A 142903-nucleotide genomic window follows, 5' to 3' on the forward strand; every position below is an offset into this window, starting at 1 on the left:
CAAGAAATTGGGGAGAAAACGGGGGTAAACATTACAACAACAACTTTGTGTTTACGTGGCGACATACTGTTAAAATTTTATCCACAACTCTCTGTCCATTGCCATCGTACAGAACTAGTTCCCGGCTGCGCCTCTCAAAAGGACAGTTTAAAATGCGGCAATTAAGGTTTGAATGTTGATTACAATGTGCGCATAGGCCTGAATTATTATTTTTTCAGCTCAGATTACTCGAGGCATAGGCCTACAACACAGTGTAGGCATAGCCTATAGGCATAGTGTTTTATTTTGTAAATATATGTATTTTTATGTATTCATTTGGGTTCACAGTGTGGACTGAACCGAGGTCCCCGTACTGAACGGTTCGGTACGAATATGTGTACCGTTACACCCCTACTGAGAATGCATTACATAGTATGAATAAACAATACTCCAAGTCACAACTTGTCAAACAGAGAACTGATACTGTACACTGGCCATTGGTGTGGGGTTTGGGTGGTCCGTGGGTGACTTTTGACCATTTATTTGTATTCCTCACATCTTAACCATGGTTAAGAAGCGGTTTTTGTGCAAATCGGATGTTGGGTACTATATTTATTGACTATCTGAATCCAATCAATTTAAATGGCCAATTTGGGTGCAATCAATTACATTAATTTCTCAGAGTTCAAAACGTCTTTCAACAAAATAATGTTGCAGGAAATCTGTTTCTAACTACAGAAACTATTTCAGAACAATCTGAGATGGTGGGTGTCATTACTTGCTGAAATGACATGGAACGATACTGGTTATCAAAGTAGTTGTAGAGTTGCCAAATGTTTTGCCACATCTACAGCTATAATCATCATTATTAAAATCATTGTTATTCATTATGCCTCTATTATGTTTTGTTTTTGGTAGAAAATTGGTATATTTTCCAAACTGATGGTGTGCGGGTTGACCTCAAAAGGCCACTCCATCGCCAACCCTGCCGCGGACAGGGGCATGCTCGACCTCTGCGGCTTTGACTTGGGAGCTGTGGACGTCATCCGTAACCTCGCCCTGGACCTGATCTGAGAACAGATTCTGGACCGCGCAAAGAAAAGACAAGGAGAAAGAAAAACATTGACAGAAATGGTGAAAAGACTGTGAAATGGACTTGGTTGTCCTTAAGCTATTTTGCCACAACTTTGGAAGTATGCTTGGGGTCATTGTCCATTTGGAAGACCCATTTGCGACCAACCTTTAACTTCCTGACTGATGTCTTGAGATGTTGCTTCAATATATCCACATAATCTTCCTTCCTCATGATGCCATCTATTTTGTGAAGTGCACCAGTCCCTCCTGCAGCAAAGCACCCCCACAGCATGATGCTGCCACCCCGTGCTTCACGGTTGGGATGGTGTTCTTCAGCTTGCAAGCAACCCCCTTTTTCCTCCAAACATAACGATGGTCATTATGGCCAAACAGTTCTTTTTTTGTTTCATCAGACCAGAGGACATTTCTCCAAAAAGTACGATCTTTGTCCCCATGTGCAGTTGCAAACTGTAGTGTGGCTTTTTTATGGCGGTTTTGGAGCAGTGGCTTCTTCCTTGCTGAGCGGCCTTTATGGTTATGTCGATATAGGACTTTTTAATTATTTTTGGGGGTAGATCAGCTTCATATTGCAGATAGATTGTAACTTCCATCAATGTAATTGTCTGCATCACTTCCAATCCCCCATGTTTTTATATATATATATACTGTACATACCCACATACATACCCACATCTACATATCCTTAAAAAATATATATATATTCCCCTTTATTACTTTCCAACCCCACCACCCTTTCCCCACTTGGAGTAAACTAGTGAACAACAACACCTAGGCCTCTACTTCCAGCCCATACCCACTATCTACATTTTATGGACACAGTCAATTTAACAAAAATTACATTTTGTTTGTTCTTTCTCCTGAACTTCTTCTACTCTCAACCTCTCCGATCATTTTCATGATGTCCATCCAGTTTGCTTCTATATGCCATATCTTTCTAACTGTGCTCCTTCACAAAAGCTCCCAACCTACAACCCATACACTTATTATCGACACAGCGTGCCTACATTATTAGTTATCTTGTTATTGTTTGTTGTTAATTGTTATTAGTCCCATCCTTCAATTCCATTCAACACCTCCCATCTATCTTTTAACACCATCCATATAGGATTTCTATTTGCCATATATATTTCAACTGTACTGTGATGTTTTACAAAAGTTCTGAACCTTTCTATTCTCATTTTTTCTACAGATTGTGAATTTTTGCATTTTTGCTAATAGTATTATTATGTTATTGATCGATTGACTATGCCTTTTCAGATCACCCAGTAGTGCTTTCTGCAGGGTTAGCTCCAGGTAAATATTGCAATCCTTTAGCCATTCCTGGACCTGTGTCCAAAAACAAGCTACAAATGGACAGTACCAAAACAAATGATCTAATGATTCTGTCTCTTCGCAGCATTGTATGCCCCATATAAATAACATTCTATTGGTAGCAAGAATTTTATATAATAATTTAAATTGAAAGATTCTAAGTTTTGAATCCGGTGTCGTTTTGCGTATCAGTTCATAAACACTATGCCATGGGATCGGTAAGTCAAAAATCTCTTCCCAACTATTTTGCAATCTATATGGGACGGCTGTCAATCCTTTGGTCCTTAAATGAAACTGATATACTTTTTTATTTATCACAGTTTTCCTTAACCAATTATGTTCTTTAATGGAAGGCCGACAGACAAGTTCCTTACTTTCTCCTCCTTCCACTTTCCTCTTCCATTTTTGCGGTAAGGCTGCAATTATTTGGTTGTAATTTTGGGTAGAGCAGACATTTCCATATGTTTTTGTTAGCTGCATGTGCGACATAACTCCACCAGTCCTACCAATGATATCATTTACAAAGATTATACCTTTTTTAAACATTTTGTCAAAAAAAAGTTTTTTGGGTCAATTAGTATATTTGAGTATAACCACAATATTTGTTGCATTATTTGTTCTGTCGTTTCTGGAGGATTAAATTGAAATTGCAACCAACTTTCTATGGCTTGTTTTAGAAATAGTGATATCTGGGAGATGATTTCCTTTTCAAATAACTGAAAGTGAGTGGTTGTAATCTGAATAAAGGGGAAAAGGCCATTCTTGAACATTGGGTGAGACAATCTTACTAATTTGCTAGAGAACCAGTTCGGATTTAAGTATAACTTTTGTATGACTGAAGCTTTTAGTGATAGGTCTAATACTTTAATATTTAATCATTTCTGTCCTCCGAATTCATATTCATTATATAAATAGGCCCGTTTAATTTTGTCTGGCTTGCCGTTCCAAATAAAATTGAATATTTATTTCTCATATAATTTAAAAAACTGTTCGCTAGGCGTAGGCAAGACCATAAGCAAATAGGTAAACTGGGATAATACTAAAGAGTTAATCAGGGTGATTTTTCCACAAATTGACAGGCACCCACCTTTCCATGGTAGCAAGATCTTATCTATTTTTGCTAACTTTCTATTATAATTTATTGAAGTGAGATCATTTATTTCCTTTGGGATATGTATTCTGAGTATATCCACATCACCATCAGACCATTTAGATATAGGACTTGTTTTACTGTGGATATAGATACTTTTGTACCTGTTTCCTCCAGCATCTTCACAAGGTCCTTTGCTGTTGTTCTGGGATTGATTTGCACTTTTCGCACAAAGTACGCGTCTCCTTCCTGAGCAGTATGACGGCTGCGTGTTCCCATGGTGTTTATACTTGCGTACTATTGTTTGTACAGATGAACGTGGTACCTTCAGGCGTTTGGAAATTGCTCCCAAGGATGAACCAGACTTGTGGAGGTCTACAATTTGTTTTCTGAGGTCTTGGCTGATTTCTTTTGATTTTCCCATGATGTCAAGCAAAGAGGCACTGAGTTTGAAGGTAGGCCTTGAAATACATCCACAGGTACACCTCCAATTGACTCAAATGATGTCAATTAGCCTATCAGAAGCTTCTAAAGCCATGACATCGTTCACTGTACAGAACACTACTACTATGATATGTTATAGCAAGTTTGATGTGAATGTAGAAGCCTTTTTTATTTTTATTTTTTAGGTCTGTCCCTCTGTATGTAGCATTGTAAATTAGTACAGATAAACTGGAGGACTCGATAAGAAGTGAGGCACCAAGGGTCTGAGAAAACCAATGAAAGTCAGTTATTGGATGTTCTGTGAAAATCTAGAACTGAGCATATTGAGAAGTGTAATGACAGGGCCCTTGGACTGTTTCTGTCTTACTCAAATGGTCTGACCACTATACTCAGACTAACCAACTTTAGTTTGATAGCGATTTATTTTTGTACACATATTTTTTTACAAATTGATATTTCTGAGGTCAAACTCATGATAGAATAACCTTGGTGTACAACTTGTGACGGCCGGCCGCCCAACAACCTGCCCGCTTGACCCTATCCCCTCCTCTCTTCTCCAGACCATTTCCAGAGACCTTCTCCCTTACCTCACCTTGCTCATCAACTCATCCTTGACCGCTGGCTATGTCCCTTCCATCTTCAAGGGAGCGAGAGTTGCACCCCTCCTCAAAAAACCTACACTCGATCCCTCCGATGTCAACAACTACAGACCAGTATCCCTTCTTTCTTTTCTCTCCAAAACTCTTGAGCGTGCCGTCTCTAGCCAACTCTCCTGCTATCTCTCTCAGAATGACCTTCTTGATCCAAACCAGTCAGGTTTCAAGACTGGTCATTCAACTGAGACTGCTCTTCTCTGTGTCACAGAGGCTCTCCGCACTGCTAAAGCTAACTCTCTCTCCTCTGCTCTTATCCTTCTAGACCTATTTGCTGCCTTTGATACTGTGAACCATCAGATCCTCCTCTCCACCCTCTCCGAGTTGGGCATCTCCGGCGCTGCTCACTCTAGGATTACGTCCTACCTGACAGGTCGCTCCTACCAGGTGGCATGGCGAGAATCTGTCTCTGCACCACGTGCTCTCACCACTGGTGTCCCCCAGGGCTCAGTTCTAGGCCCTCTCCTATTCTCTCTATACACCAAGTCACTTGGCTCTGGTCTCTCCTATCACTGCTGCGCAGACGACACACAATTAATTTTCTCCTTTCCCCCTTCTGATAACCAGGTGGCGAATCGCATCTGCATGTCTGGCAGACATATCAGTGTGGATGTCGGATCACCACCTCAAGCTGAACCTCGGCAAGACAGAGCTGCTTTTCCTCCCAGGGAAGGACTGCCCGCTCCATGATCTCGCCATCACGGTTGACAACTCCATTGTGTCCTCCTCAGAGAGTGCAAAGAACCTTGGCGTGACCCTGGACAACACCCTGTCGTTCTCCGCTAACATCAAAGCGGTGACCCGATCCTGCAGGTTCATGCTCTACAACATTCGCAGAATACGACCCTACCTTACACAGAAAGCGGCACAGGTCCTAATCCAGGCACTTGTCATCTCCCGTCTGGATTACTGCAACTCGCTGTTGGCTGGGCTCCCTGCCTGTGCCATTAAATCCCTACAACTTATCCAGAACGCTGCAGCCCGTCTGGTGTTCAACCTTCCCAAGTTCTGTCATGTCACCCCACTCCTCCACACACTCCACTGGCTTCCAGTTGAAGCTCGCATCTACTACAAAACCATGGTGCTTGCCTACGGAGCTGTGAGTGGAACGGCACCTCCTTACCTTCAGGCTCTGATCAGACCCTACACCCAAACGAGGGCACTACGTTCATCCACCTCTGGCCTGCTAGCCCCCCTACCTCTACGGAAGCACAGTTCCCACTCAGCCCAGTCAAAGCTATTCGCTGCTCTGGCACCCCAATGGTGGAACAAGCTCCCCCACGACGCCAGGACAGCGGAGTCACTGACCACCTTCTGGAGACACTTGAAACCCTACCTCTTTAAGGAATACCTGGAATAGTCTAACGGTAATCATTCTACACCCCCACCTCCCCCAGTGGTGGTTGTCCCACTGGCTATCCTAAGTTGAATGCACCAATTTGTAAGTCGCTCTGGATAAGAGCGTCTGCTAAATGACTTAAATGTAAATGTAACAAGTGAAGGCAAAACCATCTTGAGTTATCTTTTGCTTTGTCACAAGTCAAAACATGGAAGTATTTGACGCCAAGAGATGGGAGAGGGACCTTTGTCATTGCAGTGGAAAACGAAAAGGAATGTTTCTTATTGGATAAGGCCATGAAGTCCTTTCCTGTTTGTCTTTTCTTCCATTTGGTGCCTAATGATCGCGACCCTGGTAAGTAGTAAATTACAGTGCATTCGGAAAGTATTCAGACTCCTTGACTTTTTCCACATGTTGTTACGTTACAGCCTTATTCTAAAATGGATTACATTTTGGGTTTTTTCCTCAATCTACATACAATAATTACAAAGCAAAAACAGGTTTTTATAATTTTTTTACATAAGTATTCAGACCCTTTAGTCAGTACTTTGTTGAAGTTTCTCCCATTTTTCTCTGCAGATTGTCAGGTTTGATGGGGAGCGTCGCTGCACAGCTATTTTCAGGTCTCTCCAGAGATGTTCGATCAGGTTCAAGTCCGGACTTGTCCCGAAGCCACTCCTGCGTTGTCTTGGCTGTGTGCTTAGGGTCGTTGTCCTGTTGGAAGGTGAACCTTCGCCCCAGTCTGAGGTGCTGAGCGCTCTGGAGCAGGTTTTCATCAAAGATCTCTCTGTACTCTGCGCCATTCATCTTTCCCTTGATCCTGACTAGTCTCTCAGTCCCTGCTGCTGAAAAACATCCCCACAGCATGATGCTGCCACCACCATGCTTCACCGTAGGGATGGTGCCAGGTTTCCTCCAGACGTGACACTTGGCATTCAGGCGAAAGAGTTCAATCTTAGTTTCATCATACCAGAGAATCTTGTTTCTCATGGTAAGAGTCTTTTAGGTGTCTTTTGGCAAACTCCAAGCGGGCTGTCATATGCCTTTTTACTGAGGAGTGGCTTCCGTCTGGCCACTCTACCATAAAGGCCTGATTGTTGGAGTGTTGCAGAGATGTTTGGCCTTCTGGAAGGTTCTCCCATCTCCACAGAGGAACTCTGGAGCTCTGTCAGAGTGACCATTGGGTTCTTGTTCACCTCCCTGACCAAGGCCCTTCTCCTCCGATTGCTCAGTTTGGCCGAGCGGCCGAGCGGCCAGGTCTAGGAAGAGTCTTGGTGGTTCCAAACTTCTTCCATTTAAGAATGATGGAGGCAACTGTGTTCTTGAGGACCTTCAATGCTGCATACATTTTTTGGTACCCTTCCCCAGATCTGTGCCTCGACACTATCCTGCCTCGGAGCTCTACGGACAATTCCTTCGACCTCATGGTTTGGATTTTGCTCTGACATCAACTGTCAACTGTGGGACCTTTTATATAGACAGGTGTGTACCTTTCCAAATCATGTCCAATGAATTGAATTTACCACAGGTGGATTCCAATCAAGTTGTAGAAACATCTCAAGGATTATCAATGGAAACAGTATGCACCTGAGCTCAATTTCGAGTCTCATAGCAAAGGGTCTGAATACTTAAGTAAATAAGGTATGTCTGTTTTTTATTTGTAATGCATTTGCAAACATTTCTAAAAACCTGTTTTCGCTTTGTCATTATGGGGTATTGTGTGTAGATCTACCTTTTGACATAATTGTGTAACCCTTTAGAAATATAAATGTAATGCTTTATTTCTTCAAATATTGGATAAATAAAATTGGATAATACTAAAATGATTTACCTTTATAGGTCATTTAAATGGGAGAATGACAGCTGAAGCTCCAATAGCACAAGTGGAAATTAGTAACTGCGATTCATTGAGTTATTTTTGGTCATCTACCATTTCAGATCAACCCCTATTTAGACAAAGGAAATGTTGACCATGTAAATTATTTATTTTTGTTTTCATCTTGTGCAATAAAGGCACAAGGTGTGTCAATCTGTTTAGACCCCACCAGGAATACTTTTTTTGAAGATGTACTACTAGACCCTGTAATTAAGCATTGTATGCTACAATGTACAGTGGGGGAAAAAGTATTTTGTCAGCCACCAATTGTGCAAGTTCTCCCACTTAAAAAGATGAGAGAGGCCTGTAATTTTCATCATAGGTACACGTCAACTATGACAGACAAATTGAGAGAAAAAAATCCAGAAGATCACATTGTAGGATTTTTTATGAATTTATTTGCAAATTATGGTGGAAAATAAGTATTTGGTCACCTACAAACAAGCAAGATTTCTGGCTCTCACAGACATGTAACTTCTTCTTTAAAAGGCTCCTCTGTCCTCCACTCGTTACCTGTATTAATGGCACCTGTTTGAACTTGTTATCAGTATAAAAGACACCTGTCCACAACCTCAAACAGTCACACTCCAAACTCCACTATGGCCAAGACCAAAGAGCTGTCAAAGGACACCAGAAACAAAATTGTAGACCTGCACCAGGCTGGGAAGACTGAATCTGCAATAGGTAAGCAGCTTGGTTTGAAGAAATCAACTGTGAGAGCAATTATTAGGAAATGGAAGACATACAAGACCACTGATAATCTCCCTCGATCTGCGGCTCCACGCAAGATCTCACCCCGTGGGGTCAAAATGATCACAAGAACGGTTAGCAAAAATCCCAGAACCACACGGGAGGACCTAGTGAATGACCTGCAGAGAGCTGGGACCAAAGTAACAAAGCCTACCATCAGTAACGCACTGATGGTGCCAGACGTGTCCCCCTGTTTAAGCCAGTACATGTCCAGGCCCGTCTGAAGTTTGCTAGAGTGCATTTGGATGATCCAGAAGAGGATTGGGAGAATGTCATATGGTCAGATGAAACCAAAATAGAACTTTTTGGTAAAAACTCAACTCGTCGTGTTTGGAGGACAAAGAATGCTGAGTTGCATCCAAAGAACACCATACCTACTGTGAAGCATGGGGGTGGAAACATCATGCTTTGGGGCTGTTTTTCTGCAAAGGGACCAGGACGACTGATCCGTGTAAAGGAAAGGATGAATGGGGCCATGTATCGTGAGATTTTGAGTGAAAACCTCCTTCCATCAGCAAGGGCATTGAAGATGAAACGTGGCTGGGTCTTTCAGCATGACAATGATCCCAAACACACCGCCCGGGCAACGAAGGAGTGGCTTCGTAAGAAGCATTTCAAGGTCCTGGAGTGGCCTAGCCAGTCTCCAGATCTCAACCCCATAGAAAATCTTTGGAGGGAGTTGAAAGTCCGTGTTGCCCAGCGACAGCCCCAAAACATCACTGCTCTAGAGGAGATCTGCATGGAGGAATGTGCCAAAATACCAGCAACAGTGTGTGAAAACCTTGTGAAGACTTACAGAAAACGTTTGACCTGTGTTATTGCCAACAAAGTGTATATAACAAAGTATTGAGAAACTTTTGTTATGGACCAAATACTTATTTTCCACCATAATTTGCAAATAAATTCATAAAAAATCCTACAATGTGATTTTCTGGAAAAAAAATTCTCATTTTGTCTGTCATAGTTGACGTGTACCTATGATGAAAATTACGATTCTCTCTCATCTTTTTAAGTGGGAGAACTTGCACAATTGGTGGCTGACTAAATACTTTTTTCCCCCCACTGTATGTCCATTCTGTGGAAAAATACATTGGAGTCAGTTGCAGTAGTTTAATACATTGGGGGCACATTGACACCTACCGATTTTAAAATGGCCACAGTCCATATTAATAGAGATGTGTCAATCTGACATGGTCTGTAAATTGAACTGAGTTCGAAATGTAGGCCTTACTGTCACATGATTGTAATATTCCATTTGACTTTCAATAGAATTTAAGGTGATTTCTGTTGCATGCCATTTACTAGCTCTCGAAAACCATTCTCAAGGATTTTCAGCGGGTACGGTTGGCTGCGTGTGAACTACAATTCCAACACTGTTTTAACATTTAGAAACGTCAATCATCGCTTGCGAAACGGTTTTCGAAATATGCAGATATGCCCCTAATCATTCATATCAGCTAGAAAGAATCTTTCAAATAAAAAATATACACTTACTATAGCAGTTTTGCACAGATCCATATGCTGTGTGTGCCTCCAGTTGACAAACTACACTTCCTCCCCAGTTATTCTTACACACAGGTGCTCGAAACATGCTAGATAGCTAATTAGCACAGGTGACCACCTCTGTTTTCCATAAACAAGTGCTTACATGGTGATATGGCTATGTGGGAACCCTAACCCTATAAAGTTGTGTTGTAATTTAACCTTTTGTATTAAAAAAAATATTTCTTGCTGATATGAAAGATAAGTTCTTATGTTTCCAAAACCATACCGCAAGCTGAGTTTTAACATTCAGAACGAGAGTCATTTGGGCTTGAAAACTATTACAGACTACAAAGGGAAGCACAGACGCGAGCTGCCCAGTGACACAAGCCTACCAGACGAGCTACATTTGACATTTTAGTCATCTAGCAGACGCTCTTATCCAGAGCGACTTACTCTGGAGTGCATACATCTTTTTTTTCATACTGCCCCCCCGTGGGAAACGAACCCACAACCCTGGCATTGCAAGCGTCATGCTCTACCAACTGAGCTACACGGGGCTCACTTCTATGCTCGCTTCGAGGCAAGCAACACTGGAGCATGCATGAGAGCATCAGCTGTTTCGGATGACTATGTGATCACGCTCTCCATAGCCGATGTGAGTAAGACTTTTAAGCAGGTCAACATTCACAAGGCCGCAGGGCCAGACGGATTACCAGGACGTGTACTCCGAGCATGCGCTGACCAACTGGCAAGTGTCTTCACTGACATTTTCAACATGTCCCTGACTGAGTCTGTAATACAAACATGTTTCAAGCAGACCACCATAGTCCCTGTGCCCAAGAACACTAAGGTAACCTGCCTAAATGACTACCGACCCGTAGCACTCACGTTTGTAGCCATGAAGTGCTTTGAAAGGCTGGTCATGGCTCACATCAACACCATTATCCCAGAAACCCCAGACCCACTCCAATTTGCATACCGCCCCAACAGATCCACAGATGATGCAATCTCTATTGCACTCCACACTGTCCTTCCCCACCTGGACAAGAGGAACACCTATGTGAGAATGCTATTCATTGACTACAGCTCAGCATTCAACACCGTAGTGCCGTCAAAACTCATCACTAAGCTAAGGACCCTGGGACTAAACACCTCCCTCTGCAACTGGATCCTGAACTTCCTGACGGGCCGCCCCCAGGTGGTAAGGGTAGGTAACAACACATCTGCCACGCTGATCCTTAACACGGGAGCCCCTCAGGCTGAACAGCTAATCATGGCTACCCTGACTATTTGCATTGCCCCCCATCCTCACCCCACCCCACCCCACCCCATCACCCTCTTTACGCTGCAGCTACTCTGTTTATTATTTATGCATAGTCACTTTAACTCTACCCACATGTACATATTACCTCAATTACCTCGACTAACCGGTGCCCCCGCACATTGACTCTGTACTGGTACCCCCTGTATATAGCCTCCCTACTGTTATTTTATTTTACTGCTGCTCTTTAATTATTTGCTGTTTTTTTGTATATTTTTTCACATTTTTTTCTTTTTTTCTTTTTACAATGACTTTATTATATTTTGTATCTATTTTTTACTTAACACTTTTTTTCTTTTCTTAAAAAACTGCATTGTTGGTTAAGGGCTTGTAAGTAAGCATTTCACTGTAATGTCTATGTAACCGGTGTGAAATGGCTAGCTAGTTAGCGGTGCGCACTAGTAGCATTTCAATCGGTGACGTCACTCGCTCTGAGACCTTGAAGTAGTTGTTTCCCTTGCTCTGCAAGGGCCGCGGCTTTTGTGGAGTGACGGGTAACGGTGCTTCGAGGGCGACTGTTGTCGATGTGTGCAGAGGGTCCCTGGTTCAAGCCCAGGTAGGGGCGAGGAGAGGGACGTAAGCAACACTGTTACATCTACACCTGTTGTATTTGGTGCATGTGGCAAATAAAATTTGATTTGATAAGTTCTTATGTTTCCAAAACTATGAGTTTTAACATTCAGAACGAGAGTCATTGGGGCTCTTACAAAACTTCCCCCGGCTAAATTAGCATCTATGAATGGGGTAGCCATTTACAGGAGTCATAGTGTCAATGCAAACATTTACCTCTACGGGATCGGGGTCCCGTATACGGGACGGTTGAGCTAACGTGCGCTAATGTGATTAGCATGACATAGACATGTCTTATATAGGCAGAAAGCTTAAATTCCAATGTCCAATTTACAGTAGCTATTACAGTGAAAAAATACCATTGCTATTGTTTGAGGAGAGTGCACAACATCAAAAACGTATCACGGCAAGTGGTTTGATACATTCACCTCTGAAAGTAAATAATGTACTTACATTCAGTAATCTTGCTCTGATTTGTCATCTTAAGGGTCCCAGAGATAAAATGAAGCATACTTTTGTTTGATAAAATCCATGTTTATATTCAAATGTAGGAACTGGGTTCTACAGTTTGAACCCCTGCTGTCTCTGGCTCCACACACACCCCGCCTGGCCATCTAGATGTGTGAAAGTTAGTGTATAAGCTAATGATCCATCATGTATGACATTTCTGGGAGTGTGTAAACTTAAATTTTGTATTACCATATAATTTTTGTATGTTCTCTATAGTTATGTACTTGAAAATGTATCAATTGACCAATTTGGCACATTTGGGCAGACTTGATACAAAATAGTCCAGTATTCCAACGCTTCACTGGATCAATCTGAAACTTTGCACACACCGCTGCCATCTAGTGGCCAAAATCTAAATTGCGCCTAAACTGCAATATTATATTGTGGCCTTTCTCTTGCATTTCAAAGATGATTAAAAAAATTATAGAAACTATTTTTTACTAGATATAATGTGTTATTCTCCTACATTAATTTCACATTTCCACAAACTTCAAAGTGTTTCCTTTCAAATGGTATCAAGAATATGCATATCCTTGCTTCAGGTCCTGAGCTACAGGCAGTTAGATTTGGGTATGTAATTTTAGGCGACAATTGGGGGAAAAACGGGTCCGATCCTTACGAGGTTTTAATAGTAGTGTTTCATGTACATCTCTTTTGCTATGTCTATTTCCTGTCAATTGTACTTTTTACAGAGAAAGCAAAGCAAATATTTTATGGCTAGAGGGGTACTTACACTAGTACTGCAGAGATTTTAGTGCAACTCAAACTTTGAGGCATAGTGGGCATGAATGAAAGATACTTTTTGAATGTGCGTATATAGAGAGATCAGTCAATATGTGTAATGCAGTTTGTTTTCAGGCTAGGTTTATCAATTGACATTGAACAAATATAACTGGAAATTGGGATCAGGCATTCTGTGAGACCACATTGCATTCTGTTGATAGGTGACTGGAGGCCTTGCAATCATAGCTACTACATGAAGACAAGTGAAGATGGCGGACGTGTTGAGTGTTCTTCGCCAGTACAACATCCAGAAAAAAGAAATCGTCGCCAAAGGAGACGAAGTTATCTTTGGAGAATTCTCTTGGCCCAAAAATGTCAAGACTAACTATGTCATTTGGGGGTATGTTAATTTTGCTTATAAATTGATGAATAACTATTCAATCGGCCTGTTGTAGCTAGCTAATGACTAACGTTAGTTAGCTGCTAGCCACTGCTGTGTTGCCAAAACTTTTCTTGCGCTGTTTGTAAGGTGCGACTAATTGCACTGAAAGATCACACATGCAGCTAGTTTTTACTGTTAGTTAGGGGGGTTAACTAGCACGTTAACCATCTAATTTCAAGCTAACTAACTTGCTTATTCAAATGTATACCGTTGTGGTTCGTTTAGCTAGCTAAGGTTAGCTGCTTAGCTAACAGAACCATGCCAGGCAAACGTTGTCGTAAGCCAGCTGTCTCGCTTGCAATGCAAACACGCCAGGTTTAGTCAGCTAACGTTAGTTAGGTATTAAAACTGCAATTAATATGTTTGTCATTGAGAATCTGTCCACGATAGATTAGCTTGCTAGGTAGCTACAATATTGCAGTTAGCTAGCTATTATTGATTTCTGCACGTGACCATACATGTCACTATGTTTGACATTTCTAGCTTGCCAGGTAGACATTTACATTGAAGTCAGGTAGCTAAGTTAGCTAGTAAAGTTCGTTTAGCTAGCTAACTATCTACCTTTGCCTCCATAGGTGCTTGCAAGCTAGCTAGCTACAGTATTTCCTGTTTTTTTTTTTGCAGAACCAGCAGTCTTTCAGCGATAATAAATGTAATAGTTGGACAAACCCTTAATCAACCTCATGCACCTGGACCCAGCAAGTTGGACCAGTTGGAAGTGTCATTGAAGAGCTGTGACACGGTTGTCCTGGTCACAATTTGTGTGTAATGTCATTAACAAAATACAGGATTTAGACTATTTCTCTAAGCCGGAGCTATTGATGCATACATTGTGCCTAAATTCCAGATTAGTTCCAGAAGAGGGGGCCAAGATGGATTTTGCTTTAACAACTGTGGACAAAACTGCTGGTCAAAGCTGATGATTTTCACTTTCCATTTTCAGAACTGGGAAGGAGGGTCAGCCGAAGGAGTACTATACTCTGGACTCGATCCTGTTCCTGCTCAACAATGTGCATCTCCCTCATCCATCCTACGTGCGAAGGGCTGCAGTAAGTCAACTTGTGTCCTCATTCCAAAAGCTTCTTAGTTAGAATATGTGTTGCCTAATGCTGAAATGAATGTCATGTCTTCTAACCTGGTGTTGCCAGTGGCCTATTGGCTGTCATTGTTGGAAGCTTTGTAGTGACCTTTGTAAATGTTGTATTTCATCGTGATTTACATGGTTTTATGATCACCCTAGACCGAGAACATTCCAGTTGTCAGAAGACCTGATCGAAAGGGCTTGCTATCGTATCTCAATGGAGAAAGTTGTAAGTATGAATTGAGAATTATTTATGCAGATTTTAAAATATTTGCATGAAAATGTCTCCAATTAGATGGAAACCTAACTAGGAAATGAATTGTGTTGATTCCATTGAAATAATTGTACTTAAGTGATAATGCCGGTGTTTGGAGGATATATTGGCACAGGTGTTGTTCGGCGAGGGCTGCCAAACCGTGCCAATATATCCTCCAAACACTGGCTTCAAGGGCATTATAATTTTTATACAAAAGTTAGTTAAATATCTTGACTTACCAAGACATTTATTAGGAATAAAACACATCTAGCTACCATACCATAAAAAACACAGCAGCACAACGATTATTGTTGTTGGGGAGGGAAAAAAATAATGTTATGCCGGAGCAGAATTCTACTGTCACTTTTTTAAATTGTCTGAAAAGTTACCAATTGACATGTTATTGTAGCTGTGTTCTACGTCTGTAAAAGGTTGCGGTAGATATAACTTCATTGCCCGGCCCTAGCGGTCAAATGTAATAGGACCATTATTCTGTTGTAAATTGACATGGAATTTTAGGATTGTTTCATATCGTTTTAACTGAAAAAATAAATGTCAGTTTAAACGTGAAGCAACATGGTCCTTTTGTCAAATCCCTATTTTGTACCATTCCATCCATTACAATGAGCCCGTCCTCCTATAGCTCCTCCCACCAGCCTGCGTAAAACACTGCAAGTGCTCTGAATGATGGCTAAATTGTATAACATGGCTTTGAGTGCTTTTCTCTTTAGAAGTAAATAGCTGTGTTCGAATACCCATAAGAACACACTGTATACTACATACTATTACCGTATTTTCCGCACTATAAGGCACACTTAAAAGCCTTTAATTTTCTCAAAAAACGACAGTGCGCCTTATAATCCGGAGCGCTTTATATATGGATCAATTGGTTAATTGGTTGATCCATACTGGTTGTACACGGCGCTCAAGGCACTCTGTCAAAATGTTTCAGTATGAAAAACCAATAAAAACAATTTAATAATAATGAAATGTTTCAGTACGACTGGTAAACTACAAAGCCGGCAGCATTACGGCTACCGTAGTCAGTAAACACCGGTACTGTGCTTACTCACAGTCCCACACCACTTGTGTGTGTATAAAGTCCCCAAAATGGCACCTTTCAAGAGACACGCTTACGACGCAGAGTTCAAGCTCAAGGCTGTCGGTCACGCAGTAGAATATGGGAATAGAGCAGCAGCGAGAGAATTCAACATTAATGAATCAATGGTACGGAAGTGGAGGAAGCAAGAAGATGACCTGCGCCAAGTAAAGAAGACTAAACAGAGTTTCCGAGGGAACAAAGCGAGATGGCCACAGTTAGAGGACAAACTCGAACAGTGGGTTGTTGAACAGAGAGCAGCAGGTAGAAGCGTCTCTACAGTCACTATTCGAATGAAGGCAACAGCGCTAGCACGGGACATGATCATCGATGAATTTCGAGGTGGTCCTTCTTGGTGCTTTCGTTTTATGAAAAGATGTAATCTCTCCATCCGCACACAAACTACCGTCTCGCAGCAACTGCCAAAAGATTACCAAGAAAAGCTGGTCACTTTCCGCGCATACTGCAAAAAGAAGATCACTGAAAAGATCTGGCCAGAGCACATCACCAACATGGACGAGGTTCCACTCACCTTTGATATTCCCGTGAACCGCACTGTGGAGAAAACGGGGACCAGTACGGTGTCTGTACGCACCACAGGGAATGAGAAGTCATCCTTCACTGTAGTTCTCGCCTGCCAGGCTAATGGCCAGAAACTTCCACCCATGGTTATTTTCAAGAGGAAGACCTTGCCAAAAGAACTTTCCAGCCGGCGTCGTCATCAAAGCTAGCCCGAAGGGATGGATGGATGAGGAAAAGATGAGTGAGTGGCTGAGAGAAATTTACGTCAAGAGACCGGGTGGCTTTTTCCACACAGCTCCGTCCCTATTGATCTACGACTTCATGCGCGCCCATATCTCCGATGCTGTCCAAAAACAAGTGAAGCAAACTAATTCGGAGCTTGCCGTCATTCCGGGTGGATTAACTAAAGATCTCCAGCCGCTAGATATTGGTGTCAACAGGGCGTTCAAAGCTAGACTGCGAGCTGCGTGGGAGCAGTGGATGACAGAAGGCGAACACACGTTCACCAAGACAGGGAGACAGCGCCGGGCGACTTACGCCACCATCTGCCAATGGATCGTGGATGCCTGGGCTGATATATCAGTCTCAACTGTGGTCCAAGCTTTCACGAAGGCAGGAATAATCTCTGAACTGCCAGGCAACAGCAGCGACACTGACTCGGATAATGACGAGAGGGAGCCGGGCAGGTTGGATGCCGTAGTCGCCCAACTGTTCAATTCGGACACTGAAGAAGAAGAATTCGAGGGATTCGTGGACGGGGAATGAACTGAAAAAGTGAGCTTTACGTGTTATACGTAACTGAACAATGTTGAGTTATGCACTAACGTTTAATTTAGTGGTATCAGACTGTTTCTTTTACTACGTGTTTACTGAATCAGGGAAAAGTTCCCCTCCACGTTTGGGAGAAGAGTGAGCAAGGCTGGGGGATATTGTTAATATGCACATTAAAGTTTGAACAACGTTACCATTGGAGTGAACGGAGTTGTCAGAACGCTTAATAAAGTTTGACTTTATCTGACTGTTTTGTTGACATTCCCTTTAGCACAGCTCCATCTAGTGGATACATAACGCAACCCCAGTCAAACGTTTGACTGCAGTATCTTCTATTCTGTGCGCCCTATATATGAAAACCGTTCTAAAATAGGCCATTCATTGAAGGTGCGCCTTATAATCCGGTGCGCCTTATAGTGCGGAAAATACGGTAGTTAATTTTAGTATACTGTAAACAAATGGTATCCTTTCAGTTGAGTGTACTAGCGCTTCGCCTGTCTACCGGAAGTTGATGCTGTTGCTATGCAACGTATTGCTAGCTTGTTAGCATAGCAAATTACTAGCTAGACATCTTACAACTTCATTAAAAATGTACATTGAGAACGCACAATGACTATACCGCTAAGCTAAGAATGACGTGAATAATCAAGTCAATAAACGTTGGGTAGTTAGTTAGCCTATAGTTAATATACTGGCAAGTTTGATGTATTAGTAGCCAACCAACATTAGGTAGCTAGCGAACATACCGGTACATACAAGCAACTGCTGTAATGATATGCTATGCGGTTCGTAAGGCTAACATAGCAAACAAATTGGCAGCCAACATAACGTGTAACATAACTTATTTGAAAAGTCATTACTTTATTACATTGCTCAACATTTTCTTAACATTTGTCATAATTAGTTAAAGCGATGAGTTTGTATCTGCTCTCGTCGGAATTCAGCTGCATATTTTCCGCAATTTTCTTCAAATCTGAAAATGTTGTGAAGCCACGGCCAATTTCGGAAGAATTGCATTATGAGCCCAAAAAGCACAGAAATAGTGTCCACTGGTTGTATACTTCGTATTTTGGCAAATGTAGTACGGCATCCGGGAACTTTTGGCATACTAACTATATCCATACTATGACCAATAAACATAACCGCAGCCGGCCGCGACCGGGAGACTCATGGGCGGCGCACAATTGGCCCAGCGTCATCCAAGGTAGGGGAGGGAATGGCCGGCAGGGATGTAGCTCAGTTGATAGAGCATGGCGTTTGCAACGCCAGGGTTGTGGGTTCGATTCCCACGGGGGGCCAGTATAAAAATAATAATATGTATTCACTAACTAAGTCCCTCTGGATAAGAGCGTCTGCTAAATGACTAAAAATGTTTAAAAAAAGAAATGACTTTGCTTTTATAAGTGGAGATCAAGTTTATAAGTTGCCTGGCTGGGCTGATGAGACCGTGGATTGTGCAGTCAGATGGAACAGAGTAAATGGCAATTTTAACGTCATAGATTTAGCCGGTGGCAATTTGTGGAATAGACACCGGCTGGAATGCGGTTTTAACCAATCAGCATTCAGGATTATACCCACCCGTTGTATAATAAAGCGTATTCCCCTTTGATTTCCCTTCACAGCTACTTCGACAAGTATCGACAGAAGTGCCCCCATAGAGATTGGTTTGCAAAGGCCCACACAAGGTACAGTTTAAGCATTTTGGATACTCTTCCATTGAGTGATTGGATGATTTTAATCCATGCATATTAGGAAATATGTTCTCTTGCAACGGATATATCCACAGTCCATGCTGTGAGGCCTAATATGCTATTTGTACATCATTGGCTTGTTGCACGAATGTAAATCAGATAAGAACTGAAAAGGTTTAGCTTAATTTTGTATAGTTGGCTAATTATTCTTTTTTTTGCATCCTCAGTCAAACGAGCAGCAGATGAGGTGTCATCTGAAGCCAAAAAACCAAGGATAGAGGTGAATTATATTTCTTATTTTACCTGCACTGTTCTGACTCCTCGGCTCAATAGGAATTCTCAATAGAAATCCTGTTAAACAAGAGGCCAGATACAGTGCCTTTAGAAAGTATTCACACCCCTTGACTTTTTCCACATTTAGTTGTTACAAAGTGGGATTTAAATGTCATTTTTTTGTCAACAATCTACACAAAATACTGTAATGTCAAAGTGGAAGAAAAATTCTAACATAAAAATAAAAATAATTAGGAAAAATAAAAAACCAAAATATCTTGATTAGATAAGTATTCAACCCCCTGAGTCAGTACATGTTGGTCACCTTTGGCAGCGACTACATCTGTGAGTCTTTCTGGGTAAGTATCTGTAAGAGCTTTGCCCACCTGGATTGTACAATAGTTACACATTATTCTTTTAAAAAGTATTCAAGTTCTGTCAAGTTGATCAATGCTAGACAGCCATTTTCAAGTCTTGCCATAGAAAACGGAGCATTTTACCTTTCTATAACATCATTCTCTAGGACGAGGAACGAGTGCGTCTGGACAAGGAGCGTCTGGCTGCTCGACTGGAGGGCCACAAAGAGGGCATTGTGCAAACTGACCAGATCAGGTATCCGCGCCTAAACCTGTCCATCATCCAGTCTTTGTTTTAAAGTGCAAGAATAGTTTTTTTTTTTACTGTTCTTCAACAACATTGTACAACTGGCAGCAACAAGCTGAATTGCTATTAAAATGTACGTAGATTAAAAAAACTAAACAAAAACACAAACAAAAGACGTAGGTCCTTAGCAATGGAAGCTGGTAATGTTGGCTTGAGCGGAGCAGTCGTATCACTTTCTTATGACTAGCATTAGGATAGGTATGAAGGCACTGTCATTGAACTCCCTAGTTACAGAAAGTGGGCAATTATCAATAAGCCACCATTGCTGCACACAGGTTTTAAGATATTAGCTAACAAATCCCATTGAGAGCGGTAACAGACATAAACACAAACCAGGAACCTTGCTTTATTCACAAAACTGTGCGTTATTTAATTGCATTGCTGCTCAATCAAACTCGGACATGAACGTCTACTCAATCAAAACGTAGCTTTTTATTAAAATGATGAAAAGCTAAATGATAATGTGTTCCTCTCAACTTACCTAGTGAAATAAGGGTTAACTGAAATCATCTCTACCTCCAGGTCACTGTCCGAGGCTATGTCCGTGGAGAAGATCGCCGCCATCAAAGCCAAGATCATGGCAAAGAAGCGCTCCACCATTAAGACAGACCTGGATGAGGACATCACTCTGAAGCAGAGGAGCTTCGTGGACGCTGAGGTGGACGTGACCAGGGACATTGTCAGCAGGGAGCGGGTGTGGAGGACCAGGACCACCATCCTACAGAGCACTGGAAAGGTCAGAGGTCAACCCCATAGACTGGACTGGCTATGACTGGGGGGGAGGGGTCATTCTGTAATTTAGGGAATGCTTCATTTCCGGATATTATGAGGAGGAACCCGGCCACATGGGAAGACACACACACACTCCATGTAGACGTTACACTTGGGTAACCATAGCCACCATAGCACAAAATTGTCCTTGAAGGGTGGAGGTGATGATCCTTATCCATAGCTGATCAAAAAACGTTTATGCCTGCAGGTGGCAGCATTCCCACAAGGGAAATGTTTTGATTTTGGTGGTGATATCTGCTGTTCTGTTATTAAAAGTGATGTCTGTGATTACACATTTGGCGGAAAACCTCCATGTATCAGAATCTAGGTAACATTTCTGTAGACACTAATCTCTCCCCAATTATTAATACCTTTTTTGATTTATATACATTTGATTTTAGAACATTTGTGGGTAGAGTAAGCTCAAAGGATTGGTTGATGGAGATCGCTCTGCATATGTCACTGTGCAATGTTCACAGGAAAGGGTCCTTTGTAGCTTTTCAGCTACACATCAAAGCTTTTTCTTTGGAGTGATGTCTCGCCTACCTTTTACACTGTGCTGATAAATCTTTTGCTCATGCAGAACTTCTCTAAAAACATCTTTGCCATCCTGCAATCGGTGAAGGCCAGGGAGGAGGGACGCGGCCCTGAGCAGAGGCCAGCACAGAACACCACTCAGGTGGTAAGGAACATGTTTAATTTAATGCACGTTGTAGATGTACCACCACAGTTTGATTCTGGATACACACTTTTGCGTTCTAAGAATCCAGCCAATGCGTCATTGTGAATGAAATCCGTAACTAGTAAAGGCTCTTGCTGATGAGTTCTGTAACATCTATGAATACCTCACCTCCCTGTTATCATTTCTGAAAGAAATGGAGCGTGAAATGAACTTGGTGCTTCTCCAGAAAAAGGTCAATGACTATGTAATCTGTTGAAGCAGGGTTGAGCGTAGTTACAACTCTGCACTTCATTATAATAGTCTCAATATGTGGATAATTAATTGGAAATTACCTGTGTTTTAAGTGTAACCTCTTGCCTCTCCTCAAGGACTCATCCATAAGGAACAAACAGCCTGTCCCAGCTGCCTATAACCGATACGATCAGGAGAGATTCAAAGGAAAAGAGGGTGAGTGGGACCAGGGCACATTGTCATTGTGACGTTGTTTCTTTGTAAATATGGCCATTAATATTTGTATTTTGTGTGTGTGCATGTGCAAAGGAGGCTGTTGGGAGGAACTAAAGGAGGACTGGCTCATTGTAATGGTTGGAATGGAATCAATGGGACGGAGTCACGCGTTGTTGCCATGCGTTTGATATGTTTGGCACTATGGGTGTGAACGTTTTAAATGAAATTGGGATCCTTAAAGTTAAGAAACTGTTTCTTTGTTTTTTTCCCCCCACTTAATTAAAATCACAGTGCAGTTATCACAAAACATTATTTTCTGTGTTATAGTCGATAAGCTATAAAGGCCTGGGGAAAGTTGTGTAATTCAAATAAAACCAGAGAGGAAGAAGCGTACAAGACATTGCAAGATGCCCCTCTCTCTCCCTCGCGCTGGCCTGCCTGCTCTGTCTCTTTGCTAATGATGCAAGTGTGTATTCGGTCTGTTGCGTGTAGTATATCCTAGCCTATTCATGGCATGATGTCGCTGGGCTACATGGGTGTCTTCGGGCCAGTCTTGCAAGCACGGGGTAGCCTACTATTTGTTTTTGTCTCATAATTTGAAATTACAGTAGGCTACCGGTAGCCTTTATAGATTAACCTTTTCAGACATAAAGGGATGTGGCCCCTTGAAAGCACTACGGCATGTTTGTTTGAATGTCTGTTAGGGTAGGCAAAATGTTAAATGCCAACACGAAACCTTCTCTGGAGATATGAACCAGCATTCTACTTGTATGTAAAGGAATGAGGCTTCTGAAGCAGGACTAACATCATCACTAGGTGACCAGAACTGTCAATCAAATAATCTTGAGCTGCTGCTGCGCGCAGGCTAATCTCTCCTAAAAAAAGTACTTTTAAAGTTGGTTAAATATCTTGACTTACCAAGACATTTAGTAGGAATAAAACGCATCTAGCTACCATACCATAAAAAACACAGCAGCACAACGATTATTATTGTTAGGGGAAAAAAATAGAATGTTATACCGGAGCAGAATTCTACTGTCAATTTTTTAAATTGTCTGAAAAGTTACCAATTGTCGCAATCGGCATGATATTGTAGCTGTGTTCTATGTCTGTAAAGGGTTGCGGTAGATATAACTTAATTGCCCGGCCCTAGCGGTCATATGTAATAGGACCATTATTCTGTGTTGTATATTGACATGGAATTTTAGGATTGTTTCATGTCGTTTTAACTGGAAAAATAAATGTCAGTTTAAACGTGAAGCAACATGGTCCTTTTGTCAAATCCCTATTTGGTACCATTCCATCTATTACAATGAGCCCGTCCTCCTATAGCTCCTCCCACCAGCCTGCGTAAAACACTGCAAGTGCTCTGAATGATGGCTAAATTGTATAACATGGCTTTGAGTGCTTTTCTCTTTAGAAGTAAATAGCTGTGTTCGAATACCCATACGAACATACTGTATACTACATACTATTAGTTAATTTTAGTATACTGTAAACAAATGGTATCCTTTCAGTTGAGTGTACTAGCACTTCGCCAGTCTACCGGAAGTTGACGCTGTTACTATGCAACTTATTGCTAGCTTGTTAGCATAGCAAATTACTAGCTAGACATTTTTACATTTAAGTCATTTAGCAGATGCTCTTATCCAGAGCGACTTACAAATTGGTGCATTCAACTTTTTTTAAAATTAGGATTACTGTTATACTATTCCAGGTATTCATTAAAGAGGTAGGGTTTCAAGTGTCTCCGGAAGGTGTTCAGTGACTCCGCTGTCCTAGCGTCGTTGGGAACTTGTTCCACCATTGGGGTACCAGAGCAGCGAATAGTTCACAACAGACATCTTACGACTTCATTAACAATGTCCATTGAGAACGCACAATGACTATACCGCTAAGCTAAGAATGACCTGAATAATCAAGTCAATAAACGTTGGGTAGTTAGTTAGCCTATAGTTAATTTGCTGGCAAGTTTCAAGTATTAGTAGCCAACTAACATTAGGTAGCTAGCGAACATACTGGTTCATACAAGCAACTGCTGTAATGATATGCTATGCGGTTCGTAAGGCTAACGTAGCAAACAAATTGTCAGCCAACGTAACGTGTAACGTAACTTATTTGAAAAGTCATTACTTTATTACATTGCTCAACATTTTCTTAACATTTGTCATAATTAGTTAAAGCGATGAGTTTGTATCCGCTCTCGTCGGAATTCGGCTGCATATTTTCCGCAATTTTCTTCAAATCTGAAAATGTTGTGAAGCCATGCCCGTTTTCGGAAGAATTGCATTATGAGCCCAAAAAGCACAGAAATAGTGTCCACTGGTTGTATACTTCGTATTTTGGCAAATGTAGTACAACATCCGGGAACTTTTGGCATACTAACTATATCCATACTATGACCAATAAACATACTACATACTCAATTTACTTCACAAATAGAGCAGTTAGTATTACTATTTGAACACTCAGTTACAGTGGTGGTTCTATTTAGGCTTGTTTAATTATGATGCGGTTCATATTGTTTATGAGGCAGCATAGGCATACATGGTTCTCTTTCAAATACTTATTTCGATCTATCACATTGGGATTTGCTCTGGGAATCACTACTAGGAGGAACCAATCACACAGCGTCTGTCGGAGATAGACCGGTCGAGTGGCGAATGAGGTGTGCCCCTGTCTTCAAGGCGCCACTCGCCTGCCCTCTGGTCATTCTCGCCTCTCTTCCTTGCGAAGAGCACTACTCTCCTGAAGCTCTCCTCAGCATGACTTGATTCCTGTCTTCCTACTTAACTGTTCTCAGGTGAACTGCAAGGTTAACGCTTTCGAACGTAGGACCTTCGCTCTCGTCTTTTGTGTTGAATAACTGACTGAAAGGAACGTTTTTGCTTCTTGTAGAATTATCTCTTTAGCCTTTTCATTCTACTAAGTCTCCTGTGGTGGCTAGCTACTGAGACTTGGCTAGCTCATGCCGCAAGGCTTAGCTAACCCAGCTAGCTCGCCGCAAGGCCAGCTATACCACCAAACTGCTATTCTACCTGGAAAGCTAGAATTGCTATCTCTCCTCGCTCGTTTAGTTCAACCCACGTTGTTCCCTTGTGTCATGTTGACTAGACTGACCGACCTAGCTACACAGAGATGCTTTGTTCGTCGAGAGACAAAGAAAGCACACACTTTCTCTGGTTGGCATTGTGCTAAGTAGCTAGGCTATTAGCCCACGCTGCAAAGCATAGCTAACTTGGCTAGCTCGTTACAAAGCCAGCTAACCATACTAGCCTTCCTACGAGCCCATACAGTAGTATTACTAGCTCCCTTCTCTCCTTTAGTTCAACCTATGTTCAATCATTTGTGTTAACTAGACCGACCAGTTTAGCCTCACAGCATTACGGTCGGGGGAGAATATCAGCCGAAGTCAAATGCACCCACACGTTTTCCTTCGGCTATCACTGTGCAATCTATAACTTTCCATGAGGTAGTTGCTAGCTAACGCCTAAACTAGCCCCACGGCTATAGCGTTTTTATTCTTCTACGAATTAGGGACGTAGGAAGGGTAACAGTGGCGTGACCGCGGCCCAACCTGACTCCCCGGTTCAACGAAATATGGCCACGGCTACCCCACCTGAGGCAGGCACTCAAACCCCCTCGCTCTTGCGCTGGAGGCTCGAAGATGCTGGGTTTCGTTGGCTAAACTGACCGGTTACATCTCACTGTGCTATTGTCAAGAGACTCTCAAATCCGAAGAAGCAACACTATTCACATGGTTTTCCTCAGCTAACATGGTGCTAGCTATAGCTAGGCTATTAGCCCACTGGGTGAACACTAGCTAGCTAATACTAAAGCTTCACAACTAAGCATCGACTAGCACACGCATAACCCGGTTAGCAATACTTTTCTCCCGGAGTCATTATGGGCCCCCGTACCCCATGGGAAACAAACATGCTCGGAAAGCTCTCCATTGAGTCCCGCAAGTTTTGTAAGGTTTGGGGGGGATGCGCCCCATTCTAGACCTACGGTTCCTCAACGGCTAGCGGAGAAAGTTCACGTTCCTTATGCTTACGGTCAACGTGCTGTCTCGCTCTATTCGTTAAGGTTACTGGTTCACTTCAGTCAACCTGCAGGATGCTTATTTTCCTATGTATTCTGCCAACACACAGTAGGTTTCTCAGGTTTGCCTTTCGGGGCACAGCCTACGAATACCTCGCTGTTCCCTTCGGGCTAGCACTAGCTCCCCAAACATTAAGCAAGTGTGTGGAAGCTGCTCTAACACACCTAAGAACCAAGTGGCTAAGAGTCTCTGCCTACAGGCTATTACCTGCATTGCTCCCCATCAAAGGTGCCACAGCTTTCCTTGTAACCCACCTCACTGAGTTACGGTTCAAGATCAACCAGAAAAAAAGCTTTTTGGTGCCCACACAGAATAGAATACCTAGACATCAAGCTGGATTCTCTTATCGGGCTACACTATTAGACAGTCGTTCCAACAGTGCCTCTCCCTGTTCCATAGGGGGTGTTCGGTCACGCTCCGAACATGTCTGAGTGCTGGGGCTGATGGTGTCAACCATTTGGACCACTGAGAATGAGAGACTTCCAGCGTTGGGTATCTGCCCAACGTCTGTGTGCACGACGTCACCTCAATTGAAAGATAACGGTAACCTCAATGTCTCTTGGCTCTCCGTCACTGAAAGAGCCCCTCAACGAGGAAGGTGGTGACGACAGTGAACGGAGAGATTTTCCACCATCACCCAAAAACCATGGCCCTCTGGGCTTGGCCAGTGAGAGGATGAATCTGAACACGACAGGCTTGCTGCTGAGTCATTGACTAACCAACATGCTAGAGCCCCTTCTACACTGTGTGACCAAAAACAGATCATTTCTTACCAATGCTCTGTATCTGAGGTTTTATGCTTCTTGCAGGACCTTTTTGACAGAGCGAAGGCTTTCGATACTGAAGGTCTATTTAGCAGCTATCTCGGCCTGTTATATAGGCTTTGACAATAACACCGTAGGGAAACACCCTCTTATGTTGTTTCATGAAGGGAGCATGTCTCTTACGCCCAGTCTCCAACCCTTTAGCCCCGTCTTGGGACCTGTCTATTGTCCTTGAGGCTATTTCACAGCAGAATTTTGAACCGCTGGAAAGCGTGGAGTTGAAATATGTCCTGCAAAATGACTTTAAGCTTACTACAAGCATTAGCATTCTGCATACTTTTTTACTACCTGAATTTTAAAATGCTTTATCATTCTTTCCACAGCTGTGGGGGCAGTGTTGTCACTTGGTGCCTTGATCTGGTCTATACGCTATTCATCAATGTTCAAACAGTAAACCAAACAACAAGAATCCACCCAAAAATGTATTTTGTTTAGAAGAAATAACTAGTGATTACAGGCTATTGTGAAATGGTAGAACCTGCTGTAGCCAACTAGCTAGCCATGTGCTTTCTTTCCCCTGTCCAAAACAGGATGACGTTCTATTTTTAGCTGATATGCTTCTTGTGCATTCATTTACATATCAAACTGGGATAATGTTTTAGGCTACACCGGCAAGTATAAGAATATTTTTTAAAATTATAAATCTGATTGTTTCACATGGAGATGTGGGAAGATAAAAAAGGCTTGGTAGTTTGCTATGTTTTTAGACTGCCTAAAGCCAGCTAGCTACTACTAGCAAGGGAAGGTGACTCTTCCTTGCTTTCACAAAATTAAAAGACAAAAATAAAAAACATTGCTATCGCCCCCTTGTGAGTGGGACTGTTACCAAAAGGTGTCCGCTACTCCAAAAATCCCACTCCACCCACGTGCATGCACGTACGTAGATCAACGGAGTGAAGCTTTACTGTCTCACCTTAGTGATGGCTTTCTACCCGCCACCCTTCACTTCTACGGAAGAAGTGTCTACACAGTTTATGTCCAGTACGTGCTTTGCAAGTTTACTTGGATAGAACGAGAGCTTTACGCAAGAGTGACCAACTTAGTTTCTTGGGCGGCTCCCTGCAAAGGCAGACCCGCCTCTTGTCAACGGCTATCCCATTGGATAGTGGAGGCTATTATATTGGCTTATAATAGCAAGGGTTTACAGCCCCCCGAGGGACTGAGGGCTCATTTCACCAGAGGTATGGCTACCTCTTGGGCACTGTTCAAAGGCATCTCTTTACACAAGATTTCGTTGTGGCATGTTGGGGCTCCCCACGTACTTTTGAGGTTTTACCGACTGGACGTCACTGCACCTTTGTTGGGGCATACTGTCCCCAGTGTCCAAGCCTCTAAGGGATGATACTGTTGGGACTACCCTGGCTTCGGAGAGCAAGACTGCGATACGGGTGTTGGCCATATCCCAATGTGATACATCGAAACAAGTATTTGGTAGAGATCTTAGGGTTAATGTAGTATTTGAAAGAGAACTTGGGGTTCTCTGATAATGAGTGGTATGTATCACCGCAATTCCCTGCTCGCAAGAGCGCAATGAAAAGGCATGCTCGAGAATGACCGGAGGGCGGGTGGAGCCTTGTAAAGATGGAGGGGCGCACCTCAATCGCCACTCGACCTGCAAGTCTCCAATGGATGCTGTGTGATTGGTTCTTCCTAGTAGTGATTCCCTGAGTAAATTCCAATGTGATACATCTCACTGATATTATCAGAGAACCGCGGTTTCTGTAGCGTGAGGCAGCTTGATGTACGAGTACACCCCCTGGACGCTAGTCTATCGCAGGGTCTTACCCCCAATTGATCGCCTTAATGCTGTGCCAAGCAGAGATGCATCAGGTCACATTTTTACGGTCTTTTGGTATGATTTGGCCGGATATCGAATTCCCAACCTTCTAATCTCAGGGCAGACACTATAAACACAAAGCCACAGAGTTGGTTGCATTGCACACAATGAAGGCTTATTAGCAAAACATACATCCGTCTTTGTGAAGTAAATGTATATTTAGAGTGCTGTCCATTTAATTTCCATACAAAGTAATGAAAAAAAATGTTTAACCATTTTGAGTCTGGGGGAAAAAAATCCCTCGATCCTGACTAGTCTCCCAGTCCCTTCTATTTTAATTAGCTATGTTCAATTGTATTCTTCATACTATAAAATAATGCCACGGAATTCTAAGCAAATCTTGTCTGCTAAATGAACTAGTGTAGCCCACAGCCATATGGCATAGCCAGATCAGGGCCTAACATAAGAACAACTCAGAGTATGCTGTTCTGTTCTTCTGAAATAGACTACATTTTCTTAATATATTGTTTCTTTAGACCCGTCTGAAATAATGGATTTATTGTGATGGTGTAAATATTTTCATGGATGTATAACTTTTTTTTTAAATGTAGATGTTCCAAAGGTCTCCATCAGTGGCTTTTAGGCTATGCGTGGAAGCCAGGAGATGCTGAATGTGTTTGTTAATTAACGGTCAATTACAGTGAGACAGGCAGTTATTTTCGTGACAATCACCGGCTGACAATTTCATGACCGCCATAGCCCTACCCAAGACTACTGAAAAGTAAAATGCTTTACTGATTGATTTACTAATTGTGTCCTTAGAAACGGAGGGATTCAAGATTGACACCATGGGCACCTACCACGGCATGACACTGAAGTCTGTAACGGTAAGACCATCTTTCTTCTTTTGCTACCCTAGCTCGCTTATAGTTTAACACATATTTAGTCTATGCAGGAATGAAACACACAACCCCACAGTTGAATGTCCAATGTAAGGTTGGGTGGTATCCTGATTTTCATACCATTCCTTGCGGCGTGTGAGCGAGTGATATGGGTAGCGTGGAGGAGGGGGGGAGACTGAGACCAACCATACCAAGCAGACTCATACTAGTAGACTAACTTCTAGCTTGTCATAGCTAGGTTATGTATCATCCAGTTTGATTACTTAGTACCTGTCTTAATTGCATCCACCCGAAAGAAGCTAGTTAGTTAAGCTAGCTAAATTGGCTGGCTAACTAGCTAGGCTAATTGAGGCTGCATGCACTTTCTCCCTGTTCTACAGTAAAAAAATAACAACACCTCCATTAGGCTTGGGCGGTGTCCAGATTTCCGTACTGTTCTTCTGCCATCCTGAGATTAACGGTATTGTCGGCATAGGGATGCTAAAAGGGGGGGGGGGAAGCCCATTGTGGCGTTTATTACCAGAATGCTAACAAAACTGGCACAAGTAAAGCAAAGACACACAGACGCCATTAGCTAAATGCTAACGAGCGAAAACTAACAAACTAACTGCAACGACGGGCAAATTCAGCTCATAAAGTTATACAAGCATAGCTAGTAGCTACCGAATGTCATTTTTGGTGAGTGGACATTTACAAGCGAGAGAAATTGTGCTAATGAACAAAGTTGTGATGCATGCTTTTCTGAAGGAAGGGCAACAGGTGTACAAGGAGCAGAGGGGAGAAGAACAGAGGAGGAGAACTTTAGTAGGACTTCTCAAACACGGCAGAAAGCTGTTATAAGATATCTGATGGCAAACATTTAGTAACTTCATCACCTCGTGCGCTGCACAACAGACTCGCCAATAGATATAGAACGCTATGGACCCGCTTTCTCTCGTTGTGCTATTTACAAACAAACACGTGACTGGCTCAACTGTTCTGGGGAACTACGGTAAGCGTTATAATGTAAAATAATGTGATTGGTGAAATAAAGAACGCAATCTGCTTTATCTCCTAATGTATTTTTTACAAGTTGACTGCAGGTATTAACTTCAAGTAGCTACAAATATTCACATGTATAGAAAAACGACAAATAGTTTTGACACTTGAAAAACCATCCCGTTGCTTTTTCCAAATACCCCGGTATACGGTATACCACCCAAGCCTAACCTCCATTCAGATTCTTTAGTAGTCTATCAGTTCGCTCTTGGTCATTGTAGCATATCCTTCTCAATTAAAGCTGCAATATCTAACTTTTTGGGTGACCTGACCAAATTCACATAGAAATGTGAGTTATAGATCTGTCATTCTCATTGAAAGTAAGTCTCTAAGAAGCAGTATATTTGTTCTATGTGCGCTGTTTCTATGCTTCCTGTTTTTAAGTCTTGTTTTCATCTTTTACTATAGGTTTTGTACACCAGTTTCAAACAGCTGAAAATACAATATTTTTGGATATTGAAAAGATATTTCACAGCGGTTTAGATGGTACAATGATTCTCTACACCAGGGGTATTCAACTCTTAACCTACGAGGTCTGGAGCCTGCTGGTTTTCTGTTCTACAACCACCTGGTGTGCCAGGTCTAAATCAGTCCCTGATTAGAGGGGAACAATTGAAAACAAGCAGTGGAACTAGCTTCGCAGTCCAGAGTTGAGTTTAAGGGCTCTACATGTTTTGTCACACAAACTGAAATTAGGCGAACTATTCGAATTTTAGCATCCAGGAAATGGCCAAGCAATTTCTGTGTATTGCACCTTTTAACTTATAATTCCATCTTCCATTAGGTCTGGGCGGTATACCATATTTTACTATATACCTGTATTGATGCACAGACCGGTTTGACTTTTTACTTTACCTTCTGTAACGGTATTTCAATATTTGTTTTGTAAATGTTATACGCAACTCCGGCACGTATGTCAGTTTTTATAGTTCACTCCGTTTGCCACTTGAGTCGTCTCTCTCGCTCTCCTGCTGCTGCTGCATGCTGCTGACCACACCCAAGTCCTGCCCCCTGTCACTCAAGGAGGAGCAGTTGCTCGACCATGGCGTCACGAGCACTTTCTTGCCGTTCACTCTGCATGGTCAGATGGATGCAACAATGTTGGTGACATGCTGCTTTCCACAAACGTTCTATACACTTAGTTTGTATCTTACTGTCTGCAAACTACTATCTGCTAGTTTGTATTTTCTTAGCAAGGTGTTGCTAAAATCATTTTTGTTAGCCAGCTAACTAGCGATTAGTAGCTATGTAGTTTGCTAAATGTAGTAAGAGTCAGATCTAGCTAGCTAGCTAATACTGCCTGGTGCTGGTATAGGCCTAGATACACATGTTTGTGCAATGGTATCTTACCAGAGAGGAATAGCCGAAGCATGATTATGTTGACTGGCAAGCTACATGAAGTAAGAAAACAACATGTAATGTAACATCTAATTAGGGTCACCTGGAAACACTGACCAACACTTTGGGTCCTACCCTCTCAATAATTCCTCACTGGTTTATTACTTAGTTGTCATGTCAAACAACAATGTATTCAAGGTGCTGCCCACTATATTCCAATGATAGAATTAGAATAATCATTATATTTCCATGATTCCAACAGTTCACCAATTAACTAAGCCTATATTTTTCTGCCCATATCATGCTGTGTGTTACAGTGTGGAAATGATGATAAAAGTGCAGGAAATGTAGAAATTGGTCAAAATGCTGAAAAATATTTTTTGTTTGGAGTTTTATTGAACAGTATAAATGTAGAAAGCCCCATTTTGAAATCACTTATTTGTGTTGCCACCCTAGGGTCATGAACTACTCATAAAGCATATTTAAAACTTTTATTATTCAAAAACATCAAATACCGTCAAATATTGTGATATATTTTGTCCATGTCGCCCAGCCCTATCTTCCATTTGACTAGATAATCTCTTTACTTGCTTTGCCACACACGGAGGCTCTATGATCGTAGTGCCGCGTTGATGACTTGTGATTAGCCAACAACAAGCTACATGCGCCACTCTACATCGGCTATTCTCATTGAGCAGTGGCGACATACTGTTAACGTTTTTATCCAAAACTTTGTCCATCGTCATTGTAATCAACTGTGAAGCTATCGACCCCACCACTCGTCATCGTACAGAACAAAATATATATTTTTGATGTATTCATTCGAGTTCGCAGGCGGGCCAAACCGAGGTCCCTTTGCCGAACGGTTCTGTACTAATACGTGTACCGTTACACCCCTGGAACAATGCGACCATGTCTATGCAACTTTTTTTTAAATGTTGCTGTCCTTGATGAAAGGACCCTGTTCATGTAAAAATCACAATACACTGACTGTTTTAAAGCAAAACTATTTATTATGGTGAACCTGAATCTAAATAAATTCTGAATGTTTGAAAACCCCAATCAGCAGTTGGATGTGAGATGTCCACTCCGGTAAAACACCATTCTCTACATTGGTTGTCATTTCACTAATAAAGCCTATGTTTTGACAGTGTGAAAGCCATTTTACAAGCATTTGAATGCTGAAGGTGCTGTGCAGATGTATGAATAGCCTATTAGAAGAGAGATAAGGCCTATCTCTCGTTGGCGCAAGCAGCTGTCACTCTCACTGCACACTTATCTGACAGTCGTACGCAGTTACATGCATAAAAGTTTGATAGGCTACTGAAATGAAGGAGATAACGCATCAATTCAGCCAAAACAGATGAGGTATTTTTGGAATAAAACAATATGAGCTCCCATGGACCGATGCACTAGTATCTTAAACATTTGAACCTGGGATCGATGCATATCTGTGAATCATTGAGCTGGAGAGAAGAACGCAATTTGCTTTATCTATTAACCTACTGCACATTGTTGACTGCAGGTATTTATTTACACTGAACAAAAATATAAATGCAACATGTAAAGTGTTGGTCCAATGTTTTCATGAGCTGAAATAAAATATCCCAGGAGTGTTCCATATGCACAAAAAGCTTAGTTCTCTCATATTTTGTGCACAAATTTCTTTACATCCCGGTTAGTGAGCATTTCTCCTTTGCCAAGATAATCCATCCACCTGACAGGTGTTGCATATTAAGAAGCTGAATAAACAGCATGATCATTACACAGGTGCACCTTGTGCTGGGGACAAAAGGACACTGAAATGTGCAGTTTTGTCACACAACACCACAAAGTCTCAAGTTTTTAGGGCACGTGCAATTGGCATGCTGACTGCAGGAATGTTCACCAGAGCTGTTGCCAGAGAATTTAATGTTATTTTCAAAGTTGTTTTAGAGAATTTGGCAGTACATCCAACCGGCCTCACTACCGTAGACCACGTGTAACCACACCAGCCCAGGACCTCCACATCCGGCTTCTTCACCTGCGGGAACGTCTGAGACCAGCTACCCGGACAGCTGATGAAACTGTGGGTTTGCACAACTGATGAATTTCTGCACAAACTGTCAGAGACCGTCTCAGGGAATCTCATCTGCATGCTCACGTGTTCCAGTTCCTGCCAATATCCACCAACTTTGCACAGCCATTGAAGAGGAGTGGGACACCATTCCACAGGCCACAATCAACAGACTGATCAACTCTATGCGAAGGAGTTGTCGCGCTGCATGAGGCGAATGGTGGTCACACCAGATACTGACTGGTTTTCTGATCCACCTCCCTACCTTTTTTTAAAGGTGTCTGTGACCAACAGATGCAGATCTGTATTCCCAGTCATGTGATGTCCATAGATTAGGGCCTAATGGATTTATTTTAAATGACTGATTTCCTTATATGAACTGTAACTCAGATAATCTTTGAAATTGTTCCATTTATATTTCTGTTAAGTATAAAAAATAAAATAATTTTTCGGGGTTTTGAAAATCATACTATGGGTATTTCAAAATACCCCGGTATACAGTATACCGCTAAAGCCTAGTCCCATGCTACAAATTAGTCATAGCGTAAGAACCACAATTCTTAATATCTATGTTATATTTAGTATGTTTTACATTTTATTCATTTAGCAGATGCTCTTATCCAGAGCGACTTACAGTTAGTGAGTGCATACATTTTTTCATACTGTGGTTTCGTACTGTGGTTTTGAACTATTACATACCTTGGAGAATAACAGGTGCAAATCAGTTAAACACTTGGAAGTCCAGTTCCTACTCTACTGTTGTAATAGAGAGTTCATGTTCTTCTGATCGGCTTCCGTGACTAACTTATTACCCAAAGCTTGAGGTATATTGTTGTGCTGTGCCCAGCTCATTGAAGTGTAATGTTCACTCACTGCATCTCCGTGGTGACAGGTCTTTGGGTCCTGTGATCTGTGTCCAGAGGCTGCCCAGTCTATAATGAGATTGGGCTGCAGGTACTGGTTGTAGGGAACCACAGAGGACAGGGGAATGAGTCATGGCTCAGCGACGTCTCTGCAAATGGGCAAACCTGGGAAGGTCAAGCTGCTTTTGTCTTCCTCATACACACACTGCAGTGGTCTCATTTTAGTGTGTCTACCAACTTTATCATTCTGAAATTGAATACTGAAAATTGTACTTTGCCGTTGCTGCTGTTTTTAGTTTATCTCAAAGCTTAATTTTCATCAATGCTTCTGAAGAAGGTTAATTCACAAAGCGGAATACAATTACTCTGAATTACATGATGGAAGAAGGAACTGTACAATTCCTTCTTGAAGGAAAGCAGGAACTATAAAGTCAAAGCATCCTTTTGGAGTCTTATGCGTAGGACTTAACTATGCTGAACTTTTTTGCAACATTTCTGTCAAGGCTGAACTTGATAGTCAATATATATTTTCAGTGCATTCCATTCTATTACAACATTGTGTTTTCAGTTATTTGTTATAGTATGCACAATGTAGTTGTAGCTATGTATCAATTAATAGCTATGTAACAACTGAACTGTAGCATGTTGGTGTTCTGTTTCTTCACTATTATACATGGTAATCTAGAAACACATTTCACACCAATGTTGGCTACACCCTTGAAGTTACCACAGTACTATGGACACATTTTGGTAAGAATGATTAAATGTCAATCTAGTTAGGCTCCTCTCTGCTTAGCTGATTGTCAGGGATGGGGTGCTCTCAGTATCTCACAAGATGTATTGATTTGTCATCAATCATTGGGCTGAGCATTGAACAGGGAGGTTTCATTATTTTCCTCTGGAAATAGCTGAAAAATGTCTAACCTTATTAAATTTATTTTACCACTTGTGGTTTGTAGTGTACCACCCATATCGGCTTCCTCTTTCACCCACGTTCCCTCTTGCAGATTTCCTGCCCTTCATAATTCATGTAGATCAACTGGTACTTGTGAAATGATTCAATGTTCCTTTTGGTTTTGATACTGTACACTTTTATTATTTTTTTTACTACTAAGCTATATGGAATTGTTTTAAGAAGGTCATACTAAAGATCATTTTGCTATTTTATTTTGAATTATAAGACCCCTTGAAGTATAAAGAAAATAAATGTATTACTGATCTTAGCCCATACAAACGCATGGAACAACAGATAGTCCCCCCCAAAAAATCTAAAGGAAGTTTGTTCTGTAGTCTGTCCTATATATGAGAAAAATCAGGAAGCATCTTTTAAAAAAAAACATGTATTTAACCCCTTATTTTTGGCAGTAAACGGTCTCCATATACAGTGCATTCAGAAAGTATTCAGACCCCTTCCCCTTTTCCAGATTTTGTGACGTTACAGCCTTATTCTACAATTGATTAAATTATATTTTTTCCTCATCAATAATAAGACACAATATCCCATAATGACAAAGTGAAAACATTTTTAGAAATTGTTGCAAATGTATTAAAAATAAGGAACAGACATCTTAAAAGTATTCAGACCCTTTGCTATGAGACACAAAGTTGAGCTCAGGTGCATCCTGTTTTTTTTATCATCCTTAATGTTTCTACAGCTTAATTGGAGTCCACCTGTGGTAAATTCAATTGATTGGACATGATTTGGAAAGGCACACACCTGTCTATAGGTCCCACAGTTGACAGTGCATGTCAGAGAAAAAACCAAGCCATGAGGTCAAAGGAACTGTCCGTAGAGCTTTGAGACAGGATTGTGTCGAGGCACAGATCTGGGGAAGCGTACCAAACATTTCTGCAGCATTGAAGTTCCCCAAGAACACAGTGGCCTACATCATTCTTAAATGTAAGAAGTTTGGAACCTCCAAGACTCCTTCCTAGAGCTGGCTGCCTGGCCAAACTGAGCAATCGGGGGAGAAGGGCCTTGGTCAGGGATGTGACCAAGAACCCGATGGTCACTCTGACAGAGCTAAAGAGTTCCTCTGTGGAGATGGGAGAATCTTCCAGAAGGACAACCATCTCTGCAGCACTCCACCAATCAGGCCTTTATGGTAGTGGCCAGACGGAAGCCACTCCTCAGTAAAAGGCACATGACAGCCAAATTGCACCTAAAGACTCTCAGACCATGAGAAACCAGATTTTCTTGTCTGATGAAACCAAGATTGAACTCTTTGGCCTGAATGCCAAGCGTCACGTCTGGAGGAAACCTGGCAACATCCCTACGGTGAAGTATGGTGACGGCAGCATCCTGCTGTGGGGATGTTTTTCAGCGGCAGGGACTGGGAGACTAGTCAGGATCGAGGGAAAGATGAATGGAGCAAAGTACAGAGAGATCCTTGATGAAAACCTGCTCCAGAGTGCTCAGGACCTCAGACCAGGGTGAAGATTCACCTTCCAACAGGACAACAACCCTAAGCACGCAGCCAAGACAACGCAGGAGTGGCTTCGGGACAAGTCTCTGACTGTCCTTGAGTGGCACAGCCAGAGCCAGGACTTGAACTTGATCGTACATCTCTGGAGAGATCTGAAAACAGCTGTGCAGCGATGCTCCCCATCCAACCTGACAGAGCTTGAGAGGATCTGCAGAGAAGAATGGGAGAAACTCCCCAAATACAGGTGTGCCAAGCTTGTAGTGTCATACCCAAGAAGACTCGAGGCTGTAATCGCTGGCAAAGATGCTTCAACAAAGTACTGAGTGAAGGGTCTGATTACTTATGTAAATGTATATCGCCGTGTGGTATTGTGTATAGATTGATGAGGGAAAAAATAACAATTTAATCCATTTTATAATAAGGCTGTAAAATAACAAAACGTGGAAAAAGTCAAGAGGTCTGAATACTGTCCGAATGCACAAAACATATAAACGTAACGTAACAACTTCAAAGGTTTTACTTAGTTACATTTCATATAAGGAAATCAGTCAATTGAAATAAATAAATTAGGCCTCCCCCAGACGATCCTGCAGGTGAAGAAGCCGGATGTGGAGGACCTGGGCTGGTTACGCGTGGTCTGCTGTTTTGAGGCCGGTTGGACGCATTGCCAAATTATCTAAAGCGACGTTGGAGGCAGTTTATGATAGAGAAATTAACATTCAATTCTCTGGCAACAACTCTGATGGACATTCCTGCAGGCAGCATGCCAATTGCATGCTCCCTCAACTTGAGACAATCTGTGGCATTGTATTGTGTAACAAAACTGCACATTTTAGAGTGGCCTTTTATCGTCCCCAGCACAAGGTGCACCTGTGTAATTAATCAGCTTCTTGATATGCCACACATGTCAGGTGGCTGGATTATATTGGCAAAGCATAAACGCTCACTACAGGGATGTAAAGAAAATCATGCACAAAAGTTTTGTGTACATATGGAACATTTCTGGGAAGAAAAAGAATTCAGCTCATGAAACATGGGACGAACATTTACAGTACCACTCAAAAGTTTGGACACGCCTACACATTCAAAGGTTTTTCTTTTATTTGTAAAATTTTCTACATTGTTGAATAATAGTGAAGACATCAAAACTATGAAATAACACATGGAATCATGTAGTAACCAAAAGTTTTTTTTTTTTTTTTGATTTTTCAAATAGCCACCCTTTGCCTTGATGACAGCTTTGCACACTCTTGGCATTCTCTCAACCAGCTTCATTAGGTAGTCACCTGGAATCCATTTCAATTAACAGTTGTGCCTTGTTAATTTGTGGAATTTCTTTCCTTAATATGTTTGAGCCAGTCAGTTGTGGTGTGACAAGGTAGGTTTGGTATACAGAAGATGGCCCTATTTGGTAAAAGACCAAGTCCATATTATGGCAGGAACAGCTCAAATAAGCAAAGAGAAACTAAAGTCCATCATTACTTTAAGACATGAAGGTCAGTCAATGCGGAACATTTCAAGAACTTTGAAAGTTTCTTCAAGTGCAGTCGCAAAAACCATCAAGTTCTATGATGAAACTGTCTCTCATGAGGACCGCCAGAGTTACCTCTGCTGCAGAGGATAAGTTCATTAGAGTTACCAGCCTCAAATTGCAGCCCAAATAAATGCTTCACAGAGTTCAAGTAACAGACACATCTCAACATCAACTGTTCAGAGGAGACTGCGTGATTCAGGCCTTCGTGGTCGAATTGCTGCTTAGAAACCACTACTAAAGGACACCAATAATAAGAAGAGACTTGCTTGCGCCAAGAAACACGAGCAATGGCCATTAGACCGGTGGAAATTTGTCCTTTTGGTCTGGAGTCCAAATTGGAGATTTTTTTGTGAGACAGAGTAGGTGAACGTGAAGCATGGAGGAGGAGGCGTGATGGTGTGGAGGTGCTTTGCTGGTGACACTGTCAGTGAATTTATTTAGAATTTGAAGACGCACTTAACCAGCATGGCTACCACATCATTCTGCAGCGATACGCCATCACCTCTGGTTTGGGCTTAGTGGGACTGTCATTTTGTTTTTCAAATGGACAATGACCCATAACACACCTCAAGGCTGTGTAAGGGCTATTTGACCAAGAAGAAGAGTGATGGAATGCTTCATCAGATGACCTGGCCTCCACAATCACCCGACCTCAACCCAATTGAGATGGTTTGGGATGAGTTGGACTGCAGAGTTAAGGAAAAGCAGCCAACAAGTGCTCAACATATGTGGGAACTCCTTCAAGACTGTTGGAAAAGCATTCCAGGTGAAGCTGGTTGAGAGAATGCCGAGAGTGTGCAAAGCTGTCATCAAGTTAAAGGGTGGCTACTTTGAAGAATCAAAAATTATATCCATATGTATTATTTCATAGTTTTGATGTCTTCACAAATTTTCTACAATGTAGAAAATAGTAAAAATAAAGAAACTCTTGAATGAGTAGGTGTGTTCAAACTTTTGACTGGTACTGTACGTGTCAGTCTCACCTTTGCCCAGAGGGGTCATATTCGTGTGTAGCCCAAACTGTTCGTACGCTACAGACTGAAGTTGGCAGATCAGCTGTACCGACTTCAGACGACTCCCAAGACGATTGTGGGGGTCGTAGAGCAAAACCGAGAACACCATCCTGTTCGTGAGAGTGATCTTTCCATAGAGGGGTCATAATAGTTTGTAGGCCAAACCGTTCGGACGCTACAAACGATTTTGTGAGAAGACCGATTTTTCTCAGTCTGACAAACACCGCTCTGTCACCTTTCACCGCAGATGCGGCGGATTGAGCTGCATCCAATGCACACAAAAAAAACATCTCTAGCTGAAACTGACAGATTTGTATGGGTATTTTTTATTATGCTAATTCGATTCAACCTTAAGGAAAAGTATTTAAACTCAAGTTGAACAAAATGGATACCAGACAGTGACAGTCCACCAACAGGTGAATATTTATCCTTATAATAAACAGCATCCACATTTCACACACAAGTAATGTCTTCCTCTGTACACCGATGCATATATTCTTTCAATCAATTAATGTATCAAAATCAAAAATATGACCTGTAGTACAAAAAAAAAGACGGCCCTCAACCATTAGTTTGTCCAAAAACATGGGCTTGAATCGGTCACCTCTTGCCGAGTGACTCCTGCACAGGTCATGACTTAACATCACACTCGACCCTCTGTCACCAAATAGGCTGTACCCCCTGCAGTTTCCTCTGGCGAAACCTGCCCACCTTGTCTTTGGATGTGTTGATGCAGGCGTTGTGCTTGTTGCTCTGCAGGTGGTGCCAGTACTTGAGCAGTTCGTTGGGGTGAAACTGGTGGGAGGTTATAAGGTGGCTGTACTTGCAGCTGGAGTAGGACACCCGCCAGTGGTTGAACAGGAACTCGTTAGGCGGTGGCGTGGGTTCGATCCGCAGCTTGGCCAGGCAGATGCCCACGTAAACGTCCTCCAGATGCAGCCTGCGGATGCCTAGAGAGGCCCTGTAGATCTTCCCCGCCAGGTCCCCCGAGAACACATAGCCCGTTCCCGAGCAGAAAGTGGGGTACCTCTCGCTGGGGTACAGCTCTGGGGACATGTACCACTTGCTATTCTTGTTTCTGTTGGGTGCATAGCCCCTCATCAGGTAGCCCGTAAAGTAGTCCAGTTTGGGCTGCATCTCTGGCCGGAGCAGCTTGTGGACGAGATACTCTGTGTTGACAAACATGTCACTGTCTGTCTTCATGACGTATTTGGTGCCCGGGCAGTGCGCTGACACCCAGTGCATGCCCATCAGGGTTTTGATGGTCAGGTTGTTGTAAGTGTCCATGTAATCCTGCTGGATGATGTCACGGTGCCTCCGGCTCTCGGCCTCCAGGCTGCTCTGCTGCAGGCGACCCACCCTGCCCTCCTTCACGCCCAGCAGGAAGAGGCGAACAAAGCCTAGGCCCGGGGCAATGCTCTCGTTCCCCCAGGTCTGCCGAATGGTCTCCCTGGCCTCCACCTGCTGGGCCTCCGTGGCTATCAGCAGCACCAGGAAGGGCACTGGGTTGCCCTCCCGGCACTTGTCGGGCTCGTTGATGATGTAAGGGTATGGCTCTGAGGTCAGCAGGCCCCTTAGCCTGACCTCTCCGCTCAAGCTAGCATTAGCCGCCACAGAGTTCTCCAGTCCCGTAACCCCCTGCGGTGAGGAGGAGTTCTGAGGGAAACTGAGGTTGGCTTTCATTTTCGGAGGCGCAGGGGGAACCGGTGCATCCCTCCATAGAATCTGTGAGGAGCTGTGATTCCCTTTGGAGCGTAGTCCTCCTCCGGCATAAGCCACTGGGTGCTCCCTCTGCCATGTTGGTCCCTTGAGGCCCGGCAGCCAGTCCTGATGGCCCAGGATGACCAGGAGTGAGAGGAGAGACAATAGGCCGGCAACGTGCGTGCAACAGTGGCGCCGCCTCCACTGCATGGTGGCTACGTGCACCACCTCACTCGGGCAGCGGTAACACCAAACTTTTATCGCTGATTATGGAGTAATTAGTCGGGGGGGCTCTGAGGGATCTACACCAGAGCTGGTGCATGCAGTACTGTACCGTACCATCCAAGTCACTGAATTGTTGGTCAGTGGTCAAACCTACCCGTATGTTTCAACCAGGTTCATGCTCAGGGATGAAGTGCAGTCTTCAGCAGAGGCCGACATTTTTATCTAGGAGGAAAAACAACAGTGATGATGTTAGCACAAGTTAAAACCATCAAACGCTTGGTGCATTTGGAAAGTATTCAGACCCCTTTACTTCTAAAGTGGATTAAATCCCCCCAATCTACACACAATACCCCATAATGACAAAGCAAAAACAGTTTTTAGAAATGTTAGCAAATGTATAAAGCATCTTATTTACATAAGTATTCAGACCCTTTACTGAGTACTTTGTTGAAGCACCATGGGCAGCGATTACAGCCTTGAATCTTCTTGGGTGTCATGCTACAAGCTTGGAACACCTGTATTTGGGGAGTTTCTCCTATTCTTCTCTGCAGATCCTCTCAAGCTCTGTCAGGTTGGATGGGGAGCGTTGCTGCACAGCTATTTTCAGGTCTCTCCAGAGATGTTTGATCGTGTTCAAGTCCGGGCTCTGGCTGGGCCACTCAAGGAAATTCAAAGACTTGTCCCGCAGGCACTCCTGCGTTGTCTTGGCTGTGTGCTTAGGGTCGGTGTCCTGTTGGAAGGTGAACCTTTGCCCCAGTCTGAGGGGGCGAAGGTTCATCGTAGGGATGGTGCCAGGTTTCCTCCAGACGTGAAGCTTGGCATTCAGGCCAAAAAGCAATCTTGGTTTCATCAGGCCAGAGAATGTTGTTTCTCATGGTCTGAGAGTCTTTTGGTGCCTTTTGGCAAACTCCAAGCAGGCTGTCGTGCCTTTTTACTCAGGAGTGGCTTCCATCTGGCCACTCTACCATAAAGGCCTGATTTGTGGAGTGCTGCAGAGATGGTTGTCCTTCTGGAAGGTTCTCACATCTCCACAGAGGAACTCTGGAGCTCTGTCAGAGTGACCATCGGGTTCTTGGTCACCTCCCTGACCAAGGCCCTTCTCCCCCGATTGCTCAGTTTGGCCAGGCAGCTAGCTCTAGGAGGAGTCTTGGTGGTTCCAACTTTTTTAAGAATGATAGAGGCCACTGTGTTCTTGGACCTTCAATGCTGGAGAAATGTTTTTGTACCCTTTCCCAGATCTGTGCCTCGACACAATCCTGTCTTGGAGCTCTACGGACAATTCCTTTGACCTCATGGCTTGGTTTTTGCAATGACATGTACTGTCAACTGTGGGACCTTATATAGACAGGTGTGTGCCTTTCCAAATCATGTCCAATCAATTGAATTTATCACAGGTGGACTCCAATCAAGTTGTGGAAACATCTCAATGATGATCAATGGAAACAGGATGCACCTGAGCTCAATTTCGAGTCTCATAGCAAAGGGTCTGAATACTTACGTAAATAAGGTTTTTCTGTTTTAATTTTTTTATAAATTTGCACACAAAACCAACGTTTTTTGCTTTGTCATTATGGGCTATTGTGTGTAGACTGATGAGGAAAAATATATTTAATCAATTTTAGAATAAGACTGTAACGTAACAAAAATTTGATAAAGTCAAGGGGTCTGAGTACTTTCCGAATGCACTGTCAATCATTCATCGACTAGTGTTGAATTAACTGAAGTATACTCTTCAAAGCATATGAGCCCTGTTAAGTGTCATTTAGACTGGCTAATGAGCCTCCCCTGCTTTCTGAGAGAGTTGTTGGTACAGTAACTATCATTCACACTACAGAGTTTACAAAACATTAGGAACACCTGCTTTTTCCATGAGACTGACCAGGTGAATCCTATGATCCCTTATTGATGTCACCTGTTAAATCCACTTCAATCAGTGTAGATAAAGAGAAGACTGGTTAAAGAAGGATTTTTAAGCCTTGGGACACTTGAGAAATGGATTGTGTATGTGTGCCATTCAGAGGGTGAATGGGCAAGACAAAATATTTAAGTGCCTTTGGAGCGGGTATGGTAGTAGGTGCCAGGCGCACTGGGTTGAGTGTGTCAAGAACTGTAATGCTGCTCTGTTTTTCACGCTCAAGTTTCCCATGTGTATCAAGAATGGTCCACCACCCAAAGGACATCCAGCCATCTTGACACAACTGTAGGAAACATTAGTCAACATGGGCCAGCATCCCTGTGGAACGCTTTCGACACCTTGTTAAGTGCATGCCCCAACGAATTGAGGCTGTTCTGAGGGCAAAAAGGCCTGCAACTCAATATTGGGAAGGTGTTCCTAATGCTTTGTACACTCAGTGTATGTAAAACTGTCCGAGTGTGAAACCTGGCTGGGTGTGAAAGTGTCTGGTCTTTGACAGAGAGAAAAGACAGTTGTAGATGCATTTCAACTCTCTCTCATCCACCACAACAGTGGTTTCTTTTTTGCCGTGGTGGCAACAATTAAGCGGCACAATACTGTCTTAAGACCTTAAAGGGATACTTTGGGATTTTGTCAATGAGGCCCTTTATCTACTTCCCCAGAGTCAGATGAACTAGTGGATACCATTTTTACACTACATGTTGCGTTGATATATTTTTGTCCAATATAAATACATGTTTTTTTGCGTCCAAAGATGTCCAAATACAGTGGGGGAAAAAAAGTATTTAGTCAGCCACCAATTGTGCAAGTTCTCCCACTTAAAAATATGAGAGAGGCCTGTAATTTTCATCATAGGTACACATCAACTATGACAGACAAATTGAGAGAAAAAAATCCAGAAAATCACATTGTAGGATTTTTAATGAATTTATTTGCAAATTATGGTGGAAAATAAGTATTTGGTCACCTACAAACAAGCAAGATTTCTGGCTCTCACAGACCTGTAACTTCTTCTTTAAAAGGCTCCTCTGTCCTCCACTCGTTCCCTGTATTAATGGCACCTGTTTGAACTTGTTATCAGTATAAAAGACACCTGTCCACAACCTCAAACAGTCACACTCCAAACTCCACTATGGCCAAGACCAAAGAGCTGTCAAAGGACACCAGAAACAAAATTGTAGACCTGCACCAGGCTGGGAAGACTGAATCTGCAATAGGTAAGCAGCTTGGTTTGAAGAAATCAACTGTGGGAGCAATTATTAGGAAATGGAAGACATACAAGACCACTGATAATCTCCCTCGATCTGGGGCTCCACACAAGATCTCACCCCGTGGGGTCAAAATGATCACAAGAACGGTGAGCAAAAATCCCAGAACCACACGGGGGGACCTAGTGAATGACCTGCAGAGAGCTGGGACCAAAGTAACAAAGCATACCATCAGTAACACACTACGCCGCCAGGGACTCAAATCCTGCAGTGCGAGACGTGTCCCCCTGCTTAAGCCAGTACATGTCCAGGCCCGTCTGAAGTTTGCTAGAGTGCATTTGGATGATCCAGAAGAGGATTGGGAGAATGTAATATGGTCAGATGAAACCAAAATAGAACTTTTTGGTAAAAACTCAACTCGTCGTGTTTGGAGGACAAAGAATGCTGAGTTGCATCCAAAGAACACCATACCTACTGTGAAGGATGGGGGTGGAAACATCATGCTTTGGGGCTGTTTTTCTGCAAAGGGACCAGGACGACTGATCCGTGTAAAGGAAAGAATGAATGGGGCCATGTATCGTGAGATTTTGAGTGAAAACCTCCTTCCATCAGCAAGGGCATTGAAGATGAAACATGGCTGGGTCTTTCAGCATGACAATGATCCCAAACACACCGCCCGGGCAACGAAGGAGTGGCTTCGTAAGAAGCATTTCAAGGTCCTGGAGTGGCCTAGCCAGTCTCCAGATCTCAACCCCATAGAAAATCTTTGGAGGGAGTTGAAAGTCTGTGTTGCCCAGCGACAGCCCCAAAACATCACTGCTCTAGAGAAGATCTGCATGGAGGAATGGGCCAAAATACCAGCAACAGTGTATGAAAACCTTGTGAAGACTTACAGAAAACGTTTGACCTGTGTCATTGCCAACAAAGGGTATATAACAAAGTATTGAGAAACTTTTGTTATTGACCAAATACTTATTTTCCACCATACTTTGCAAATAAATTCATAAAAAATCCTACAATGTGATTTTCTGGGAAAAAAAATCTCATTTTGTCTGTCATAGTTGACGTGTACCTATGATGGAAATTACAGGCCTCTCATCTTTTTAAGTGGGAGAACTTGCACAATTGGTGGCTGACTAAATACTTTTTTCCCCCACTGTACTTGTATTACATGTGTATCAGTATTTTAAACCCTCACTTTTAGATGTGTTATGAAGATGAAACCAACAACATCCTGTTAGAGCGAATTCACGTCTTAGCAAATCTTAAATTTCCTTGTATGAAACCGCCCCTATTGAGGTTACTCTCTAATAGATGGGTGGACTAAATAAGTTAACTATGAGGATCTTCTCTGTCCTCAATTGCACCTTTAGACAATTGGAGGAAATTATACTTAGATAAGGTGTAAGCAAGAAGTGGGCACATTTGGCACAGCAACCCAAGCTAACTGAAAGAATGTATGTTCTATTTAGATTGCTGTGAAAGCACTGCACTGTTTTCACATTTTTGGGCAACTAGTCCCCTGGAGTGGTGTGGGTTCTCTCACATTCGACTAGATTACATGCTGCCCTCTTAAAATACCCCCCCCCCCCAGACAAAGGGTTGTTTGTGAGAGCGCACAAAAAGTGTTGAAAAGCCAAATCCCTCATGGAGGGCATCCTCAGGAATGCCAAGAAACATTACACACACACACACACACACCCCAATGTGCTATCAGGTTCTAAACAAAAACTAGCTCTCAATGCTATACATTCCATCCTAACAGCCAGTAACTATGCATCACAGTGTGTACATGGCAGCTTTTACTACCAATACACTCTTGTAAGAGTGACGTGTGTGTGTGTTTTGGAGCTGTAATTAAGCACGCCGACCAGAAGACATACCTGTTCCCCAGTGCATGTCGTTTCAGGGCAGGACGGAGGGCTTGCTCCCCTCATCTCATCAACTAGGGCACAACAACCTACCCATGACTCTGCCCAGTGCTGCTACCAGCTTCAATGGTGTATCTATGTCCTCTTCTCCCTGTCCACCACACACCTTAGCTTAGCTCTCAGCTCCGTCGCACGGTTAGTTTTATCGCTGCTCTTCTCTCACTGTGTGGTTGGCCCAATCACGGTGTGACTGCTTCTATGGATCCCGTTTGTCCTTCTCTGCCATGTTTTTCAATGCATCTTGCTGCGAACGCACCCACACGCGCAGAGGGATCCCTCCCTTGGTTTTAAATATTACTCATTGTCAAATTCACTTGAGCACACTGGCTCTTGGTGCCTGTGTGTGTGTGTAGAGCACCAGAGCTGCATTCTCTCCATCCACGGTGCTCTCTCTCAGCCTCGCTTATCTCATATCTGCCCCCACATGCTTCCTCTCTCTCCTCCACAGACTCACTCTCTCTATCAACCTCCCTCGCTCCCGATCTCTCTTGCTCTGCTATCGCTCTTTCGCATCTGCTCCAGTAGGAAGAGGCTGGTGGGGGCTACTGAGGGGTGCAGGGCTGTTTCCTCTGTATGGTCTGATGGATAGCTGCAGGCTTGGTGACTGTACGCTAGTGTTGTCACGTACCAGTATCGCGATACTACAATACCAGATTTGAGTGTTGCACGGTATACCGGTACCACTGTAATATCAAGGTACCAAAAATGTCATGATAGTTATGATACCAACATTTTAGAATACCGTAGTACCGTGTCTTATGATGCTACCGACCTTTTCAGCCCTACCGATCTAAAGTATCTGCTGGCGCCTGTTTATAAACTGTTTATAAAGTCAGTTTTGTTTGTAAATTCAGTTGAATTTAAGCAACAGCCACTAGTCTCTTGTATGCGCGGGTCCAATAATATCCACTTCACTTTCATGCAGCTGTAATCAGCCAGCTGCATCCCCTACCATCCTTCACTCACCTGCTTCTCTGTCTGCTCTTCACGTGCGTCTATTCCTCTGTCAGTTAAAAAAATATATAATTTAGCCGTGATGGCGAGCGGGGATGCAGACCCTGATGAGGCTTCTGTTAGATTTGTACATTTGTTACATTGGAGCAGCACGCAACGCGAGCAATATTGATACATTGTATCATTTCATCGCCTGTTATAACCAAGAGTACAGACCAGTCTGAGTAGACTTTGCAAGTTCACTGTCATGCAGCCGCTGAGTGTCAGCGAGTGAACATGGAGCACCGCTTCCTGACTGGAATGCTTGCAGCTTTACAGCAAAGAAAATGTCTTGTCTGTAGTCTAAACGGTTCAATATGACCCATATTACCAGAGGTCTTGTCTCTAGTCTAAACGGTTAAAATATGACCCATATTACCAGAGGTCTTTTCTTTAGTCTAAACGGTTAAAATATGACCCATATTACCAGAGATGCCTTTTTTTTTTTTCTATCGGGATTTGTGCACATTTTATATCATTTCACAAACCATGTCACGGGCTGTTTTAAACTAATCACGGGTCGTTAATTATTACCTAGCTAGCTAACAACCTGGTAACTTGACAGTAGGTTTAGGCAAATTTGATTGGCACAGGAAGAAAGGAAAAGGGTCTGCTACTCATGAGAAAAAAGGTATGATTCATAGAGGCCTAATGTAAGCCTAAACTATATAAAACATAAATTACTGGTGGTCTTTAAATTCTGTTTGGTGCCTAACATTTTAAAAGTTGGGAGCAGTGTGTGTTTGTGGGAGAGAGTGGTGTGTGTGTGTGTGTTTTATGAGAGTGAGGGATACGGAGCGTGTGTGTAAGGAAGGGAGGGAGAGTGTCTGTGTTAACTGAAGAGTAAAGAAGGTTTCATGCAGTGTTTTCCCCTTACTGACACAATGACATGCAGATCATTATGCATGTATATCACAGGAGGTTGGTGGTACCTTAATTGGGGAGGATGGGCTTGTTGTGATGGCTGGTGCGGAATGGTATCAAACACATGGTTTCTATGTGTTTGATGCCATTCCATTTGCGCCGCTCCAGCCATAATTATGAGCCGTCCTCCCTTCAGCAGCCTCCACTGATGTATTTTCATTCCTTCAGCCAAATCACAAGTAGGCCTTTGAAAATATGAGCAAATCAGCCATTCTATGCAGTATTCTATTATGCACTGAACAGTGTGACGTTAAATTCAATGTGTTGTATTGAGTAGAAGTGTGAATTTCAGTGACAGGTTTTTTGGAGAACATTTAAAAAACATGAACAAGCGTGCGAGGGACTGAGCGAACAGGATGCTAGGCCACAGATTTTTTTTTCCCACGTGGTATCGCGATACTCATCGGTATTGTGTTACTTGGCCTGGTATCGTATAGTTTGTAAAATGTTGGTATCGTAACAAGCCTACTAGATTTTCCTTGGCAAAAAAGAAAACACGAAGCAGACTCAACTCTATGGTCCTTTAAAACCTACTTTATGTAAAATATTGTGTGCTATAGCTTGCAAAATAAACATTGGGCGACAACATAAGGCTGTTTTTCCAACATTACGAATGTTTTCCTCAAGAAATTTAGTCTGCTTCATGTTTTGTTACATTTGCTTCCATACTTCCTAGAATCGCGATCCTGGTATCGTGGCAACACTACTACTCTACCCACCACCACATCACACACACCACCCGGGCTCTAAAGGAGTGGGAGGGCTGCTGACCTATTTGTATTCATTCCCATACCTCAGATGGAGGAAGAAAGGATTTATCTGATTCTGGGAGGGAGGGGAGGGGAGGGCTGGGCTGGGCTTCAGTGCTTCAGGGCATGTAGTCAGTCTCGGGAGATGATCTCCAAACCTTAAAGGAAAGGTTCACCCATTTAGAATATTATTGCTTTTTGTTCATGTTCTATCGATTTCCCTGGGTCATTTCATGTTTTCATGTGTGTCGGAGTTCATAGGAATAAGACTTTTAGATCGCGGAAACATCTATCATAAGATTTCAATACTGGCCGATGTCATAACTCGGGAGGATGTTCTTTCAAATGAGCCATTGATCATATCTTTGCTATATTCCTACCTCAAAAAATGTGTAATTTAACGGAAGGTCTAAGACATTTTTCGAATTTGTCTTTAGTCCAGGGTGCATTGCATGGTGCCGTTGCCAGAGATATTATAGAAAGGAGAAAGGAATCCAATGAATGAAGGAACGTATAACGCCCCACCCAGCAGACTGTCGACCAATCACATTCACGTTGTCATGCTGCGTCACGCAGTTGCTAAGCTAAACGTCACGCAATCCCTTCTGTTAGTGTATATGTCAAGAAAATCGCCTATTTTCCTCAAGTACGTAATATCACGATTCCAAAGCTATACGATATTACAGATAGCAAGTTAATTATCTCTGAAAATATTTCTAATGTCATACTTCTAGTTGATAAAATTCGTGCTAATCTTGTTTTTTGCGCCAGCGCCCAATAGACCCATTCACTCCTTGAAGGAGAACATTCCTTGTCCCAGAATCGCCCAGAATGCACCACGCGGCCCATTGATGTAGCTTGGGCAACATTTCCCATCTCTTCAAAAGTATATCTGCCATTGCGAATGTTAGACCCCACTCTGTGAGGTTAAACATGGTGAGATTGTAGACTAGTGCCGTTTGTTTACACGATTTTACAGCTAACTAGCAACTTTGCATTCTGATATTGTCTTTGGTATTATTGTGTGTAGCTACGTTTGCTAATTAGCTACCTAGCCAGCCAGCCCATAGAGAGAGCATTGCATTGGGATTTTGTAGTCAACTTGAGCTGCAACAGATTTCACAACGATTTTCCATGTTGCTATTATAACGGCAAAATTAAACATTTGTTCACAAAAAAATATTTTTCTAACATATTAGTGTTTAACTCTGTAAATTAAAGGAATGAGTGGTTTTGGGTGAATTTTTTCTTTAAGCTCGATGCCTTTGTTCCCTTTAATGGATTGGCAGTTAAATGTAGCATGTTCTCGCTGGAGCACAAAATGCTCTTTCGCCCTGCCACCCTTGCCCCAATTGTTAATTCTCTTTTTATGTGCAAGAGGGACGTGAGAAACTTAGTGGGCTGGAATAGGGTGGTAACTGGTGTTTTGAGGCTAAAATGCCACATGTTTCCCCCTGTGAAAGCGTGGTTGCGTGACTTAAGAGACAGCCCATGTGTGAGGCTGTCTGATTTATTCTAGGGATTTGCCGTTGGAATTAGGGCACAGCCTGAATGTTGTTAGGGACTGAGGGAGACCCTTAAGTTTAAAGCTGGTTTATGACCCACTGACATGAAAGGGCGCCAATGCAGCTACGTGGTCCCTAGGTAGGTCGTTCGGATCAGGGCATAAAATGAACACCCGCCAAATGCGGGTCAATTTAGGTATTGGCGGGTAAGAATGTATATTTCACCAGCCACGTTGGGGGTGGTCAATTTGCAAGGCTGTACAGTGCAAGCATTACATTCTCAATAAAAATTGTCAAAAGTCAAGTATGAGCATGTGCGAGTTAGGGTTAGAAAAATGCTGCAGTATCCCTTTACAAAGTACACTACATGACCAAAAGTATGTGGACACATGCTCGTCGAACATCTCATTCCAAAATCATGGGCATTAATATGGAGTTGGTCCCCCCTTTGCTGCTATAACAGCCTCCACTCTTCTGGGAAGGCTTTCCACTAGATGTTGGAACATTGCTGCAGGGACTTGCTTCCATTCAGCCACGAGCATTAGTGAGGTCGGGCACTGATGTTGGGCGATTAGGCCTGGCTCGCAGTCGGTGTTCCAATTCATCCCAAAGGTGTTCGATGGAGTTGAGGTCAGGGGTCTGTGCAGGCCAGTCAAGGTCTTCCACACCGATCTTGACAAACCATTTCTGTATGGACCTCGCTTTGTGCACGGGGGCATTGTCATGCTCCTCCACCAAACTTTACAATTGGCACTATGCATTCGGGCAGGTAGTGTTCTCCTGGCATCCGCCAAACCCAGATTCGTCTATTGGACTGCCAGATGGTGAAGCATGATTCATCACTCCAGAGAACGCGTTTCCACTGCTCCAGAGTCCAATGGCGGCGAACTTTACACCACGCCAGCCGATGCTTGGCATTGCTTATGGTGATCTTAGGCTTGTGTGCCGCTGCTCGGCCTTGGAAAACTATTTCATGAAGCTCCCGGCGAACAGTTCTTGTGCTGACATTGGTTCCAGAGGCAGTTTGAAAACTCTGTAGTGAGTGTTGCAACGGCGGCGGTCCCGTTCTGTGAGCTTGTGTGGCCTATGACTTCGCGGCTGACCCGTTGTTGCTCGTAGACGTTTCCACTTCACAATAACAGCACTTACAGTTGACCGGGGCAGCTCTAGCAGGACAGAAATTTGACAAACTGACTTGTTGGAAAGGTGGCATCCACGTTGGTGGCATCCTATGGAGATTTCATGGCTGTGTGCTCGATTTTATACACCTGTCAGCAATGGGTGTGGCTAAAATAACCGAAACCACTAATTTATAGGGTGTCCACATACTTTTGTATACAGTACCAGTCAAAAGTTTGGACACACATACTCATTCAAGGGTCTTTCTTTATTTTTACTATTTTCTACATTGTAGAATAATAGTGAAGACATCAAAACTATGAAATAACACATGGAATCATGTAGTAACCAAAAAAGTGTTTTAGGTTCTTCAAAGTAGCCACCCTTTGCCTTGATGACAGCTTTGCACACTCTTGGCATTATGTCAACCAGCTTCACATGGAATGCTTTTCCAACAGTCTTGAATGAGTTCCCACATATGCTGAGCACTTGTTGGCTGCTTTTCCTTAACTCTGCAGTCCAACTCATCCCAAACCATCTCAATTGGGTTGAGGTCGGGTGATTGTGGAGGCCAGGTCATCTGACACAGCACTCCATCACTCTCCTTCTTGGTCAAATAGCCCTTACACAGCCTGGAGGTGTGTTGGGTCATTGTCCTGTTGAAAAACAAATTATAGTCCCATTAAGCCCAAACCAGATGGGATTGTGTATTGCTGCAGAATTCTGTGGTAGCCATGCTGGTTAAGTGTGCCTTGAATTCTAAATAAATCACTGACAGTGTCACCAGCAAAGCACCATCAAACAACCTCCTCCATGCTTCATGGTGGGAACCACCCATGCGGAGATCATCCGTTCACCTACTCTGCGTCTCACAAAGACACGGCGGTTGGAACCAAAAATCTCAAATTTGGACTCATCGGACCAAAGGACATATTTCCACTGGTCTAATATCCATTGCTCATGTTTCTTGGCCCAAGCAAGTCTCTTCTTCTTATTGGTGTCCTTTAGTAGTGGTTTCTTTGCAGCAATTTGACCATGAAGGCCTGATTCACGCAGTCTCCTCTGAACTGTTGATGTTGAGATGTCTGTTACTTGAACTCTGAAGCATTTATTTGGGCTGCAATTTCTGAGGCTGTTAACTCTAATTAACTTATCCTCTGCAGCAGAGGTAACTCTGGGTCTTCCTTTCCTGTGGCGGTCCTCATGAGAGACAGTTTCATCATACCGCTTGATGGTTTTTGCAACTGCACTTGAAGAAACTTTCAAAGTTCTTAACATTTTCCGGATTGACTGACCTTCATGTCTTAAAGTAATGATGGACTGCCGTTTCTGTTTGCTTATTTGAGCTGTTCTTTCCATAATATGGACTTAGCCCTATTTGGTAAAAGACCATCTTCTGTATACCACCCCTACCTTGTCACAACACAACTGATTTGCTCAAATGCATTAAGAAGGAAAGAAATTCCACAAATTAACTTTTAACAAGGCACACCTGTTAATTGAAATGCATTCCGGTGACTACCTCATGAAGCTGGTTGAGAGAATGCCAAGAGTGTGCAAAGCTGTCAAGGCAAAGGCTGGCTACTTTGAAGAATTTTGTTTAACACTTTTTTGGTTACTACATGATTCCAAATGTGTTATTTCATAGTTTTGTCTACACTATTATTCTACAAAAACCCTTGAATGAGTAGGTGTTCAAACCTTTGACTGGTACTGTATATAGTGTATTTCTGCTGTTTTTGTTTTATAGCTGCTAATTGCACAAAGCAATATGAATCCTATATCCCACCATGTGCAGCAACACTGCCTGGTAGGGGAGCTGTGTGCAATGAGTGAAGTGCTGATAGATTCATTTTTGGTGGCGCTGCGTATAGGCATAACAGTTGGTCTAATTTACACAAAAGTCTACAAAGTGAGACTTTGTCCTCGTGTTTCTTCATTGTTTTGTTCACAAGCTTGCTTGTTTTTCAACGTTAGTTTGAGTCTGCTTCAACTGATAGCGAAGAGACAGCTTAGTAATATCCCAAATGTCACATGCGCACACAGACACAGGTGACAGGACTGAGTGGCCACGTTACCACGGTAACCGCCCACCCTTAAAGGGGCAGCTGATTAAAAAAACTCTGGTCACAAAAAAAATGTATGCACTTGAGCAATATACCACTACTTCTTACGGATATATTTTTTGTTTTAGAAACATTACAAAGCATGGTCATCTGTTTTTTCTGTGTGTGTTATGTAATTATGACAAAATATTTTGGCTGGTAAAAAATCTGAGCGGCTGGTAGATTTTGTTATCTACCTGCCACAGTGGCTGGTGGACCAAAAAGTTAATTTTAGGTCCTTGTTCAGATCATTTAATGTACTTTAGAAAAATAAACTATCCCTTTACAGCTATCACATAGACCTTGTAGAGAGCATGGCTCTTCTGTGGCATGTTGTGCAGGCCTATGACTGGCATTCCAGTCAGGCTAGTGTTGAGCTGTAGTTAAGCAGCTTGACTTCCACATAGACTATCCCAGCAAAGCTGCTGATTCACTAATCTGTCTGCGAGGCCAGTAGATCATGAACAGGAAAGACAAGACAGTGGGAAAGATACTAGATGACAGGGAGATTAAGGGACGAGCTCTAGAGGGATAGACCGACAACAATTTTAGGGAGCAGAGGCCCCATACATTGAGGTTTACTTTCTTTTTGACTGGACTGGAGGACTATTGGCCTAGTATTGACAGATTTTGAGAGTCTAGGGGCAACTTCCTCACATTCCTAAATAATGTGTATGCCGTTGAGGTTCTGGAAATTGTTCCCTCAAATGTTTTTCGGCACTGAGCAAATGTCAGGTCTGCTGAGCGCAAACTTGAACGTTGTGAAAATTCTGTGCAACTTCCAGCAAGTGTTTACTGTGAACACTGAGGCTGTACCCGCATTAAGTTACAGTTTCAGACAGTGGTCAAATAGGCTACTGTGGATGATCATAATGTAGGCCTACCAGAGTGGCCTACCATCAAAAACAAAATGCATCCCATAACATTTTAACATGGAAATGGCTGTTCTATCGTTCAGCCTACAATAGCAGCCAATGTGTGATGTTCAATGTAGGCCTACATTCCATGAGACTTTTGAAAAAAACATGCAGGGCTTGACATTAACCTGTTTATACGCTTGACCTTCAGACAAGAAGGTAACTGAAAATGTTGTTTGATGCAATAAACCAAATAAATTGATTATTATTCCCATACCATTATTACAGAGAATCAGACTATTTATGCTACCCTCTGCCTATTGGCTACTTAGGTTAGTCAAGCTTGTCTCAAAATACAACACTAAGACAAACCTAACTCGCTTATCAAAGATGTCTAGAAATGTACACGTTTTGTGCTCTTGTAAGAAGCTGACTACAAATGTATGTATAACTGGGCTAATAACTCAATAACTAGCAAAGGCTATGAACAAATGTGCACACGTGGCTACATGCAGCTCTTGCTTTGATCTCAAAACAAGCACATCTACTCACGATCCTCATGCTGTAACCGCTCATGCTGTAAACAGAGTCCAGTTCAAAGTGAATGGCACTGATCCATTATGGATATGGTCTATTTGCATATAGGTCTACTGGAGGTTGCCGCACCGGTCTGTGTAGAGTACAGGCTGAGTCCTGCATGTCAATGCAATAGAATCAGACTCTGATGCGTTTTGCCTACAACAAAATCTCTTGCATAGTTTGTTTTGTTTCGGGATGTTGCATTGAAAGATGCTAATATTGCGTTGATTCAATCACAATTCCCATAGTAAAGCGAAGCATTGATCGTGTTAACTAAGTGGGAAAACTCTAGAATGTTGTTCAATCTCGTGCTTCTCTGCGAGGGAACATTGGTTCTGGGTTAGTGATACAATCACTGGTTTGAGTCCCAGGCTCTGGCCGGATCGACAGTATTGAAAGCTCTGACAGTATCGACACTTAGAAACAACTCCCTGCAGATGTTTCTACAGCTCTTCTTTGAAGCTGAGCTCTGGGACTGTCATTGGATTATGAATTACCACTAGACCTTAGAGGGTGTGACCCTCAATACACCCCCATCAGACTAGACAGACAGACAGACGCGTGCGCGCACATACACAAATACACACAACTTCCAGTGGGAATCAACCTGAGGGAGGAGGGAGCAACAGTCATCATACACAACAGTGAGGCTCTTGATATGGACAAAATATATACAGTGCATTCGGAAAGTATTCAGACCCCTTCCCCTTTTCAAAATGTTGTTACATTAGTCTTATTCTAAAATGTATTAAATAAATACAAAAATCCTCATCAGTCTACACACAATACCCCATACTGACAAAGTAAAAAGCGTTTTTTAGAAATTGTAGCATTAAAAAAAATAAACATACCTTGTTTACATACAGTACCAGTCAAAGGTTTGGACACACCTACTCATTTAAGGGTTTTTCTTTATTTTTACTATTTTCTACATTATATTTGAGATTCTTCAAAGTAGCCACTCTTTGCCTTGATGACAGCTTTGCACACCCTTACACAGCCTGGAGGGGATGGCTGCCGTTTTAAGAGCTCTTAACCAACCGTGCTAATTTGTTTTGTTATTTCGCATTGTTTAACTTATTTTGTACATAATGTTGCTGCTACCGTCTCTTATGACCAAAAAGAGCTTCTGGGCATCAGAACAGCGATGACTCACCTTGAACTGGATGAAGAGTTTTTCTTTAATGAGTCGGACGAGAGGGATTTGCTCCAGACACCTGACAGGGCCCTCATCCCCGTCATTCGCAGTAGAAAGAGATGGAGATATCGCAGAAGGAGATCGGGGTGCCTGGTAAGGAGCCGGCGACGAGTGGATAATCTGCCTTTGCCATCGGTACTATTGGCCAACGTACAATCGCTTGATAATAAAGTGGACTTAACTACAAGAACGTATATCCTACCAACGGGACATTAAAAACTGTAATATCTTCTGTTTCACCGAGTCGTGGCTGAACGACGACATGAATAACATACAGCTTGAGGGTTATACACTGTATCGACAGGATAGAACAGCAGCCTCTGGTAAGACCAGGGGTGGCGCTCTATGTATATTTGTAAACAACAGCTGGTGCATGATATCTAAGGAAGTCTCAAGGTTTTGCTCGCCTGAGGTAGAGTATCTCATGATAAGCTGTAGACCACACTATCTACCAAGAGAGTTTTCATCTATATTCTTCGTAGCTGTCTATTTACCACCACAAACCGATGCTGGCACTAAGACCGCACTCAATGAGCTGTATACGGCCATAAGCAAACAGGAAAACGCTCATCCAGAGGCGGCGCTCCTAGTGGCCGGGGACTTTAATGCAGGGAAACTTAAATCTGTTTTACCTCATTTCTACCAGCATGTTAAATGTGCAACCAGAGGGGAAAAAAACTTTACTCCACACACACAGACACGTACAAAGCTCTCCCTCGCCCTCCATTTGGCAAATCTGACCATTATTCTAGACTCTAGATTCTAAAAAAGTGGTCAGATGAAGCAGATGCTAAGCTACAGGACTGATTTGCTAGCACAGACTGGAATATGTTCCGGGATTATTCCGATGGCATTGAGGAGTACACCACATCAGTCACTGGCTTCATCAATAAGTGTATCGATGACGTCGTCCCCACAGTGACTGTACGTACATACCCCAACCAGAAGCCATGGATTACAGGCAACATCTGCACTGAGCTAAAGGGTAGAGCTGCTGCTTTCAAGGAGCGGGACTCTTATAAGAAATCCTGCTATGCCCTCCGACAAACCATCAAACAGGCAAAGCGTCAATCCAGATTGAATCGTGCTCGTCGGATGTGGCAGGGCTTGCAAACTATTAGACTACAAAGGGAAGCACAGCCGCGAGCTGCCCAGTGACACGAGCCTACCAGACGAGCTAAATGACTTACAGTGGGGAGAACAAGTATTTGATACACTGCCGATTTTGCAGGTTTTCCTACTTTAAAAGCATGTAGAGGTCTGTAATTTTTATCATAGGTACACTTCAACTGTGAGAGACAGAATCTAAAACAAAAATTCAGAAAATCACATTGTTTGATTTTTAAGTAATTGATTTGCATTTTATTGCATGACATAAGTATTTGATCACCTACCAACCAGTAAGAATTCTGGGATGGGCTACAGGACAATAGGCAAGCAGCTTGGTGAGAAGGCAACAACTGTTGGCGCAATTATTAGAAAATGGAAGAAGTTCAAGATGACGGTCAATCAGCCTCGGTCTGGGGCTCCATGCAAGATCTCACCTCGTGGGGCATCAATGATCATGAGAAAGGTGAGGGATCAGCCCAGAACTACACGGCAGGACCTGGTCAATGACCTGAAGAGAGCTGGGACCACAGTCTCAAAGAAAACCATTAGTAACACACTACGCCGTCATGGATTAAAATCCTGCAGCGCACGCAAGGTCCCCCTGCTCAAGCTAGCGCATGTCCAGGCCCGTCTGAAGTTTGCCAATGACCATCTGGATGATCCAGAGGAGGAATGGGAGAAGGTCATGTGGTCTGATGAGACAAAAATAGAGCAGGGATGTAGCTCAGTTAGTAGAGCATGGCGTTTGCAACGCCAGGGTTGTGGGTTCGATTCCAACGGGGGGGCAGTATGAAAAAAATAAAAAAAATAATGTATGCACTCACTAACTGTAAGTCGCTCTGGATAAGAGCGTTTGCTAAATGACTTAAATGAAAAAAATTAATAAACTCCACTCGTCGTGTTTGGAGGAAGAAGAAGGATGAGTACAACCCCAAGAACACCATCCCAACTGTGAAGCATGGAGGTGGAAACATCATTCTTTGGGGATGCTTTTCTGCAAAGGGGACAGGACGACTGCACCGTATTGAGGGGAGGATGGATGGGGCCATGTATCGCGAGATCTTGGCCAACAACTTCCTTCCCTCAGTAAGAGCATTGAAGATGGGTCGTGGCTGGGTCTTCCAGCATGACAACGACCCGAAACACACAGCCAGGGCAACTAAGGAGTGGCTCCGTAAGAACCATCTCAAGGTCCTGGAGTGGCCTAGCCAGTCTCCAGACCTGAACCCAATAGAAAATCTTTGGAGGGAGCTGAAAGTCTGTATTGCCCAGCGACAGCCCCGAAACCTGAAGGATCTGGAGAAGGTCTGTATGGAGGAGTGGGCCAAAATCCCTGCTGCAGTGTGTGCAAACCTGGTCAAGACCTACAGGAAATGTATGATCTCTGTAATTGCAAACAAAGGTTTCTGTACCAAATATTAAGTTATGCTTTTCTGATGTATCAAATACTTATGTCATGCAATAAAATGCAAATTAATTACTTAAAAATCATACAATGTGATTTTCTGGATTTTTGTTTTAGATTCCGTCTCTCGCGGTTGAAGTGTACCTATGATAAAAATTACAGACCTCTACATGCTTTGTAAGTAGGAAAACATGCAAAATCTGCAGTGTATCAAATACTTGTTCTCCCCACTGTACATATTACCTCGACTCGCTACAAACTTCTGTTGTAGCCATGCTGATTAAGTGTGCTTTGAATTCTAAATAAATCGCACACAGTGTCATGAGCAAAGCACCATCACACCATCTCCTCCATGCTTCACGGTGGGAACCACACATGCGGAGATCATCCGTTCACCTACTCTGCGTCTCACAAAGACATGGCGGTTGGAACCAAAAATCTCACATTTGGACTCATCAGACCAAAGGACAGATTTCCACCAGTCTAATGTCCATTGCTCGTGTTTCTTGGCCCAAGCAAGTCTCTTTTTCTTATTGGTGTCCTTTAGTAGTTGTTTCTTTGCAGCAATTCGACCATGGGCTCCCGAGTGGCGCAGTGGTATAAGGCACTGCATCTCAGTGCTTGAGGCATCACTACAGACCCCCTGGTTCGATTCCAGGCTGTATCACAACCGGCCGTGATTGGGAGTCCCATAGGGTGGCGCATAATTGGCCCAGCTTCGTCCGGGTTTGGCCGGTGTAGGCCGCCATTGTAAATAAGAATTTGTTCTTAACTGACTTGCCTAGTTAAATAAAGATAAAATAGTAATAATCAAGAAAAACCCTGGAATGAGTAGGTGTGTCCAAACTTTTGACTGGTACTGTAAGTATTCAGACCCTTTGCTATGAGACTCGAAATTGTGCTCAGGTGCCTCCTGTTTCCATTCATCATCCTTGATGTTTCTACAACTTGATTGGAGTCCACCTATGGTAAATTAAATTGATTGAACATGATTTGGAAAGGCGCACACACCTGTCTATATAAGGTCCCACAGTTGACAGTGAATGTCAGCGCAGAAACCAAGCCATGAGGTCAAATGAATTGTCCTTAGAGCTCCAAAACAGGATTGTGTCGAGGCACAGATCTGGGGAAGGGGAACAAAACATTTCTGCAGCATTGAAGGTCTCCAAGAACACAGTGGCCTCCATCATTCTTAAATGGAAGAAGTTTGGAACCACAAAGACTCTTCCTAGAGCTGGCCACCAGGCCAAACTGAGCAATCGGGAGAGAAGGGCCTTGGTCAGGGAGGTGACCAAGAACCCAATGGTCACTCTGACAGAGCTCCAGAGATCCTCTGTGGAGATGGGGAAACCTTCCAGAAGGACAACCATCTCTGCAGCACTCCACCAATCAGGCCTTTATGGTAGACTGGCTAGATGGAAGCCATTACTCAATAAAAGGCACATGATAGCCCGCTTGGAGTTTGCGAAAATGCACCTAAAGGACTCTCAGACCATGAGAAACAAGATTATCTGGTCTGATGAAACCAATATTTTACTCTTTGGCCTGAATGCCAAGCGTCACATCTGGAGGAAACCTGGCACTGGGGCAAAGGTTCACCTTCCAACAGGACAACGACCCTAAGCACACAGCCAAGACAATGCAGGAGTGGCTTTGGGACAAGTCTCTGAATGTCCTTGAGTGGCCCCGCCAGAGCCCGGACTTGAACCCGATCAAACATCTCTGGAGAGAACTGAAAATAGCTGTGCAGCGATGCTCCCCATCCAACCTGACAGAGCTTGAGAGGATCTGCAGACAAGAATGGGAGAAACTCCCCAAATACAGGTGTGCCAAGCTTGTAGCGTCATACCAAAGAACACTCGAGGCTGTAATCGCTGCCAAAGGTGCTTCAACAAAGTACTGAGTAAAGGGTCTGAGTACTTATGTAAATGTCACATTTCATTATAATATATGTTTTAGCAGAAATGTCTGAAACAGTTTTTGCTTTGTCATTATGGGGTATTGTGTGTAGATTGAGAGAGGAAAAAAATATTTGATACATTTTAGAATAAGGCTATAACCTAACAAAATGTGGAAAAAGTCAAGGTCTGAATACTTTCCGAAGGCACTGTATACCATTGTCTAGCTCAGAGTCTCTACTTTTATCCAATATAACAATTAAACATTTAGCAACATAGGACCGAGCTGGCAATTATTAAAAGGACTCCTTTTAATATCGCTTTTAATACATTTGCATGTGGGTCATATAAGTCTAGGAACTGGAGCTAGTTACTTTCATGAGGTAATAAACCAAATGACTCTTAATGACATGCCACTGAATCTATTATTATGCAGTGGGGAAAAAAAGTATTTAGTCAGCCACCAATTGTGCAAGTTCTCCCACTTAAAAAGATGAGAGGCCTGAAATGTTCATCATAGGTACACGTCAACTATGACAGACAAATTGAGGGGAAAAAATCCAGAAAATCACATTGTAGGATTTTTTATGAATTTATTTGCTTATGTATTATTATACTTATGTACATGTGATATTTCAGTTGTATTATATATATATTTTTTGGCAAACATTTCTAAATCTGTTTTTTTGCTTTGTCATTATGGGGTATTGTGTGTAGATTGGGGGGGGGGGACAATTTAATCAATTTTAGAATGAGGCTGTAACGTAACAAAGTGGAAAAAGTCATCGGGTCTGAATACTTTACGAATGCACTGTAAATATGTTAGAGAGTCCGAGTTGGATGGAACTTACCTACCTTCTGCCAATATGTAGTGTTGGCTTTTCATTCATCAGGCTGTAGGTTGACCAGTGTGTTTCTGTTTGTGTGTTTCAGGAGGGAGCGTCTGCCAGGAAGGCCCAGACACCAGCCCTGCAGCCCGTCCCCAGACCAGGTCTGTATCTCTCACCACCAAAGCAGATGAAATGAAAACATGGTGTTAAAGTAGGCCTTTTGTAGAGACAGCTTTCCAAGTCATTCAAAATCCCTGTATCAGCAGTCACCACCAACCCTGGCCCTAAAAGTAACTTTTAGTGCTGGGCTGGAATAAAACCCTGCACGCCATGTCACGTTGAACTCCTAACGCAGTGTGCATGGTTTCATTACAGCACAGCACTCAAACACCTGATTCAAGACCTTTATTGGTTGAATCTCGTGTGTTCGTAATGGGCTGGCCTGCACACCCTGTTACTCTCGAGGACCAGAATTACCGTAATTTTCGGACTATAAGCCGCGCCATTTTTCGACCCTGCGGCTTATATAACGGTGCGGCTAATCTATGGATTTTTACAGCTAACGGCCACTAGAAGGCCTCCTAAATCTATGGATTTTACAGGTTACAGTCCACCAACTTTAACTCTATGGGCTCTATGACCGGTCCGCGCCCCCCACCACGAAAAGCTGGAGGCCGGAAAAGAGTGAGACAGGTAGCGCGCAAAAGTAAAAGTGGAACCGAGAGTGGTACGAGAGACAGAACGAGAGCAAGACAGACAGACATTACGAGAGCGAGACAGTTTGTCTCTTTCCCGACAATCCCCTCTGTGCACGAACCCTTACATATGGTAATTAAACATTAAAACACCTGCGGCTTATAGTCCAGTGCGGCTTATATATGTACACATCATTCAATTTAGCTGCTGCTGCGGCTTATACTCCGGTGCGCCTTATAGTGCGGAAAATACGGTAGTGGTTGACTCAGTATATGTAGACAGCTTTCTATGTACTACTTCAACATGTTCTTGCCGTTTGAAACACTTTCAAAGTCTATCTCGGGATAACTGATGTTGCTTCAAGGTTGTGACCTTCGCCAAACGTTAGGGATGTAAAGATTCTCACACACGCATCCGTCCTAGGACCCCAAACCGATCCAAATTAAGCATGTATCAGTAAAGGCGCATAAAATTAACACCCGCCAAATGCGGGTCAATTTAGGTATTAGTGGGTAATAATGTCTATTTATATAAAGCAAGCAACAATTTCAAAGATTTTACAGACTTACAGTGCATTCGGAAAGTATTCAGACCCCTTGACTTTTTCCACGTTTTGTTACGTTACAGCCTTATTCTAAAAAAAGATTCAATCGTTTTTTTCCCTCATCCATCTACACACAATAACCCATAATGACAAAGCAAATTAGTTTTTAGACATGTATTAATAAAAAACGGAAATATCACATTGACATAAGTATTCAGTCCCTTTACTCAGTTGAAGCACCTTTTGAAGCGATTACTGCCTCGAGTCTTCTTGTGTATGACGCTACAAGCTTGGCACACCTGTATTTGGGGAGTTTCTTCCATTCTTCTCTGCAGATCCTCTCAAGCTCTGTCAGGTTGGATGGGGAGCATTGCTGCACAGCTACACTACCAGTCAAAAGTTTGGACACCTACTAATTCAAGGGTTTTTCTTTATTGTTACTATTTTTTACATTGTAGAATAATAGTGAAGACATCAAAACTATGAAATAACACATGGAATCATGTAGTAACCTAAAGTGTTAAACAAATCAAAATATATTTGATATATTTGGGAGGGAACCTTCACTGCATCATGGCCTTCCAGAGGGTCAACTGGCAGAAGCTTGGCCCCTGGGCCCTCAACCTGGAGAACCTGAGGCATGACCTCCACCACCAGAGGTCTGAGAGGGCCCAGGGGGGCTTAGCAGAGGCCCAGGAGGACAGGGAGAAGACCTCAGGAAAACACCAGGCTTTGGCCCGGCTAGGCCGCTCCAACAGCACAGGCACCAGTAACCAGAAGGACGTAGCTTGGAAATGTCTGTCTAACACCACCGAGTACAGACACATGAGCTCACCTGAGAGCGATCTCGAAGAAGATACCACAGATGACTGAGACTCAATGAGAAGGCTGTGGAATTAGTGCTGCTAAAATATGCTGGTTAGTATATCTAACATTCTCATGGTTTTCACCAAAAAAGAAAGCCAAAGTGTTCTTTTATCCCATCTAGCACACTTATAGCATCATCCAGATTCCCATCAAGGATTTTGCTGGATTATTCTGATGGAAAGTTCGTACAACATACAAGTTGATACACTTTAGTGTGAAAACGATGTTTAATCATCTAGCAAATGTATAGAGCGGCAGGTAGCTTAGTGGTTAAGAGCGTTGTGCCAGTAACCGAAAGGTCGCTGGTTCTAATCCCCCGAGCCGACTAGGTGAAAAATCTGTCGGTGCCCTTGAGCAAGGCACTTAACCCTAATTGCTCCTGTAAATCGCTCTGGATAAGAGTGTCTGCTAAATGACTATAATGTAATGTAATAATATTTTATATTTGAGATTCTTTAAATAGCCACCCTTTTTGCCTTGATGACAGCTTTGCAGACTCTTGGCATTCTCTCAATCAGCTTCACCTGGAATGCTTTTCCAACAGTCTTGAAGGAGTTCATCAGTGGGTGATGGTGATTTCTGATAAGTGGGTGGACAAAAATAATAAATTGCCCCCACCCCTAACACTCTCACACACACACAAACGGAGGGCCACTCGACTTCGAGAAGTCATCCCATCAGCAGCAAATATGAATTTTAAAAAATGAATGTGTTCATGCTATAAATGTTAGTGCATCGAATCGCATCAAATCGCACCGAATTGTTTCAAACTAAAACGTATCGTTCCTGTATCGGAGCCCACGTATCTAATCGTTCATGAAAGGAGAGCTGCACATCCCTACCAAATGTCAACGTTCTAAACGTCCTGTCCATCCTACACGGAACGCTGTCAGACAAGTGTTTAGCAGCTGTCATCAAGCGTCCGTCATTGTTCCCACACATGGCATTTATCGAGGAAATGAAAAGAGAACATGAGGTCCGGAGCTGAAGGTCAACCTTCCCCGCTCTTTGTGCAGCGTGATGAATTGCATGTCTGTTCTGCTATCCCGTTCTGACATTCGGCGTCTCTGTGGCTGTGTAGAGAAGTCACATTTTGTGTGTGTAGGGGTGTGTGTGTGTGTGACATGCACTATATATACAAAAGTATGTGGACACCCCTTCAAATTCATGGATTCAGCTATTTCTGCCACACCCATTGCTGGCAAGTGTATAATATCGAGCACACAGTCATGCAATCTCCATAGACAAACATTGGCCATAGAATGGCCTTATTGAAGAGCTCAGTGACTTTCAACGTGGCACCGTCATAGGATGCCACCGTACCAACAAATCAGTTCGTCAAATTTATTCCGTGCTAGAGCTGCCCCAGTCAACTGTAAGTGCTGTTATTGTGAGTTGGAAACGTCTAGGAGCAACAATGGCTCAGCCGTGAAGTGGTAGGCCATGCAAGCTCACAGAACGGGACCGCCGAGTGCTGAAGCGTGCAGCGAGTAAAAATTATGTCCTCTGTTGCAACACTCACTACCGAGTTCCAAACTGCCTCTGGAAGCAACTTCACTACAATAACTGTTTGTCGGGAGCTTCATTAAATGGGTTGCCATGGCCGAGCAGCCACACACAAGCCTAAGATCACCATGCGCAATGCCAAGCGTCGACTAGAGTGGTGTAAAGCTCGCCTCCATTGGACTCTGGAGCAGTGGAAACGCGTTCTCTGGAGTGATGAATCACGCTTCACCATCTGGCAGTCTGATGGACAAATCTGGGTTTTGTGGATGCTACCTGCCCTAATGCATAGTGCCAACTGTGACGTATGGTGGAGGAGGAATAATGGTCTGGGGCTGTTTTTCATGGTTTGGGCTAGGCCCCTTAGTTCCAGTGAAGGGAAATGTTAACGCTACAGCATACAATGACATTCTAGACGATTCTGTGCTTCCATCTTTGTGGCAACAGTTTGGGGAAGGCCCTTTACTGTTTCAGCATGACAATGTCCCTGTGCACAAAGCGAGGTCCATACAGAAATGGTTTGTCGAGATCGGTGTGGAAGAACTTGACTGGCCTGCACAGAGCCCTGACCTCAACCACATTGAACACCTATGGGATGAATTGGAACGCCGACTGCGAGTCAGGCTTAATCGCCCAACATCAGTGCCCGACCTCACTAATGCTCTTGTGGCTGAATGGAAGCAAGTCCCCGCAGCAATATTCCAACATCTAGTGGAAAGCCTTCCCAGAAGAGTGGAGGCTGTTATAGCAGCAAAGGGGGGACCAACTCCATATTAATGCCCATGATTTTGAAATGAGATGTTCGAACAGGGGTCCACATACTGTTATGTAGTGTGCGTCCACGTTGTGAGCAATAGTGAAAGAGCGACTCTCCGTTTGGGCTGATCTGTGACCCACTAGCACTTCCCCCGGTTAGAGGGGAATAAGGCAACCTCAAAGTTACACAGACAAGGGTACGTTATTGACACACACACAGATTAAATGTACATGGAACGGTAGTGGTTCTGAAACATGAGAAACCGAGGTGATGAATGCACTGTACACAATACAGTAACTGATAGCTCAAGTAGAGCAACAAGGCTATTAACAAGGGAAGGACTGTATGACAATGTATACGCTACCTGCACATACAGGTATTACAATACAGCTATACACAAAGGCAGCATACACCAATGGTAACAACTGACTACGAAGAACAATATACAAATGTCACAACTCACTTTGTGCACGCACACCATCCCACAAGTCCAGAGATATGAGTCCAGCTGTTGTGCAGGACAGGGATGAGCTTACTGCACCCTCTGTGACTGCTTGAAGGAGACAGAGGGGGATGCAGGAATTGGAGAGTCGGGAATTGCCTGTGATTGGCTGAGCCCACGGTGTGACAAGGCCCCAGGCAACCATGACCCCTAGCAACCAATCTGTTTGGCTAGGGCCAGAGGTGTGAAGGGCCAGTTTACGACCCATAGCCTAGCCTGCTAAGCTTCTGAGAGGGAGGGGAGCCTACTGCAAGAGTTAGAAAGTTGCAGAGTTTGTCCCTGAGAGAGGTCTATGAGATGGTGTGCTAAGAGTCTCCGGCAGGGATTTCATAACAGATAGCCTGACAGGCAGAATGTGACACATTTCCACTACTCCGCTGGTGTAGATTAATAGATGAGCTCAGTTTGATAAACTAGCAGACATCACAAACGCTGGCCTGGAGGAATGAAAGCTGAAACTCCACTATGGGTAAATTTGAGAAAATGCCTACAGTACATGTATTACCATGTTATTAGTTTAAACCAGTGTTCATTTTGGCAGCTTTTTTAGATTTAGTCTTAGTCACATTTTTGTCATTTCATCCTTCGTTAGTTTTAGTTATCGGTCGACTAAAACTCTGGACAATTTTAGTCACATAGTCGGTGCATTTTTTTCCTATTAAATAATGAATATTTAGGCTGCCTCTAACTTCCATCTTACACATTCAGATAGCCTTGTCCAACTAGGCCTACTAGCCCATCGTATACCTTAGCTGGCAACATTGATATTGTGGCAGATTGTAACCAATGCCAGCCATAATTAGCCAAATTGGCTATAAAGCCTTGGCTACAGGTTAAACAATTTAAAGCTCTGATTTTCTCCCCATCATAACCATCAAGGGGGTAAATGGGTGGTTTCTTTGAAAAGGGGGTAATTTGAATTTAGCGAAAAATGCCAGAAGTATTACTGTACTCCTAATATTCAACAAATACCATTTGTTTTTTTCCCATTGGGGGAAAAAAGCAACCGCAACTCATTTGCGGACCGCGGCGCGAGAGCAGCAACACAGTTGAATGAATAACAGTGCATATGGGAAACTAGAGCTTCTGATGTGATGAAAGCAAAAATAGCCTACATGAAAATTGGAGAGTAAACATTGTTTTTAGTTTAGTTACAAGTCAAGTGTTCTGGCTTTGCATCAGTTCAAAAGATTGCCGACTGACTAAAGTGACTGCCTGAGAGCCGGGCAGATCAGCTCAATCAGACCACGCAACTGAAAGATGTCAATGAGAGGATTGCATTAAATATTCTGCATGCGTGTATGCTTAGGATTGGACAAAACAGATTTTAAAAAAGGAGCTTCATGTCGAATTAAATGTGCATTAGTCTCACGTGGAATTCTCATCTCGTCACATTTTCGGCGACTAAAATGAAAAGTAATTAGTAATAGTTATCGTTTTTCCAGGGCGTCTCATCGTCATAGCTTTAGTCAGGAAAACTAGGCCGTTGACAAGTATTTTGTCAGTTGTTGATGAAATTAACACTGGTTTAAAGGGACATGACTTTTTCTGGTCTGAACTTGGACATCATTTTATTTGACTGTAGTCTAATATGAAGTTGAGTCCACATCCCACGCCATTGATTGTGTAGACCCAGCTGCCTCCAATCCCAAATAAATGGAAAAGATAAGCACAGCAAATCTGGAAGTTACATGGTGCTTATCTTTTCCATTCATTTTGGATTGTGGGATGTAGCTGCATCTTTAAAAATTGCCTGGGTTGTGGACTCAGATGACCGCTTTTGAGTTATGACAATATCTGACACGTTTAGATTTTGGAGTGTTATGTCTATTTAATGACAATACGTGTTTCTTGACTTTGATTTGTGAACCCCACATTTCAATGTCCTTCCCTTTGGCTTATTATTGGTTTGTTTTTGCATTAATGCAACACGGTGTCTCATCTCTCATGTGAAGTAAGCTATTAATAATCGAGACCGCATCAATGCTGTTTTGTGTCCTTGGTGGAAAAAACGGTTGAAAAGCGATGTGAGCGTTAAAAACATAACAGCAAATCTATTTTTGTAAGTCTCACTACGCCTGTGACGTACTGTAGCTCACAAGGCTCTTCATATCACACCAATGGCTCTGTTAGATGAGATTTGGGTGGGAGTGCTCATATAGGATCAGATTTGCCTTTTAGATTATAATGAATAAGATTATATTGATGGGGTGGCCTGATCTCGGATCAGAACTCATACTTTCGGTACTCAGATGCTTTGTGATTATCTGCCCTGATATCTGTGTTTTAACTACAAAAAAGACAGGAGCTTTGCTTCCGTGAAATATACAAAACATACAAAGAGTAGCTGCTCACTACTCATTGGATCCAATGGCTATATCTTGTCTCGGAACCAGAGAAACTGACCTCGTTACAGCTGTATGAATGCATTAGCTTTACCTGGTTTATGGCTTTCCGTTTCACTTATTTCAAAACCCAAGCCAGAGCTGTCATTTCCTCTGTTCAGTGTGTCTCATCTGTTGTCAAAGTTTATACTTTTTGCAGCACATAGCTAATAATGGGATATTGGTTCTTTCTGACACTTTTTTTGAGATTTTTCTTTTTTTCTCCCTCCAGTTTCCCAAGCCAGACCCCCACCAAATCAAAAGAAGGGTATGTACTGCTACGACAGTGTGTGTGCGAGTGTTATTGATGAATGTTGATAACTGGTAATACATGAACTAAAACATATTATGTTCCTGTTTCATTAAAGGCTCTCGGACCCCCATCGTCATCATCCCAGCGGCAACCACATCCCTCATCACCATGCTTAATGCAAAGGACCTACTGCAGGACCTCAAGTAAGTAGACTGTCTGTGCGTGCATGCGCCAGGGTTTCCTTTAGGAAAATTGGGCGTCTGACAACGTGACCAGGAAGATTTAAATTTACCGGCCATTTGAGAAATGTACTGGACTCATATGGATGCATAACCCATTAGGGTGTCCATCCATGGTGCTCAGAATGACATAAATCACATTTAGATTATGGTAACGCATCGTAACAGAACATGCAACTCATGTAATGAAGCAGCCAATAAAACATAATTTAATTGTAAACCGCACACCTGATAGCAGTTCCATATGTGACAGAGATGCAAATCTATGTTTAAAACTTAGAAAGAGGGTGGATCTAAAGATGCAACAACTAGGATGGGTTGCTAATATGACTAGGATTGTGCCTTTAGCTTCTGGACAACGAAAGAAAGTTAATATGAAAACCAATAGAACAGGAGAGAAATGGCATAGCGGTGGGTCCAATAGGGAAGTAAATGGAAATAAATGTGCCAAAATTATATAATTACTCCTGTCTATACAGAAATAAATAAAATAATTTGAAAATACTTAACCAGAAAGCATGACTTGGCCACAGAGGAATCGAGGATCATTAGCTTCTTCCATTTTTTTTGCTGTGGATTGTTTCAAACTATGCTTATTTGGGAAGCCCGCAATTTGGCCAGCGCGCCTGGCAATAGGCCTAACTGATGATTGAGTTGTGGCTGTCAGTGAAAAGCATCTCATGTGTGACGATAATGTGTCTTGAATATAATTTTAAATGTCGAGAATAGAAGAAAGGGCGAAGATACAGGCGAGTCTTTCTCCAGAATGGCTCAGCTGTTTCCTGCCAATTCTTGCGCATCCATTGTTTCATTTTGTGAATTGTTTGCCCTTAAATTTTTTTTTTACATATGTCACCATTAGTAAACGTACTGTTAATCGCCGTCATTTGGTTACATTCATTTAATGTATCATTCTCGGAGTGGAAACATTGTTTGCAGAGTTCACAACCTGCTACACTTGTGAGAAACAAGTTTAGGTTTATTTCATAACCATCATTTACGAGATTTGTTCTTATTTTTTTTCATTGTCTTTTTGTTTGGAGTGCTCCATGTGAGCAATGATTATTTGTATGGTTTCTCTGTCCTGATAGCGCACGCATAAAAGTACCTGGGCTGCTGCACAGAAATGTGAGTGTTTTTAACATCCATTGCAAATGATAACACATTAAAATTATAGTTCCTCACAGTAAGTCATTTGAAAAATCTTTCCAACAATCTCCCCCTCGATAATCACCAATCCTGGGTGTGAAAGAGCAATGGAGGTTATAGGCCTACTGCTCCGTTGGCCTATAGGCTATGAGTTCCATGCGCTATTTTCTTTAGCCGCCAATGATCACGTTTTATCAATGTGTCCATATGGCAGAGGCTGGTGATTTAGTTGATTTGTTTCACTTTAATTCAGATTTTAATGATTAACCACGTGACAATGATTTTGAGAAAGTAAAACGTTATTATTGAATTGAAACAGTTCCACGGAAATGCGCATATGAAAATCACAACTGGCACGCAGAATGGTAGAAATGGTAGGATAAATTGTAAACTTGAAACTCACGCGTTGCCTAAAGTATTTTTATAAAATAATTGCCTCCTCATTTCCATGGTTGGATTTTGCCTATATGCTACTTTGAAGCAAGGTAAGACATGCGTCATAATATGAAATAAAACATTCAGGTTTTAAACAATTAACTATGTTTTTAAAAATGCATTCGGCCTCTGCTCACATTGTAAAAAGTGTTGGGTGACGAGTTTATGGCCTGTTGCCAGCGCTTGAATGGTGAATGGGAGGCGAGCTTCAATTACCAGTTGAGAAATAAAAATAGTAGCTCTTTTTAATTGTGCAGCAAAACAGTTTTTAACAGGCGATTGAATGTAGAATTGTTGCGCAATGAATGGGCTTATAAAAGCATGTTTTACTCCAGCAGCAATCAGCTGAGGAGCAGCAGGAGAAATCCTGCTCAAAATAGGCTCTGTGCTGTGTGATAGTTGTTGGATAAATAAGATACATGATGACTAATGACAATACACACAAGCCCATTTTAATTCCACACAATTATGCAAATTAACCTATAGACTGATAAACATGAAGGTCAAATGTATCTACATCGACTGGTAGCCTATTTCCATCAATGAATAACAATGGGATTTATTTTCTCCTAGACATTTTGGCTGGCAACAATTTTATTTATCGGCTTTTCATTTTTGGGGGAGGGGCTAAAAGCCGGCAATTGGCAGCTAATGGAAACCCTGGTGTGTTAGAGCCTATATGAAAAACACGGTGGATGAATCCTATTGGTGTTCAACCCTGGTAATTCAATATATCAATACATGCAAAGTATTTATGCTTCTGGGAGGCTGGGTGTTGGCAAGGTCATTATCAATGCATTGTCTTCTGCTTTTTACAAAAGCATAAAGTCCTAAACTGGAACCCGTGTTTAACTAAGCAAAACCCCTTCCGTTTGGAAGATATACAGGTATTTGTCTATGCCTCTAAGGTAGTGCTGAGCGATTTTATAAAAAATGTGGGTTATTTTTTGTTTTTTAAACCACTAATTGACCGCCGGTTCAATTATTTGAAGTCCATTTCATTGTTTTTTTCTGAGCTAAATGCGCACAGTTTCTCTAGAGATAAATCTGATCCAGCCTGAACTGTGCAATGTAGAAGGGAGTTGTAGTTTCCAACAGGCCAATATTCTACATAGTTTAGTACACAAAACGTGGTAATTAACTACAATGACCATTGCGCATCTACTTGTCCGGTCTTTTTCTTTTACGACTGCTACAGAAGAGAGAAGAATGCGTGATCGTAAGGTGACATAGAGAGAAGCTGTTGCTCCGAGCGGTATCTCTACCTGAAAATACATGATCTTAAGTGATTGATACTTGGTATTCAGCAGTAATAAAAGTACACCTTATTTACTTTGAAGTACTACAAAATAGTGATTTTGTCAAACCGCTTAGGCAGCAGCTCTATAGAGATGAGATGACTTCGAATGAAATAATAGTCAACAAAAAACAAAATGTAATATACACAACTGAAATATTGTATTAAAGTGATGTTAATAAGTAATAAGCAGTAATGGGCAGTCACTACCATCATAGGACTTTTATTAATTGTTTTATTCTGTGTTACAGCATTCAACCTGCATAGTGCATTTAATATAAAAAATATTATAAAACTGAGGTTATTTAATCGAACCGAAACCAAACCGCCCTCCAAAAAGCGCTAATCGCTCAGCACTACTCTAATGTGATAAAAGTATATTTAGGCAAACGTACATGACCTCAAGTCGAGTTTTATCCGATACAAATACACATTCCTATTTGATTAATAATAAATACTGCAAGAGTGCAGCTTACGAAATGAAACCCCCGCCTCCACACCTCAAAGGTGAATTACACTGGCGTGTTCATTGAAGTTGCACACGCATGCACACACACGCACACGAGTGGTGTAATTGCTATTTTGCTGTTTTAATTGGAGTCATAAATCACTGGACGTCCTAAGATGGTGGCAGTGACTCTGGTTGTGTGGATGAGCAGTAGCAGCATGGAGATGGAGGGGGAGATATTACCAGGCAGAGAGCCCTGAGGGCAGAATACAGGGCCCAGCTACCCACCCTCTGCTCTGTGAACACATGACAGCTCCTCATAAACATTGCTACCATAGCTGCACATACAGTGGGGAGAACAAGTATTTGCTACACTGCCGATTTTGCAGGTTTTCCTACTTACAAAGCATGTAGAGGTCTGTCATTTTTATCATAGGTACACTTCAACTGTGAGACGTAATCTAAAACAAAAATCCAGAAAATCACATTGTATGATTTTTAAGTAATTCATTTGCATTTTATTGCATGACATAAGTATTTGATACATCAGAAAAGCAGAACTTAATATTTGGTACAGGAACCTTTGTTTGCAATTACAGAGATCATACGTTTCCTGTAGGTCTTGACCAGGTTTGCACACACTGCAGCAGGGATTTTGGCCCACTCCTCCATACAGACCTTCTCCAGATCCTTCAGGTTTCGGGGCTGTCGCTGGGCAATACGGACTTGCAGCTCCCTCCAAAGATGTTCTATTGGGTTCAGGTCTGGAGACTGGCTAGGCCACTCCAGGACCTTGAGATGCTTCTTACGGAGCCACTCCTTAGTTGCCCTGGCTGTGTGTTTCGGGTCGTTGTCATGCTGGAAGACCCAGCCACGACCCATCTTCAATGCTCTTACTGAGGGAAGGAGGTTGTTGGCCAAGATCTCGCGATACATGGCCCCATCCATCCTCCCCTCAATACGGTGCAGTCGTCCTGTCCCCTTTGCAGAAAAGCATCCCCAAAGAATGATGTTTCCACCTCCATGCTTCACAGTTGGGATGGTGTTCTTGGGGTTGTACTCATCCTTCTTCTTCCTCCAAACACGGCGAGTGGAGTTTAGACCAAAAAGCTCTATTTTTGTCTCATCAGACCACATGACCTTCTCCCATTCCTCCTCTGGATCATCCAGATGGTCATTGGCAAACTTCAGACGGGCCTGGACATGCACTGGCTTGAGCAGGGGGACCTTGCGTGCGCTGCAGGATTTTAATCCATGACGGCATAGTGTGTTACTAATGGTTTTCTTTGAGACTGTGGTCCCAGCTCTCTTCAGGTCATTGACCAGGTCCTGCCGTGTAGTTCTGGGCTGATCCCTCACCTTCCTCATGATCATTGATGCCCCACAAGGTGAGATCTTGCATGGAGCCCCAGACCGAGGCTGATTGACCGTCATCTTGAACTTCTTCCATTTTCTAATAATTACGCCAACAGTTGTTGCCTTCTCACCAAGCTGCTTGCCTATTGTCCTGTAGCCCATCCCAGCCTTGTGCAGGTCTACAATTTTATCCCTGATGTCCTTACACAGCTCTCTGGTCTTGGCCATTGTGGAGAGGTTGGAGTCTGTTTGATTGAGTGTGTGGACAGGTGTCTTTTATACAGGTAACGAGTTTAAACAGGTGCAGTTAATACAGGTAATGAGTGGAGAACAGGAGGGCTTCTTAAAGAAAAACTAACAGGTCTGTGAGAGCCGGAATTCTTACTGGTTGGTAGGTGATCAAATACTTATGTCATGCAATAAAATGCAAATGAATTACTTAAAAATCATACAATGTGATTTTCTGGATTTTTGTTTTAGATTCAGTCTCTCACAGTTGAAGTGTACCTATGATAAAAATTACAGACCTCTACATGCTTTGTAAGTAGGAAAACCTGCAAAATCGGCAGTGTATCAAATACTTGTTCTCCCCACTGTAGCTAGTTGCATTTAATAATAGGATTTTCATTAGGAGAAAATTAGCGTTTCTTATTGGCCTTATCGTCAGAGAATAAACATAGAGGTCCAAAAACGTTCTCCAATAGAAATCCCCGATCACACTTGTAGGCGATGTCATGACAATGTTAGCAAGCTAAGCTCATGGGCAGAAATGCGTCATTGGGTCTAACGGTCATGTTGACCCGAACTGCCTATGTGCAGGCCGTCAAATCAAAGGCACTCTTTCAAAATAAAGCAGTTGCTGTTCTTTTGGACGGTTGTAGTAATGACATGTTCAGCTACTTAAAGGAAATGATTGTGGACTACAGGAAAAAAAAGAGGACTGAGCACGCCCCCATTCTCATCGACGGGGCTGTAGTGGAACAGGTTGAGAGCTTCAAGTTCCTTGGTGTCCACATCACCAACAAACTATCATGGTCCAAACACACCAAGACAGTCGTGAAGAGGGCACGACAAAGCCTATTCCCCCTCAGGAGACTGAAAAGATTTGGCATGGGTCCTCAGATCCTCAAAAAGTTCTACAGCTGCACCATCGAGAGCATCCTGACTGGTTGCATCACCGCCTGGTGTACGGCCCAGTACATCACTGGTGCCAAGCTTCCTGCCATCCAGGACCTCTATACCATGCGGTGTCAGAGGAAGGTCCTAAAAATTGTCAGACTCCAGCCACCCTAGTCATAGACTGTTCTCCCTGCTACCGCACGGCAACTGGTACCGCTAGTGCCAAGTCTAGGTCCAAAAGGCTTCTTAACAGCTTCTACCCCCAAGCCATAAGACTCCTAAACAGCTAATCATGGCTACCCGGACTATTTGCAAACCGCTCTTACCCTAAAAGGACATAATTTTAACAATTTCAGTGTTATTCAAACCTTGTAGTGTGAAGAAAAAAAAATATATATATATACAGTGAGGGGAAAAAAGTATTTGATCCCCTGCTGATTTTGTACCTTTGCCCACTGACAAAGAAATGATCAGTCTATAATTTTAATGTTAGGTTTATTTAAACAGTGAGAGACAGAATAACAACAAAAAAATCCAGAAAAACGCATGTAAAAAATGTTATAAATTGATTTGCATTTTAATGAGGGAAATAAGTATTTGACCCCCTCTCAATCAGAAAGATTTCTGGCTCCCAGGTGTCTTTTATACAGGTAACGAGCTGAGATTAGGAGCACACTCTTAAAGGGAGTGCTCCTAATCTCAGTTTGTTACCTGTATAAAAGACACCTGTCCACAGAAGCAATCAATCAATCAGATTCCAAACTCTCCACCATGGCCAAGACCAAAGAGCTCTCCAAGGATGTCAGGGACAAGATTGTAGACCTACACAAGGCTGGAATGGGCTACAAGACCATCACCAAGCAGCTTGGTGAGAAGGTGACAACAGTTGGTGCGATTATTCGCAAATGGAAGAAACACAAATTAACTGTCAATCTCCCTCGGCCTGGGGCTCCATGCAAGCTCTCACCTCGTGGAGTTGCAATGATCATGAGAACGGTGAGGAAACAGCCCAGAACTACACAGGAGGATCTTGTCAATGATCTCAAGGCAGCTGGGACCATAGTCACCAAGAAAACAATTGGTAACACACTACGCCGTGAACCACTGAAATCCTGCAGCGCCCGCAAGGTCCCCCTGGTCTAGAAAGCACATATATAGGCCTGTCTGAAGTTTGCCAATGAACATCTGAATGATTCAGAGGAGAACTGGGTGAAAGTGTTGTGGTCAGATGAGACCAAAATGGAGTTCTTTGGCATCAACTCAACTCGCCGTGTTTGGAGGAGGAGGAATGCTGCCTATGACCCCAAGAACACCATTCCCACCGTCAAACATGGAGGTGGAAACATTATGCTTTGGGGGTGTTTTTCTGCTAAGGGGACAGGACAACTTCACTGCATCAAAGGGACGATGGACGGGGCCATGTACCGTCAAATCTTGGGTGAGAACCTCCTTCCCTCAGCCAGGGCATTGAAAATGGGTCGTGGATGGATATTCCAGCATGACAATGACCCAAAACACACGGCCAAGGCAACAAAGGAGTGGCTCAAGAAGAAGCACATTAAGGTCCTGGAGTGGCCTAGCCAGTCTCCAGACCTTAATCCCATAGAAAATCTGGAGCTGGAGCTGAAGGTTCGAGTTGCCAAACGTTAGCCTCAACCTTAATGACTTGGAGAAGATCTGCAAAGAGGAGTGGGACAAAATCCCTCCTGAGATGTGTGCAAACCTGGTGGCCAGATACAAGAAACGTCTGACCTCTGATTGCCAACAAGGGTTTTGCCACCAAGTACTAAGTCATGTTTTGCAGAGGGGTCAAATACCTATTTCCCTCATTTAAAATGCAAATCAATTTATAACATTTTTGACATGTGCTTTTCTGGATTTTTTTGTTGTTATTCTGTCTCTCACTGTTTAAATAAACCTACCATTAAAATTATAGACTGATAATTTCTTTGTCAGTGGGCAAACGTACAAAATCAACAGGGGATCAAATACTTTTTTCCCTTACTGTATATACACTGCTCAAAAAAATTAAGGGAACACTAAAATAACACATCCTAGATCTGAATGAATCTAATCTTATTAAATACTTTTTTCTTTACATAGTTGAATGTGCTGACAACAAAATCACACAAAAATTATCAGTGGAAATCAAATGTATCAACCCATGGAGGTCTGGATTTAGAGTCACCCTCAAAATTAAAGTGGAAAACCACACTACAGGCTGATCCAACTTTGATGTAATGTCCTTAAAACAAGTCAAAATGAGGCTCAGTAGTGTGTGTGGCCTCCACGTGCCTGTATGACCTCCCTACAACGCCTAGGCATGCTCCTGATGGGGTGGCAGATGGTCTCCTGAGGGATCTCCTCCCAGACCTGGACTAAAGCATCCGCCAACTCCTGGACAGTCTGTGGTGCAACGTGGCGTTGGTGGATGGAGCGAGACATGATGTTCCAGATGTGCTCAATTGGATTCAGGTCTGGGGAACGGGCGGGCCAGTCCATAGCATCAATGCCTTCCTCTTGCAGGAACTGCTGACACACTCCAGCCACATGAGGTCTAGAATTGTCTTGCATTAGGAGGAACCCAGGGCCAATCGCACCAGCATATGGTCTCGCAAGGGGTCTGAGGATCTCATCTCGGTACCTAATGGCAGTCAGGCTACCTCTGGCGAGCACATGGAGGGCTGTGCGGCCCCCCAAAGAAATGCCACCCCACACCATGACTGACCCACCGCCAAACCGGTCATGCTGGAGGATGTTGCAGGCAGCAGAACGTTCTCCACGGCGTCTCCAGACTCTGTCACGTCTGTCACATGTGCTCAGTGTGAACCTGCTTTCATCTGTGAAGAGCACAGGGCGCCAGTGGCGAATTTGCCAATCTTGGTGTTCTCTGGCAAATGCCAAACGTCCTGCACGGTGTTGGGCTGTAAGCACAACCCCCCACCTGTGGACGTCGGGCCCTCATACCACCCTCATGGAGTCTGTTTCTGACCGTTTGAGCAGACACATGCACATTTGTGGCCTGCTGGAGGTCATTTTGCAGGGCTCTGGCAGTGCTCCTCCTTGCACAAAGGCGGAGGTAGCAGTCCTGCTGCTGGGTTGTTGCCCCCTCCTACGGCCTCCTCCACGTCTCCTGATGTACTGGCCTGTCTCCTGGTAGCGCCTCCATGCTCTGGACACTACACTGACAGACACAGCAAACCTTCTTGCCACAGCTCGCATTGATGTGCCATCCTGGATGAGCTGCACTACCTGAGCCACTTGTGTGGGTTGTAGACTCCGTCTCATGCTACCACTAGAGTGAAAGCACCGCCAACATTCAAAAGTGACCAAAACATCAGCCAGGAAGCATAGGAACTGAGAAGTGGTCTGTGGTCACCACCTGCAAAACCAGTCCTTTATTGGGGGTGTCTTGCTAATTGCCTATAATTTCCACCTGTTGTCTATTCCATTTGCACAACAGCATGTGAAATTTATTGTCAATCAGTGTTTCTTCCTAAGTGGACAGTTTGATTTCACAGAAGTGTGATTGACTTGGAGTTACATTGTGTTGTTTAAGTGGTCCCTTAATTTTTTTGAGCAGTGTATATACAGTACCAGACAAAAGTTTATCTTGAATCTACTCATTCAAGGGGTTTTCTTGATTTTTACTATTTTCTACATTGTACAATAATAGTGAAGACATCAAAACTATGAAATAACACATGGAATCATGTAGTAAACAAAAGTGTTAAACAAATCAAAATATATTTTAGATTCTTTAAAGTAGCCACCCTTTGCCTTTGACAGCTTTACACAATCTTGGCATTCTCTCAACCAGCTTCATGAGGAATGCTTTCAAACAGTCTAGAAGGTGTTCCCACATATGCTGAGCACTTGTTGGCTGCTTTTCCTTCACTCTGCGGTCCAACTCATCCCAAACCATCTCAATTGGGTTGAGGTCGGGTGATTGTGGAAACCAGGTCATCTGATGCAGTACTCATCACTCTCCTTCTTCGTCAAATAGCCCTTACACAGCCTGGAGGTGTGTTGGTCATGATAGTCCCACTAAGCGCAAACCAGATGGGATGGCGTATCGCTGCAGAATGCTGTGGTAGCCATGCTGGTTAAGTGTACCTTGAATTCTAAATAAATCACTAACAGTGTCACCAGCAAAGCACCCCCACACCACCACCTCCATGCTTCACGGTGGGAACCACACATGCAGCGATCATCCGTTCACCTACTCTGCGTCTCACAAAGACACGGCGGTTGGAACCAAAAATTGCAAATTTGGACTCCAGACCAAAGGACACATTTCCACTGGTCTAATGTCCGTTGCTCGTGTTTCTTGGCCCAAGCAAGTCTCTTCTTATTATTGGTGTCCTTTAGTACTGGTTTCTTTGCAGACATTCGACCATGAAGGCCTGATTCACGCCGTCTCCTCTGAACAGTTGATGTTGAGATGTCTGTTACTTGAACTCTGTGAAGCATTTATTTGGGCTGCAATTTCTGAGGCTGGTAACTCTGAGCTTATCCTCTGCAGCAGAGGTGACTCTGGGTCTTCCATTCCTGTGGCGGTCCTCATGAGAGCCAGTTTCATAGCGCTTGATGGTTTTTGCAACTGCACTTGAAAAACTTTCAAAGTTCTTGAAATCTCCGTATTGACTGACCTACATGTCTTAAAGTAATGATGGACTGTCGTTTCTCTTTGCTTATTTGAGCTGTTCTTGCCATAATATGGACTTGGCTTTTTACCGAATAGGGCTATCTTCTGTATACCAACTATCTTGTCACAACACAATTAAACGCATTACGAAGTAAAGAAATTCCACAAATTAACTTTAAGAAGGCACACCTGTTCATTGAAATGCATTCCAGGTGACTACCTCATGAAGCTGGTTTAGAGAATGTCGATTGTGAAAAGCTGTCGTCAAGGCAAAGGGTGGCTACTTTAAAGAATCTCAAATATAATATATATATATATTGATTTGTTTAACACTTGGATACTACATGATTCCATATGTGTTATTTCATAGTTTTGATGTCTTCACTATTTATTCTACATAAAATAGTAAAAATCAAGAAAAACCCTGGAATGAGTAGGTGTCCAAACTTTGACTGGTACAGTGCATTCGGAAAGTATTCAGACCCCTTGACTTTTTCCACATTTTGTTATGTTACAGCCTTATTCTAAAATGGATTCAATTTTTTTTATTTTTTTCATCAATCTACACAAAATACCCCATAATGACAAAGCAAAAACAAGTTTTTAGACATTTTGCAATAAGTATTCAGACCCTTTACTCAGTACTTGTTGAAGCACCTTTGGCAGCAATTACAGCCTCAAGTCTTCTTGGGTATGTCGCTAGAAGCTTGGCACACCTGTATTTGGGGAGATTATTCCACTCTTCTCTGCAGATCCTCTCAAGCTCTGTCAGGTTGGATGGGGAGCGTTGCTGCACAGCTATGTTCAGGTCTCTCCAGAGATGTTCGATGGGGTTCAAGTCCGGGCTCTGGCTGTGCAACTCAAGGACATTCAGAGACTTGTCCCGAAGCCACTCCTGCGTTGTCTTGGCTGTGTGCTTAGGGTCATTGCCCCAGTCTGAGGTCCTGAGCAGGTTTTCATCAAGGATCTCGCTGTACTCGTAGTCACAGTTATTTTTTTTGCCTTGCACGCCATTCTAAAGAACTGTTGCTAACAGTAATGCATTCTTGATGGAGGTTTTGTATCGTATGCATTAGCCATTACTCGCCTCCCTCCCCTCTCCGTAAGGTTTGTAACGCCGGAGGAGAAGAAGAAGCAGGGCATCCAGCGGGACAACGAGGTGCTGCTCCAGAGACGCAAGGACCAGATCCAGCCCGGGGGGGCCACGCTCAGCGTCACCGTGCCCTACAGGGTCATCGACCAGCCCCTCAAACTAGCTCCGCAGGACTGGTGAGTCACCACCACCGTACATGACCATTTGGCATCTTCAATACATACATTCCACTTCGTATCATTGACCGTCACCAGGACCGTACATGACCCTACTACATAACCATTTATGAACTTCCATACATACACTCCGCTTAGAACTGGCGAGTCTCCAGGACCATACATGATGATACATGACCACATTATGAACATACATGACTGTTCATGATCTTCCATATATACAGTGCTTTCAGAAAGTATTCACACCCCTCAACTTTTTCCACATTTTGTTGTTACAGCCTGAATTAAAAATTGAGATTTTTTTCACTGGCCTATACTCAATTCCACTTTGTCATTATGGAGTATTATGTTTTCCAAATTTTTTACAAAATAATTACAAATGAATAGCTGAAATGTCTTGTCAATAAGTATTCAACCTCTTTGTTATGGCAAGCATACATTGTGCTTAACTAGTCACATAATAAGTTGCATGGACTCACTGTGTGCAATAATGGTGTTTAACATGTTTTTGAATGACTACCTCATCTCTGTAGCCCACACATACAATTATCTGTAAGGTCCCTCAGTCGAGCAGTGAATTTCAAACAGATTGAACCACAAAGACCAGAGAGGTATTCCAATTCCTCGCAAAGAAAGGCACCTATTGGTAGATAAAAAAAATAAAAAAAAGCAGACATTGAATATCCCTTTGAGCATTGTAAAGTTATTAATTATACTTTGGAAGGCGTATTCATACACCCAGTCACTACAAAGATACAGGCATCCTTCCTAACTGTTGCTGTAGAGGAGGAAACCGCTCAGGGATTTCACCATGAAGCTAATGGTGACTTTAAAACAGTTACGAGTTTAATGGCTGCGATAGGAGAAAACTGAGGATGGATCAACAACATTGTAGTTACTCCACAATACTAACCTAATTGACAATGAAAAGGAAGCCTGTACAGAAGAAAAATATTCCAAAACATGCATCCTGTTTGCAACAATGCACTAAAGTAATACTGCAAAAAAATGTGGCAAATCAATTAACTTTTTGTCCTGAATACAAAGTGTTATATTTGGGGCAAATCCAATACAACACATTATTGAGTACCACTCAACATTTTCAAGCATAATGGTGGCTGATCATGTTATGGGTATGCTTGTAATCGTTAAGGACTGGGGAGTTTTTCAGGATAAAAAATAAACTAAATGGAGCTAAGCACAGGCGAAATCCAAGAGGAAAAACCAGGTTGTCTGCTTTCCACCAGACACTGGAAGATGAATTCACCTTTCAGCAGGACAATAACCTAAAACACAAGGCCAAATATGCATTGGAGTTGCTTACCAAGAAGACAGTGAATGTTCCTGAGTGGCCGAGTTACAGCTTTGACTTAAATATACTTGAAAATCTATGGCAACACCTGAAAATGGTTGTCTAGCCATGATCAACAACCAATTTGACAGAGCTTGAAGAATTTTGAAATGAATAATGGGCAAATGTTGCACAATCCAGGCATGGAATGCTCTTAGAGAGCAATATGTGATTGTTCATGAGTGTGTGTAGACACAATAGTACTACATGATCGACAGTACCTGACGATATTGTGTTAATGGCCGGCTGTACATGTCAGTACTTGACCCTACATCCACATACTACTACACCACTTTAGCAACCCTCCCCTCAAAACATGCCCCATGGCCACAAATGACTATACATCCTCTCTAAATCTGGCTTAGAATGTGACGATTGTGCAAATTGTACTCCCATTTTACTGTACCACACATAAAAACATATTGTAAAGTGGTTATCCCACTGGCTATAAGGTGAATGCACCAATTTGTAAGTCGCTCTGGATAAGAGCGTCTGCTAAATGACGTAAATGTAATGCAAAACGGTCTCATTTTGTATGAATTGTTTTTGCAGTAGAGGTTGATGTTGACTGTGTGTGTTGTGCAGGGATCGCGTGGTGGCCGTGTTTGTGCAAGGCCCTGCCTGGCAGTTCAAGGGCTGGCCTTGGCTGCTGCCTGACGGATCTCCTGTGGACATTTTCGCTAAAAGTGAGATTCCTCCCACTTGCTCTTATACATACAGGGGTTGCACTTTACTTTCGACGATGTAATTGAATGTCGTTCTTGTTACAGATAACTAGTTACCCAGTTATTTCAAACTGTAAAGTGCCACCCATACAGTTCTTTGGCTCCAAACCTGTGATACCTTAAGATGGACTTAAGTTAATGTATTTGAGCTAACCTGTCCAACCCATGTCTCGAAACGAGTATTGGTCCTACCTAATTGACTGTGTGTGGCTGTGGTCGCCCTGCAGTCCGAGCCTTCCATCTGAAGTATGACGAGCAGAAGATGGACCCCAATGTGCAGAAGTGGGACGTGACCGTGCTGGAGCTGAGCCACCACAAGCGCCATCTGGACCGGCCCATGTTCCTGAAGTTCTGGGAGACCCTCGACAGGTGTGTTTTGATAGCATATTTGTGCACATGTATGTTCGTGACGCAATGGGGTCGATACCAAGCCCACCTATACTTTGTTAGGGACCCTCGTCTCCCTTCCCTCTTTCTATACTGGTCTATCTTTTCAATGAAATTACTTGAAAAATACTTCAGAAAACATATTTAAAATTCATTCTGGAAGTGCACTGAATTCCAATTATCTTCAATTGGGAAAATGTGTTATTGGAATTTGATTAACTTTCCGAATTGAAATGGAATTGACCCCAACCCTGGTAGATACGTTTTATTGTATGTGTTAGCACTCGTGTACATTGAGTTAAATAATAATCTATCTGTAAAAGTGTATACTTCATATACTCTGGGGTTATAGAAAGATTTGGGATTTATATTTGAATGGGGTGACAGTAGAATGCATGAGCTCCTTCTGACCACATATGACATCTTCTTTTCCTGTTCCCTCTACAGATACATGGTGAAACACAAGTCGCACCTGAGGTTCTGAGCCTGGAACGTGGCCTCCTTCCTCCACAGGTCCCGCCCCAAACCTAGCCCTCCTCCTCCCCACCAGGACTACTACTAGAAGAGAAAGGACACACACGGGCCCACAACACCCCCCCACAAGTACTTTGGGGACCCAGAATAGACCCCTGTGTTCAGATGCAGTCCTTCAGGAAAATACCTTCTACCTGTTTTTCATAGATAGAAGCAGCAGGCACAGTATGTCACTCTAGACATTGGGAAGGGGAGGTTGGAGCTTCCCATGTTTTTTTCAAGTTCTTATGTACAAAACAATATACCAAAACTATATTTTCTAACAGCATAGCGTTTTACTGTGGAGACAGAGATTGAAGAGCGAGTGAGATGGAGAGAGCGGAAGGGGGATGGATAGATGGAGGTGGGGAAAACAACTTCCCATATTATTTCCTTTGTGAAATGGATCTTATAAATTCCATGTGAAACATGAGCTGGATAAGAAGCCCTTTGGAAATCTGGTGGTACAAATAAAAATCACTGCTGGGAATAAGGGATACGAGACCTCAGTCAGTTTCATTTTCCAATGTTTTTACTTCCTTACGAAAGGAACATTTGTGTCTACTTTTTTCCTAGCTGCGTCTGAAATGGCACCCCATTTCCTAAATAGTGCACTACAGTGCTCTATGAAGGGAATAGGGTGCCATTTGGGACAGAATCCTAGTGTGAAAGAGCGTAGGTATGCAGTCTTATAGCCAAGGAGCATCTGAGCGATGTTCCAATGCGATCCAAATGTGATGATAAATATAAGAGCCAAACTTTCTGAACAGACTTTGAAGATCAAATAAGCTAGTCTCTTATTCTTGATGCATTACAAAGCTATTTATGATTCAGTGATTTAGATTGGTACAAATTTTCCAGACAGTAAATCCCGCGTTTTTTTATTTTATTTTTTGCAACTGCACACCACTTTTGTTACTATGTGAAGATGTATAGTGTTTTTTTTTTGTGGTGGGGGGTGTGGGTGGGGGGGAGGGGTGCAAATGAAAGGAATGTTGACGACATTGCTTTATTTTGATGTGTTCACAGTGCAAATGGATAATAAAAGTTGGTAGAGGGGGAAAAGTGTCTTGTCTGTGTTGCAGTTTAAATCTCCTTTGGCTTTCTTTCCCATGCAGAGTTGGGTTTCTATTTGGACCAGGAGTTTTTCCTGCCCTCATGATCTTATCAGGAAAAACTGTGGGTACTACAGTAGTTATTCCTGGTAAGGTCATAACGATAGGAAAACTTCCTATAAACACAAATACAGCAAAAACATAAGGTTTTTCATTGAGCTGTTTTTTTTCTTCCATTAGGTCAGAGGATGAGTGAGTCTATCAGTTACTTTTACCCATTGTACATTTTCTGTTATAAAACTGACGATTGTATTTTTGATTTAAATTATGAATTATAGGTGTAACTGTTAGGCTACTGTTGCTTCATGCGTTGTATGCGTGTACTTACTGTCACTCTGGGTAGCTACTTCCCATACCGTTACCGGTGCTTGCCAAGCGGGAGCAAAGGGCACTGTGTTCCGGTTGTTGCCGTAGTAGACTATGTATTACAGTATTAAGGTGACATCTAGATGGTTATCAATATTAGTTATTTATTGTGTAGGCTTCTATCCTACTTTAAATACAATCATGTGAGAGAAAATGGCCACGTAGCTAACGTTACCACCGCACAGGCGACACGACCATGAATTATACCCAGTAGGAAACACTTCAAATCGGCAGGCACAACTCCGGAGCGTTGAGTACTGATCGCCGGGTTATTGACAAGTGCATCAGCCACTAGTAAATAACCCGTCTTGAGAGGCAACAAATCGGCCCAATTAGCTGATTCGCTTTCCATACACTCACTTATTTCGACTCGCCCGTTCTCCGGCCGCCATATTGGGATGCAGATACCCCCTCCTCGAATATAATCTAGCTAGCTAGCTAGGTCAATTAAGGCTGCAGTGCATTCGCTTTCTCATCCTACGGTTACAAATAACAACTCCAGTCAGAATATTAAGTAGGAGCCTACCTGTTGGCTCGTGGTCGTTGTATCTTATCCTTCTCATTTAACTTAGAATTATGTCATTTTAATTCCATTCTACATTGATTAGATATCTCCTAACATTTGCCACACACTGAGGCTCTATGCCTGTAGCCTATTGCCGCTTTGATTACTTATGATTGGCCAACAACAAGCTACACGCGCCACGAACCACTTGTGAAAAGCAAAGACCAGCTGCACAGGAAATTCTTCTGGAATGCATTTATTACTGAAATTGAATGGAAGAATGCTTGGTTGCTCCTTCACAAATGTTGTATATCAAATAAAGTAAAATAAATTCACTTTAAAATCTTGCACAAAATGTACCCTTGCAATAACTTGTCTAAATTCATGGACTTCGAGGACATATGCCTTTTCTGTGATAAAGAAGGGGAAACTATTATACACATTTTTTATGAGTGTGACTCTGAAGTGAAGTATCTACATTTTTTATTTCATTAATAAGACCCATGTATTTACAATGAAATATGTAATATGTTATTATTCAAATGAAAATAAAAATACTGAATTAGTCGTTAATTTCTTAATTCTCTGGTAAATTTTATACACAAAAACAAATATTTGAAGTCTGTCCCCAAATGCAATATATTTTTTACATGAAATCCAATATTTAATAAACTCTCGAATTAATCAATAACAAAAAAACAACACTATTCCTACAACTCTATCATAGGTTTGTACATTTATAACCCCTGACCTTATTTTATTTTTGGTACTTTAACTTTTGAAACTCAATTCATGTGTAGTGGTTTTATTATTTTACTTCAATGTTATTTTATGTTTCTTCAGATAAAATATGTGTAGTGATGTCCTATGTTTTTTTGTTATTGTATTGTAATTTGAAATGTAATAAAATAAAAAATACAATAAAAAGAGCAGCAGCATAAATGATACCATTTCTCTCTCTCTTGGCCCTTCCAGACAAGTCAGTAAAAATGAAGCATACCCGAGACCCATGACGATCATATCAGTTCTGACCCAGACCCGTGACATTGTTTAGAATTCTGGATCTGGACCCGCTAGGATCCCGGGTCTGAGGTATTCAGGTTCAGGTGGATCCTTGATGACCTCTAGTTTCCACCAAACGGACTTGTTGCAGAGGTAAATCAGTGCGTGATGATGTAGTGCACACAAAATGTAATATTTCGCTGAAGTTTTCATGTACCGAATAAAAATCTCAAATTCAATGTGTTTCCATCGCATTTTCATCTCTACCGATAGTTTTGTATGTTTTGTCCCAAAAACTTGAGTTAAATAGCAAATGTGCCTACTCTGGTCTTGGCACATGCGCTCTAGCCAACAGCTCACAGATACAGTGCAGGTAGGCTAGTCTACATGATGAGATTATTATGGATAAGAGCGAGAATATTTGTATTTGTCAAACAGTAGTCAATCATCTATCTTCATGTCACCAGAATAAGACCCTCAATATGTATTGGATAGGAGCATCAAGCTCATAGCATGCACTTTCAACACCCTGTGAAATTCAAAATAATGTATTTCATCTGTAGCCTAATAAACTGCATGGTTTCCCAAGTTTTAGTGGGAGAATGACACACCATATAATTGCGTGACTTCAAGTTTCCTTTGATTGTTATTATTTCAGTATTTGCGCATAAAGGCGTTTCCACCGCCATTTCTCACAAATTCATTTTACAGACACAAAAAGATCCCACTACGTCGAATGAACAAATTATCTGTAGGCATTAATAAAATTGTACCGAAACTTCCTGTAATTATTTTTTTTATACGGTATAACTTTACTCGCATGAAAACTGTGAACTGAAACGTGGTTAGTGTCCAAAATGTGGTATGAAATAGACATGGTATGAGTCAACCAATTGTTGCCCTATGAGTCAGACTACTCATTCACACTGTGTTTTACAGTATCCTGAAATAGAACCTGGTCCACTTATCAGAACATAGCCAGCTAGTAGTGTGCTGTGCTCTTCAGGCTTCAGACAGCAGATCAGTCTTCCTTTAAGATCAGAGCCGACTCTCTGTCGTGTTTATTAGTAACCAAACAGAAGAACACAGACTAAAACTGGGAGGGACTGTGCTATAGACGGTTTAGCAAAGGGGCCAGAAGGCTGTGTGTTATGGTTCTGGATGGCCAGAAGTGGATCATAAGTGGCTCATTTCAGCTCTTTTGATCTTGTTCTTGATACCTTGTTTTTAGGTGTTTTGACTGATGTCACGTCTATGCTAATATGGCAAAAAAAAAATGCTAGCTAACCAACAACTGTAACAATGTATTTCAGAGAAGTGCTCATTGTGCAACTTTATGATTTCAAAAAACTTTGGAGACGAAATATAGTTTACACGTTATCAACAATCTAAGCCAACCCCATCTGTTTTACCCCATAGTTGTGCACATGTCGGTTTTGTTGCTAAACAACCAACCTGTCTATAAGAAGTGCTTGCTTCCGTTGCAAAACGTTTTGGTACGATTTGCATTAATTAATACAACCCTGGTGTGATAGATGACCGGTAACTCTCTCTGTGGTTATTTTGTTAATGTGGGATGTGATCCTCCTGTGAAGGTGACCTGACTTAATCAAGATTTATTGACTCAGGGGAGTTGTGTCGAAATTGGCTATCTGACCTGAGCTATTTTCTATCCATCCTTCAAGCTTCGATTGATCGTCCTGGCTTCAAGCTTTGATTGTGTTGGAGGTGAGCAGGTGGAGGTTTTGGCTTGATAAAGGGCTCTGCTTTGGAGCAGGCTTGGCTACCCCACCAGTGCAGGGGTGTAATTATTAGTCCACACCGTAGCAAACCGTTAAGTAGGAAAACGTTCTGCAACAAAAACAGGCATTTCTTATTGGACAAGTTCAGGTTGGTCGTTTCCTTCCATTTGACATTGGGAAAAGAGGGTGGACTATCAGCTGATCTTTGACGTTGTTGCTGATGTACAGGTCACTGCCAAAATAAAGGAATACAAAGTGTCTTAAAGAGAAACTACCCCTAAAAACCAACTCATCCTTTTGAAAACGGCCTATGTGGCATCGATATGAGTCAAACTTTTATTATAGTGTCAAATTGACTACAAAGTGAAAATAGGACCATTTTGGTCATAAAGTCAGTCTCGTCTAAAACGGCGTTTGGAACCTCAGTGCGTCACAACGAGTAAATGAAGGTTGTGTTTGGATTACGATTGTCAACAAATCATGCCCTCTTTTGCCAAGCTCCACGTGTAAATCGCCCCTCCGCTTCCCTTCATTGAATGGGGCTCCGTTGTTTCATCGCCCCCAACACGTTCAAAGGTCACAGCCGTAGCTATGCGGATTGACCAACTATGGTTTGCATGCCCTGCCGAAGGACCCTATCTTTTGGAATAGGTGGTTGGAGTTCGTTGGTCCCCAATGGTGGTGAGTATACCGGTAGCTAAACCATAGACTACTGGTTATGTATCTGGTTATGTATATTTTGATAGTCATCGCTAGCATAGCTGACGTTAGCTAGCTAGCTGGCTAACATTAGCCTACCTCAATACAACTCTGATTTGGCTTGAAAACACAATAACATTTAAAAAGAAGGCAAATAATTAGTAGGAAACCTTTTGTCATGATTGTGGTGTCGCCAGATTGACTTTAGATGCCAGTCAACTAAGATTGAGGGGACAACCATATTTTAGCTAGCTAACATTAGCATTTCTAGCTATTTTTGACGTACTTTGCTAGTAACAGTAATGGCAAAATTGGCATCTCTCTAAAGTAAATTTGACGACGTCATAATATGGCAAAGATGTTTCCTACTAATGTTTTGCCTACTTTAGCAATGTCATCGTATTTCCATGCCACTCTAAGTTAGTATAATTTTGACAAAATTCACATTAGCCTCCGAGGTCCAACCCATGTCTAGGGCACAAGTAAATATTGGATGCAGCTATGGTGGTACTAGCTAACTCATGTCTGACTACAACAGTGTACTAACTAGCAGCAACAAACTAAAAACAACCCAGGGCCGTAGCAAAACATGTCACAGTTGGATACAAAGTGTAACGGCGTCACTGGCCTGAATCTAATCCAATCTGGAGTCAGTCAGTCTACACCTGTAAACCACAGAATTTGCTCCAAACAAGATTACATTATTTCTCGAGTTATGTTTATAATTGAGGGATGATGAAAATCGTGGACCCTGTTTTTCTGTTAGACATAGTGCACAACTGGGTGCCAGACTGATCCCCTGGTCATGAAGGGATGCCGGGACCTACCAGAAGGAGCAAAGCTGGGTATCATGTCCAGCAATGTGATTGTAATGGTTTAGCGACCTCCAAAAATCATTTAATTCACTGTTCACTATCTATTTTGACAGTTTGTCAGACCTCAGAATAAAAGTGTGTCATGTGACACAAGTACCCTTGTGACACCTCCTCCGTTGTTGCCAGTCTCCCTCGACTCCTATGAAAAGGACACCATCATGAGGCCTCTGATAGTGACCTAAGTTACTGCCCTGATAACACAGACGGCTTCATCAACAACGACAGGTAATGTGTGTTATGTAAAATGTGAAAAGTTGTATTAAAAAATACCCGGCTTGATAAACTAGTAGGCTAATTCCCCAGCCAAGCAGATACCACTAGTAGAGTCATTTTGGTTGTGAAGTTCTTTGTTCTTTCTTTAGAAGAAAATGCAATTTACCACTTGACTGTCTATTACGTCACCCTGTCACTGGCCCCCCCAGTCAACACCACCTCATAAGATTGCCTGCTGCAGTTGTTCAAGAGATATCAAGTTTGCAGCTGAACATGCAGCATAGAGAAGACCAGCAAGGGGGCCCTCATCGGCATCATGCAGACATGCCCTCGCTGTGAGCATTAATATGAATGGAACAGTTAGCCACATATTGGCAAGTATCCGGCCAGCAACCTTCACCTGTCAGCGGCAACAGCTTTTACAGGCTCATCATTTGTACAAATACAGAAGGTAACCCACTTCATTACTTTGAGACATTTGATAACCCAATTGTGAAACATAATTTATGTAAACTGACATTATTTGTTGCTTATTTTCTACTTCTTAGATGCATATAATGTCCAGGGCATAACGTAACCTGGTTGAACCAGCCTGATCGCTGTGTTCACCATTCTATTTCACTTTACATTTGATGACATCAATTGAAATAAATTCATTAGGCCCTAATCTATGGATTTCACATGACTGGAAATACAGATATGCACCTGTTAGTCACAAAAAAAGGTAGGGGCGTGGATCAGAAAACCAGTCAGTATCTGGTGTGACCACCATTTGCCTCATACAGTGTGACACATCTCATTTGTTGATCAGGCTGTTAATTGTAGCCTGTGGAATGTTGACCACTCCTCTTCAATAGCTGTGCGAAGTTGCTTGATATTGGCAGGAACTGGAACACGCAGTCGTACACGTCGATCCAGAGCATTCCAAACATGCTCAATGGGTAACGTCTGGTGAGTATGCAGGCCATGGAAGATATAGGACATTTTCAGCTTCCAGGAATTGTGTACAGATCCTTGCGACATGAGGCCATGCATTATCATGCTGAAACATGAGGTGATGGTAGCGGATGAGTGGCACGACAATGGGCCTCAGGATCTCGTCACGGTATCCCTGTGCATTCAAATTGCCATCAATAAAATGCAATTGTGTTCGTTGTCCGTAGCTTATGCCTGCCCATACCATAACCCCACTGCCACCATGGGGCACTTTGTTCACAACGTCGACATCAGCAAACCGCTCGCCCACATGACGCCATACACGTGGTCTGCGGTTGTAATGCCGGTTGGACGTAATGCCGGTTGGACGTACTGCCAAATTCTCTAAAACAACATTGGAGGCAGCTTATTGTAGAGAGATGAACAGTCAATTATCTGGCAACAGCTCTGGTGGACATTCCTGCAGTCAGCATGCCAATTGCACGCTCCCTCAAAACACATCAGTGGCATTGTGTTGTGTGACAAAACTGCACATTTTAAAGTGGCCTTTTATTGTCCCCAGCACAAGGTGCACCTATGTAATGATCATGCTGTTTAATCAGCTTCTTGATATGCCACACCTGTCAGTTGGATGGATTATCTTGGCAAATGAGAAATGCTTACTAACAGGGATGTAAATACATTTTAGAGAAATAAGCTTTTTGTGTGTATGGAACATTTCTGGGATCTTTTATTTCAGCCCAAGAAACATGGGAACAACACTTTATATGTTGCATTTATATTTTTGTTCAGTGTAGAAAGGTGAATGCAGCAATCCAGCCTGGTCTCAGAGCATTTCGTATTATTCTGAATGTAAATCCGAGACACTCCATTTCATATGATATGTTAAGTTTTGTATCATATCATACGAAATGATGATGGACATCCACAAATTAATAAATACCATATGAAACGTAACATATCATACTACATTTAGTGTCTCATATTTACATACAGAATAATACGAAATGCTCTAAGACCAGGTTGAACGATCAGGTTGGTTCCACCAGCCTAATCATAACCACCATTGATACTGTAATCAGTGCTCTCTCTGTGTGTGTGTGTGTGTGTGTGTGTGTGTGTGTGTGTGTGTGTGTGTGTGTGTGTGTGTGTGTGTGTGTGTGTGTGTGTGTGTGTGTGTGTGTGTGTGTGTGCGATTGTGTGTGACCGAACAGTATCTTTGATGAGGGGCTTCGTGGTGGCCAAAAAACAAGGCCAAATCAGCGGGTGAAGTTCCTCTTTAATAAGGCGTTGGGCCACTACGAGCCACCAGAACAGCTACAATGTGTCTTGGCATAGATTCTACAAGTGTCTGGACTTCTACTGGAGGGATGCAACACCATTCTTCCACGAGAAATTTCATAATGTGGTGTTTTGTTGATGGTGGTGGAAAACACTGTATCAGGTGCCGCTCCAGAATCTCCCATAAATGTTCAATTGGGTTGAGATCTGGTGACTGACACACAAACACACTTTAAACACCCTAGGCTCCTTTGAGACCCCTCTTTCAAAGTCACTGAGATCTCTTCTTCTAGCCATGGTAGCCAAAATAATGGGCCACTGGGCATTTTTATGCATATTCCTAAGCATGATGGGATGTCAATTGCTTAATTAACTCAGGAACCACACCTGTGTGGAAGCACCTTCTTTCAATATAATTTGTATCCCTCATTAACTCAAGTGTTTCCTTTATTTTGGCAGTTAACTGAAAACCTGCTACTTAGCTAGCTTGATATTTTTTAAACTGATTTTGATATATCTTCAATGCGCTTAAATTCTTAAATAATAAATTCACAATATGGCGAACTTGACGATGTCCCGACCACTTGCGTGCAGTGGCGACAAAAACTGTATACCAAAAATATACACTACCAGTCAAAAGTTTGGACACACCTACTCATTCAAGGGTTTTTCTTTATTTTTACTATTTTCATTGTATTACATTGTAGAATAATAGTGAAGACATCAAAACTATGAAATAACACATATGGAATCATGTAGTAAACAAAAAAGTGTTTAACAAATCAAAATATATTTGAGATTTGAGATTCTTCAAATAGCTACCCTTTGCCTTGATGACAGCTTTGCACACTCTTGGCATTCTCTCAACCAGCTTCACCTGGATTGCTTTTCCAACAGTCTAGAAGGAGTTCCCACATATCCTGAGCACTTGTTGGCTGCTTTTCCTTCACTCTGCAGTCCGACTCATCCCAAACCATCTCAACTGGGTTGAGGTCGGGGGATTGTGGAGGCCAGGTCATCTGATGCAGCACTCCATCACTCTCTTTCATGGTAAAGTAGCCCTTACACACCCTTGAAGTGTGTTGCGTCATTATCCTGTTGAAAAACAAATGATAGACCCACTAAGCCCAAACCAGATGGGATGGTGTATCGCTGTAGAATGCTGTGGTAGCCATGCTGGTTAAGTGTGCCTTGAATTCTAAATAAATCACAGACAGTGTCACCAGCAAAGCACCCCCACACCATAACACCTCCTCCTCCAAGCTTTACGGTGGGAAATACATATGCGGAGATCATCCGTTCACCCACACCGCGCCTCACAAAGACACAGCGGTTGGAAACAAAAATCTCAATTTTGGACTCCAGACCAAAGGACAGATTTCCACCGGTCTAATGTCCATTGCTCGTGTTTCTTGGCCCAAGCAGGTCTCTTCTTCTTATTGGTGTCCTTTAGTAGTGGTTTCTTTGTAGCAATTCGACCATGAAGGCCGGATTCACACAGTCCCCTCTGAACAGTTGATGTTGAGATGTGTGTTACTAGAACTCTGTAAAGCATTTATTTGGGCTGCAATTTCTGAGGCTGGTAACTCTAATGAACTTATCCTCTGCAGCAGAGGGAACTCTGGGTCTTCCATTCCTGTGGCAGTCCTCGTGAGAGCCAGTTCATCATAGCGCTTGATGGTATTTGCGACTGCACTTGAAGAAACGTTCAAAGTTCTTGAAATGTCTGTATTGACTGACCTTCATGTCTTAAAGTAATGATGGACTGTCATTTCTCTTTGCTTATTTGAGCTGTTCTTGCCATAATATGGACTTGGTCTTTTACCAAATAGGGCTATCTTATGTATACCATCCCTACCTTGTCACAACACAACTGATTGGCTCAAACGCATTAAGAAGGATAGAGATTCCACAAATTAACTTTTAACAAGGCACGCCTGTTAAATGAAATGCATTCCAGGTGACTACCTCATGAAGCTGGTTGAGAGAATGCCAAGCGTGTGCAAATCTGTCATCAAGGCAAAGGGTGGCTACTTTGAAGAATCTCAAATATAAAATATATTTTGATTTGTTTAACACTTTTTTGGTTACTACATGATTCCATATGTGTTATTTCATAGTTGTGATGTCTTCACTATTATTCTACAATGTAGAAAATCCCTGGAATGAGTAGGTGTGTCCAAACTTTTGACTGGTACTGTATATTATACCACCACCACCCAAAAGGGATGGCGAGTGGGAGGGCAAAGGGGCATGTGCTCGGCACTTGAATATTTTGTGTTCAAAGAATTTCGGATGAAGCCAATGCTTTTTAAATGGGAGTCATCCATTACCGGATGAATGAAAATGGATGACAATGGAGGATGATTGTCAGACAAAAAACTCACAAACGGTCTGTCTTTTTATGTACAGTGCTTTCAGAAAGTATTCATACCCCTTGACTTACTCCACATGTTGTTGTGTTACAGCCTGAATTCAAAATTGATTAAATAGATTTGTTTTTCTCACCCATCTACACACAATAACCCATAATGACAAAGTGAAAAATGTTTGTAGATTTTTTTGCAAATTTATTGAAAAAGAAATACAGCAATATCTCATATACATACAGTGAGGGAAAAAAGTATTTGATCCCCTGCTGATTTTGTACGTTTGCCCACTGACAAAGAAATGATCAGTCTATAATTTTAATGGTAGGTTTATTTGAACAGTGAGAGACAGAATAACAACAAAATAAAAAAATAAAAACGCATGTCAAAAATGTTATCAATTGACTAGCATTTTAATGAGGGAAATAAGTATTTGACCCCCCTCTCAATCAGAAAGATTTCTGTCTCCCAGGTGTCTTTTATACAGGTAACGAGCTGAGATTAGGAGCACACTCCTAATCTCAGCTTGTTACCTGTATAAAAGACACCTGTCCACAGAAGCAATCAATCAATCAGATTCCAAACTCTCCACCATGGCCAAGACCAAGGAGCTCTCAAGGATGTCAGGGACAAGATTGTAGACCTACACACGGCTGGAATGGGCTACAAGACCATCGCCAAGCAGCTTGGTGAGAAGGTGACAAAAGTTGGTGCGATTATTCGCAAATGGAAGAAACAAAAGAACTGTCAATCTCCCTCGGCCTGAGGCTCCATGCAAGATCTCACCTCGTGGAGTTGCAATGATCATGAGAACGGTGAGGAATCAGCCCAGAACTACACGGGAGGATCTTGTCAATGATCTCAAGGCAGCTGGGACCATAGTCACCAAGAAAACAATTGGTAACACACTACGCCGTGAAGGACTGAAATCCTGCAGCGCCCACAAGGTCCCCCTGCTCAAGAAAGCACAGATACAGGGATCTTCTGGAAGCTTGCCAATAAACATCTGAATGATTCAGAGGAGAGCTGGGTGAAAGTGTTGTGGTCAGATGAGACCAAAATCGAGCTCTTTGGCATCAACTCAACTCGCCGTGTTTGGAGGAGGAGGAATGCTGCCTATGACCCCTAGAACACCATCCCCACCGTCAAACATGGAGGTGGAAACATGCTTTGTGGGTGTTTTTCTGCTAAGGGGACAGGACAACTTCACCGCATCAAAGGGACGATGGACGGGCCATGTACCGTCAAATCTTGGGTGAGAACCTCCTTCCCTCAGCCAGGGCATTGAAAATGGGTCATGGATGGGTATTCCAGCATGACAATGACCCAAAACACACGGCCAAGGCAACAAAGGAGTGGCTCAAGAAGAAGCACATTAAGGTCCTGGAGTGGCCTAGCCAGTCTCCAGACCTTAATCCCATAGAAAATCTGTGGAGGGAGCTGAAGGTTCGAGTTGCCAAACGTCAGTCTCGAAACCTTAATGACTTGGAGAAGATCTGCAAAGAGGAGTGGAACAAAATCCCTCCTGAGATGTGTGCAAACCTGGTGGCCAACTACAAGAAACGTCTGACCTCTGTGATTGCCAACAAGGGTTTTGCCACCAAGTACTAAGTCATGTTTTGCAGAGGGGTCAAATACTTATTTCCCTCATTAAAATGCAAATCAATTTATAACATTTTTTACATACATTTTTCTGGATTTTTTTGTTGTTATTCTGTCTTTCACTGTTCAAATAAACCTACCATTACAATTATAGACTGATCATGTCTTTGTCAGTGTGCAAACGTACAAAATCAGCAGGGGATCAAATACTTTTTTCCCTCACTGTAAGTATTCACACCCCTGAGTCAATACATGTTAGAATCACCTTTGGCAGCAATTACAGCTATGAATCTTTGTGGGTAAGTCTCTAAGAGCTTTGCACGCCTAGACTGTACAATTGCACATTATTCTTTTTTTAATTCTTCAAGCTCTGTCAAGTTGGTTGTTGATCATTGCTAGACAGCAATTTTCAAGTCTTGTCATAGATTTTCAAGTAGATTTAAGCCAAAACTATAAGTAGGCCACTCAGGAACATTCAATGTCATCTTGGTAAGCCAGTGTATATTTGGCCTTGTGTTTTATGTTATTGTCCTGCTGAAAGGTGAATTTGTCTCCCAGTGTCTGTTGGAAGGCAGACTGAACCAGGTTTTCCTCCAGGATTTGCCTGTGCTTAGTTGTATTATGTTTCATTTTATCTTACAAAACTCCCTAGGCCTTGCTGATGACAAGCATACCCATAACATGATGCAGCCACCACCATGCTTGAAAATATGAAGAGTGGTAACCAGTGATGTGTCGTGTTGGATTTTCCCCAAACATAATGCTTTGTATTAAGGACATCAAGTTAATTTCTTTGCTTCCTTCTTTTCACTCTGTCATTTAGGTTAGTATTGTGGAGTAACTACAATGTTGTTGATCCATCCTCAGTTATCTCCCATCACAGCCATTAAACTATGTAACTATTTTAAAGTCACCATTGGCCTCATGGTGAAATCCATGAGCGGTTTCCATTCTCTTCGTCAACTGAGTTAGGAAGGACGCCTGTATCTTTGTAGTGCTCAAAGTGAGCAGGTGCCCTGCTTTGCGAGGCATTGGAAATCCTCCCTGTTCTTTGTGGTTGAATCTGTGTTTGAAATTCACTGCTCAACTGAGGGACCTTACAGATAATTGCATGTGTGGGGTACAGAGATTAAAAAATAAAGTTAAACACTAGTATTGCACACAGAGTGAGTACATGCAACGTATTATGTGACTTGTTAAGCACATTTTTACTCCTGAACTCATTTAGGCTTGCCATAACAAAGTGGTTGAATACTTATTGACTCAAGACACTTCAGCTTTAATTTTTTATTAATTTGTAAACATTTCCAAAAACATAATTGCACTTTGTCATTACGCCAGTGATAAAAAATAAAAAAAATCTCAATTTAATCAATTTTAAATTTAGGCTGTAAAACAACAAAATGTGGAAAAAGTCAAGGGGTGTGAATATTTTCTGAAGGCACTGTAAATCCTTAAAATGTTAATATTTGGTTGCGTTGTCAACCAAACATAATTAAATATTGATTTTGTAATACAGTAAATAGCCTAAAGTTAAGGCTATCTTACAAACTAATGTAGGCTAACAGTATTTATTCAACCTTAAAATGGGTAACACATCCATGGCCACATTTTGAGGTTACTGTAACTATAATTGTCTTCTTATGTAATCATAGAAAGCATGTATGTTCAAGATAGCATGCAAAGTCGCAGATCTGTGGAGATCTTTACAATTGCTCTAATAATCTGTGCAGAATCTCGAACGGCAATAATCACTTGCACTATGCACTTTTAATGTAATCTCAACTGCAATCCAGGTCATTTAGTTGTGCTATTACATTTACATTTGAGTTATTTAGCAGACGCTCTTATCCAGAGCGACTTACAGTAAGTGAGTGCATACATTATTTTTTATTTTTTCATACTGGTTGGAATCGAACCCACAACCCTGGTGTTGCAAACGCCATGCTCTACCAACTGAGCTACATCCCTGCCGGCCATTCCCTCCCCTACCCTCAACAACGCTGGGCCAATTGTGCGCCGCCCCATGGGTCTCCCGGTTGCGACCGGCTACAACAGAGCCTGGATTTGAACCAGGATCTCTAGTGGCACAGCTAGCACTGCGATGCAGTGCCTTAGACCACTGTGCCACTCGGGAGTCATTAGATGAAAAAACATAAATGTGAAAAATGTGTGGATATAGCGTTTTTATTTCCAAACTAAGTTTATCACTGTGCTTCATCTACATCGACTTCTCCCACATGCTGAACTCTGTCACCTACTAAGAAAATTACCTTGATAACAGCATTTTCGGCAGTTAAATGCAACAAAACCTTATTTATACAAAGCAATCTATTAATATGGTTTTTGAACACTATAATTTGTTCATAAGCATGAAAGCTGTACTTTTAGTTTATGGTTGACACAGCTTGTTTGCTATTAACCAATCAGCGTTTTGTAGCGAGTTCAAAGCATGTGAATGCATCCAACTGGTATTTACAACTTCACAACTGGTAATCAACACCTTCCCACTTGGTCGAACACAGCATAATTAGCAAGACTTGATTAGATGTCAAGGCAAGGAATTTGACCAGGTTGTGGCTAGCCTTAAAACTGCAGGTAAACGACTGTCAAAGGAGTGTGTTGTCATGGTCTCATGTTTAGATGAGATTACTCTTGGTTGACCAGACAACATTTTCGGTATCTGCTTTTTAGCTATTCCTCTCTCTCTCCTTTAGAAACATCTACTTAAAACAGAAAAATATTAGAAGAAGCCAGCTAGCTACTCCTTCCTTTAAAGAGGCCCCCTGTGTGTTTATATAATGTTTTAAATATTCATGCTCTCCCCCTAGTTCCCGGACACTGTTTTAATAATGGGCTCCAAGTCTGATTTACGACTCAAATTAATGAAGCTGCTAGGAGTGGGGCAAACATCAACGCTAAAGCCTGGTGACCCTTTAAAGAAAAGGAACAGGAAATCTATGTGCTGTGACTCAGAGAAGGTTACTGCAGTACCTTGTAATTGGCCCATGGAGAATTGCCCTTTTCTAGTCAGGGCGGAGTGACAGTTTTAAAGGCACAATCTGGGATATCTGGGATGTTTTTTTTATGGTAATTTCCATTATTGATTTATACCCATTGCTTCTTGAAGAATATAGGTTAATGCCTCATGAGTTTAGAACGGTCTCTTACCCTATCATTCCCCAAAATATAAGGTACGATTAGTTCCATTACCCCATTGATTAGCTCCATCTATGAATTTGAGTGGTTACAATTCCCCAGCCCAATTCCTCAGCTTTAAACCAAACCAAGTGGCGGGGCTGTCATGTAAAAGTGTAAAACTACACTTTATGGAACAGCGCGGATAGTGAAGAGACACACACACACACACACACACACAGCATTCGCAAACACACTCTACACACACACATTTTAATATTGTTATTTCGCTGTATTATTGATTTTGTATTGTAAATATGTTATGGTAGAGTAGTGTGTAATAATGTGTTGTGTTATGTATTGTTTTATTGTATGTCAATTGTGATTGGACCCCAGGAAGAGTAGCTGCTGCCTTGGCAGCCGCTAATGGGGATCCATAATAAATACAAATACAAGGATGTCTGGGCTGAAACACAAACTAAGGACTGTGTCTTTAAAACTACTCTGCATGTTGATGCTGTGTTTTATCTCTTTGAATTCAGATTTATGCATGCATGTTGTTGGCAGCTATTCTCATTGGTAGACACCCTACTGCTAAGTCTGATGTATGATAAATAGGAAATGTTCATCAGATCAAATTAACACTTGCAAGTATAAAGCATTACATTCATCTCCTGTGGTTGTTAACAAGGTTGAGCATTTCACTTGACATCTGTAAGTTTCAGTCCAAGAAGGCTGGAGAATCATTGAGATATAGAGGAGAATGCCTATCAATGACAACAGTCACCCATGTGCTACGCTCAGTACACATGATTCTATAGTTACATCATCAATCTTCATCATTTATTAGACATGGGTGGTGGTTGTGGTTACACAAAATCATATACAGTTGCTGGAACAAAGAAATCCCCCTTAATCTATTTACAAGGATGATTCAGGAGGACCACCGACCATTTCCTACCTGGACGAGCCTCCTCTGGATAGTGATATTTCATTATGGGAAAAATTATTGGCTCACTGATTCCTCTCACAAGGTCACCTTGTTTCAATAGTGTGATTGTGAGCGGTTGTAGTGTGAAAAATCCCCCTTCCTTGTGTCTGTAGGGTACATCAAAACTATGATGAATATCAAACACGTGACCAGACTGACCCGACAGATAGTTTCAGGACCGTTCTCCCTCCACAATTGATTGGACAGCTTTGAGCAGGGAACGATCGTAGAGGCTTGTGGTGGGTGATGGGAGCATTCTAATGTACTCATACAGAGGCTGACATATACAGGAGTCACCATATCATCTCATTTGTATCACATGCGATGGACAGAAATCAGGAGTAGTTGTTGTGGTGGAGCGAATCAACGTGTATTGGTCACATGCACAGTCTAGCAGATAGCGGGTGCAGCGAAATGCTTATGTTACTAGCTCCTAACAATGCAGTAAAATGTCAAACAGGTACACAAATAATAAATTTAAAAACTGAAAAAACAACAAGAACCAATCCAATTAACAACCCAAATAGAACTAACAGTAATCCAAATGCAATCTATACAGTGCATTCGGAAAGTATTCAGACCCCTTGACTTTTTTCACGTTGTTACGTTACAGCCTTATTCTAAAATGGATTAAATAAACAAAAATACTCAGCAATCTACACACAATTACCCCATAATTACAAAGCAAAAACAGGTTTTTAGAAATATTTGCTAAAAAAAAGAAAAAAAAAGAAAGAAATATCACATTTACATAAGAATTCAGACCCTTTACTCAGTACTTTGTTGAAACACCTTTGGCAGCAATTACAGCCTCGAGTCTTCTTGGGTATGACGCTACAAGCTTGGTACACCTGTATTTTGGGAGCTTCTCCCATTCTTCTCTGCAGATCCTCTCAAGCTCTGTCAGGTTGGATGGGGAGCGTTGCTGCACAGCTATTTTCAGCTCCAGACTTGTTAGATCGGGTTCAAGTCCGGACTCTGGCTGGGCCACTCAAGGACATTCACAGACTTATGCCGAAGCCACTCCTGCGTTGTCTTGGCTGTGTGCTTGGGGTCGTTGTCTTGTTGGAAGGTGAACCTTCGCCCCAGTCTGAGGTCCTGAGCGCTCTGGAGCAGGTTTTCATCAAGGATCTCTCTGTACTTTGCTCCGTTCATCTTTGCCTCGATGCTGACTAGTCTCCCAGTCCCAGCCGCTGAAAAACACCCCCACAGCATGATGCTGCCACCACCGTGCTTCACCGTAGGGATGGTGCCAGGTTTCCTCCAGACATGACGCTTGGCATTCAGGCCAAAGAGTTGAATCTTGGTTTCATCAGACCAGAGAATCTTGTTTCTCATGGTCTGAGAGTCCTTTAGTTGCCTTTTGGCAAACTCCAAGCGGGCTGTCATGTGGCTTTTATTGAGGAGTAGCTTCCGTCTGGCCACTCTACCATAAAGGCCTGATTGGTGGGGTGCTGCAGAGATGGTTCTCCTTCTGGAATGTTCTCCCATCTCCACAGAGGAACTCTAGAGCTCTGTCAGTGACCATCGGGTTCTTGGTCACCTCCCTGACCAAGGCCCTTCTCCCCTGATTGCTCAGTTTGGCCAGGCGACCAGCTCTAGGAAGAGTCTTGGTGGTTCCAAACTTCTTCCATTTAAGAATGATGGAGGCCACTGTGTTCTTGGGGACCTTCAATGCTGCAGAAATGTGTTGGTACCCTTACCCAGATCTGTGCCTCGACATAATTCTGTCTCGGAGCTCTACGGACAATTCCTTCGACCTCATGGCTTGGTTTTTGCAATGACATGTACTGTCAACTGTGGGACCTTATATAGACAGGTGTGTGCCTTTCCAAATCATGTCCAATCAATTGAATTTACCACAGGTGGACTCCAATCAAGTTGTAGAAACATCTCAAGGATGATCAATGGAAACAGGATGCACCTGAGCTCAATTTCGAATCTCATAGCAAAGGGTCTGAATACTTAAGTACATTTGATATTTCTGTTTTTTATTATTAAGAAATTAGCAAAAATGTATAAAACCTTTTTTGCTTTTTCATTATGAGGTATTGTGTGTAGAAGGATGAGGATTTTAATTTATTTAATCCATTTTAGAATGAGGCTGTAACGTAACAAGATGTGGACAAAGGGGGTCTGAATACTTTCCGAAGGCACTGTATATACACCCTGGATGAATTTACACAGGATATATTAGGAATGATATGTACAGCAGTAGATTTATTAGAGAGAGCTATGTCAAGAATCCAGTGAGCTCCAAAAGGTATTGGGACAGTGACAATTTGTGTTGTTGTTTTGGCTCTGTACCCCAGCACTTTGGATTAGAAATGATACAATCAATCAATCAAATCAATCAATTTGAATTATAAAGCCCTTTTTACATCAGCAGTTGTCACAAGCCTAAAACCCCAACTTCACCAAGACATGCTAACCTCTCACCAATACAATAACATGGAGGTTAGTAAAAAAAAAGCATGATACTTGTGCATCTTTAACTTTCTCACTCAACATTTTTTGACAATTCAGGATTATCCGTAATCATGGTAGCATCTACATTAATGTAGAAGTGTTTAGAAACATATTTCTTATTTAAAATAAAAGTGATTCCAAACTGACACAATACAGTATTTACCATACATTTCTATAGAGCACAAAATGATCAGAAACACAACAAAAACCAACAGCAAATGCATCAAAAAAATGTGTAGAGTCACAAGCTTGGTGTAATCATTGCGTGCTATGAACATGGGTCCAAATACTTAACATTTTACTACTTTAATACACATATAAGTGAATTTGTCCCAATACTTTTGGTCACCTAAAATGGGGGGACTATGTACAAAAAGTGCTATAATTTCTAAACAGTTTACCCGATATGGATGAAGATACCCTCACATTAAAGCTGATAGTCTGCACTTTAACCTCATAGGGATGTAGCTCAGTTGGTAGAGCATGGCATTTGCAACGCCAGGGTTGTGGGTTCGATTCCCACGGGGGGCCAGTATGATTATTTTTTTAAAAAATGTATGCACTCACTAACTGTAAGTCGCTCTGGATAAGAGCGTCTGCTAAATGACTAAAAATGTAAAATGTAATAGTCATTGTATCATTTCAAATCTAAAGTGCTGGAGTACAGAGCCACAACAACAAATATCACTGTCCCAGTACATTTGGAGCTCACTGTATAAGTAAATATGTGTGTGTATAAACAGTGTAACTAAAATGCTATGTAAAGTAGTAGAAATATTAGAATGTGCTGTGTCGAGAATGTTTTTGTAATGGTGAGAGGTTAGCATGTCTTGGGGGTATGATATCATTATTAAAGTGCTGAAATGCTTTTTCTCCCCTTCTATCCCTTCCCTTCCCCATAGTGTGCGTATAAAATGGCACCCTATTCCCTATATAGTGCACTACTTTTGACCATAGGGCTCTGGTCAGGAATAGGGTGCCATTTGGGAGGCACAAAATGGGCTTTCAGCTTTGATATGAATGTACATCTCTGCAGTGTCACCCTCAGGTCCATCCTGGGGTTAATTGAATGCGCTTGTCCAAATCCGTGGCTTTAGTGTTTCAGTCAGAGGAAGTATTTGTTCTGGAGGTGCTGCTGTGCTCACGTCCTTCCCCCAGGCAGGGAGGCATATATTCAGGCAGACAGGCTGTTCCCATGACCCCTCCCCTGGTTCCCAGGCCCCAGGGCTCCAGACAGGGCCAGGAGGATTTGCCGTGCTGACTGGGGGCTAACCTCCTTCACACCGCAGCCTGGCTCACTGGAAATCTCAGACACAGCACTCATCAGACACATCACACTAGCAAGGCTAAAGTCACGGCAACCTGAGATTACACCTCTGTTCAGTTTTCATTTGGCTGTATTTGAGAAGTGGATCATCTATTTGTCAACTAATTGTCACTTCACCGATTGCTTCATCGATAGCTTTCAAAATAGAAACGGACAATATTCATATAATTACCTGAGCTAACCACTTTTTCTCCTGGACTTTACTTTTGGGAAAAAGTGTGAAACGATGTCTAAAAAAAATGAGGGTTTCATCAGAAATCATAGACATGGGACAAAAAACTTTTGACCCATGTTTTTATGTGTTTTGGTACAAACCAACATTTCCGCTTTGTGTTTAATATTCTAGAAAACATTAATCATGAATAAGGAATGTCACATCTTTTGGTAAAAGCTATGGTGAAAGTTGACGGGAGATTGTAAGGGGGGCAGTACTGTTAAAAATATATATTTCACATTCAATTGATTACCTGAAATCCCACCAAAATGTCTGGATTCCATGGATTTTCGGTCTCTCATTATACAATTGTTTATGTGCTATAATACAGTCAATATTAGATGGATTTTTTATTATTAAACAAGAGTTGAGTATCTTACTCCATCATGCAGATGTTACATTTATCAGAACTGTATTTTTGACCTTTTTCAAAGGTATACACGTCAGCAGTAGAATCAACACATGAAATGAGACTGAAATGTCCGGATGTTTTTCGGATCCTTGTCAAGATTTATAACCAGGTACTTATAATTAGGGTCCGGAGATATTCCAGGTTGTTTTTTGAAGATGTTAATTATGGTGAATATTAGAAGAGAGGCGCGCGTGTGCGCGTGTGCGCGTCCGTACAGTGCTTGTGATAGAGATAGAGACAGGGACAGAGATAGAGGGAGAGGAATGATATGTAGTGCAGATGAAAATACTCACCTTATGATTGTGTATATGCAGTGCTCTACAGCAGTGGCTCACACAGTCGAGCTGATGTTCTGCTGTGAGATTATTGGAATAGATTGGGAGATTTGGACTTTTACAGAGACGACCAAATCCAATTCCTCAACTTTTCAAATGACATTTGCTTGGCAGCAATATCTCCAAGAATGTGAGGAGAACATGATTAATTTTTGATCAATTGATTCAGCTGTGATACCCTCAAGGTCAACTCATCTTGTCTGAGGGAAGTTGACAGTTTCAGAATTCTGAGTCACATCCCAGCTAGCACATAAAGTTCTGAGAACTATATGTTTCTTTGAGCTTGGTTGCCCTATGGTTATTTGGCATACAACCTTCCCACAACATTCTGGGAATGGTGCAGGATAGTTTCTTGGCTTTGGAACATTCTCAACACATTTAAGGAACTTGACCAACATTTTTATTTTATTTTTAATTACAGAACGTTTTCTATAAGTTCCTCAAACATGATTTCATTTCATTTCGGTAATGGCCTAGGAAAGTTCTCCAACTGGTTTTACATTGAGAATATTCTCAAATAGTTCAGAGAACGTTAAGAAACAACATTCTTCCCTCTGAATTTCAGTACTTCAGCTTACAATGAGTGTACAAAATATTAAGGTCACCTGCTCTTTCCAGTGTAGTTTCCTACAGGTTTCCTCATGGTTCTATTTAAAGTAGTGTTCTCAAATTGCTCTGTGAACGTTAAGAAAACTTTCCATAAAAACCACAAGAAAACTTTAACGTTCAGAGAATGTTATTTAAAAACACAGTTTTCAGCATCAACAAGACTCTCTTTATCCTCTATCTTTTTAAGTGTGTTCAGGTGTGTTGGCCATGCCCACTAATTGGCCACACCTGATCTTAATAAGTTTCCTTTGAAATGGGCTCTGTTTGAACAGACTAAAATTAACAGCTTTGTATGCATATCCATGGATAAAGTACAGAAGATTATACAGTAGGTTCTAATCTCACTGATGCTGTGTCATAATAAAAAAGAAATGTGTTTGCATGATTAGTGCCTAAGGAAATTAATTTCCATGTGTCCTATCTGTGCTTGGAGTTCAAAAAAGTTAACCCAAAATAAGTTAGCAGTGTTATTAAGGCTGAAATGACATTTTTGCATCTACTTATCAATTTTGAAAAGAAAATGTATTTTCACAAACTTGATAAATTTTTTATATTTTCTATAGTTTATCATACTACCGTCATCAACATTTTAATTAATTCTAATCACTTTAAAATGGACACATCAATAACTTCAAACCTCACTACATTACACAATTTCAAAGCCCATTTCATAGAGAATGTTACAAACTGGACTATATTTAGTTACTTACTTTGAAGAGATGGTGATTGGGTCTAAATAGGTGTTTGGCGTTTGGTAGTCTAAATTCAGTGTATTTCTCTTTAACTGCCATTTCCCCGAAAGTCAGACTCTTCCCACACACCAGCTCATTATTCTCAGCTTCAGAAGCACCTGCTATCACCACATTTTGTGTGGTTATCCTTAGATATATTCTCCAGACTTGCCCAGAGGGAATTGTTCATATGTTCTCAATTTTTTATTCGAAATAACATTTTCTTTGTAAAAATTGGACAAAAATGCATTTTACGTGCATGTCTTTTTAGTATTTTACAGATAGAAAAATGAAAAAAGTATTTATCCACAATCTGATCTGGATAGCCCGGTCCTGCAGTGTCTTAACAAAATGAAACCAAAATATTTAGACTGCTTCATCCAGTGTCCAGAAAAATGGATTTGCGCGATATGCAAATATGTACATATTTAATGAGTTATTGAGAAGTAAAGATACCTCTGTGTGCAATAATAGTGTTCAACATGATTTTTGAATGACTACCTCAGTCGAGCAGTGAATTTCAAATACAGATTCAACCACAAAGACCAGGGAGGTTTTCCAATGCCTCGCAAAGAAGGGCACCTATTGGTAGAAGCAGATATTGAATATCCCTCTGAGCATGGTGAAGTTATTAATTACACTTTGGCTGGTGTATCAATACACCCAGTCACTAAAAAGATACAGGCATCCTTCCTAACTCAGTTGCTGTAGAGGAAGGAAACCGCTCAGGGATTTCACCATGAGGCCAAAGGTGACTTTAAAACAGTTACAGAGTTGAACGGATGTGATAGGACAAAACTGAGGATGGCTCAACAACATTGTAGTTACTCCACAATACTAACCTAAATGACAGAGTAAAAAGAAGGAAGCCTGTACAGAATACAAATATTCCAAAACATTCATCCTGTTTGAAATAAGGCACTAAAGTAAAACTGCAAAAAATGTACTTTACGTCCTGAATACAAAGCGTTATGTTTGGGACAAATCCAACATAACACATCACTGAGTACCACTCTTCATATTTTCAAGCATGGTGGAGGCTGCATCATGTTATGGGTATGCTTCTCATTGCCAAGGACTAGGGAGTTTTGTTTAGGATAAAAATAAATGGAATAGAGCTAAGCACAGGCAAAATCCTAGAGGAAAACCTGGTTCAGTCTGCTTTCTAACAGACACTGGGATACAAATTCACCTTTCAGCAGGACAATGACCTAAAACACTAAGGCTAAATATACACTGGCTTACCAAGATGACATTGAATGTTACTGAGTGGCCTAGTTACAGTTTTGACTTAAATCGGCTTGAAAATCTATGGCAAGACATGAAAATGGCTGTCTAGCAATGATCAACAACCAACTTGACAGAGCTTGAAGAATTTAAAAAAGAATAATGTGCAATCGTACAATCCAGGTGTGCAAAGCTCTTAGAGACTTACCCACAAAGACTCATATCTGTAATATTGCTGCCAAAGGTGATTCTAACATGTATTGACTCAGTGGTGTGAATACTTATGTATATGAGATATTGCTGTATTTCATTTTCAATAAATTTGCAAAAAGGTCTACAAACATATTTTTGGATTGCAAATATTGTACAATCCAGGTGTGCAAAGCTCTTAGAGACTTACCCAGAAAGACTCACAGCTGTAATCGCTGCCAAAGGTGATTCTAATGCTTACTTTTGTCAGTTAGATACTTCTGTATTTCATTTTCTATAAATGTGCAAACATTTCTAAAAACATGTTTTCACTTAGTCATTATGGGAGATTGTGTGTAGATGGGTGAGAAGAAAGTATATTTAATCCATTTTGAATTCAGGCTGTAACACAACAAAACGTGGAATAAGTCAAGGGGTATAAATACTTTCTGAAGGCCCTGTATTGGCCCTGTTCAAAATGCATCTGTCTTTCCTTGTTTTCTTGAGGTAATCACAGAGAACTGCAAGTGATTGGATAGCTGTAAGTGAGGTTACCATCCTATTACGTGCACCAATCCAACCAATTCAGATCTGTGATTACTTCAAGGAAGGTACGAAGGAAGGATGCATTCCTGGAGTATTGGAACATAGTAATTGAATGAATTATAGCCTTCATTAGCTTGTGTATTTCCAATCCAGTTAGAGGGAGAATAGCGTGGCAGGAAAATGTGCAGAGCATCATCATCATCAGCCAAGGGAAAGGAAAACAACGATGGAGGAAGATGGAGTGCAAAAGGACGGAGGAGAGATGAGAGGAGCCTAAGTAAAAATTGATGGGAAGGCAATTGAGCTTCCCCATTAATCAAAACGGGCCAGGAATGAGATCGTTTTCTTTTCAAAAATCCGCCTCACTCTCAGAGAAATAAGTAGTACTGCTAGGTTTTACACAGTCAAATGTAACAAATAACTAAACATTTTATAAAGAACTGTACAAATTATACATTTGTGACATCAATATTTAAATAAATACAAAAATATACATAATTCGATACAGTAATATGAGTTTAATATCTGTTTGTAAAACATTAACATTTTACATTTGAGTCATTTAGCAGATGCTCTTATCCAGAGCAGCTTATAGTAAGTGCATTCATCTTAACCTTTTACCATGGTGGGCACAAACAGGGGTCCACACAGAGCGTTTCTGGTAGTCTTAAACAAATCTACTTTTAGACAAAAGTTCACACACACACACGTTTATGGTCTTACATTGAAGAAGACACCTGTACCATATATGATATAATTTACATTGATTCAAGTTTGAGTTTGCATCCCTATATTACACTTTATATACATAAAGATAAATATTTATAGACTGAAATATAACAAAATATAACAAGCTGTACACTGAGGTGCTCAGCTGGTCAATATTCCCCTCCAGTGATTCCGCAACATCTTGTCAACATGTGCCCTGAAAATGGAGCAGATATTTTATACCAATCTGACTGTATGTGCTTTTATCCATAACAAGGCCTAGACGTCTTTTAGGTGTCAAAAACTTCTCCAAAATGTCAAATTGTGTAAATTCTTTCTATTAATTCCTACAATTTATATGACAGCATTTTTATGACCAAAATGACATTCTTTGATGTAGACAATAATTTGTTTATGTTTTCATGATTGTTTGGGTTTAGGCTCATAAGTGGCCAAAAACCTCTCCAAATATATTTATGGTTTTAGACCTATTCACAAAATATCTTACAGATATCTTACATGCCCTCTCTCACTCTCTCTCATTCGCAACATCTCAAAACCAATATCCTGACTGGCCAGTTTTTAGCAACTGCTAAACATTCGGAATGTTTGCTCAGGCAAAGGACATGACACAACCAGAGGATATTCTAGTTCAATTATCTAGCGCACCTACCTCTGGGCTCGGGACATGCCCAGACTCACTTCTAGCTCAGAAGCCCCAAAAGGACAGCGCGTCACGGCTATGCTTTGTAAAAGACTTCAATCACTGCTCAAACAAAATCAAAAGTGCAATCCTAAAACACTGACCTTCAACAAACAGAAACGATGCTCCAGTCTCTGGCGGAAAATCCCTGTCTGTTTTCATACAGACGGGCACGCACGATCAGGGACATGCTAGTTCATTCTTTACAAAAGCCTGACCGTTCAAACTGGTTATCATTACTAGGGAACTATAAGTGTGGAAGATGTACTCAATGTAACAACACTGGGAGCAGCCCTCCTATTACGGTAGGGTTTGAGCATAGCCTGAAGGTAGGGAGGGGCAGTTCCTCTTGCTGCTCCTTAGACAAGTACCATGGTCTTGTAGTGGATGCGAGCTTCGACTGGAAGCCAGTGGAGTGTGCGGAGGAGCGGGGAGAACTTAGGAAGGTTGAACACCAGGCGGGCTGCAGCATTCTGGATAAATTGCAGGGCATAAGCGGGGAGCCCAGCCAACAGCAAGTTGCAGTAGTCCAGACGGGAGATGACAAGTACCTGGATTAGGACCTGTGCCACATCCTGTTGTAGATCATGAACCTGCAGGAGCGAGTCACTGCTTTGATGTTTGCAGAGAGCGACAGGGTGTATGATAATGGCACCGAAGGAGATGGCTGCCGTTTTACGGGCTCCTAACCAATAGTGCTATTGTGTGTGTTTTTTCACGTTATTTGTAACTTATTTTGTACATAATGTTACTGCCACCGTCTCTTATGACCGAAAAGAGCTTCTGGGTGTCAGCACAGCAATTACTCACCTCGTACTGGATGAAGATTTTTTCTTTAACGGGTCAGACACGAAGGATTTTCTTCAAACACCCGACAAGGCCCAAATCCCTGTCATTCGCATGAGAAAGAGACAGAGATATCAGGGTCGTAGGTCGGGGTGCCTTGTAAGGATCCGACAGCGAGTGTGTAATCTGCCTCTACCATGAGTCCTATTAGCCAACGTACAATCATTGGATAACAAAATAGACAAACTAAGATCACGGATATCCTACCACTGTGACATTAAAAACTGTAAAGCTTATGTTTCACCGAGTCGTGGCTGAACGATGACATGACATACAGCTGGCGGGATATACGCTGCATCTGCAAGATTGAACAGCTGCCTCCGGTAAGACTCTCCCTCGCCCTCCATTTGGCAAATCTGACCATGACTCTATCCTCCTGATTCCTACTTACAAGCAAAAACTAAAGCAGGAAGCACCAGTGACTTGGTCAATAAAGAAGTGGTCAGATGACGCAGATGCTAAGCTACAGGACTGTTTTGCTAGCACAGACTGGAATATGTTCCGGGATTCTTCCGATGGCATTGAGGAGTACACCACATCAGTCACTGGCTTCATCAATAAGTGCACCGATGACGTCGTCCCCACAGTGACCGAACGCACATACCCCAACCAGAAGCCATGGATTACAGGCAACATCCGCACAGTGCTAAAGGGTAGTGCTGCCGCTTTCAAGGAGCGGGACTCTAACCCAGATGCTTATAAGAAATCCCTCTATGCTCTCAGATGAACCATTAAACAGGCAAAGCGTCAATACAGGACTAAGATTTAATCGTACTACACCGGCTCCGACGCTCGTCGGATGTAGCAGGGCTTACAAACTATTACAGACTACAAAGGGAAGCACAGCCGTGAGCTGCCCAGTGACACGAGCCTACCAGACTAGCTAAATTACTTCTATGCTCGCTTCGAGGCAAGCAACACTGAAGCATGCATGAGAGCATCAGCTGTTCCGGACGACTGTGTGATCACGCTCTCCGTAGCCGATGTGAGTAAGACCTTTAAACAGGTCAACATTTACAAGGCCGCAGGGCCAGACGGATTACCAGGACGTGTACTCCGAGACCAACTGGCAAGTGTCTTCACTGACATTTTCAACCTGTTCCTGACTGAGTCTGTAATACCAACATGTTTCAAGCAGACCACCATAGTCCCTGTGCACAAGAACACAAAGGTAACCTGCCTAAATGACTACCGACCCGTAGCACTCATGTCTGTAGCCATGAAGTGCTTTGAAAGGCTGGTCACGGCTCACATCAACACCATTATCCCAGAAACCCTAGACCCACTCCAATTTGCATACCGCCCCAACAGATCCATAGATGATGCAATCTCTATTGCACTCCACACTGCTCTTTCCCACCTGGACAAAAGGAACACCTGCGTGAGAATGCTATTCATTGACTACAGCTCAGCGTTCAACACCATAGTGCCCTCAAAGCTCATCACTAAGTTAAGAAGCAAAGTCTAGGTCCAAAAGGCTTCTTAACAGCTTCTACCCCCAAGCCATAAGACTCCTGACCATCTAATCAAATGGCTACCTAGACTATTTGCATTGTCCCCACTCTTTTACGCTGCTGCTACTCGCTGTTTATTATCCATGCATAGTCACTTTAACTCTACCTACATGTACATATTACCTCAATTACCTCAACTAACCTGTGCCCCTGCACATTGACTCTATACCGGTACCCCCTGTACAGTGGGGGGAAAAAGTATTTAGTCAGCCACCAATTGTGCAAGTTCTCCCACTTAAAAAGATGAGAGAGGCCTGTAATTTTCAGCATAGGTACACGTCAACTATGACAGACAAATTGAGGAAAAAAAATCCAGAAAATCACATTGTAGGATTTTGAATGAATTTATTTGCAAATTATGGTGGAAATTAAGTATTTGGTCACCTACAAACAAGCAAGATTTCTGGCTCTCACAGACCTGTAACTTCTTCTTTAAGAGGCTCCTCTGTCCTCCACTCGTTACCTGTATTAATGGCACCTGTTTGAACTTGTTATCAGTATAAAAGACACCTGTCCACAACCTCAAACAGTCACACTCCAAACTCCACTATGGCCAAGACCAAAGAGCTGTCAAAGGACACCAAAAACAAAATTGTAGACCTGCACCAGGCTGGGAAGACTGAATCTGCAATAGGTAAGCAGCTTGGTTTGAAGAAATCAACTGTGGGAGCAATTATTAGGAAATGGAAGACATACAAGACCACTGATAATCTCCCTCGATCTGGGGCTCCACGCAAGATCTCACCCCGTGGGGTCAAAATGATCACAAGAACGGTGAGCAAAAATCCCAGAACCACACGGGGGGACCTAGTGAATGACCTGCAGAGAGCTGGGACCAAAGTAACAAAGCCTACCATCAGTAACACACTACGCCGCCAGGGACTCGAATCCTGCAGTGCCAGATGTGTCCCCCTGCTTAAGCCAGTACATGTCCAGGCCTGTCTGAAGTTTGCTAGAGTGCATTTGGATGATCCAGAAGAGGATTGGGAGAATGTCATATGGTCAGATGAAACCAAAATATAACTTTTTGGTAAAAACTCAACTCGTCGTGTTTGGAGGACAAAGAATGCTGAGTTGCATCCAAAGAACACCATACCTACTGTGAAGCATGGGGGTGGAAACATCATACTTTGGGCTGTTTTTCTGCAACGGGACCAGGACGACTGATCCGTGTAAAGGAAAGAATGAATGGGGCCATGTATCGTGAGATTTTGAGTGAAAACCTCCTTCCATCAGCAAGGGCATTGAAGATGAAACGTGGCTGGGTCTTTCAGCATGACAATGATCCCAAACACACCGCCCGGGCAACGAAGGAGTGGCTTCGTAAGAAGCATTTCAAGGTCCTGGAGTGGCCTAGCCAGTCTCCAGATCTCAACCCCATAGAAAATCTTTGGAGGGAGTTGAAAGTCTGTGTTGCCCAGCAACAGCCCCAAAACATCACTGCTCTAGAGGAGATCTGCATGGAGGAATGGGCCAAAATACCAGCAACAGTGTGTGAAAACCTTGTGAAGACTTACAGAAAACGTTTGACCTGTGTCATTACCAACAAAGGGTATATAACAAAGTATTGAGAAACTTTTGTTATTGACCAAATACTTATTTTCCACCATAATTTGCAAATAAATTCATAAAAAATCCTACAATGTGATTTTCTGGATTTTTTTTCTCATTTTGTCTGTCATAGTTGACGTGTACCTATGATGAAAATTACAGGCCTCTCTCATCTTTTTAAGTGGGAGAACTTGCACAATTGGTGGCTGACTAAATACTTTTTCCCCCCATAGCCTCGCTACTGTTATTTTACTGCTGCTCTTTAATTATTTTTATTTTTTATTTTTTACTTATCTATTTTTTACGTAACACTTATTTTTCTTAAAACTACATTGTTGGTTAAGGGCTTGTAAGTAATAATTTCACTGTAAAGTCTACACCTGTGTATTCGGCGCATGTGACAAATAATATTTGATTTGATTTGTGGTCCACGGGATCGGTGTCCTGTATATGGGACGGTTGAGCTAACATGTGCTAATGTGATTAGCATGACTGTTGTAAGTAACAAAAAACTTTCCAGGACATAGACATGTCTTATATGGGCAGAAAGCTTAAATTCTTGTTAATCTAACTGCACTGTCCAATTTACAGTAGCTATTACAGTGAAAAAACACCATGCTATTGTTTGAGGAGATTGCGGTACAACAAAAAACATTTAATGGAAACTGGTTTGATACATTCACCTCTGAAGGTAAATAATGTACTTAGGTCCTCTGTAGCTCAGCTGGTAGAGCACGGCGCTTGTAACGCTAAGGTAGTGGGTTTGATCCCCGGGACCACCCATACACAAAAAAAAATGTATGCACGCATGACTGTAAGTCGCTTTGGATAAAAGCGTCTGCTAAATGGCATATTATATTATATTATATTCAGTAATCTTGCTCTGATTTGTCATTCTAAGGGTCCCAGAGAAGAAATGTAGCATAGTTTTGTTTGATAAAATCCATTTTAACATTCAAATGTAGGACCTGGGTTCTACAGTTTGAACCCCTGCTGTCTCTGGCTCCGCACCCACCCCGCCCGGCCATCTAGATGTGTGAAAGTTAGTGTATAAGCTAATGATCCATCCATCAAATTTCCATCCCCAACTACAACATTTTCAGTCTAGATAGAACTGCCAAAGGGGGTGGAGTTGCAATCTATTGTAGAGATAGCCTGCAGAGCTCTGTCATTCTATCCAGGTCTGTGCCCAAACAGTTTGAGCTTCTACTTCTAAAAATCCACCTTTCCAGAAATAAGTCTCTCACTGTTGCCCCCCACAGCCCCCAGCTGTGCCCTGGATACCATATGTGAATTGATTGCCCCCCATTTATCCTCAGAGTTCGTACTGCTTGGTGACCTAAATTGGGATATGCTTAACACCCCGGCCATCCTACAATCCAAACTAGATGCCCTCAATCTCACACAAATTATCAACGAACCTACCAGGTACAACCCTAAATCCTTAAACATGGGTACCCTCATAGATATCATCCTGGCTAACTTACCCTCTAAATACACCTCCGCTGTCTTCAACCAGGATCTCAGCGATCACTGCCTTATTGCCTACGTCCGTAACGGGTCCGCGGTCAAACGACCACCCCTCATCACTGTCAAACGCTCCCTAAAACACTTTAGCGAGCAGGCCTTCCTAATTGACCTGGCCCAGGTATCCTGGATGGATATAGATCTCATTCCGTCAGTAGAGGATGCCTGGTTGTTCTTTAAAAGTAATTTCCTCTCAATCTTAAATAAACATGCACCATTCAAAAAATACAGAACTAAGAACAGATATAGCCCCTGGTTCTCCTCAGACTTGACTGCCCTTGACCAGCACAAAAACATCCTGTGGTGTACTGCATTAGCATCAAATAGCCCCCGCGATATGCAACTTTTCAGGGAAGTCAGGAACCAATATACACAAGCAGTTAGGAAAGCAAAGGCTAGCTTTTTCAAACAGAAATTTGCATCCTGTAGCACTAACTCCAAAAAGTTTTGGGACACTGTAAAGTCCATGGAGAATAAGAGCACCTCCTCCCAGCTGCCCACTGCACTGAGGCTAGGAAACACTATCACCACTGATAAATCTACAATAATCGAGAATTTCAACAAGCATTTTGCTACGGCTGGCCATGCTTTCCACCTGGATACCACTACCCCGGCCACCAGCTCTGCACCCTCCGCTGCAACGTGCCCATGCCTCCCCCGCTTCTCCTTCACACAAATTCAGACAGCTGATGTTCTGAAAGAGCTGCAAAATCTGGACCCCTACAAATAATCTGGGCTAGACAATCTGGACCCTTTCTTTCTAAAACTAGCCTCCGAAATTGTCGCAACCCCTATTACTAGCCTGTTCAACCGCTCTTTCGTAACATCTGAGATCCCCAGAGATTGGAAAGCTGCCGCGGGCATCCCCCTCTTCAAAGGGGGTGACACTCTAGATCCAAACTGTTACAGACCTATATCCATCCTGCCCTGCCTTTCGAAAGTTTTTGAAAGCCAAGTTAACAAACAGATCACCGACCATTTCGAATCCCACCGTACCTTCTCCTCTAATCAATCCGGTTTCCGAGCTGGTCATGGGTGCACCTCAGCCACACTCAAGGTCCTAAAAGATATTATAACTGCGATCGATAATAGACAGTACTGTGCAGCCGTCTTCATCGACCTGGCCAAGGCTTTCGACTTTGTCAACCACCGCATCCTTATTGGCAGACTAAATAGCCTTGGTTTCTCAAATGACTGCCTCGCATGGTTCACCAACTACTTCTCAGATAGAGTTCAATGTGTCAAATCGGAGGGCCTGTTGACTGGACCTATGGCAGTCTCTATGGGGGTGCCAAAGGGTTCAATTCTTGGGCCGACTCTTTTCTCTGTGTATATCAATGATGTCGCTCTTGCTGCTGGTGACTCTCAGATCCACCTCTACGCAGACGACACTATTTTGAATACATCTGGTCCTTCATTGGACACTGTTAACAAACCTCCAAATGAGCTTCAATGCCATACAACACTCCTTCAGTAGCCTCCAACTGCTCTTAAACACTAGTAAAACTAAATGCATGCTCTTCAATCGAACGCTGCTGGCACCCACCCACCCGACTAGAATCACTACTCTCGACGGGTCTGACCTAGAGTATGTGGACAACTACAAATACCTAGGTGTCTGGTTAGACTGTAAACTCTCCTTCCAGACTCACATTAAGAATCTCCAATCCAAAGTTCAATCTAGAATCGGCTTCCTATTTCGCAACAAAGCCTCCTTCACTCATGCTGCCAAACATGCCCTCGTAAAACTGACTATCCTACCGATCCTTGACTTCGGCGATGTCATTTACAAAATAGCCTCCAACACTCTACTCAGCAAATTGGATGTTGTCTATCACAGTGCCATCCGTTTTGTCACCAAAGCCCCATATACTACCCACCACTGTGACCTGTACGCTCTTGTTGGCTGATCCTCACTACATATTCGTCGCCAAACACAGTGGCTCCAGGCCATCTATAAATCACTGCTAGGCAAATCCCCGCCCTATCTTAGCTCATTGGTCACCATAGCAACACCCACCTGTAGTATGCGCTCCAGCAGGTATATCTCACTGGTCATCCCCAAAGCCAACACCTCCTTTGGCCGCCATTCCTTCCAGTTCTCTGCTGCCAATAACTGGAACGAATTGCAAAAATCTCTGAAACTGGAGACTCTTATCTCCCTCACTAACTTTAAGCATCAGTTGTCAGAGCACCTTACCGATCACTGCACCTGTACACAGCCCATCTGAAATTAGCCCACCCAACTACCTCATCCCCATATTGTTATTTATTTTGCTCAGTTGCACCCCAGTATCTCTATCTGCACATCATCTCTTGCACATCTATCATTCCAGTGTTAATACTAATTGTAATTATTTTGCACTATAGCCTATTTATTGCCTTACCTCCATAACTTGCTACATTTGCACACACTGTATATATATTTTCTGTTGTATTTTTGACTTTATGTTTTGTTTTACCCCATATGTAACTCTGTGTTGTTGTTTTTATCGCTCTGCTTTGCTTTATCTTGGCCAGGTCGCAGTTGTAAATGAGAACTTGTTCTCAACTGGCCTACCTGGTTAAATAAAGGTGAAATAAAATAAATAAATGTATGATATTCCTGGGAGTGTGTAAACTTACATTTTGTATTACCATATCATTTTTATATGTTCTCTATAGTTATGTACTTGAAAATGTATCAATTGACCAATTTTGCACATTTGGGCAGACTTGATTCAAAATAGTCCAGTATTGCAATGCTTCACTGGATCAATCTGAAACTTTGCACACACACTGCTGCCATCTAGTGGCCAAAATCTAAATTGCGCCTAAAATGCAAAATTATATTGTAGCCTTTCTCTTTTTACATTTTACATTTTAGTCATTTAGCAGACGCTCTTATCCAGAGCGACTTACAGGAGCAATTAGGGTTAAGTGCCTTGCTCAAGGGCACATTTACGTCATTTAGCAGACGCTCTAGTCCAGAGCGACTCACAAATTGATGCATTCACCCTATAGCCAGTGGGATAACCACTTTACAATTTTTTTTGGGGGGGGTAGAAGGATTACTTTATCCTATCCCAGGTATTCCTTAAAGAGGTGGGGTTTCAAATGTCTCCGGAAGGTGGTGAGCGACTCCGCTGTGTGTGTGTGGGGGGGGTAGAAGGATTGCTTTATCCTATCCCAGGTATTCCTTAAAGAGGTGGGGTTTCAAATGTCTCCGGAAGGTGGTGAGTGACTCCGCTGTCCTGGCGTCGTGAGGGAGCTTGTTCCACCATTGGGGTGCCAGAGCAGCGAACAGTTTTGACTGGGCTGAGCGGGAACTATGCTTCCGCAGAGGAAGGGGAGCCAGCAGGTAGTTTGGGTGTAGGGATTCTCTTGCATTTCAAAATGATGGAACAATAAAAGTAATAGAAAACGCATGTTTTTTTGTTTGTATTATCTTTTATTAGATCTAATGTGTTATATTCTCCTACATTAATTTCACATTTCCACAAACTTCAAAGTGTTTCCTTTCAAATGGTGTCAAGAATATGCATATCCTTGCTTCAGGTCCTGAGCTACAGGCAGTTAGATTTGTGTATGTAATTTTAGGCGAAAATTGAAAAAAAGGGTCTGATCCTTAAGAGGTTAAGGGCTTGTAAGTGAGTATTTCACTGTAAAGTCTACACCTGTTGTTTTTGGCGCATGTGACAAATAATATTTTTTAAAATTGGTTGTCCAGGGTCAATCCAAGGTTCTTTGCACTCTGGGAGGGGGACACTGTGGAGTTGTCAACCGTGATGGAGAGGTCTTTGAGCGGGCAGGCCTTACCCGGGAGGAAGAGCAGCTCTGTCTTGTCGAGGTTGAGCTTGAGGGGGTGGGCCAACATCCAACCTGAGATATCTTCCAGGAATGCAGAGATGCGTGTCACCACCAGGGTGTCAGAAGTGGGGAAGGAGAAAAGTAGTTGAGTGTCAGAACAACAGAACATGTTGTTAATTTCACTGTGGTCCCAGTTGTTCGGTCCATGTCCTCTTCTTGATTTCATGCACAAACTCAAGCAGCTGGTGATTGAATTCCTCCCAGAGTTTTGGTGATAGTTCATCCATGAAATCAGCTATAGGTGACAGTGCCCTGTGGAGAGGATGAGAAGAAGTTCCATATTCTACATGTCAGTGTTCTATAATATATTTCAATCTGAACGTTTTGTTCTCATTATGTGTTTGATGTAGCTACCGCTCGATTATCCCTTTGTTTAGGCTAGGCTACTAGCTACACAGAGGCTACTAGCTACACAGAGGCTACAATGCCGTTATATGAAACCTGAACGCACTAGCATGTGTTCTATAATACAGTGCCTTGCAAAAGTATTCATCCCCCTTGGCATTTTTCCTATTTTGTTGCATTACAGCCTGTAATTTAAATGGATTTTTATTTGGATTTCATGTAATGGACATAAACAAAATAGTCCAAATTGGTGAAGTGAAATGAAAAAAATACCTTGTTTCAAAAAATTCTAAGACATAAATAACGGAAAAGTGGTGCATGCATATGTATTCACCCCCTTTGCAATGAAACACCTAAATAAGATCTGGTGCAACCAATTACCTTCAGAAGTCACATAATTAGTTAAATGAAGTCCACCTGTGTGCAATCTAAGTCACATGATCTGTCACATGATCTCAGTATATATATACACCTGTTCTGAAAGGCCCCAGAGTCTGCAACACCACTAAGCAAGGGGCACCACCAAGCAAGCGGCACCATGAAGACCAAGGAGCGCTCCAAACAGGTCAGGGAGAATTACAGATCAGGGTTGGGTTATAAAAAAATATCAGAAACTTTGAACATCCCACGGAGCACCATTAAATCCATTATTAAAAAATGGAAAGAATATGGCACCACAACAAACCTGCCAAGAGAGGGCTGCCCACCAAAACTCACGGACCAGGCAAGGAGGGCATTAATCAGAGAGGCAACAAAGAGACCAAAGAAGGAGCTGCAAAGCTCCACAGCGGAGATTGGAGTATCTGTCCATAAGACCACTTTGAGCCGTACACTCCACAGACCTGGGCTTTACGGAAGAGTGGCCAGAAAAAAACCATTGCTTAAAGAAGAAAATAAGCAAACACGTTTGGTGTTCGCCAAAAGGCATGTGGGAGACTCCCCAAACATATGGAAGAAGGTACTCTGGTCAGATTAGACTAAAATTGAGCTATTTGGCCATCAAGGAAAACGCTATGTCTGGCACAAACCCAACACCTCTCATCACCCCGAGAACACCATCCCCACAGTGAAGCATGGTGGTGGCAGCATCATGCTGTGGGGATGTTTCCATTGGCAAGGACTGGGAAACTGGTCAGAATTGAAGGAATGATGGATGGCACTAAATACAGGGAATTTCTTGAGGGAAACCTGTTTCAGTCTTCCAGAGATTCCAGCAGGACAATGACCCTAAGTATACTGCTAAAGCAACACTCGAGTGGTTTAAGGGGAAACATTTAAATGTCTTGGAATGGCCTAGTCAAAGCCCAGACCTCAATCCAATTGAGAATCTGTGGTATGACTTAAAGATTGCTGTACACCAGTGGAACCCATCCAACTTGAAGGAGCTGGAGCAGTTTTGCCTTGAAGAATGGGCAAATATCCCAGTGGCTAGATGTGCCAAGCTTATAGAGACATACCCCAAGAGACTTGCAGCTGTAATTGCTGCAAAAGGTGGCTCTACAAAGTATTGACTTTGGGGGGGGTGAATAGTTATGCACGCTCATGTTTTCAGTTTTTTTGTCTTATTTCTTGTTTGTTTCACAATAAAAACTATTTTGCATCTTCAAAGTGTTAGGCATGTTGTGTAAATCAAATCATACAAATCCCCCCCAAAATCTATTTTAATTCCAGGTTGTAAGGCAACAAAATAGGAAAAATGCCAAGGGGGGTGAATACTTTCGCAAGCCACTGTATATTTCAATCTGAACGTTTTGTTCTCATTATGTGCAATTACTACACATTCTAGCTATACCAATAACACCAATAACCAATACAAATATCAAATTTTGCTACTTACAACTCATGTTCAGCAGCGGTAAGTCCATCTCTTGCTTGCTCGAATGCATCTTCCACCAAAAAACACAGGTCCGTGGGCTGAACAGTAACAAGCCAATGTTGTGTCCAAGCATTTCGGTGGGGGATGGGCAGTGCTGGCTATGTACATGTGACTCAAATACCATCAAGATAGACTGAAGGTGATGCCATTGAATGACACAGACCTATCCAGATCTTTACCAGATCGATACAAAAGCGCAGCGCACCGGTAGCTCACGTGTGCCTACCATACAAGCCACGCGCAACACTGTGCTGTCTGAGAGGCACGAGCTGAGTCACTGCATAGGGAGGAATGCGCATACATTCTATGTCATGATACATCAACTGAATAGGACAAGTTATATCTCAGTGGAAAGCTCAAAGGATATAGAAACCAAATGTGCATAGGTGCTGCAAAGAATATTTGCGCATTGTTCCAAGAAATGGATTTACACATTGCCAAAACTTCAATATATTAGCCTAGCCATTTTCTGGTAAATCTTTCTGGTAAATCTGAAAGGAATTACAAAAAGTCTCCATGGATTAATTACATAACAACCAAAGCTTCAATTAAAGGTTAGTGAAGTAGTTTTTTATCCAATGGCTTATTGGTGGTTTATTGGTTTAATGGCTGACGTAAGCAGAGAAAATATATAATATGGAGTTGTTTATTCCACTTTTAAAGTTGGCAACTTTGTTTGTATATTGGAAAATAATTTATCAGAGTTGAGGTTCTCTGTTTTAGGGCGCTTTTGATGTGTAGGTGTGAGGGAGACTGAGGAGGGCCGGCAGCTGGTGATGTATGGCCCTGCTGACAGCTGTTGATTTATGACCATGTGTCAGAGGGGAGAGAGATAAAGACCTCATCTGGTGATTTAGCTGGCTGAGGGCCAGATACACCAGATTTTCTGTGGGTTTTGTAATACAGTTGATGAATTATGAAAATATGAAAAATATTAATAAATGGATGCCTGGGGGGCTAGAGGGCGCTAGAGGGCGCTAGAGGGGGCTAGAGGGCGCTAGAGGGGGCTAGAGGGCGCTAGAGGGCGCTAGAGGGGGCTAGAGGGCGCTAGAGGGCGCTAGAGGGGGCTAGAGGGGGCTAGAGGGCGCTAGAGGGCGCTAGAGGGGGCTAGAGGGCGCTAGAGGGCGCTAGAGGGCGCTAGAGGGCGCTAGAGGGCGCTAGAGGGCGCTAGAGGGGGCTAGAGGGCGCTAGAGGGGGCTAGAGGGCGCTAGAGGGCGCTAGAGGGCGCTAGAGGGCGCTAGAGGGCGCTAGAGGGCGCTAGAGGGGGCTAGAGGGCGCTAGAGGGCGCTAGAGGGGGCTAGAGGGCGCTAGAGGGCGCTAGAGGGCGCTAGAGGGGGCTAGAGGGCGCTAGAGGGCGCTAGAGGGCGCTAGAGGGCGCTAGAGGGGGCTAGAGGGGGCTAGAGGGGGCTAGAGGGCGCTAGAGGGCGCTAGAGGGCGCTAGAGGGCGCTAAAGCAGGATCAGATTTACATTCACATTTACATAATTTAGCAAACGCTCTTATCCAGAGCGACTTACAAATTGGTGCATTCAACTTATGATAGCCAGTGGGACAACCACTTTATTTATTTATAATAAATTTTTTTATGGGTGGGTGGGGGAAGAAGGATTACTTTATACTATTCCAGGTAGTATATAAAGATAGCTAGGTGAGACAACTACTTATCACAGTCAAATATACAGGATACGAACATACCATTCCAGCTAAGCAATGGATATACAGTGGGGAGAACAAGTATTTGATACACTGCCGATTTTGCAGGTTTTCCTACTTACAAAGCATGTAGAGGTCTGTAATTTTTATCATAGGTACACTTCAACTGTGAGAGACGGAATCTAAAACAAAAATCCAGAAAATCACTTTTTTTTTTAAAGTAATTAATTTGCATTTTATTGCATGACATAAGTATTTGATCACCTACCAACCAGTAAGAATTCCGGCTCTCACAGACCTGTTAGTTTTTCTTTAAGAAGCCTTCCTGTTCTCCACTCATTACCTGTATTAACTGCACCTGTTTGAACTCGTTACCTGTATAAAAGACACCTGTCCACACACTCCATCAAACAGACTCCAACCTCTCCACAATGGTCAAGACCAGAGAGCTGTGTAAGGACATCAGGGATAAAATTGTAGACCTGCACAAGGCTGGGATGGGCTACAGGACAATAGGCAAGCAGCTTGGTGAGAAGGCAACAACTGTTGGCGCAATTATTAGAAAATGGAAGTTCAAGATGACGGTCAATCACCCTCGGTCTGGGGCTCCATGCAAGATCTCACCTCGTGGAGCATCAATGATCATGAGGAAGGTGAGGGATCAGCCCAGAAATACACGTCAGGACCTGGTCAATGACCTGAAGAGAGCTGGGACCACAGCCTCAAAGAAAACCATTAGTAACACACTACGCCGTCATGGATTAAAATCCTGCAGCGCACGCAAGGTCCCCCTGCTCAAGCCAGCGCATGTCCAGGCCCGTCTGAAGTTTGCCAATGACCATCTGGATGACCCAGAGGAGGAATGGGAGAAGGTCATGTGGTCTGATGAGACAAAAATACAGCTTTTTGGTCTAAACTCCACTTGCCGTGTTTGGAGGAAGAAGAAGGATGAGTACAACCCCAAGAACACCATCCCAACCGTGAAGCATGGAGGTGGAAACATCATTCTTTGGGGATGCTTTTCTGCAAAGGGGACAGGACAACTGCACCGTATTGAGGGGAGGATGGATGGGGCCATGTATCGCGAGATCTTTGCCAACAACCTCCTTCCCTCAGTAAGAGCATTGAAGATGGGTCGTGGCTGGGTCTTCCAGCTTGACAACGACCCGAAACACACAGCCAGGGCAACTAAGGAGTGGCTCCGTAAGAAGCATCTCAAGGTCCTGGAGGGGCCTAGCCAGTCTCCAGATCTGAACCCAATAGAAAATCTTTGGAGGGAGCTGAAAGTCCGTATTGCCCAGCGACAGCCCCGAAACCTGAAGGATCTGGAGAAGGTCTGTATGGAGGAGTGGGCCAAAATCCCTGCTGCAGTGTGTGCAAACCTGCAAAGACTTACAGGAAACGTATGATCTCTGTAATTGCAAACAAAGGTTTCTGTACCAAATATTAAGTTCTGCTTTTCTGATGTATCAAATACTTATGTCATGCAATAAAATGAAAATTAATTACTTAAAAATCATACAATGTGATTTTCTGGATTTTTGTTTTAGATTCCGTCTTTCACAGTTGAAGTGTACCTATGATAGAAATTACAGACCTCTACATGCTTTGTAAGTAGGAAAACCTGCAAAATCGGCAGTGTATCAAATACTTGTTCTCCCCACTGTATAGCGGTTTGCAAAAGAACACATTTTCATATACATCTCAAATCTATTAATAAAAAAGTATGTGAACAGTAATATTTTACACACACATGAAGGTACCCATAAGCTACAATTTCTGATGAAAAAAATTATAATAATGTGAAAAATTGGTGGATATAGTGTTTTGGAAATTAAGTCTTCATGTGTTACTCATTTTAAGGTTGAATAAATACTATTACATTAGTTTGTAAGATAGCCTTAACTTTAGGCTATTTACTGTATTACAAAAGTAAAATTGAATTGTGTTTGGTTTACCATGCAACCAATTATCAACATTTAGTAGAGCTCCATCTCAACCAAAAATCTAAATGAAAGAATAGGACTAAATTAAATAAAACTTTATTTAAAGTGCATTGAAAGTTTGATTTGATTTAGTCATATTCTTGAACTTTGATGGAGACGTGAATCCGACATATCAATTATAGTAGAATTAACGACTGGGTCAAAAAACTAATTTACTCGTTAAAATAATATTTGTTGTGAAAAAATGTCATGAATATTTATATATATATATATATTTTGGCAACCGTTTTATAAAAGCAATAATCCCTAAAACCATTTGTCAATTCTTTTTATATAAAAGTCAGATTCTTTGTAAGAGAGGACCTCGCATTTGTATTTGATAACTTTGATGTTGAATCGCTTTTCATAGAAATTCCCTCCTGTAAATGTTTTGGTCATAAAAAGTTATAATTAGTTTAATCACATTTTTATTTCATTTTAATTTACATTGACAAAGTGGATACAAAGAAAACAAAAAGTAATCACATTAACCTTCCGTCCCCCACCCCTCCCCCCGCCCACAGTCAGTCATATATATATATTTTTTATAACAAAAGGAGCAGGATGGAACCTTTACCCTTACACCCTCTCGCCCACCCTGGTTGGATGTATTTTCATTTGGAATGATGCGCGGGGTAAGATAAGATCTGAGGACAAAATTAAGATGGATATTCTGATTATTAAGATTTCTAGAAGAGAGAATTTCATTGGACCATACAGTTTGCCAGTTCGTTTCAGTGACTGAAGGTGAAAGGTCAATTGACAGGGGCTTCTGAGATGCTTTAAAACAATTCAAGTATAGATCAGAAACCAATCCCCTTGGTTTAGGCCGATTCTGAAAATTTTTGCAAAGGCGGTGAATTAGTAATGTTTCGCCCCAGGGGACACCATCAACACGCAATGGTAGAGCGAAGGTGTAAACAAAAGAAGAAGGATTTGCCCTGTATATTAAAAGTTGTTTGTAAATCCTGGAATGCATGGAGCCCTGCCTCATCGAGAAAATCAGCTGGGATGTATACACCCTTGTCACTCCACTGGGGTAAGGACATAGGGCGCCAGGATATAATTTACAGCGGGGAATGGGATGTTCATTTTGATAATAGAAATTCGTGATTGGAATGAATTGGGAAATGTAGTCCATCTTTCCAGGTCTGAAACCACATCTTTGAGAATCTTGTTGCAATTACTTGTAACTATGGATTGGATTGTGGGGTGGATATCAACTCCCAGGTATCTAAAATGTTTTACTAAAGGTGAACCAAGGGTTGCTATTGGATAATCACCAATATTAATTAGAGGTAAAAGGGCAGACATGCTCCAGTTGATTTTATAGCCTGAAATTTGGCTGAATTAATAAACATTTTTGAATGTGAGGTAGAGATTGCTGTGTATTTTGTAGGAATAGCAGGATATCATCTGCATATAGGGATATGTAATGCTTGGTGTCATGTTCAGTGATTTATGTGTGAATAGTGGATTGGTGGACCGTCTGGGCAACATGTTCCAAGGACAAGGCAAATAACAGAGGAGAGAGCGGACAGCCTTGCTGTGTGCCACGGAACAGAGCGAAATGGGAGAAGTTGGCATATAAAAGTTGAATCATGTCTATGAAACATTTTCCGAGACCCATATGCCGCAAAACTGTCCACAAGTACTGCCAATCGAGGCGATCGAAAGCCTACATTGGTCGTTTTATTGATATCCTTGCATCAACCTTGGATTTGGTGACTACAACTTTAATTTATTTAAAAGTGAGGACCACATAATGACATCTGATTTTTGAATACTTTATACTCTAGCTATCTATATCTCCTCATCTACAAGCCCACAAGAGTGATCAGTTCATCTGCCACCCTTATTGATAATATTTTTACTAATTATTTGAATAATATGGCTAAAACAGGTATACTTTCTACTGACATTTCTGACCACTTTACAATATTCAACTTCTCTTTGGCTGCTGGAAATGAACAGGTGGGAATGATTAGTAGCATTACATTTAGAATATTTGACAAAAGTAAATACTGAGCACTATATGATGTTGATTGATGATATTTCATGGGAAATGTGTATAATCATGCCAATGTGGAGTCTGTTTACCACACTATCCTCACATCCTTCAATGTTGTATTCCACTGCTTTCCCTTAGTCAGACCTCATAAGAGAAGAGCAAATGGGTTTTGGAAACCTTGGTCTACAACCGGTCAAAAAATAGATCCTCACTTTAAAAAAAACAAGTTATATAAAGAGTTTCTCACAAATCCCACCGCACTGTATTCTACCAATTACAAAAAGCATAAGAACAAATTTACCCATCTACTTCGGATGTCCACAAATATATATTTTACTAGCAATTTCCAAGAATCTTCAAAAAATATAAAGTCAACTTGGAAAATCATCAATCAACTGTTGAATGACAAGAAAGCTTCTTCTGCTCTCCCATCTCAATTTAATGTTGGAAGTAAGACCTACAGTGATCCTGTTATTTCATGTTGATAACATTTTTGTGAATGTGGGTTCCTGTCAAAGAAAACTGATGGAAATCCCTTGGATTACATTAAGGGACATTTCCCTTCTCTGTTTCAGTTTGATCCACCAGATGCTGCTAGGTGACCAGGGACAATAGTTTGGTTAAAAAGTACAAATACAACCTACGCAGACTGACCAAGATGGCGAAACACATGTATAGGGACACATTGGAGGAGCAATTCAGCGGGTCAGACATGAGATGTATGTGGCAGGGGCTCCTAACGATCACGGATTGCAAAAAGAAAGCCAGACACGTCACGGACACCAACGCCACCCTACCAGACGAGCTAAACACCTTTTTCACACACTTCGAGCACAACGACAACTCTGAGCGGCCGAGGAGAGCCCCTGAGGACAACCAGGGCTATGTACTTACAGTCTAGGACGAAGGACGTTTGTAAGTCATTTAAATGTGTTAAAAATATCAGCAGCTGGCCTTGATGAGATTGGTGTCTCTTTGGTGAAATCACTGTCTTCCTCGATTATTGACCCTCTAATGTACAGTACCAGTCAAAAGTTTGGACACACACTCATTCCACCGGTTATTTCATAGTTTTGATTTGTTAACACTTTTTTGGTTACTACATGATTCCATGTTATTTCATAGTGTTGATGTCTTCACTATTATTCTACAATGTAAAACATAGTAAAAATAAAGAAAAACCCTTGAATGAGTAGCTGTGTCCAAACTTTTGACTGGTAGTGTATATCTTCACCAAATCAATGCAAACTGGTATTGTTCCTAAAGATTTGAAAGTTGCCAAAGTTATCCCCCTATATAAATCTATGGTGTGACGTCACGAGAGGCTACACAGCTTTCAGCGGGATTGCTCAAGTAGTGCAAGCAGACAAGGTTCAAACAAAACAAGGATTTTATTATAGGTCTTGGGAAATTAACGAAAATATAACAAAATTATGTTCTCTTGTGGCTCTTTAAGGGTTAACAGTTCAGGGATGTCTCTTCCACATCCAAAATCATAATTCTCACTCGCTCAGATAACTTTTCCCCAGCCTTACTGTAGTCCACGTTGCAGCTAGTGGCCAACCCAGCAAAAAGTCCTTCCAAATGTCTCTCACGTATTTCCACAGGTGCATATATCCAAAGGTGAATATTTCCCAAAGGTAAGTATCTCCAAATCCTTATATTCCTCATGGAAGTGGACGTGCAGCACTCTTGTCCTCCAGAGAGCCCAGGTTGGAGACTGTGTCTCTTCACCCCCCACACACTTCAGCTCATCAGCTCCTCATTTGTTTCAGCTGCGTGGGAAGATTGGCCATAGAGGGGTGGAGTTCCCGACCATACCAGCAGATGGAGCCATAGCTGTCTGGGTTTGCAGCCACCTCAGGGGGATGTAACGTCCCTCCAGGACACAGCCTCTCGTGACATCACACATCCCCCTCCTCGGGACCGACGTCCTCGTCGGGGTAAAGGCAGCGAAGAAGGCATCACGCCGGGAGAGGGCGTCCGCATTGCCGTGGTGCTTGCCAGCCTGCTCTCTCTTCAACTCCTCCACCTCTAGGACCAGGGACTCAGCCTCCTGTTGTCTCTCCTTGAGTTTCTTACTGAACGCATCAGCCTTGGTTTTAGCAGAGTTTAGCTTCTGTTGAGCAGCTTTCAGTTCCTTCTCTCTCTCTGCCTCCGCATTCTTCATCTTGTTCTCCAACACCTTGTACTTCTCCTCTGCCTTCTTCTGGACCTCCTTACTACTGCGCAGGGTCTCCTCACACTCCTCGATGGTCCTGCGCAGCCTCTCCAGCTCCTCCTGTTGCTTATGGAAGGAGCTCTGTTGGAGTTTAGCCTGGAGGATATCTAACTCTTCTGTCTTCATGTCTAACTGTTGCTTTAACAAACGATACCTCTCAGCGGTCCCCTTCAGACCAGACAGTTCTTTGTCCAGATTCTGTAGCTCCGTCTCTGTGTCGGTCTGGGCACCTGCCATCCCTATCAGAGCCCGGGCGGGAGTGAGTAACTCGGAGGATTGCACCGGAGCCTTCCCAGGATGAGTCTTGCCTCTCCGTTTCCGAGGTACTCGGGTTATCCTCTCCTGAGACTCTCTCCAGAGTGGGTAAAAGGCTGGGCAGTCTCGTCCAATTAGGACAGGGACGGGAGGGAATCAACCACCCCCGCCGTCGTGTGTATGGTTCCCCGTGTGCTGGTCATTGTAAGTTTAGTAATGGGGTATTCTCTGGTGTCCCCATGGACACAGGAAACTGGGAGGACTTTCCCCGGGGTCAGACACGTTGGGCCCACCAAATCCTTACGCACCAGGGTGGCCCGGCTACCAGAATCCAGTAAGGCCTCCACATCATGGTGATTCACAGTTACCGGGCAGGTGGGGGGGTCGATCTGGGCCGCCATCTACGACTCCCAAGAGCGAGGCAAAACGGTGTGTGGGTGCTGAGCTGGAGGACTCCGCAGTGGGCATAGGTTCATCGGCTGGTTTCCCACACTGCCAGGAGATATGTCCCATCTCCCCACACCGGTAACACTGTCGAGTTTCCCCCTCCTGGTGTACTCTTCTTGGACCCGCCTGGTTTCTGGCTCCCCCTGGAGCCGGGATAAGTCCTGACGTGGCTGGGTTCGAGACCTTGGGGTCCTTTGGACGGGTTCTTCCCATTTGTGGTGGGGCCGCACTCCTGGGGTCTTTTCGGGAAGCATTCAGCATCTCCGCTGTGGCCTGGTACTTTTCCACAGCTTCCACGGTCAGATCAGCCGTGGTCAAGGCCTGTTGACTGATGAACCGTTTTGCCTCATAAGGCAGGGCGCGTGAGGTAACGATCCACCACAACGGCCTCCACCACCGCCGCTGCTGTATTCCTCTGCGGATCCAGCCATTTCCTTGCGATTCGGACAAGTTCATGCATCTGCGCCCGAGGAGGTTGGTCTGGTTGGAAGGTCCAGCTGTGAAAGCGCTGGGCCATACCAAACTTTGTGAGTCCATATCTGCTGAGGATCTCAGACTTCAGGGCATCATAGTCAGTAACCTGGTCAGGGCCCAGGTCCCGGACAGCATTCAGCGCTTCCCCGGTTAGAAAGGGGGCTAACAGACCAACCCACTGTTGCTTGGGCCAGGCTTCCCTAGTGGCCGTGGCCTCAAATGCATGCAGGTATGCCTCAATGTCATCGGTAGCTCCCATCTTAGATATAAAGTCACTTGCCTTTATTGGGCGGGTATTTTGGACCACCCTCTGTCTCTGCAACTGCAATTCCTCTGCCTTCAGAAGGTTGGCTTTCTTTTGCTCCTCCAAGAGAGCCACGTTTGCTTGCATCTGGGCTTGCTGGCCAGCAACAAGGGCTTTCAATATGTCCTCCATTTCAGTCGGGCGGGGAGCCTACGGCCAACTTGGAAAACTGGGTGATCAAACCTTCGGTATCCTCCTCTGACATGCACTATTAACGCTTGAGCGTGCCCGTATTCTCCACCATCTGTGACGTCACGAGAGGCTACACAGCTTTCAGCGGGATTGCTCAAGTAGTGCAAGCAGACAAGGTTCAAACAAAACAAGGATTTTATTATAGGTCTTGGGAAATTAACGAAAATATAACAAAATTATGTTCTCTTGTGGCTCTTTAAGGGTTAACAGTTCAGGGATGTCTCTTCCACATCCAAAATCATAATTCTCACTCGCTCAGATAACTTTTCCCCAGCCTTACTGTAGTCCACGTTGCAGCTAGTGGCCAACCCAGCAAAAAAGTCCTTCCAAATGTCTCTCACGTATTTCCACAGGTGCATATATCCAAAGGTGAATATTTCCCAAAGGTAAGTATCTCCAAATCCTTATATTCCTCATGGAAGTGGACGTGCAGCACTCTTGTCCTCCAGAGAGCCCAGGTTGGAGACTGTGTCTCTTCACCCCCCACACACTTCAGCTCATCAGCTCCTCATTTGTTTCAGCTGCGTGGGAAGATTGGCCATAGAGGGGTGGAGTTCCCGACCATACCAGCAGATGGAGCCATAGCTGTCTGGGTTTGCAGCCACCTCAGGGGGATGTAACGTCCCTCCAGGACACAGCCTCTCGTGACATCACAATGGATACAATATATTTCACAAATTATCGCCCCATACTGTATATGTACTGCTAATCTTTGCAAATGTATAAAGAAATAATAAAAAATATATAACATTTACATAAGTATTCAGACACATTACTCAGTACTTTGTTGAAGCACCTTTGGCAGCGATTACAGCCTAGAGTCTTCTTGGGCATGATGCTACAAGACTGGCAAACCTGTATATGGGGAGTTTCTCCCATTCTTCTTTGCAGATCCTTTCAAGCTCTGTCAGGTTGGATAGGGAGCGTCACTGCACAGCTATTTTCAGGTCTCTCCAGAGATGTTAGATCGGGTTCAAGTCCGGGCTCTGGCTGGGTCACTCAAGGACATTCAGAGACTTGTCCCGAAGCCACTCCTGCGTTGTCTTGGCTGTGTGCTTAGGGTTGTGGTCCTGTTGGAAGGTGAACCTTCACCCCAGTTTGAGGTTCTGAGCGCTCTGGAGCAGGTTTTCATCAAGGATCTCTCTATACTTTGCTCTGTTAATCTTGCCCTCGATCCTGACTAGTCTCCCAGTCCCTGCCGCTGAAAAACATCCCCACGGCATGATGCTGCCACCACCATGCTTCACCGTAGGCCAGGTTTCTTTCAGATGTGACGCTTGGCATTCAGGCCAAAGAGTTCAATCTTGGTTTCATCAGACCAGAGAATATTGTTTGTCATGGCCTGAGAGTCTTTAGGTGCCTTTTGGCAAACTCCTTTTGGCAAACTCCTTTTACTGAGGAGTGGCTTCCGTCTGGCAACTTTACCATAAAGGCCTGATTGGTGGGGTGCTGCAGAGATGGTTGTCCTTCTGGAAGGTTCTCCCATCTCCAGAGAGGAACTCTGGAGCTCTATCAGAGTGACCATCGGGTTCTTGGTCACCTCCCTGAACAAGGCCCTTCTCCCCCGATTGCTAAGTTTCGCCGGGCAGTTGGCTTCAGGAAGAGTCTTGGTGGTTCCAAACTTCTTCCATTTAAGAATGATGGAGGCCACTGTGTTCTTGGGGACCTTCAATGCTTCAGACATTTTTTGGTAGCCTTCCCCAGATTTGTGCCTCGACACAATCTCGGAGCTCTACAGACAATTCCTTCGTCTTCATGGCTTGGTTTTCGCTCTGACATGCACTGTCAACTGTGGGACCTTATATAGACAGGTGTGTGCCTTTTCAAATCATGTCCAATCAATTCAATTTACCACAGGTAGACTCCAATCAAGTTGTAGAAACATCTCAAGGATGATCAATGGAAACAGGATGCACCTGAGCTCAATTTCAAGTCTCATAGCAAAGGGTCTGAATTCTTATGTAAATAAGGCATTTTGCTTTGTCATTATGTGGTATTGATGTGGTATGTAGATTGATGAGGAACATTTATTATTTAATACATTTTAGAATAAGGCTGTAACTTAACAAAATGTGGAAAAAGTCAAGGGGTCTGAATACTTTCCGAATGCACTGTATACAGTGGGGAAAAAAATTATTTAGTCAGCCACCAATTGTGCAAGTTCTCCCCCTTAAAAAGATGAGAGAGGCCTGTAATTTTCATCATAGGTACACGCCGACTATGACAGACAAAATGAGAAAAAAAAATCCAGAAAATCACATTGTAGGATTTTTAATGAATTTATTTGCAAATTATGGTGGAAAATAAGTATTTGGTCAATAACAAAAGTTTCTCAATACTTTGTTATATACCCTTTGTTGGCAATGACACAGGTCAAACTTTTTCTGTAAGTCTTCACAAGGTTTTCACACACTGTTGCTGGTATTTTGGCCCATTCCTCCATGCAGATCTCCTCTAGAGCAGTGATGTTTTGGGGCTGTCGCTGGGCAACACAGACTTTCAACTCCCTCCAAAGATTTTCTATGGGGTTGAGATCTGGAGACTGGCTAGGCCACTCCAGGACCTTGAAATGCTTCTTACGAAGCCACTCCTTCGTTGCCCGGGCGGTGTGTTTGGGATCATTGTCATGCTGAAAGACCCAGCCACGTTTCATCTTCAATGCCCTTGCTGATGGAAGGAGGTTTTCACTCAAAATCTCACGATACATGGCCCCATTCATTCTTTCCTTTACACGGATCAGTCGTCCTGGTCCCTTTGCAGAAAAACAGCCCCAAAGCATGATGTTTCCACCCCCATGCTTCACAGTAGGTATGGTGTTCTTTGGATGCAACTCAGCATTCTTTGTCCTCCAAACACGACGAGTTGAGTTTTTACCAAAAAGTTATATTTTGGTTTCATCTGACCATATGACATTCTCCCAATCCTCTTCTGGATCATCCAAATGCACTCTAGCAAACTTCAGACGGGCCTGGACATGTACTGGCTTAAGCAGGGGGACACGTCTGGCACTGCAGGATTTGAGTCCCTGGCGGCGTACTGTGTTACTGATGGTAGGCTTTGTTACTTTGGTCCCAGCTCTCTGCAGGTCATTCATTAGGTCCCCCCGTGTGGTTCTGGGATTTTTGCTCACTGTTCTTGTGATCATTTTGACCCCACGGGGTGAGATCTTGCGTGGAGCCCCAGATCGAGGGAGATTATCAGTGATCTTGTATGTCTTCCATTTCCTAATAATTGCTCCCACAGTTGATTTCTTCAAACCAAGCTGCTTACCTATTGCAGATGCAGTCTTCCCAGCCTGGTGCAGGTCTACAATTTTGTTTCTGGTGTCCTTTGACAGCTCTTTGGTCTTGGCCAAAGTGGAGTTTGGAGTGTGACTGTTTGAGGTTGTGGACAGGTGTCTTTTATACTGATAACAAGTTCAAACAGGTGCCATTAATACAGGTAACGAGTGGAGGACAGAGGAGCCTCTTAAAGAAGAAGTTACAGGTCTGTGAGAGCCAGAAATCTTGCTTGTTTGTAGGTGACCAAATACTTATTTTCCACCTTAATTTGCAAATAAATTCATTAAAAATCCTACAATGTGATTTTCTGGATTATTTTTTTCTCAATTTGTCTGTCATAGTTGACGTGTACCTATGCTGAAAATTACAGGCCTCTCTCATCTTTTTAAGTGGGATAACTTGCACAATTGGTGGCTGACTAAATACTTTTTTCCCCACTGTATGAGCACCAAAATGGTTTTCGTAAAACGATTATTGTTCTGAAAACTACAAACTGTCCCAAATACAGATCTTTTGAAATAACTGAGACATATCTATCTGAACCTGAGTTATGAGCTTTTAAAATTGACTTCAGCCAAAAAGTACAAACTGAGAAAACAGCGTTTCATTATATTTCTTTCTAATTCCATTGGGGCATGAGATAAAAAGCATTGTCACATCTCCTCCCGTTGCTCCCCTCTGGCGCTCTGATTCACCGGTCTACTGAGCCACCGGTCTGAGCGCACCACCTCGGCAACACCGGAATGGAAACCCAACGCACGCTAATCACCTCCAGCGCACCTGCACCTCATCATCTCATCACAACCCCTATATAGCCCTGGACTGTTCAGTGTTGTGTTGTGTGTGATTGTTAGTGTCTTGTTGTGTACTCGCTCTTTGTTGTTCTCTTGCTCAGTGTTAAGTAAACCTTTACATTGTTGATTCCTGCGTCTGCGTCCTGCCTCTTCGTATCCTCAGTACTCGTCACAGAATCACACACCAATCACGAAGATGGATGCAGCAGGTAATCCTCCTGGAACTTCCTAGCGCCTCGACCAGCACCAGCAGCAGATTGCCCAGCTGAACGCCACCATGCAGGAAGTGCTCCAAACGCTGCATAAACTGACCATCGCTCCGGTTCCACCTCACGGAGCAGCGAGTGCACCCATTCCACCTCCTCCTGGGCTATCGCCAACGTCTGAGGGACCCCTCGCCCTGCCAGAGCACTATGACGCGAAATGTAGAGGCTTCCTGCTACAGGTTTAAATGTATCTGACGCGTCAGCATGGGGCATCTCCATCGGACCAAGCCAGGATAGCGCTGGCGATTTCGCTACTGAAGGGAAAGGCGCTGGATTGGGCCATGGCAGTCTGCGAAGGAGGTGAGGCAGCGGCGCTTCCCTACTCCACCTTCCTCGCTCAGTTCAGGGCATGTTCGATCATCCAATGGAGGGAAAGGACGGGGGTGAGCGTCTCCTCCGGCTACAACAGGGAGAGGAGGCCGCGTGTGAGTACGCCCTGAGCTTTCGCACGGTGGCGGCGTCTTCCGGCTGTAATGAGCGTGCTCTGCGCATGGCCTTCAGGAGAGGTTTATGGGATGACATCACGATGGAACTCGCATGTCGGGATGACGAGATGGACCTTGATACCCTCATCGCCACGTCCATTCGTCTTGACGACATGTTGAGAGACCGACGGCGTTCCCAACGTCTCCCGGAGCCTCGACGCTCATCCCATCTGAGCTATGGAAGCCGCCCTGCCTCCGAGTCCTCACCCATGGAGGTGGGCAGCACCCCCTACACCACCACGGACCACAGATATCCTGGCGGCTCCCTATCTAGGCGGTATGACTCCTGTCGCCGCTCTGTGAGTGTTCCGTCATCACCTGTCACCAAACCATTGTTTTTAGTTCCCCTAACGGTGAATGGTTCTTCCTTCTCTTCGCTTTCCATGGCAATGATATATTCCGGATCAGCGGGGAACCTTATAGATAGAGAGCTGGTCTCTGAATGGGGGTTGTCCACCATGCCACTTCCTTCTCCGCTACACGTCACCTCGCTGGACAATAAACCCCTTGGATCAGACACCATTACGCACGTCACTCTTCCCATCACCATCACCATTCCCACACTACCGGAGCACCACGAGGAGCTGTCCTTCCACATCGTCACGTCACCCCTTCACCGGATCGTCTTGGGATTGCCCTGGATCAGACTTACAACCCCACCATCAATTGGATCACCAAGAGGATCACAGCCTGGTCCCCCTCATGCCGGAGGACCTGCCTGCCGGTGGTTTGTTGTTCCACGTCAGTGGAGAGTCCGGAGTCCGCCCTCCAGCCCATCATTCCACTTGAGTACGCAGATCTCTCCGATGTCTTCTATGTTCCAAGGCTAAGTGTCTCCCTCCTCACAGGCCCTGGGACTGCGCCATTGACCTGCTGGAGTCCATACACCCCCCGAAGAGTCGCATTTACTCCCTCTCCATAGCGGAGACTGAGGCCATGGAGAAGTATGTGGCGGAGACCCTGAAACAGGGGTTCATCAGATGCTCTATCTCTCCTGCCTCCGCCAGCTTTTTCTTCGTGGCCAAAAAAGACAGAGGACTGAGACCGTGCCTTGACTACCGGGGGCTGAACACAGTCATCACCATGTACCGGTACCCCCTCCCTCTGGTTCCATCGGCCATCGAGCAGCTGCGAGGGGCCCGGTACTTTACCAAGTTGGACCTGAGGAGTGCCTACAACCTGATCCGAATCCGGGAAGGAGACGAGTGGAAGACGGCATTCAGCACTACCTCAGGCCACTATGAATACTGCGTCATTCCCTACACCTTCCGTGTTCCAGTCCTTCGTCAATGACGTGTTCTGAGACATGCTGAGTAGACATGTGGTGGTGTACATCGACGATATCCTGATCTACTCTGCTACGTTCGAGGAGCACGTCAGGGACGTTCTGGACCCCACCGTCGCCGCCCTGACCGGCCTGCTCCTCGTCCTCGGGGTCGTCCTCCAGGCCGGCGACGTCCAGCGGTGGGAGCCGCGCGTCCATGGGGGCTCCCCTCCGGCGCTCTGATTCGCCAGTCTACTGAGCCACCGGTCTGAGCGCACCACCTCGGCAACACCGGAATGGAAACCCAATGCACCCTAATCACCTCTAGCGCACCTGCACCTCATCACCACCCCTATATAGCCCTGGACTGTTCAGTGTTGTGTTGTGTGTGATTGTTAGTGTCTTGTCGTGTACTCGCTCTTTGTTGTTCTCTTGCTCCGTGTTAAGTAAACCTTTACATTATTGATTCCTGCGTCTGCGTCTTGCCTCTTCGTATCCTCAGTACTCGTCACAAGCATTAACACAGCTTGATTTTTTCAAAAAAGATTGTCACTATAATGATTATTTTAAAAACAGAATCTGCTGGTGTTGTTTGCATTAAATAATCATTACTAGAACAAATTATTATACAGTACAATAATAGATACATACAGTACCTGTCAAAAGTTTTAGAATACCTAGTCATTCAAGGGTTTTTCTTTATTTTTACTATTTTCTACATTGTAGAATAATAGTGAAGATCAAAACTATGAAATTACACATATGGAATCATGTAGTAACCAGAAAAGTAGTCACCTGGAATGCATTTCAATTAACAGGTGTGCCTTCTTAAAAGTTAATTTGTGGAATGTCTTTCCTTCCTAATGCGTTTGAGCCAATCAGTTGTGTTGTGACAAGGTAGGGGGGTATACAGCAAATAGCCTATTTGGTAAAAGACCAAGTCCATATTATGGCAAGAACAGCTCAAATAAGCAAAGAGAAACGACAGCCAATCATTACTTTAAGACATGAAGGTCAGTCAATATGGAACATTTCAAGAACTTTTAAAGTATATTCAAGTGCATTCGCAAAAACCATCAAGCACTATGATGAAACGGGCTCTCATGAGGACCGTCACAGGAATGGAAGACCCAGAGTTACCTCTGCTGCAGAGGATAAGTTCATTAGAGTTACCAGCCTCAGAAATTGCAGCCCAAATAAATGCTTCACAGAGTTCAACTAACAGACACATCTCAACATCAACTGTTCAGAGGAGACTGTGTGAATTAGGCCTTCATGGTAGAATTGCTGCAAAGAAACCACTACTAAAGGACACCAATAAGAAGAAGAGACTTGCTTGGGCCAAGAAACACAAGCAATGGACATTAGACCGTTGGAAATGTGTCCTTTGGTCTGGAGTCCAAATTTGAGATTTTTGGTTCCAACCGCTGTGTCTTTGTGAGACTCGGTGTGGGTAAACGGATGATCTCCTAATGTGTATTTCCTACCGTAAAGCATGGAGGATGAGGTGTCATGGTGCTTTGCTGTTGACACTGTCTGTGATTTATTTAGAATTCAAGGCACACTTAACCAGCATGGCTCCCACAGCATTCTGCAGCGATACGCCATCCCATCTGGTTTGGGCTTAGTGGGACTATCATTTGTTTTTCAACAGGACAATGACCCAACACACCTCCAGGCTGTGTAAGGGCTATTTTACCAAGAAGGAGAGTGATGAAGTGCTGCATCAGATGACCTGGCCTCCACAATCCCCCGACCTCAACCAAATTGAGATTGTTTGGAATGAGTTGGACCGTAGAGTGAAGGAAAAGCAGCCAACAATTGCTCATCATATGTGGGAACTCCTTCAAGACTGTTGGAAAAGCATTCCAGGTGAAGCTGGTTTAGAGAATGCAAAGCTGTCATCAAGGCATAGGGTGGCTATTTGAAGAATCTCAAATATAAAACACTTTTTTTACTACATTGATGTCTTCACTATTATTCTACAATGTAGAAAATAGTAAAAAATAAAGAAAAACACTTGAATGAGTAGGTGTTCTAAAACTTTTGACCGGTAGTGTACATTTGAATTGGAGCCAAAATAATGTACATTTCAGTGCGATTATGAAACGTCAACAACAAATCATTAAAAATAACAACATTAAAGAAATATCTGTTTGATTTGACTAGATACAACACTGGATGGCATGAAAGATGGCAAAAATAATGTTTATAATTGAATATCAGCTTGCAGGAACGGGTACTGGAACGAGTTGCCAACGTCTACATGGCCAGAAGGAACAATCTCATCTGCTGAGAGATGAGATTAAATTAGTTTGTCATAAAGGCAAAGTAAAAACAATATAATACTCACAACACTACAAGACAATCACACGAAACATACATATAACTATGGAGATGCAAGTAAAATAGTACAGTACTAGTGTGCTATAGCCAATAAAGTGACTGGGTAGTGTTGTGTGTTGACTGCAACCTGGTGTTGTTGAAGGCCTGGATGGCAGTGGGCAAGAAGGATTTAATTCATATTGATATAATGATTCATCTTGAGAGTCATGTTTATTGACTCTCTCTCTCTCTGACAAACACAAAGAGCTCTCTAACACAAACTACTACGTCATCATTCTTTCCTTAACTGAGTGCTCCATGGTGACGAGCACCTGGGATCCAGCACGGGCCACCAGATCCACGAGCCTGCCCATTCCCTTCACTAGCTTGCCGTGAGGTGGAAAATAAACATGTTTCAGTGCTTCATCCGTCTTATTTATTTGGGTCCACGATCAAGTAAATTGTCATGGAGACCCAAATGTTTTTAAAACACACACACAAAGAAGGGTCTCTCTTCCTCTTAAAACTGCTGTGTCTCTTATCTCTCTCTCCCACTCTCTCCTTTAATTAACATTAACTTGTTAGCTATCTAACTTGTTTTGTGGGATACAGGGATGAAAAATACCATAGCTGGTGAAATAGTCAGGGAAACATTTAGGCTAACGTTAGCAATAGCAGCTTGTCTTCAAACTTGTATTCAATAGTACTGTCACTCCAACAACACTGGCTATAGCCTAACTTGAACAATACAAAGAAGATGCAGGTAGAGAAGGCCTGATAGTTTATGAAGTTTAGCTAATGCACATTGTGTACTTAACTAGCTAGCCATCTTAACATACCGTGCTTGCTCCTCTTTGAAGACGCTCTCTCATCTCTCCATCCATGATATGAGTTGACAGACGATCATTGGGACCACTCATAAAATAATGATTGATTACTGGTAATTCAGAGCAATGACAACTAGCTAAATCAAACAACAAGCAACATCGCTATTTATCTGAGAAGTCAGCGGTCAGCTTCAACAATGATTGATGACTAACTAGAAAACGTGAAGACAGTGTGCGTGTGCATGCACCCCTTCTTGCCTGTCACTTGTTCACACCCCTCAAAGATTAAAAGCAGTGGATTGTTGTAACTGTACTGGTAGACTATTCATCTACACCTACCCAATGCTTTTACATCTTTGAAGGGAGTCAAGGCGAGTAGCCAGAGCTAGCAAGAAATGGGATGCGGCTCAAAATGACATGGCTAATCAATGACCTCTCGCTTCCAGCAAGTTTAGGATAGGATGTCGATTGCTTTGCTTTCTAAAATCAAAGTAATTCTGAACTGATAAAATTACTGCAATACTGTTAAAATATTTTTATCACTTTTCATGTCATTTTGGCCAGCTAATAGGTCTACTCACTGATCAAGCAATGTCGGAAGAAAAGTGTGGACCTCTTTTATGAACGTTAAAGTTACTCGTTAGCTTAGGTCAGGGAAGTTGGAGCTAGCGTTTTCAAATTGGGCATGCTAGCTAATGTACAAAAACTTGGAAATTAACTACTTTCCTTAAGTAATCACACAATATGTTTACATTACAATCCTTGGACCTTTGTTATTCCAAATCTATATGGATGACCTTGCTGATGTGTCCTCTACTGTACATCCCATTCATTTTGCTGATGATACCAACTTGTTTTATCACACAATAATTTCAATTCACTAATCAATGAAGCCAACTCAGGCATGGGAAAATTGTCTGAATGGTTCCAGATAAACAAATTATCTTTAAATGTAAAAGAATATTCAACTTCATTGTATTCACTGTTAAGAATAAAAAATTGCTAAAATCTCAATTGGTGGAAATGAAATGGACCAGGTCACATCCACTAGATTCCTTTGAGTTTTTGTTGATGAAAAGTTGTTCTGGAAAGATCACATTCACTTTGTCTGCAGTAAAGTGCTGAAGTCCATTGGTATCATCAGAAAGATTGGTGGTTTGGTTCATCAGGCTTGCTTCCTAACTCTAAACTACACCTTAATTTACCCATATCTCATTTACTGCAAATTGTCTGGGCCAGTACATATGCTTCCTACCTACACAATTTACTCATCATCTAAAATACATTTGCAAGACTAGCCATCCCCTCTAATTACTTGGCTCCATCTGCCCCTCTGTTTAAGAAACTCAATATCCAATTATGCACCTTCATTTACAAATACACATACCTCCCAGACATCCTCCCCAAACTCTTCAATCGATTCTTCCAGGTTAATTCCCAAATCCATGCATACAACACAATACTCTCTGATAACCTTCACCCTCCCCACTGCTGCACCACACATAGTCAATTCTCTATCAGATACAGAGTTTCCATACTCTGGAATTGATATATTCACATTGCCAACACATCATCATAATATACAGTATATATTGTATATCATTTTTTTGGGGGGGGGGGTTTTATATAAACCCTTTTGGGTTTCCAACCTCACCTGCACACTGTTTTTACCTTGTTTTTATCTGTACTGTTTTGTCTTTCACTTGTCTTCTTTGGTGCGAATAAATGAAACCTAAAAACAGGTGTAGACGATTAAAAGATGCATTGTGATCTGATTGTGATCAGATCTTCCTAACCACCTCGGGAGATAGTCAGGCACGCATTGTGTCTGGATATCTTACAAGTATAGACGGAGCTTAGTATCTAAGTATAGACAGATCTGGAAACCATTTCT

The 142903-nt window shown here is 42.6% G+C and overlaps 3 protein-coding genes across 3 annotated transcripts in view; 2 read left to right on the plus strand and 1 right to left on the minus strand.

Annotated features, from left to right (window-relative positions):
- LOC121534777 (60 kDa SS-A/Ro ribonucleoprotein-like) overlaps positions 1-1053 on the plus strand; it is a 16684-nt gene extending 15631 nt beyond the window's left edge. The window contains exon 10 of the mRNA XM_041841347.1: positions 898-1053. Coding sequence (XP_041697281.1) covers positions 898-1053 — 156 coding nt within the window. The remainder of the gene's footprint in view (positions 1-897) is intronic.
- Positions 1054-13355: 12302 nt separating this feature from the next.
- Positions 13356-87288, plus strand: LOC121534963 (parafibromin-like). The gene is made up of 17 exons (XM_041841604.2): positions 13356-13546; positions 14532-14637; positions 14829-14898; positions 18940-19002; positions 19236-19288; positions 19805-19893; positions 20467-20680; positions 21299-21397; positions 21766-21844; positions 29373-29437; positions 62076-62133; positions 69458-69493; positions 69594-69681; positions 81277-81438; positions 83375-83475; positions 83742-83883; positions 84349-87288. The coding sequence occupies exons 1-17, from the start codon at positions 13416-13418 to the stop codon at positions 84383-84385; spliced, it is 1593 nt and encodes a 530-aa protein (XP_041697538.1). The 5' UTR covers positions 13356-13415; the 3' UTR covers positions 84386-87288.
- On the minus strand, positions 39952-41700 carry LOC121534964 (beta-1,3-galactosyltransferase 2). The gene has a single exon (XM_041841605.1). It carries the CDS (start codon positions 41629-41631, stop codon positions 40381-40383), a length of 1251 nt encoding a protein of 416 aa, XP_041697539.1. The 5' UTR covers positions 41632-41700; the 3' UTR covers positions 39952-40380.
- Positions 87289-142903: the final 55615 nt, after the last annotated feature.

The sequence above is a fragment of the Coregonus clupeaformis genome, chromosome 21 (assembly GCF_020615455.1).
Source record: "Coregonus clupeaformis isolate EN_2021a chromosome 21, ASM2061545v1, whole genome shotgun sequence".
NCBI lineage: Eukaryota > Metazoa > Chordata > Actinopteri > Salmoniformes > Salmonidae > Coregonus > Coregonus clupeaformis.

Coding starts and splice junctions, on each gene's coding strand:
- LOC121534964 (XM_041841605.1), bottom strand. CDS start 41,631: ATGCAGTGGAGGCGGCGCCACTGTTGCACGCACGTTGCCGGCCTATTG.
- LOC121534963 (XM_041841604.2), top strand. CDS start 13,416: ATGGCGGACGTGTTGAGTGTTCTTCGCCAGTACAACATCCAGAAAAAA. Junction 19,289..19,804: donor CCAAAAAACCAAGGATAGAG/GTGAATTATATT, acceptor ATCATTCTCTAG/GACGAGGAACGAGTGCGTCT. Junction 21,398..21,765: donor CACAGAACACCACTCAGGTG/GTAAGGAACATG, acceptor CCTCTCCTCAAG/GACTCATCCATAAGGAACAA.